This window comes from Mirounga angustirostris, unplaced genomic scaffold (genome assembly GCF_029215605.1).
Source record: "Mirounga angustirostris isolate CCGP_5_RB_7025 unplaced genomic scaffold, mMirAng1.0.hap1 SCAF_2, whole genome shotgun sequence".
Taxonomy (NCBI): domain Eukaryota; kingdom Metazoa; phylum Chordata; class Mammalia; order Carnivora; family Phocidae; genus Mirounga; species Mirounga angustirostris.
The window spans coordinates 7,197,171-7,341,349 of record NW_026991710.1 but is presented as its reverse complement, the minus strand read 5'-3'; the positions used below and the strand labels follow the sequence as shown (position 1 = coordinate 7,341,349).

Sequence of the window (144,179 nt, the reverse complement as noted above, 5' to 3'; positions counted from 1 at the left end):
GCTGACCAAACTTAGTCTTCTGCTGACTAGCCACAAGGTTGGACTTTTCATGCTTATGTCCTTTAAAAACATCACAAAGAGTAGAGAAGACTGCGACTTATTTTAATATTGAGTTTACTGCTATCATACAAGTAATGTATATTCATTTTAGAAAATTTAAAAATACAAGACTTACATACAAAGGAAAAATACTGTAATAGAACCGCTGAAAAGTGGTCAATATTATGGGATTTTTTAAGGCTTTCTTATAAAACTATACATTCTATTTTGTTTTTTAATGTTAATATATCATAACTATTTTCCAATGTTACTAAAGTCATTTCTATAGTTTTACAATCTTCCATCATTTAGACACATCATATTTTATATTCTCCCACTGCTAGAAAACAACACACCTCATGAACTAATTTGACAAGCTCTATTAATACCCCCCATGTCTTAAGATATTGTGTTTTATAACCTAGCAATAAGCAAAACCAACCACCCTGGGAAGTCCCATGATCCAGGCCAGTGTTTGGAGAACCTGACCCACAATGACAGTTTATAATAATCTCATAGTATTTGATTGTGTAAATGTGCAGAGAAATTGAAAGTAGGTCCAGCATTTCTGGTTGGGTCCTCCACAGAGTCCAAACCACTAGTCACCCACTTGTTCTAGTTTCCATATACCTAACATTCCCCCACTAATAAGACACAGGAAGAGAGGAAAATTGACTTTATGAAAACCTTTGGTCATGTTCAAATGCACCTGATACCAAAAAGCTGAAAACCTTTTCAAAAGTCGTGGATGGACATGATTTGGGGCCAAAATCAGGAAGTCCTAGAAAAAGGTACTCATTAGAAAGAGCAAAAGGAATTTCCCGAGGCCTGGCTGCCTGGAATTTCAGAATTCCTGGTGAAGAGAGACCAGGTCACAAACCAGAGCACAGGCCAAATATCGAGTAGAAAATTAGGAGGGCCCCCTGTGTGGTTCTGTTCTTGCTTTCCATTCTTTCTCATTACTTTTTTTGGAGGGAGGGGGGATATTTTTTCAGTGATTTTGTCTTCTTTTTTTAAACAAGTAGTTTTTTATTGAACTTATTATTTTGAACTACTTTTAGACTTACATAAAAATTGCAAAATAGTACAGAGTTTCCATGTATCCTTACATATACACTCCCAATTGTTTTTTTTTTATTATGTTCAGTTAGCCAACATATAGTACATCATTAGCTTTTGATGTAGTGTTCAACAATCCATTAGTTGTGTATAACACCCAGTGCCCATCACGGTACATGCCCTCCTTTTTTTTTAATATACGTATTTTAAGATCTTAAAAATTATTTTGTTGAGTTAGTCAAAGAAGCAAAGTATTACAGTCAAACATTTATTTAGCGCTCACAATGAGGAGGCCAAATACTTCCATGATTAAGAGAGTGGGCTCTGGAGTGATCTACTGGGATTACCAGCTCTGCCACTTACTGACTGTGACATTTAAGGCAACTAATGAACCTCTCTGAACCTTGTTTTTTTAATCTATTAAATGGAAGTAATAGCTATCTCCAAGTGTTGTTGAGAAGGTCAAGTGACTTAATATATGCAGTATGGGGGCGCCTGGGTGGCTCAGTCGGTTAAGCATCTGCCTTCAGCTCAGGTCATGATCTCAGGGTACTGGGATCGAGTCCCAGGTTGGGCCCCTGCTCAGCAGGGAGTCTGCTTCTCCCTCTTCCTCTCTCTCTGCTTCTCCCCTGCTGCTTGTGCTCTCTCTTGCTCTCTCGCTCTCAAATAAATAAATAGAATCTTTAAATATATATATATATGCAATATGTTTAACACTGTGTCTGGCACAGAGGGTGGACTCCACAGACATTGTAGCAGACTGTACTTTCTGAACATGGCCAGGTGCACTACTGCAATGTGACTGGATACTTCCCATTCAGAAGTGAATCTTTTTCTCCACGTTCGTTAACTTGTGTAGGCCTGTGACAGCACTGACCAATGGAATATGACAGAAGGGACAGTGTGCCAAGTCTGGGAAGAGGCCTTAACAGCCAGGCAGCTCTGCTCCCTGCCTTTGGAAGCTGCCTTCCACTGGTCATATGCTATGACCACCATGCTGTGAGCAGTATAAGCCATGTGGGAGAAGCCCCCATGGAGAGACAGGGAAGCTAAAGAGCACCAGGCACCAGGCATGAGAGTCGGAAGACCATCTTGGACATTCAGCCTGGTCCAGCTCTGAGATGACCATCTGAATGCAACAGCAAGACAGAACCTCAGAGGAACCCTCCCAGCTGAAAGCCAGGAGAGATAAAAATAAATCCTCGTTTCCAAACCACTGCTTTGGAGTGATGAGTTATGCAACAATAGATGTCTAGGATAGATATTGTCTACTATTTTTATGATCACAATTATTACTAAATGCAAGACCCTTTGCTGTTGAATATCAGGATATAATTTAAAGATTCCTATGACTTGATATCCCACCTTAAAGAACATCCATTCTAGATGAGAACGGCAATAAATAACTAATAGTGCAGAATGCTAATAAGGGGTTCTTTGCCCAAAGTGTGTGCAAAGTGCTAAAGGAACACAGGAGTTATTCTGTCTGGGAGCAAATCTTGGGAAAAGGGTGCAGTGGTTGGGAGAAGAGACATCCTCACAGAGGAGGTGACAATTGAGCTGAGCTTGGGGCTGATGGGACGTCACTGAGCAGCAAACAGAAGAGGGAGCAGGGATGGACTAACTACCACAGCTGGAAAAACTCTATAAGGATTTAATACAAAGGGGTAACATTAAATTGACTGTAATTTGAATTTTGTTCCTTAAAAACTGATTCTAAGTAATTGGAGAGAATTTCTTGGCGGCTTATGATGGATGGTAGAATTCTATTTCCCACACCGCTTTATTGGAAGGGAAAAGAAGGAGCCACAATCCATAATCAGAAGGAGGATCAAGGCCTGGGTTGGAATTGCAACATTTAAAAACTCCATGTTGATGGGATGGATTTTGCCGCCCAAAAATGTTGCCTTTTGGACAGGCTGCAGTTAGAGGCATTCGTGCGGCTATTTGTTCCCATTGTTGTTTGTTTGAACAAAAATTCTTTGAATAATGAAAATTCTACATCCAGATCTTCTTCTGTGGAATTTTCTGAGGATTCCACCAAAGATCCAAGAAATGTTGTGAAGAAACACAAGAACTTTCTCTGCCATCGTCTGCAAGATCTTATTTTCTTCCTTTAGTTTCTTCAACTGCTTTAAATACTGATTAAAAACAAAAAGTAATCATAAGATATGCATAAGGTATAAAGAACAATAAAATAATTTTGCTATTTAAAGTTACCACTACTTTTGAAGTTTCATCCAATCTTCTGTGATCACAAATCCCCACCTCCACAGGGAACAACTGTCCTGAATTCTGTGTTCATCCTTCACTTGCTTTTATGTTTCATTTTACCACGTGTATTTGTATCACTAAAAATAATTTGTTTGTTTTTACTTAGTTTTGAACCTTAGGCCCCCCAGAAATCATTCCACAGGGTACATCTTGCGCCCAGACTATGTGGTTCTGTTTTTTTTTTATTATTATTATGTTATGTTAGTCACCATACATTATATCATTAGTTTTGATGTAGGGTTCCATGATTCATTGCTTGCATATAACACCCAGTATTCAATTCACTATGTGCCCTCTTCAATGCCCATCACCAGGCTAACCCATCCCCCCACCCCCCGCCCCTCCAGAACCCTCAGTTTGTTTCTCAGAGTCCATAGTCCCTCATGGTTAATCTCCCCCTCCGATTTCCCCCCTTCATTTTTCCCTTCTGCTGTTTCCTTTTTTTTTTTTTTAACATATAATATATTATTTGTTTCGGAAGTACAGGGTTGTGATTCAATAGTCTTACACAATTCACAGTGCTCACCATAGCACATACCCTCCCCAATGTCTATCACCCAGCCACCCCATCCCTCCCACCCCCCACCACACCAGCAACCCTCAGTTTCTTTACTGAGATTAAGAATTCCTCATATCAGTGAGGTCATATGATACATGTCTTTCTCTGATTGACTTATTTTGCTCAGCATAATACCCTCTAGTTCCACCCATGTCGTTGCAAATGGCAAGATTTCATTCCTTTTGATGGTTGCATAATACTCCATTGTATATATATACCACTTCTTCTTTATCCATTCATCTGTCAATGGACATCTTGGCTCTTTCCATAGTTTGGCTATTGTGGACATTGCTGCTATAACATGTACCCCTTCAGATCCCTACATTTGTATCTTTGAGGTAAATACCCAGTAGTGCAATTGCTGGGTCATATGGCAGCTCTATTTTCAACTTTTGAGGAACCTCCATACTGTTTTCCAGAGTGGCTGCACCACCTTGCATCCCCGCCAACATCTGTCATTTCCTGACTTGTTAATTTTAGCAGTTCTGACAGGTGTGAGGTGGTATCTCATTGAGGTTTTGATTTGGATTTCCCTGATGCTGAGTGATATTGAGCACTTTTTCATGTGTCTGTTGGCCATTTGGATGTCTTCTTTGCAGAAATGTCTGTTCATGTCTTTTGCCCATTTCTTGATCAGATCATTTGTTCTTTGGGTGTTGAGTTTGATAAGTTCTTTATAGATTTTGGATTCTAGCCCTTTATCTGATATGTCATTTGCAAATATCTTCTCCCACTGTGTCGGTTGTCTTTTGGTTTTGTTGACTGTTTCTTTTGCTATGCAAAAGCTTTTTATCTTGATGAAGTCCAATAGTTCATTTTTGTCCTTGCTTCCCTTGCCTTTGGCGATGTTTCTAGGAAGAAGTTACTGTGCTGAGGTCAAAGAGGTTGCTGCCTGTGTTCTCCTTTAGGATTTTGATGGACTCCTGTCTCACATTTAGGTCTTTCAACCATTTTGAGTCTATTTTTGTGTGTGGTGTAAGGAAATAGTCCAGTTTCATTCTTCTGCATGTGGCTGTCCAATTTTCCCAACACCATTTGTTGAAGAGACTGTCTTTTTTCCATTGGGCATTCTTTCCTGCTTTGTCAAAGATTAGTTGACCATAGAGTTGAGGGTCCATTTCTAGGCTCTCTATTCTGTTCCATTGATCTATGTGTCTGTTTTTGTGCCAGAACCATACTGTCTTGATAATGACAGCTTTATAATAGAGCTTGAGGTCCGGAATTCTGATGCCACCAGTTTTGCTTTTCTTTTTCAACATTCCTCTGGCTATTTGAGGTCTTTTCTGGTTCCACACAAATTTTAGGATTATTTGTTCCATTTCTTTGAAAAAAGTGGATGGTATTTTGATAGGGATTGCCTTAAACGTGTAGATTGCTCTAGGTAGCATTGACATCTTCACAATATTTGTTCTTCCAATCCATGAGCATGGAACGTTTCTCCATTTCTTTATGTCTTCCTCAATTTCTTTCATGAGTATTTTATAGTTTTCTGAGTACAGATCCTTTGCCTCTTTGGTTAGATTTATTCCTGGTTATCTTATGGTTTTGGATGCAATTGTAAATGGGATCAATTTGGGTGCCTGGGTGGCTCAGTTGGTTGAGCAACTGCCTTTGGCTCAGGTCATGATCCTGGAGTCCCTGGATCGAGTCCCGCATCGGGCTCCCTGCTCGGCAGGAAGCCCGCTTCTCCCTCTGAACCTCCCCCCTCTCATGTGCTCTCTCTCTCTCTCATTCTCTCTGTCTCAAATAAATAAATAAAATCTTAAAAAAAAAAAGTAAATGGGATCAATTCCTTAATTTCTCTTTCTTCTGTCTTGTTGTTGGTGTATAGGAATGCCACTGATTTCTGTGCATTGATTTTATATCCTGCCACTTTACTGAATTCCTGTATGAGTTCTAGCAGTTTTGGGGTGGAGTCTTTTGGATTTTCTACATAAAGTATCATATCATCTGCAAAGAGTGAGAGTTTGACTTCTTCTTTGCTGGTTTGGATGCCTTTTATTTCTTTTTGTTTCTGATTGTTGTGGCTAGGACTTCTAATACTATGTTGAATAGCAGTGGTGATAGTGGACATCCCTGCCATGTTCCTGACCTTAGGGGGAAAGCTCTCAGTTTTTCCCCATTGAGAATGATATTCACTGTGGGTTTTTCATAGATGTCTTTTATGATATTGAGGTATGTACCCTCTATCCCTATACTCTGAAGAGTTTTGATCAAGAAAGGATGCTGTACTTTGTCAAAAGCTTTTTCTGCATCTATTGAGAGGATCATATGATTCTTGTTCTTTCTTTTATTAATGTATTGTATCACATTGATTGATTTGTGGATGTTGAACCAACCTTGCGGCCCAGGGATAAATCCCACTTGGTCTTGGTGAATAATCCTTTTAATGTACTGTTGGATCCTATTGCTAGTATTTTGGCGAGAATTTTTGCATCCATGTTCATCAAGGATATTGGTCTGCAATTCTCCTTTTGGATGGGGTCTTTGTCTGGTTTTGGGATCAAGGTAATGGTGGCTTCATAAAACGAATTTGGAAATTTTCCTTCCATTTCTATTTTTTGGAACAGTTTCAGAACACTAGGTATTAATTCTTCTTGAAATGTTTGGTAGAATTCCCCTGGGAAGCCATCTGCCCCTGGGCTTTTGTTTGTTGGGAGATTTTTGATGACTGCTTCAATTTCCTTAGTGGTTATAGGTCTGTTCAGGTTTTCTATTTCTTCCTGGTTCAGATTAGGTAGTTTATACATCTCTAGGAATGCATCCATTTCTTCCAGATTATCTAATTTGCTGGCATATAGTTACTAATAATATGTTCTTATAATTGTTTGTATTTCTTTGGTGTTGGTTGTGATCTCTCCTCTTTCATTCATGATTTTATTTATTTGGGTCATTTCTCTTTTCTTTATGATAAGTCTGGCCAGGGGTTTATCAATCTTATTCTTTCAAAGAACCAGCTCCTAGTTTCGTTGATCTGTTCTACTGTTCTTTTGGTTTTTTTTCCATTGATTTCTGCTCTGATCGTTATTATTTCTCTTCACCAGCTGGGTTTAGGCTTTATTTATTCTTCTTTCTCCAGCTCCTTTAGGTGTAGGGTTAGGTTGTGTATTTGAGACCTTTCTTGTTTCTTGAGAAAGGCTTGTATTGCTATATACTTACCTCTCAGGACTGCCTTTGCTGCATCCCAAAGATTTTGAACAGTTGTGTTTTCATTTTCATTGGTTTCCATGAATTTTTTTAATTCTTCTTTAATTTCCTGGTTGACCCATTCATTCTTTAGTAGGATGCTCTTTACCTCCATGTATTTGAGTTCTTTCCAACTTTCCTCTTGTGTTTGAGTTCTAGTTTCAAAACATTGTGGTCTGAAAATATGCAGGGAATGATCCCAATCTGGGTTGAGACCTGATTTGTGACTGATTCTGGAGAATGTTCCATGGGCACTAGAGAAGAATGTGTATTCTGTTGCTTTGGGATGGAGTGTTCTGAATATATCTGTGAAGTCCATTTGGTCCAGTGTGTCATTTAAAGTCTTTGTTTCCTTGTTGATCTTTTGCTTAGATGACCTGTCCATTCAGTGAGGGGGGTGTTAAAGTTCCCCACTATTATTGTATTGTTGTCGATGTGTTTCTTTGCTTTTGTTATTAATTGGCTGCTCCCATGTTAAGGGCATAGATAATTACAATTGTTAGATCTTGTTGGATAGACCCTTTAAATATGATACAGTGTCCTTCCTCATCTCTTATTATAGTCTTTGGTTTAAAATCTAATTTTCTGATATAAGGATTGCCACCCTAGCTTTCTTTTGGTGTCCATTAGCATGGTAAATGGTTTTCCACCCCCTCACTTTCAATCTGGGGTGTCTTTGGGTCTAAAATGAGTCTCTTGCAGACAGCATATCAATGGGTCTTATTTTTTAATCCAATCTGATAGCCTGTGTCTTTTGATTGGGGCATTTAGCCCATTTACATTCAGGGTAACTATTGAAAGATAGGAATTTAGTGCCATTGTATTGCCTGTAAGGTGACTGTTACCATGTATTGTCTGTGTTCCTTTCTGGTCCATGTTGCTTTTAGGCTCTCTCTTTGCTTAGAGGACCCTTTTCAATATTTCTTGTAGGGCTGGTTTTGTGTTTGCAAATTCCTTTAGTTTTTGTTTGTCCTGGAAGCTTTTTATCTCTCCTTCTATTTTCAATAACAGCCTAGCTGGATATAGTATTCTTGGCTACATATTTTTCTCATTTAGTGCTCTGTATATATCATGCCAGTCCTTTCTGGCCTGCCAGGTCTCTGTGGATAGGTCTGTTGCCAATCTATTGTTTCTACCATTGTAGGTTACAGATCTCTTCTCCTGAGCTGCTTTCAGGATTTTCTCTTTGTCTCTGAGACTCGTAAGTTTTACTATTAGATGTCGGGGTGTTGACCTATTTTTATTGATTTTGAGAGGGGTTCTCTATGCCTCCTGGATTTTGATGCCTGTTTCCTTCCCCAAATTAGGGAAGTTCTCTGCTATAATTTGCTCCATTATACCTTCTGCTCCTCTCTCTCTTTCTTCTTCTTCTGGGATTCCAATTATTCTAATATTGTTTCATCTTATGGTATCACTTATCTCTCAAATTCTGCCCTCGTGATCCAGTAGTTGTTTATCTCTCTCTATCTCAGCTTCTTTATTTTCCATCATTTGGTCTTCTATATCACTAATTCTCTCTTCTGCCTCATTTATCCTAGCAGGTAGAGCCTCCATTTTTTATTGCACCTCATTAATAGCCTTTTTTATTTTGACTTGGCTAGATTTTAGTTCTTTTATTTCTCTGGAAAGGGTTTCTCTAATGTCTTCCATGCTTTTTTCAAGCCCCACTAGTATCTTTAAAATCAACATTCTGAACTCTAATTCCAACATCTTACTGATGTCCGTATTGATTAGTCCCTGGAAGTCAGTACTGCCTCTTGTTCTTTTTTTTTGAGGTGATTTTTCCATCTTGTCATTTGTCCAGAGGAGAATAGATGAATGAGAGAACACTAACAGGGTAACAATGACCCCAGAAAAATATATACTAAACAAATCAGAAGAGACCTGAAACCGGGGGAAAAGAAAGGGAAAGAAAGAAAAAAGAAAAAGATAAAAAACAAACAAACAAACAAACAAAAACGATATGGTCAAATATGATCACACTGGTGAATAGATCAGTCCCACATACTAGATTTTGGGTGTATTTTGGTCTGTTAGAAGAAAGTGCCTCCCAAAATTTTAAAGAAATAAAAACTTATATATATACAAAAATAAGGGTAAATAGGATAAAGAGATGGAATATTATTGTAAAGATGAAAATTATAAAAGATTTTATAAAAGGAATTGATAACATAAGAAGTTGGTTGAAAAAAGAAAGAAGAGGATTTAAAAAAAAGGGGGGGGAGAGAATGTGATCAGACAGGAGACTAGAACAAAGCCATACACTAGAGATTTAGGGTATATTTTGGTCTGTTAGAAGAAACTGTATCTCAAAACTTTAAAGAGAGAACAACTTATATATATATATATAAAATAAGGTTAAGTACTATGAAGGGATAGAATATGACTCTAAAAATGAAAAATAAAAAAGATTTTTTAAAAAAGGGATTGATAAGATGTTGGTTGAAAAGGGAAAAAGAAAAATTAAAAAAAAAAAAAGAAAATTCAAAAAATTAACTTTGAAGGACTAAAGAATCTTGGGAAAAAGCCATGAATTCTATGTGCAGTATTCCCCTAGTGCAGGCATTCTGCCATTCTCATTGATCGGTAAACTTGGTCTTGGCTGGCTGTTCTTGCTGATCTTCTGGGGGAGGGGCCTGTTGCCGTGGTTCCCAAATGTCTTTGCCAGAGGCGGAATTGCCCCACCCTTGCCGGGGTCCGGGCTAAGTGCTCAGGTTTGCTCTTGGGAGCTTTTGTTCCCTGCAAGCTTTCCGTACAGCTTTGGAGGATGAGAGTGAAAATGGTGGCTCCCAATCTCCGCCCTGGAGGAGCCAAGAACTTGGGGCCCCATTCCTCAGTGCACCCCCAGAGAAAAGCAGTCAATCACTCCTGTCTCCCCAGTCTCCGACCACATTCCATGCTCATCCAGCCTGTGACTGAGCATTTTTATCACTGGCACACGACCCTGTTTGGAGTCTCCAAACCTAGCAGATTCCTGTGGTGTACTCCCGCGCTGCTCCTCCTGGGGGAGGAAGGGGAGTCTCCCCGGATCTGCCACTTGTTGGGTCCCTGATGGAAGAGCAGTGACCTGACTGTGCCGCGGATCATGGTTTATGGCAACCGTAAGCTGAGCCCATGCCTTGGCTCCGTCTTTGCAGCCAGCTTCCCTGCTCCGATACCTGGGATCTCCACCACACTCAGGCACCCCAGTCTTTCTGTGACCCCGAGGGTCTGGAGACCACACTGTCCCAGTGAGGGTTCAACCCCCCATGTAGCCACTGGAGCAACGTCCCTCAGCGGAGCAGTCTTCTAAAAGTTCCGATTTTGTGCTCCGCTGCTCTGTCACTTGTCTGTAGCTGGCTGACGGAGGCTCCCTCCCCCGCCGTCTATCTTCCTGAATATTGCCTCGGATTCACTTCTCCACACGTCCTCCATTCCAGAAAGTGGTCACTTTTCTGTTCAGAGAGTTGCCACTATTCTTTTCTTTGACCTCCTGTTGAGTTTGTAGGTGTTCAGAATGGTTTGATCCCTATCTAGTTGAATTCCTGGGACCAGAGGAAATTTAGGTCTCCTACTGCTCTGCCATCTTGCTCCTCCTCCTCCAGACTACCTGGTTTTTAACAGCTGGTTCCTCCAGTTATGGGCTGTGAGACCTTAAGCAAGTTAGTAAATGTCCCTGTGCCTCTTTTCTCAACTGCAAAATTGAAATAATAGTACCCACTTCCCATGAATAGGAGCTCATTTGTGTAAGACATTGAAAGTAGTGCCTGGAACACACAGTGTGGGCTCCATAAGTACTAGCTATTATTCCACAATCTGTTTTATGACTGCCCCAATTTACATTCCAAAGATAATCCATGCTATCATGGAGAGCCATAAATCCTTTGATTTCATGGCTATATACTATTTCCTTATGTGCATAAAATACTATTTAATGATCCGCTGTCTAGTCAATGGACATTGGGTTGTTCTCCAGATTTTGCTTACACCAGTGCTACTAAAAACATTCTAGTTTATTGGAGTATATATTCTAGCCTTGGGGGCACATATTCTAGAGTTATCTGTATATAGGGGTATATGATCAGGATTAACATTGCTGGGGCACAGAGAAGGCATATCTTCAACTTTACTAGACAAAGTCATAGTTTCCAAAGTCACCCAGCCATTGTACATGCCCACAAGTGTGTGTAAGTGACCCGGCTGCTTTAGAACCTCATCCACCCTCTATACTAGCAGTTTTCATCTCTACCCAACTCGGGGGTGATTTTAATTTACACTTTGTTGATGACAGATGCAGTTAAGCATCTTTTCAAATACTTGTTAGCAGGGCACCTGGGTAGCCCAGTCAGTTAGGTGCCCAGCTCTTGATTGCAGCTCGGGTCATGATCTTAGGGTCCTGAGATCGAGCCCCACATCTGACTCTATGCTCAGCAGGGAGCCTGCTTGAGGATTCTCTCTTCCTCTGCCTCTGCCCCTCCCACCCACTCACTTGCTCACTCTCTAAAATTAATAAATAAATCTTTTTTAAAAACCCAAATATTTGTTAGCTATTGTTTTTCTCATATGCATACAGTACTTGCTTAAATCTTTTGCCCACCTTTCTATCAGACATTTTGCCTTTTTCATGTTGATTGGTATGAGTTATTTTTTTATTCTGTACATTTTTCCCAGTTTGGGACTTAAGTTTTCATTCCTCTAGGATGTTTTCTTTCAGTGACCATGACTTTGAAGCAGTGGAGCAGACCAAACTTTTCTTTGTGATTTTTTGAGTTTGTGTATTGTTTAAAGAAACTTTCCTTCATTAGGTTACCTTCCTCTATTGAATTCCAAACATCATATTTGTCTTTTTCTTTTGGGCCTTTCATCAGCCTGGAGTTGGTTAATTTATGCATGATAGGGAGTAAGGGGGATCAATTTTTTTTCACTCAGGTGCACAATTTTCTCATTACCATATATGAGAAAGTCAATCCCTTACACACTGGTCCACAGTGCCAGCTCTGTCATACACAGGGGGATTTTTTTCTGGGCTTTCCCTTCTTGTATCATGAATAAAGTAGCTACCCTATGTCAATTACAGAAGTCTTAATAAGTATAACTTTATAGTAATTCATGATATCTTGGAATTTATGTCCCTCGTGTGAACTTCATCAATGAATTGGCTCTTAAATGTTTACTTTTTAACTTAAATGTTAGGATCAATTTGTCAGTACACACACAGACACACCCCTTTTGGGATTTTGATTGGAATTACATTGAATCTATCAATAACTTTGAAGAGAAACAGCATCTTTATGACACTGAGTTTCCAACTCATGAGTATATTATATGTCTCCAGAGAGAGAGAGAGGCAGAGACAGAGACAGAGAGAAAATTTCCTCAACATACTTCCATAATGTTTTATAATTTTGTTCCCAAACACTGTAATTTACCATCTTTTGAAAGATTTGTTTTGGGGCATTTCACATATTTTAATACTGTTAATGTTAAGATACCAAAATTCCTGGGGTGCCTGGGTGGTGCAGTTGGTTAAGTGACCAACTCTTGGTTTCAGCTCAGGTCATGATCTCAGGGTCGAGAGATCGAGCCCCCTGTCAGGCTCTGTGCTCAGTGGGAAGTCTACTTGAGATTCTCTCTCCCTCTTCCTCTCCCTCTGCCCCCCACTAACCCCCCATGCTTGCTCACTCTCTCTCTCAAAAAAATAATAAATCAAGATATCAAAATTCCACGTTTTTGTGTTTGTCATTGGCAATACATTTTTAGAGATGATATATATACAGCTGGCCTACTTATGCTTTATAATTCTCTTTGTCAGTTTATTCTTCAGGTTTTGCTATGTAGATGACAATATCATCTGCAAATAATTGAATTTTATTTCTTCCTTTTCATTTTTTATTCTTTTTTATTCTTGCCTGACGGCACTGGTTAGAACATCCAAAACAAGGTTAAATTAAAGTAGTTATAGGAAGCACCCTTGTTCTTAATCTTCAAGGGAATACTTTCAGTGTTTCAGCACAAAGCATGAGAGCTTCTTCCCAGATTTTGGTAGACTTCAAATACCAGATTAAAGATACTAGGTCGCCAGGAATCTGTTTATTTTTATTACAAATAAATATTAAATTTAATCATTTGTTTGTGATGATTAGGTATATTTTCCTTTCCCCTTCTGTTAGTGTAATGATTTGTATCAGTAGATTTTCTAGTGCTCAACAAAACTAGAATTTCTAGGATAAACACAACTCGGTCATGACATATTTTTATTTTGTAGCATATTGGTCCAATGAGTCATTAATGGGCTTTAGTGACAATGGCCTATAATCTTCTTTTCTCTTACTCTCCTTGCTGGAATTTGGCATCAGGTTTGTGCTAGCTTCATCAAATGAGTTAGAGTATTTACCAATTTTTCTATTCTTGACAAGAGTGTGTAGTAGGGAATAATTTGTTCCTTTAGCAATAAAACTCTTGGACAGGTATTTCCTTGGGGGAAGATTTTCAACTATTGATTCAGTATCATTGTCAGTTATAAAAAGTTTCATTTTTGGTTAATAGTCCTTCATGGGTAATTTTTGTTGTTATATATATTTTTCTAAATACATATTTGTCACTAATATTCCTTTAGCATTTTAACCTCTGTTGTAGCCCTAGTTATGTCTCGTTTTTCATTTCTAATTTTGCCTTCTCTTTTATTTCTGATCAAGCTTGCCAGGGAATAAATTTTATTAGTCCTCTCTGTTGTAATTCCATGCTCTATTTTGGTAACTTCTGCTCTTTGCTACTTCTTTCTGTCTGCGTTCTTGGCATTGTGGTTTTGTTATATAACAGATCTACAAAGTTAGTGCATCAGTGATTAAATTTTAGCTTTTCTCCTTTTCTAATATAACTATTTCACGTCTATATTTCTACATTATTGTTCTGCCTTAAATCTTTTTATTCCCATTATCATTTATTCTTTGACTCATGGCTTGCTAGTTTCCAAATAAATTTGAATTTTTTTAATTGTCTTTTTTGTCACTGATTTCTAACCTCATAGTATGGTGGTCATAGGAAATAATCCCCATGATATTATTCTGTGAATTTTTTAGAGAATTTGCATTGCATTCAATTATAGGCCAATTAATTTTCTGTATGAAGAATACAATTTGGAATTTTTTTTTAGTGTCAAGGCTTATTGTAAGAAAACACTTGTTGGCACCAAAAAAAAGTCTTTATTTTGTCCTCATTCTTTTTTTAATTTAATTTTATTTTATTATGTTATGTTAGTCACCATACAATACATCATTATTTTTTGATGTAGTGATCCACACTTCATTGTTTTCATATAACACCCAGTGCTTCATACAGTACATGCCCTCCTTAATACCCATCACCAGGCCAACCCATCCCCCCAACCCCCTCCCCTCTAAAACCCTCAGTTTGTTTCTCAGAGTCCATAGTCTCTCATGGTTCATCTCTCCCTCCAATTTCCACCCCCCCTTCATTTTGCCCTTCATTCTCCTAATGTCCTCCATGCTATTCCTTATGTTCCACAAATAAGTGAAACCATATGATAATTGACTTTCTCTGCTTGACTTCTTTCACTTAGCATAATCTCCTCCAGTCCCATCCATGTTGATGTAAAAGTTAAGTATTCATCTTTTCTGATGGCTGAGTAATATTCCATTGTATATATGGACGACATCTTCTTTATCCATTCATCTGTTGAGGGGCATCCAGGCTCTTTCCACGGTTTGGCTATTGCGGACACTGCTGCTATGAACATTGGGGTGCACATGGCCCTTCTTTTCTCTACATCTGTGTCTTTGGGGTAAATACCCAGTAGTGCAATTGCTGGGTCATAGGGTAGCTCTATTTTTAATTTTTTAAGGCACCTTCACACTGTTTTCCAAAGTGGCTGTACCAACTTGCATTCCCACCAACAGTGTAAGAGGGTTCCCCTTTCTCCACAACCTCTCCAACATTTGTTGTTTCTTGCCTTGTCCATTTTTGCCAGTCTAACTGGTGTAAGGTGGTATCTCAATGTGGTTTTGATTTGAATTTCTGTGATGGCTAATGATGATGAACATTTTTTCATGTATCTATTAGCCATTTGTATGTCTTCTTTGGAGAAGTGTCTGTTCATGTCTTCTGCCTATTTTTTGACTTGCTTATTTGTTTTTTGGGTGTTGAGTTTGAGAAGTTCTTTATAGATCTTGGATACCAGCCTTTTATCTGTAGTGTCATTTGCAAATATCTTCTCCCATTCTGTGGGTTGCCTCTTTGTTTTGTTGACTGTTTTCTTTGCTATGCAAAAGCTTTTTATCTTGATGAAATCCCAAAAGTTCATTTTTGCTTTTGTTTCACTAGCCTTTGGCAATGTATCTAGAAAGAAGTTGCTGTGGCCGATGTCAAAGAGGTTACTGCCTATGTTCCTCATCTAGGATTTTGATGGATTCCTGTCTCACATTGAGGTCTTTCATCCATTTTGAGTTTGTCTTTGTGTATGGTATTAGAGCAATCTATACTTTCAACACCATCCCGATCAAAATTCCAATGACTTTTTTCAAAGTGCTAGAAAAAACAATCCTAAAATTTGTATGGAATCAGAAAAGACCCCGAATCGCCAAGGAAATGTTGAAAAAGAAAATCAAAGCTGGGGGCATCATGTTGCCTAATTTCAAGCTTTATTACAAAGCAGTGATCACCAAGACAGCATGGTACTGGCACAAAAACAGACTTATAGACCAATGGAACAGAATAGAGAACCCAGATATGGACCCTCAACTCTATGGTCAAATAATCTTTGACAAAGCAGGAAAAAATATGCAATGGAAAAAAGACCATCTCTTCAATAAATGGTGCTGGGAAAATTGGACAGCTATATACAGAAGAATGAAACTCGACCATTTTGCTCTCATTCTTAAAATGATATCTTTATTGGACATTTAATTCCAGGTTGACAGTTCAAACCATGACATTATTTTTCTACACTCTTTTCCAACCACTACTGTTTTTAGCTGTTGCTGAAAAATCAACTATCAATATAATTGCCATTCTTTTGAAGGTGATATTTCTTTTCCCACTGGATGCCTGTAGGTTCCTCTCTTTGTCTTTGGTTTTCTACAGTTTCATTATGCTGTATCTAGGTGTTAATTTCTTCTTATTTATCCTGCTTTGGATACATTGGAATCCTGATTCTCTGTTTTGATGTTTTTCACCATTTCTGAGAAAAATTTCTTATATTGAAGCCTCTTCTTTTTAATTTAAATATGAGGTACACACTTGGTGTATATTCTTTGTCTGATAAGTTTAACATCTAAAGACTGAGTAGCTGATTTTGTTGTCTAGTGTTTCTTCCATCTTACTTTGGTGCTTTGTTATTTTAAGGGTTTTCTGATTTTGTGTGCATGTTCATTTTTCTTAGAAATTAATTTGTGGGAATTCACTGAGGCCTGGGTTGAAGGTAAGCTCCTCTAGACAGGATTTGTGTTTGCTTTTGTCAAATTCTTGAAGGAATTGCAAAAACAGAGCTTAGTTATTCTACCTTCTCAGCTTAAGGTTTTTAGACATTCTAGGCTAAAAACCCATGTGTACTTATTAATTCTCATGGGGAAACACTGTCCTCTTTACTCTGCACCAGTGTTAGAGAGTAGAAAAGGTGGGTTCCTCTCTAGTTCATTCTTAAACTGAGGCTCTAACCCTTTAGACTCCCATTTATAATGGGGTCTGGACTCTCCAGAGTGTAGACAATCTGAGCCCTATTTCAAGTCCACTGCGTTCTGTGATGCCATGAAAATCAAAGACAATTTTCCCCTGTAGTAGCAATTCCAGCAAGGAGACAGCTAGCTTCTTCATTCTGCTTCCATCTCTGTGTTCTCATCTTCATTCAGATATTAGGCTCTCTCTAGGAAGTCCTTACTTTCCCCAGGAATTGACTGCAAAGTAAGTTGTTTTTTTAAAACTGTTTTCTGTGGAAGATTCAGTCAGGTATCTAGTTCATTATGCTATAAGAAATCAAAGACATTCTCTCATTCTTGATATGGAATTCAATTTTTTTAATTGTGTTTTGACAAAAATTTAATTAAAAAAATAGAATAAAAGATAACTTCCATGTTTTCAGTTTTATCAACGATGTTTTTATTTTTATATGAAGAAAAGTAACACATCCCTTGGATTGGTGTGTTCTTTGCTTGATGTGATTCATCAAGGTTTTGCAAATGCTCATTCAATGATTATGAATTAAGCTCTTCCTACATGCCAGACTTTGTGCTATTCATATTTGAATACATTATCTCATTAGATTTAATCTTCAGAAATAAAGGATTCAGGGGCTACCTTATCCATTAAAGTGGGAAAACAGTATCAGACAGCATTCTGTGCAAAGTTAGTATTGCTTGCCATGTGCCCAGCAGTATTAATAGGTTTGTGTGTGTATGAAAAATTAATCTATATATGCATAAATGAACAAACAAATAAATAAAAACATCAATAAATAAATCTAAAATACATTAACAGCCCTATATGCTGTTATGGAATGATTAGGGAATTTGGCTCTTACATGGGCTATGCCAGTTGTTAAGACAAGAAGACTGGATTACTAATGTCACCTCTCTGTGCTACAATTTCCTGGATCAGTGGGAGATAATAATAATCCACCTCATGGAATAAAAATAAGGATCAAATAGGTAATGTATATGAAAAACACCAGTGTTAGCTCCCCCCCCCTTAATCAGTCAGATTATGTTTGGTGACTTCTCAGCTGTGTGACCTAAAACAAATTATTACACCTATATGTACCCCAATTTCTTCTTCTATACAGTGTAAGTAATAATAACACTAATCTCATTAAGTTGTCCTTAAATGACTTAATACATGTAGAATGCTTTGAACTTTATCTTAAACATAGTAATCCTTTATAGAGTTTTAGCTCTTCTCAGCAGCTTTTATTACCTCTATTTAATGCCTAAAAGGTACTAGGTTTGTTTAATATAAGAAATAAGATTTTTATTTTTTTTAAGATTTTATTTATCTCAGAGCGAGAGACAGCACAAGCTGGAGGGAGGGGCAGAGGGAGAGGGAGAAGCAGACTCCTGGCTGAGCAGGGAGCCCAACATGGGGCTCAAACCCAGGACCCTGAGATCATGACCTGAGCCAAAGGCAGACGCTTAACTGACTGAGCCATCCAGGTGCCCCAAGAAATAAGATTTTTAAAGAACCTTTGTTTTTTCTGATTATAAAATAGGAGTACATTCATGTGAAATACAAAGATAAGTCACAGAGGTACAGGGAAAAACGTAAACCAGCTAAAATGGCCATGTCAAAGATCACTGTGCCATTCCAGGTACAGAAAAGTCTAAAAGTGTTAACAGTGATCTCTGCATGTAGGATCAGGAAGATTTTTATGTGGGCACATAATGTTGATGTTGATAAATATAGATATGAATATAGGGCTATTCAAGCTATATATATGTGTATGTAGATATATCCAGCTCTCTGTCTCTTTATAATTCAGTCATTGAAATAGGATCAGTTAATGTCTAAATTAAGCCTTCAGTTGAATCAATCCTTTATTATCTTTTTTATCTATGTATTAATCCAATCCAGTGTCTGTTCATTTGTGCATCCATTCATCCATTTATTTCCTATGTACAAAGGCCCATGCTGGCTGCTAGGGGCAAATAGATGGAGACATCTCAGTCCCAAATTTAACAATCCAGTAAAGCCAGTACAGTAATGAACCAGTAAGCAAGGAGTTTCTAAGCAATAATATGTATTAAGTACCAACAGAAAGTGAAGAGTAAGACAGGAGCACAGAAGTAAGGGTACCTATACCTACTCAGGTAGGAAGGACAGGTGAAAAGTATTATATTGAAGACAAGTAGGAGCTTGCCAGGTATATACATGGAAGGAAAATTCTTTCTTAGCCTGAGAATGCTTTGTAAGGTCTGAAAAACATGCTTCCTTCTGTGCCAGGGAAGACCACTGGTTCCTTCTTCCCAGGAAAAGCAGACCTCCCTTCTCTCAGGGATGAAAATAAGTGTATTATCTGAGCATTTATAAGGTTACTAGTAAATAAAATCTAGCTACTTTGTTTTCTTAAGCTTCAGGCATTAAGGTGGAGGAGTTTAGGATAATAGGGCAACCAACGACTTGAAACCAGAAAGCCTATCCTTATCCTCTCCCTGCCATTCACAGGTTCTTTGAACCCATATAAGATCTTTATGAGTCTTGGAATCCCTTATCTGAAAAAGGAATATAATAGCACCGATTTTCTCCACCATCTTTCATATGTCAGATACTTGAAATGGCAGCATGTTTGATCATGAAAATAGATGATTATGGTCTCTCTGAAAGAAGATTATGTGAAAAGAGGTTAAGCCTTAAAATCAACCAGACCACAGTTTCAATCTTTCCTCCTTCACTTTCTAGATAAGGGTTACACGAATATAATGTACGTAAGGTACATGGGAAATGCCTAGCATCAGGTGCCTCTTAGTTGTTGGTTCTTTGAACTTGGAGTCATAGATGGTAACAGCTCCAAAATTTAGTTGACATTTGAGACTCAGATAAATTCTCCAGGTACCTCATTTATAAAGCAGAGATGTCTCAAGATGGAGGTCCTCTGATGTCACTTGAGATAATACATGGGGAAAGTCTTAATTGGTTCAGTGGAACCAAAACAATGTAACAGGTCATTACATGATAATTTGTACGATGAGATGTTTTGCTGAGAAGATCAGTAACAGGGTGAGGAGCCTGTCCTATAACACCAGAATGCAAGTGAAATACAAAACACAATGATGTATCCCAGTTTCTGACCTATACAGAAGGGGAAACTGCCAGGAGCTCATGTTCAGAGAGAGGTCACAGCAGAACAAGTGAATTTGGCATGATTAGAGGTAGTGAAATGAGCACTGACCTAGTGCTCTTTCTGTGCAAAATCTCACCCATGCTCGCCTTTTGAGGATCACAGCAAAAATGTCTACGGGCTTTAGGACAGCTAAGGTGTCGGTGTTCTTTACTTTTGTATCACTTCACCGAGAATAATGTGTTCTATAAGTCAGCTGAAGGCTGTAATGAAGCATTTTTTTAGTTAACTCCCTGTTCCGTGAAATGCTGATTATAATACTTATCTCTCAGAATTATGGAGACAGACAGAAAAGGCCTCACCTAAGACATGGTAGGTGCTTGGTGTAGAGCCAGTTCTGGGCTCACTTCTGTGTTGCAGATGGATTTAATATGGCCTTTTCCTATGAGTCCCACCAGAATGCTCAGTGGAATGTCCATAAACTAAGTGCTTTTCCAACTTTCAAAAGTTTCTGTCTTAAATTGCCCCTGCCTTCACTGGGGTAAATGATAACAGTTTCTGCTAATAATACTCAAGGTCCAAAGGTGACAGATGTCTAGCTATTTCCCAATCCTAAAGAAAACTCAAATTCATAATCCACAAGCTCAAATGTCTCACGTAAAATACAGTTGATCCTTGACCAACATGGGTTTGAACTGCGTGGCTTCACTTATAGGTGGATTTTTTTTTGATAGCTACAGTACATACTATAAATGTATTTTCTCTCTCTTATTTCTTAATAACATTTTCTTTTCTCTAGCTTACTTTATTATAATAATACAGTATATAACACATATAACATATGAAATACACTAATCAACTTTTTATGTGATCAATAAGGCTTCCGGTCAACAGTGGGTTATTGGCAGTTAAGTTTTGGGGGAGTCAAAAGCCAGGTGTGGATTTTGACTGAGAGGGGGTTGGTGCCCCTCATTCCCACATTGTTCAAAGTCCAACTGTTGTCAGATAAAGAAAGGAGTGGAAGACCTTGACCTTCCCCCAACAAGCCTGAGACTGTATCTGTACTTGCCAAGTCCCCACTTTTCACCAGTCACAAAAGGAAACAGTTGACAGAAGGAATAATCTCTTGATAGACAAGTTTTGGTGGTAAATTCAAGACCAGGCTAGGATAAGCCATGTCTCCTGTGCATCGCAGAACCTGGACCCACCCATTAAGTATGGACAAGTAAGACCCAGCTCCTGCCCTGGGGCGTGGACAGTCTAGGGCAAGACTGAGAGGTTCCCTTAGGGAATGCTGGGATTGAGGTGCACAGTGTTCAGTGATGGCAATACAAGAGTGTGGAAGAATCTGCTTGAGGGTAGGGAGGAAGGTCCAGGAAGGATGCCTTGAAAATATTTTCTTCGAAAGAAAGAGAGAGAAATAAAAGAAAGAAAGAGAAGGAAAAGAAAGAGAAAAAAGAAAGAAAAGAAAGAAAGAAGAAAGAAGAAGAAAGAAAGAAAGAAAGAAAGAAAGAAAGAAAGAAAGAAAGAAAGAAAGAAAGAAAGAAAGAAAGAACGGAAGGAAGGAAGGAAGGAAGGAAGGAAGGAAGGAAGGAAGGAAGGAAGGAAGGAAGGAAGAAAGAAAGAAAGAAAGAAAGAAAGAAAGAAAGAAAGAAAGAAAGAAAGAAAGAAAGAAAGAAAGAAAGAAAGAAAGAAAGAAAGAAATATCTTCTTCAGTGTACTTTAGATAACAAGAATCTTAGTTTGGCAATTTTTTCTTGTTGCTAAATCCCTGGCCTTGAAAATAATGCTGGGATCAACCCCGTTCCTATAGAAACATATGCATCAAGTCCATCCTGGTGGGCAATGAATAGTTAGAAATAATGGTTTGAATGCTGGCTGCTTAAGCTTCTGTGAGTCAAAGAGTTTCATTTGCCCATGAGAACACTCAGAGCTTTATCTATAAAAAAGCAAGAAGCAGGTAGGAGGAGACAGCTTTCCTCCACCACATCAGCATGGCCTGGAGGAGACAGGCTTCCCAAGCTTGACTACAGTAGTGTGGCTAGGAAGTCATGCTCCCTGCCAAGAGGCATAGAACCTGGTGGCTGGCTTCTGTCTCCTACTTCTATCTTCCTTGGCCCAGGTTCACTGACAGTAAGGAATTTCTTCTTGACAAAACAGATTTGCTGGGGCACATCTGCTCCAAAGCTGATAGCTTGTCCTGAAAACCCATTATTGGGCCATTTCATTCAATACCTCAAGGCTTGGGTCTATTTCACCAGCTGACACATAAGGGCCATAGACAGTCTCTTCTTCCAAAGCTCTCTGGGTTTGAAAATAAACCTTCACCTTCCACAGTTCAGCCTCTAATTTGCTTTTGATTGTGTTGTATTTAAATGAAGCATTAAAGTTAAAAAAATGCAATTAGAATTTGAAAATTTCCAAACAGATCTCTGTACATAAAACTGTAATGTGTGTGTATGTGTGCACATGTGCGCCATTTTAAAAATACCCAACATGTACCTGGTACATGCATTATGTCATAAAATCATCCTAAGGATTAAGTAAGGATTATATGTATTACTGTCTCCAAAGTTACATAGTTAAGTATGTAAACTCAAGTGTATCTGACTTAAGCACTTAAGTCACTTCTACTTAACTGCTGATTTGTAAGGTTCTCACCCTGAGAAAGGGGAGGGATTGATATTTCAAGAGGCATGTAGAATCTTAGCACAACAGGGTTAAAAGTCCCCCCAAGCACATTTACTCCCTTTGCAAGCGTGAAGTGAACCCTGTTTCAGGCTGGGCACTGATGAGACGCTGGGACACCGACAGGAGCACATTGTCCATTTTGAGAGGCAACAAGGGCTGGGTGCTTGCATCGTAGAGAGGGCTGCCCGCCACCTCTGGCTGAAGCCGGAGCCCGAGCTCAGACAGGAGGGGATCAAGGAAGGTCTTTCAAAGGAAATTTTCATCCTTCATTGCACTCCTTCTTGTGGCCCAAGTTCTCACAGCACTATTCGCATTGGCCAAGATGGAGGAACAACCTAGATGTCCATCAGGGGAAGGATGGATAAAGAAGGTGGGGTCTTATCTGACCACAGAATACTATTCGGCCCTAAAAGAGAACTTTTTGCCAGATGCCACAACACAGATGAACCATGAGACGTTATGCTAAATGAGATAAGCCAGTCACAGAAAGACACACGACATGATTCCACATACATGAGGTATCTAAAACAGTCAAATTCATAGAATCAATGAGTAGAAAGGTGAAGGGCTGGGGGGAGGGTGGTAAATGGGAAGTTATTGATCAATAGGTACAGTTTCAGTTGAGCAAGATGAGTAAATTCTAGAGGTCTGCTGCACAGCATTGTACCTATAGTGAACAATACTGTCTTGTGCACTTAAAAATTTAAGAGCAGTGTAGATCTCATGCTGTTACTACAATCAAATGATTTTTTTTTAAGAAGAGATTCAATTTGAGCACCACAAGCAGAACAAACAGTAGGTGTAAATGCACTAGACATGGGACAGTTATCCTGCCAGCAGCTGGGACCTTCTAACCCTTGAGATCTAGCAAGGATTGGCACGAATACCCTTCTCATGCTTTAGCAGAAGTTTAAGCCTTACCTAAGAATTTTATGAATCTCAGCATAAATAACTTCTCAGAGCTATCTCTGGTTCAGAGTGGAGGACAAGTCAGGAAAATCTGACTCCCCTTAGTACTGTGCTGAGCCATATTTGTAGCCAGTGGGAAAAAGAAAATCAGTAATACTCACATGGTCTTTATTTTGAAATTTGATTTTTTTTCATAATGGATTTTTTGCATTAATTTTGATTTTTTAAAAATATTGCTGTCTAGGTTGAGTGTCTGCCTTCAGCTCAGGTCATGAGCTCGATCCCAGGACACATCGGGCTCCCTGCTGAGCAGAGAGTCTGCTTCTCCCTCTCTCTGCCTCTGCTCCTTACCCCGCTTGTGCTCTCTCTCTCAGATAAATAAAATCTTAAAAAAAAAAAAAAAAGATTGCTGTCTAACCGTATTCAGCTTGGTTACTACTGAGTTTTTTGGTGCCCCCTTAAATTTTGTTCCCAAAGTGAATGCCTCTGGAAACCTGCCTCACCCTGCAGTCTCCCCCCTGAGTCTCTACCATGTTTTGGGCTGCAGGGTATAGGCTGTCTGAGCCTAACCCTGGGATCTGCCTTCTACTAGGGGGGAGACCATACCAAAGATTAAATCTCACTGTGCCTCAGTTTCCTCATCTGTAAAATGGAGATATCAGCACAACAGTTGTGAGGTGTAACTGAGTCAGTACATGGGATGTGATAGAGGAGGCCCTGACATCTAGTAAACACAATGTTAAGTTATTATGAGGTCACATAAGTAAATGTGAGCAATCATCATCCTGAGACTATCCCCACTTCTCACTGTAGCAGCAGCCAGGGTAAGCCTCGTCCGTGAAGCAAAGCCTGGAAATGTAGGGGTGAAGAGGCATGGAGACATCATACTTGCCACCACCCACAATTTGGCGATCACCATTGACAGACTTCCATCCCTGGGGCCACATTTCCCTGCTGCTCTAACCCTTGCCCCCCTCCGGCCCCCCAGTGCTTAGCTTCCCAACATCCCCCTGGCTCCTCCCTCTTCCCACCACCGTGTATGAACCCTTCTCGCCTCCCTACTCCTGTGCCACCCAAATTCCACTCTATGTTATGCAGAACACTTTACCTTCTCCAGTCCCTTCTTCCAAACTGTGTTGGATATCCTGGGGCTCATGTGCTAAATTAAGAATATGCAGATTATGACCTGCTGGCTGAGGAGGCACAAGCCACCACAGGGTGGGCAGGTAGTTCCCTTGGCTTCTCAGGTCCCACTTTGGGGAAGTGAAAAGCCCAGGGCCATTTTGATTAGAGGTGTAGTTTCAATACATTCACACAAAGGAGATAAAGTCACAAGGTTTATTAGGTACAGATCTCAGGATAGGGACTCAATGAACCAGGGGTGGGAGCAGTCCTCTGTCCCTGGTCATGAGTGCAGGAGAGAAAGAGCAGGGTCACAACTACTACTTATAAGGTGGTTGGGGCAGAGGTCACTAACTTTTCAAGAGCTAACTCTATGTGGTTATTTGAAAAGTGCCCCCGGAGAAAAGCAAAGCAGGAATTGGTGGCAGGCATCCTAAATTCAAGTGCTTATCTCAATGTCCAGACTCTGGGTGCAAGCAGGTTGTCACACCATAAAATGCCTGGGCAGAAACGTAGGATGGCTGTTTCTTCAACACACAAACCAAGCATCAGGCCTGCTGCACATAGCCAAGCTCATTGGGGTTGACAACAGAAAAAGGGACTTCCATGTACCATGATCCAGGGACCTAGAGTTATAAACAACATAGGAGATCAAAGAGCTGAGGAGCCCTGAGATATCTGGTGTGTGGTTGATGCCCAGAGAGGTCATGGTGGGATTTCTCTCTGGGACATCTAGACATTGCTTTGGGACACTGAAAGTTCACAATTGTGTTGTTACTGTGGATTGTCATGACCTGATTTTGAATGTTTGTTAGGGGTATATTAGAAAGTAGAGGAAGTTTGAGGTTGTGGGAATGCTGGTGCACACCTCCACCCTGGGACCATCCTATGACCATACGCCTGCATGTGGCACTGTCTCTTTTCCTGGTGTGTTGTCTTTGGTCACTTGTGGCACCGATCCTGGTGGCAGCAGGGAATTCTGAGCTGGTAGTGATAGGTGAGAGAAAGGAAATCAGTCCCTAAAGACAACCATGATAGGCTCTTTTCTGGCTTCAGGACAGCAGGCACCGTAGGGCAAAGACTATGTCTCTCTGGTCACCTGTGTTACCAGTACATAGCACAGAGCCTAGCACAAAGTAGGTGTTCAGTAGGCAATTGTTGGTGGGGTTATTGCTGGAACAATTGACTGAAAGGTGAAGGGAACCTAAAGATGGGATCTCGTTGACTGTGAAGTCATAGGAGTTCCTCCTCCTGCAGCCATCCCAGGGAGAAAAAACTATGAAGAGATACCTGCTCCTATCAGGAGGATCCATGCTTCTCCAGGTGACATGAGTCAGAAATACAATCAACAAAGAGAACCATGAGGACAGGATCACATAATAGCCAAGATCCAGGACATTTACATCTGACAGGTGGACCAGATGCTTTCAAGCATCATTTCTGTGAGTCTGCCTATGTGTGTGCGCATATAGTGGGGTTTTGTGTTAGATAGATCCACCAGCTATCCTTCAATATGGACTTACAGAGACCCACGAAAATAAAAAGTTTTAAATAGTGACTCACAGCTTCCCAACACTTAATATTTTAAGTGACCTTCAGGTTTTACTTAGCCTTCCCTATAGCTCTGTAAGAATATCAGGGCAAATAGATGGATTCCCACTTGGGAGTTGACCAAGATTTCATGAAGGTGACTGTCCCAGGGCCACCCCAGATATGAAATCACAGTGCAGCCCAGTGAGATGGGGGTGGGTCATTCTTTTTTGCATTTTTTTTTTATTTCCTTTTCCCCTTTATGTTAAATTGGTGGGGAAACAAAGCTCAAACATTCCAAGCTTCTGCAAATTCATACAGGTCCCATTGGTGGCAGTGCCAGGACTCACACTAGCAAAGTCAGAAGGCCTGGGTTTTCTTTCTAAAGCCCATCTCCCTCCTCATTGTTACCTCCCTGCCCTTGCCCAGTAGCTTACTCTGCCTGGAATGACTGTCCTCCCTAGCAAGTCCACCTCCCGGATGTAAATCGAATGACTCTCCTACAAAATGGTGTCCTTCATTCTCCCAGGCCTCCCTGGACGTCCTCTCCATACCCAGTCACCCTCACTTTGCTTGTGCTCACGTTGCCTCTGCATCTCAATCAGCAGCTCCCTGAGGGCAAGTGCAAGGTCTTGGCCAGTTGCATGGGGCAGATACCTGGCAGGAGGCACTGGGCATGAAGTCAGAACGCATACTCCACAGTAAGCTGAAAATAGTAAAGGGCTTTGCATATGTTAGATTTGCTTATTTGTTTTTACCCTCTTACCCTCTTTTCCAAAATTGACTTAAAAATATTTATGTCTCATGTGTTAGTTACTATAGGCATATTCTTGAGAATGCCAAATTAATGGATGATGTATTTGAAGGATGCACGTCTGTCTTTCATTCCTTCATCCACTTCTTCACTCAGATGAAGAGGTCCGACTGTTGTCTAGAAGCAGCCTGCCCAGCAGCTGGGGGAATACATCCCTCGAGCCCCCAGGGGATAGGGTACATCAGAGTATCCACTACAGAGAGCCTAAGCATGGTATGGACTCTATCCTGAGGGCAGTCAGGGATCCATTGAAGTGGGAATGGTGTCTGGAGTTGACCCTCCACTCCATGTAAACTCTTATTTTCTGCTGAGGTCATGCTGGGCTCTTAGTGCAGACCCAGATTTAAGACTGGGTCTTCTGGAACCACCTGGTTACCTCTGCCTCCCCTGAGTCTTCTGCTCCAAGCAGCATAACTTTTGCAATGGACTGAAACGACCCGTGCCTCCATGCCAGTCCTCAGTCCCGGGGAGCCTGCAGAACCCCACTCAGCTCCCTGCACACACCCCCAGCAAAGCGGCCAGGTTCTCCCCTGTGCTGTCCCTCAAGGGGCCAATCCCTCTCTACGTAGGGGTCCACATCAGACTTGAAAGCACAATCTTATTCCCCTACAGTTTTGAGACACCCGCAGCAAAACTCATTCTGATCTAATACTTGATTATCGTTTCACATGAAAGATGGCCCCGACACGCTCAGAGGTTAGCGGGGTGGGCAAGCTTCCAGAGGTAGCTGCCATGAGCCCCGCTTGACTGTGGCTTCACCTCCCGCTGGAGCAAAGTTCTGCCTCTGAAGTTGGAAGCACAGGCTCCCAGGTGAGCTCTTCCCGCTGGTTTCAAGCATCTGCTTTTCATCTGCCTGCAAGTCAGTTTCACGTTGCTGTTTATGGTTGTCATGAGGAGGACAGTTGTTGGGCAGGAAAGCAGAAGCCTGCGGCGCTTGGGAGGGGCAATCGCGTGATGATGGAAGAGTGAGACCCATTGTAGCAGCTCAAGCGTGCAGCCTGCATCTCACGTGTCCGTATGGGTGCTGCAGCCTGGCAATAGGATCCTATGTTATAAGCGAGTGGGAGTGAGGGATTTTTATGCTGCTAGTTTAAGGTTGCTCAGTAGTTAGCAACAGAGGAAGAATTATGAGACAGGATGGGGGTGTGTGTGTGTGTGTGTCTGTGTGTGCGTGACAGAGAGAGACAGAGACAAAAATTTTAGTCCAGCATCCTGCCCAGCAGCCACGCCCCGGATAACCCCCTGGCAGAGATTCGAGAGCCAGAAGCTTCCTCACTGCCTCGCAAGTTAGATTCCCGGGTTGTTGATGTTAAGGACTGAAGAAAAATAGTCCATTCAGCTTTAGGTCAGAGGTAGTGTGGGGTAATGAAACAGAACCCAGACTTTAGAAACTGGACCGTTCTGGAGTTGGGTCTCAGCTGTTCAACTTCATATGTGACATGGAAGAAGAGCTTAAGTGGTGATAGTGTCCTTCAGGAGGGAAGATCTGGAAATACCCAGAGTGGCGCCGTCCAGCAGGACTTTCTGTAGTGGTGGAAATATCCCAAATCAGGACTAGCCAATACGGCGGCCATGTGCCACATATGTGGATGTCAAGAACTTAAAATGTGTCTCGGGCAACTGAGGAACTGAAGTTTTCATTTTTATTTGCAATTAAGTGTAAATTAAGCAGCCACATGAGCGTATGGTTGCTATATTGGGCAGTACAGAAATAGAAGCAACAAATTTATGGGCTCATGTGTTCTCCATGACAACTTTGTGAGTTACGTGGTGCAGGAAGTCCATTCTCATTTTATTGACAAAGAAACTGAGTCTCAGAGGAGATCCCACTAAGACCTCACGTGGGCATCCCATGCCATCAGCTGGCTCGTGAGTTAGGGAGCCATAGGCAGCCCCCTCCCACTCAGTCCAGCAGAGCACATGCAAGCCCTGAGGTCAGTCAGGCACTGCCTGAGCAGAGAAAGCCCTTTGCACAATGAGCCAAAGCCACTGACAAAATATTATTCAATGTGTCAGTGCTCAGGCATTCTGTCTAAACCATTTCCCATCACCAGCGGGAGAGGACTGGTTGGGTAAGATGCTCAGAGTTGTTCAATCAATCTCACGGAGGCTCACTCAGCAGTGCGGGAAAGGGCTTTGCACTGGCCAGAAACATCTCCAACTCACCATATCAAGACTATTTTTGAAATTCCTTCAGTACAATGGGTTTTGGCCCTGAACTACACCAGCATTTCTGGGGATGGGGAAGGCATCTATTGTGAGCTGAATTGTGCCCCCATCCCCACCCCACCAAAATCGTATGCTGAAAGTCCTAATCCTCGGCACCTTAGAACAGCACTGTATTTGGAGAAAAGGACTTAAAGAATTAATGAAGGTAAAGATGAGGTCATTAGGGTGCGTCCTGATCTAATATGACTGGTGTCCTTATAAAAAAGGGGAAATAGAGACACAGATGCACAGAGGGACAACCATGTGAAAACACAGGGAGATGAAGATGGCCATCTACCAGCCTGGGAGGGAGGCCTCAGGTATAGAATCCTGCCCACGCCTTGGCCTCAGACTTCTAGCCTCTGAAACTGTGAGAAAATAAATTTCTGCTGTTTAAGCCATGCGCTCTGCAGTTGCCAGTTACAGCAGCCCCAGCAAACTAAGACATTTATTTATTTCTATTTGATAAATCTTCCCAGATGATTCCAGCAAGCAGCACAGGTAAAGAACCCCGGCTTTAATTCACTAAAGCATGACAGTCATTAACAACACCAGTGTCAACATCAAGGATGATGATGATAAATTAAAGCATTATAGCTTTTCACAGTGAATACACCACCTTCACATACATTTTCACCAAGTCGTGAGGATTTGTCATTCTTCCCACTCTACAGATAAGTGACTGGAGCCTTGGGAAGCAGAGTTTGTTCAAATTCACAGAGTCCCTGATTAATGCGGCCAGGTCACATACCCTAGGTCCTGGACTCCTCAGTCAGATTAGCTGTTTTTCACCAAAACCACCTCTGAGCAGGGTGGGGGGGGTGTCCCGATTTGCCCAAGACAGTCCAAGTTCACACTGTTTCCCGAGAGCCATTAGGAACAGTGTTCCCTTTCTCTCTCAAAAGCATCTGGGTTTTTGCAATTTATAACAGGATCACCTTACGGACAAGCCACATCGATAGTAAAAGTCCCCCCGGGAGGTTACACATCCTCAGGAGACTGCAGCAGCTATCTGTATGGAAAGGGAATGTCCTCGTGCAATCGGTGGTCCCATGGCCATGGCTAGTGGTGTGGACACAGGCTAGATGACAGGTGTAGTGTGAAGAACAAGGCGGGCTTGAGCACTCAATGCAGGACGCCAGGGCTTTGCCTTGACCTGCCGCGGGCTTGCCGTGGGAGCTTAGGTCAGATGAGGGATCCATCTAGACAACCCTGAGCTCATCCCAGCTATAATTCTCTGGTTAATTGGTAAGTGCTCAATATGTTTAAGGAGCTGTGAGCAGGAGTCCGCAGTAAAAGAGGAATGATCCACATGGCCCGGGATCTTTTGGGGAGGTGTGACATGCGTGTAATTCTGGTATTCTGTCTCCAAACATCTGGAATACCTATTGCTGGTTTGGCACAGTAACAAACAAACCCCAGAAAGATCAGTTGCTTCAGGCATGAAGGTTTATTGTTTTGTTCACACACGGTTTGCTGTGAGTCAGGCAGCTCCCCTGGACAGATCCCTTCATGCAGTCGTGCAGGGATGCAAGCCGGCATCTGAGCTTCACCACTTGGACCAGGTGTCCGAGGCTAGGGGAGAGAGAACTAGGGGGTGATGACAACTTCCCTTCTGCTCACACCTCACTGTGCAGAACAGTTGCATGCCCTCCCACCCCTCCCCCCGGCTGCAAGGTTACCCTGATCATGCCCACCCTTCAAAATACCGTCCCAATCCAGCACTTCAGCCTCATAACCTACAACCCCCTGCCTGCCTACCCAAGCTCCAGACTCACTCCCAGTGCATGATAGGGAAGCTGCCTCCACTCCCTGGCATGCAGTCATCCCCTCCTGCCATACCTCCTCCCCTCTGCCCAGCACCACCCAGGCCCCAAGGTCCGTGCAGGTGGTACCCACTTGTATGAATTTCCTAGGGCTGCTGTAACAAATTACCACAAATTTGGATGGTTTAAGGCAGCAGAAATTTATTCTCTTCTGGTTCTGTAGGACAGAAGTCTGAAACCAAGGCCCTCGGAAGGGCCATGCTCTCTCTCTTAACTTCTGGTGGTTGCTGATGGTTCTTGAAATTCCTTGGCTTGCCACTGCATTACTCCCATTTCTGCCCCCCATCCTCACGTGGATTTCTGCCCTCTGTGTCGGTGTCTTCATGTGGTGTCCTCCTCTGTGTGTGTGTGTCTGTCTCTGTGTCTCTTCTCTCCTTATCAAGACACCAGTCCTATTGGATTTAGGGCCAACCCTCCCCCAGTATGACCTCAGCTTAAAGCTTCATTATATCTGCAAAGACCCTATTTCCAAACAAGGGCATATTCACAGCTACCAGGGGTTAGGACTTCAATGTGTGGGTTTGGTTTTTTTTTTTAAGATTTTATTTATTTATTTGTCAGGGAGAGAGAGAGAGAGCACAATCAGGGGGAGCACTGGGAAGAGGGAGAAGCAGGCTCCCCGCTGAGCAAGGAGCCTGATGTGGGGCTCGATCCCAGGACCCTGAGATCATGACCTGACCTGAAGGCAGATGCTTAACTGACTGAGCCACCCAGGCGCCCCTCAATGTATGCTTTGGAGGACACAAGGCATCCCCTATGGCTACCGAGAAGTCTCCCCAGGCGCCCATGAGCAGAATTGCTGCCCCACCTCTGCATTCTCCTGGGTCACGTGCCACATACCTGAGTATGGGATCGGTGCCAGTTTGGAAGGCAGTGGTTTGCACACCTCTCTGTCCAACTTTGTGGGCAGGGACGATGCCTTCTGTGAACTGTGCCTTCTGGCAGCATCTTCCAATGCCTGACGCTGTCCAGAGCAGCCTGGTCTAGAAGAACACTGACTTTCCAGAGAGGTATGAATTCCAACTCCAATTCTGCCACCTCCTAACCATGTGATTTGGGGCAAGGTATTTAACCTGTAAGATTTTCAGTTTCTTCATCTTTAAGATGGGAATAATAACCCAACCAAACCAGCTGAAGACACAAAAGGAACTTATTCTTCCTTGAAGACGACCCAGCCCAGCAGCACATTTTACACAAATTCCTTTCAGCAGTTATGTTCTCGGATCTTTCCTCATCCCTAATGACTTTCACTAATCTGAATCAACCTGAAGGGAAAAGTCAAATTGTTCTCCTGAGCCCCGCACCGAAGGAAGCAAAAAATCTTCAGAAGGCTGAACAGTGACAGCAGTTTCAAAAACCCAAAGTCGGATTGGGAAAGCTGGAAACACAGAGGTGCCTCTGAGAAGCAGTAGGGCAACCGAAGTACTTAAATTAATTAGCGCTAAAAATGCACAGTTTTTCGGAGAGCGGCGTAAGCCCAGTAAGCACAATCCAGGCTGCAGAGATATTTTCTCTTCCGTTAGATCAAACATGGGGAGGTGGAAGGCGTGAAGCTTGAGGAAATGACAGGCAAATGCAGTAAATAGAACTAATTAACTTCAGCTTCATTCCCCAGGTTACAAAGGGCGGAGCAAGCACAGCAAGCCGGCAGGGAAGCTGCGGGGTCTCTGGGCCCGCCTGTGACAGGGGATAACTTGTAAGATGCCTCCCAAAGTGACAGCCTAGGTGTTCTCCTTGGTCCGAAGCTTCCTGGGGGCTACTTTTGCAGGGCAAATATTCAGTCTTCCTCCCTCAGTCTCTCCTCAGTGTCCCCTCTTTTCTCAGAGGCCTTCCCTGCAGACCCTAGTGACCTCCATCCCCCTTCTCTGAGCTCCAGCACCTTCCAGGAGCAAGCGCCGCCCAGGGTCAGGGAGTACCACGCAAGGATTCAGGACAGGGCGCAGGGCGCGGGGCGCAACTGTCGGTCTAAACACAGCTGACCTGTGTGATTGTGGAAGAGTAATTCCCCTGCCCCCCCGTGACTCATTTTCCTTGTCTATAAGATGAAAGTCCTAATTCTCACCTCACTGGTGGTCCTAAAGACTAATGGGAATATGTAAACCCAACACAGAGCCCTCATCTTCATGTGACAGAGCGCCCAACATTGTTTACCCTGTCCCATTACCACCAACCTCACGGGGCGGACACAGGAAGCAAGTGAAATAGTGTATGTGACATCGCTCAGCAAGGCCTCGCACCTCGCACGCTGCAAATGTCCATCCTATCGGCACCACGGGGGTGGATTCTGTCTGCTTCTTGCATATGAATCTCTCAACCCAGTGACATCCCCGCCTTTGGGAAGGGTGTGGAGCACTTATAAAAGCGCAGAGTGGGAAGATGGCAGCACTCCTGGTCTTCAGAGAACTTGCAAGCACCCAAGGGGGCATCGGGGTCCAGAGGAAAGAGCTCCAGTTGTAGGGTCAGACGCTCCCTGCTTGGGCGTACCACCCTCCGCCAAGCTGCTCATCTCACGTCCCTCCCCTGCAAGCCGCAATCACACGGGGAGTAAAACTCAAATGAAAGAGTGTGGGTGACAGGTGCACATATCACCCAGCCCATCCGTAGGTCCTCAGGAAAGGCTGGCTTCCATCAGATCCCGAGAAAACCCCAACCCTGTAGCAAAGATGGTGAGGACGGTAACCATAGTGAACAGACCTCGCTCTCAACCTGAGGACGTGTGGGCCGCGACAACATTCTAGAAACGGAGTTCCAGATTTCTGTTGGGAGTGGCCTGGCCAAATTTGTTTCTTTGAGCCTAAGTTTGAGGTATTTTAAAAATACTATTCAGTTCATGATATGTGATGAGTGCAAAAGTGGCAAGAGTGTTGAAAGTGGTAGAAATGAAAATGGAGACTTTTTATGTGAAAAGTGAGGAAGAATGTTACATGTCACATGGTTCATGTGGCCTGACTCTTTTAATACTAGGAACATTCTGAAATACAAACAGTGAGTCTGTTGTGTTTGAGAAGTGTGGCCAAAGCACACCAGCAATGCTTACCAAGAGACAAGGAAAGCAATCGTGGGACCCTGGACTAGACTCAGAGAGCCGCTCTTCCTAGCATGACAATGTGGTGGAGGAAGCAGATGACCCACAAATAGCCACACAAAGGTCAGACATTCTGGATGAAGGTTGGATGATGCAATATGTGTGAAGTGCTGTGCAGAGTGCCAGGACGAAATCAGAAGTCCCCATCTTCCTCTTTGGTGTTCCTTCACACGGAGGCCCCATAAGGGCTGGGCATGGCATCTGCACCCTTCATGGACCGGGGGACAGGCAAAGGTGAAGGTGGGTGTGGTGGAGGTCAGCTGGAGAGCAGTGAACAGATTCAAGAGGTACTTTGGAGGGAAAATCTCCAAGATCGGGAAACAGATAGTAGCAGGTGACTCCTGGACTCCTCTACTGCACAACGGGGTGAGAGAAAGTGCCGTTTACAGAACCAAAGAAGCCTGCAGAGATGGACATTTGAAAGATGTGACTTAAATATTGGATGTTTTAATCGTTAGATGCCTGTCAAGCATCCAGTAGGAAACATCAGGTGGCCACCCTCTTCAGGGACTGTTCATGCCTTCAACCACATCTAATACTGCAACTCAACTCGATCTGCAAATCAGGTGCCCACACACTGAGTGAGCCCTCGATTCAGTAAAAGCTAAGGGTTCGAACAAAAAGACCTCAGAAGCAGGCATATATGTATCCCTACTCCGTTGTCCATTAGCTGGGCGACATCTGAAGGACAGTTGGGAAAATCCTTTGGCTATTTGAGCTTCACTAAAAAGTAGAAATAATCCCTCTATTACAGAGCAGCTTCGAGAATGAAAGGAGATCGAAAACTTTCTAATTGCCAGATGTTCTCATTGAACTAATTCTTCTTTTGCTTCATTTCCCTCTTTTTCCTCTATTGCCCTGTTACTTGGTGATGAGGCTGAAGGGAATTAATGTTAGACGTGTAATTAAAGATCATTGAAATAGTTATGTAATGTTGAAGGGTGGTTTTTTTTTTTTTTTTTGACTTTACCCCAAGTTCCTATTTCGCATAGATAGACCAATCAATCAATAGATGGATATAGATACAGAGAAAGGGAAATGATAGATAGAAAGATAGTAATAGATGGGCTCTATCTATATAGATCTATCTATTTAGATACAGATACATAAACAACAGAGACATACACCAAGTGTTCTCATCTTACTGTCAGATACCATGGTGATCTGAAAAGCTTCTACCTCCCTGTAATTGTGATTGTTCCTCTCTGGCTGGCCATTGCATCTCCTGTTCCTCTGTCTGAGCACCTGCAGCAGTGGGGATGTCTGTCTGCCCTCCACCTTCCTCTAGTTTCCAGCCTCTGTTTTACCACAGAACACAATTACATGACTTCCCATGGAAGGCAGCTCGAGCACTCAGCCTTTGTGAGAGAGGAGGCCTCCCTTACGCAGCTCAGAAATGCGTTTCCATCAATGTGCTCTGGGCAGGGATCACTCAGACAGTGCTTATGTCCTGTGGGGTTGGTCAGGAGCTGACCTCATCACGTTGACCCCAAGACGACCAGACACCAGGAGGAGCAGGAGGGAAATGAATGGAAGGCCAGGAGAGAAGGCTTTCATTATGCCACGATGGGGAGTGATGGTGGATCGGGAAATGCTGATTCCCTAAAGCAGCTCTGGCATTTGATGAGATACGGTAGAGGGAAAAGAGCCTCTTTGCTTGTGCTTCTCCTCTGTACTTTCTGTAATACCTTCATTACCCTTATTCACACACCCATCCATTTATTCATTCACTCAGCAAATGTGCCTGGAGTTAATTGTCCACCCTCCATTCTCTTGCCTATTTAAGGGGCTATCCACAATGGCATACATAGGACGATAGTGCCTGCCTGGTTTGCAGTAGGTGCCACATAAATAATGAGTTATTGCTGTAATTGCTAAAGAAATGTATGAATCTGTGATTGAATGATCGGATGGACAGATTAAAGAATGAATGAGAAGGAGGGATGCTCAGCCCAGTCTATGAGATTGTGGATCGTGTGGGTAGGAAATGGGAATGAGGCGTGATGGCGAAAGGAAGATAAACCTTCCCACTCCTGCTGTGTCTACTTGGAGAGTGAGAGTATCTCCATAATTTCTGAATCTACAACCCGAAGCGCAGGGCTCAGCATAGAGTGAGAAGAAAGGAAGAGCAGCGCTGGTGAGGTAGGCGCGGGATGGATCCCAGCTCCAGCACGGCTACCTGTGAGAGCTTGAGCCTCCCAGAGCCCTGGGATCTCCACTGTGTCCTCCATAAATGAGGGCCATGAAGGCCTCTCTCTGCCTCTCTCTCAGAGCGGTCACAGAGTCCAGATGGACAAATATGTGTCATACTAAGTTGTCAACCATCAAGCAAACTTGTTCAGAGGAAGTCTGTTGCTTGTTCTGTCAGCTGACAGGAGGAAAATGCATAGGAAACAAACCAAATCCAACTCAGATGCACAATGTTTAATCGGCATCCACACGGCTGAGGAATTTTCACAGAAAATAACCCCACTCCTGGAGTGGGAGCATAGTGTGTCTCTTAATTATTGTCCATCTTTTCCATTCAGGACCCCCGGCCCTCAGAGGTCTTCCCGTCCTGTGCTTCTCAAACACTTTGCACGGACTGGGGTTGGCTGGCAGCATCAGAAGATGGGGCGGGAATTTCTATTTTCAAATGTTTTATGAAATATTTCTGAAGCGTTGAAAACTGAGTTCCTGGGTCTCCCTCGTGGAGGCTCTAATTCTGATGTCTTGAGATAGACAGGGACTGTCTGTTTATACAGGCCTTCCCAGTGGGCAAGCCAGGGATGGGGACCACTGACCCACTCACCACCATGTTCCTCATCCTTTCCGGCTCTACAGTTTGAAAGATGTTGCCTTAAAGCCTACTTGGGCTTGTGAGACACTGGCTTGGGGTGGGGGTGAGGGGTGTCCTCATGGATAAAGAGAAAAACTCCCTGAGGTTGGCTCTAACTGTGAACCTTGAATTGAGGTTTTCTAGACCTAAGCGTCCCCTCTCATGGCCTTGAGAGATGGCAAAGCCTCCTCCCTCTTGCTGGATCTGTGCCCACTTCCAGTTCCTGGACACATGAAACAGCAGGGGGCCTCCCAAATGAACACTCTGTCGCTCTGTGCCTTGGCTGTCAGATTGCCTGTATGTCCTGGGAAGGTGAGACCAGCTCATCTCTCCTGTTTAGAGCCCAGGCCAGGTGAGCTCTAGCTATCACCACTATTATTGAGGAAGGCCCTTCGTGCAAGCCTATGAGGGAGGCAGGCGCTGTTGTCTCTGCTGAAGTATGAGGAGACGGGGGCCAACACCACACAGTTTGTCCCAAACAGCTAGGAGCTGGGCCCATCCTCACCTGCCTCCAAAACTCCTCTGCCCCTCAGGGGTTCACCCACTGCACTCTGCAATGTCCTGGGCATCTTTCTACAGGTTGTCCTATCCTGTGAGCAACTGAGAAACAGACCCTGCCTTTTAGAAACTTAACATGAACTCAGAGAGAGGGAAAAAGAAGTGAATAATCTCGCAAATCAATATTTGCAAACCATGATAAGTCTAGGGATGACTTAGATGAGAAATGAGAAATAGTGAGAACTAGCTCTCTGGAAGAAACATAGAACAGAGCTCTCCCTATGATGCAGATAAAGAAACTGAGGCACAGAAGTCAAGCAGACTGCTCAAAAAATACATGAGCCGTGAGTGGCAGAACTGGGATTCAAGCCCAGACATACCATTAAGGTATAAATCTGTAACCATGAATGCAGGAAATTGTTAAAATACAGTATAAGAGCCATATTATGATATGTTATGCAGCCATCAGGTATGATTGCATGGAGGTATATTATGCACATATTTTTACCAAAAAAATAAATAAATAACATTTACTTGTGTGTATGCTACAAGCCAGAATATGGCAAGATCCTTATTGTATGATTTTTATTTTCTTGTTTTTCCTTGTATTTACTTTCTCAATTTTCTACAACGGCCATGCATTGTTTCTTTAAGATTTTATTTATTTATTCGAGAGAGAGAGCATGAGCAGGGGGAGCAGCAGAGGGAGTGGGAGAAGCAAACTGCTCAGCAGGGGGCCCAATGCAGGACTTGATCCTAGGACCCCCGGATCATGACCTGAGCCGAAGGCAGATGCTTAACCGACTGAGCCACCCGCGCCCCAATGCATTATTTTTGTAATTAAAATGTTAATGTAAATAAAAACGTAAAAACCAAATTTTAAAAAAGATGGCAAGAAGAGGGAGAAGAGTAAGGGACTGATGCTCCAGCTGTTGGAGAAAAAAAGAACTTCGTGTGAATAAACTAAAAGCCACTCAAGAGAATCAAAGGGATTAAAGGTGGGCTGATGCTGGTCAGTGAAGCAGAAACAAGAGCAAAAAGGAGAGAATGAGAAACAGAAAGGTGGAGGCAGGAACTTGCTATCCAAAATCTGTTCTTAGAGATAAAAATCATCATCATCATCGTACCATTGCCCTCAGAGAAATCTTCATTTCATGAATGTAGAAATTGAGGTCTGGGGCTCTGAGGCAACTTCCCCAAGACTTGGAAGGGAACAAGGCAGAGCTGGCCCCGAGAACCACAGTGGAAAAGACATGCATTCTGGCAGAAAGACCTGTTTGTGAGGCTGGTACCACTACCTGCTAGCTGGACTGGACAGACAAATCAAGGATGAGAGCTTGGATGGGAGAATAATCAATCCAGTGCCCAAAGATCCCCACGAAGCGTCAGTTCAATGAGCAGCTGAAATGAATGTGCCTGGTACAGAGCAGGTCACAAGTGTGGCTTCCTTTCCTAGATGACCCCTTCTCCCCTCCTGACAGGAAACCTCCCCCAAACCACGTTAGCCCTCAGCTATGTCAGCGGGAGTTTGACCGGTCACGCAACGAAAGAAGGCTTGGTTTGGGTCCCTCTCTCTCTGACTCTGTCCGTCTGTCTGTCTCTCTCTCTCTCTCTGTCTCTCTGCCTCTGTCCCTCTCCCTGTCACACAAGCATAACCCCCTCACACACACACACTCTTAGTACAATAAATGCCTGGCATTCTTCATTTCCAAAGTTCATAAACGATCCCGCTGGATCTAAAGGGAACAATCAATTGGGAAGAGGGAATGAGCCGGAAGAGCCAAGCTTAGTGTGGAAGCAGTGAGAAAAGGAAACACAAATTGTTCAAATAACCTTACCGTGGTGTCAGCCTGGTGTGTTTGCCTCCACCCTCCTCTTTTAAACACAGACCACCTCCCCTCCAGGGCGGAGGACTGCTGTGCTTTCGATTACGTCGGTTAATGTTTCAGCAAGTCTCAAATCCTGTCACACATACCCGGAGGCTGGGTTGACTGGTCTGCTCAAAGTCGTGGGTGGTTTGACAACTCCCTCTGCAGGAGACCTTCATGTCAAGGCATCTTGGAGCTGTGTTCTTGGTGTGCCTGGGGCTTCAGGGATGAAAGCTCGTTCACATTCACAATATTATGATGGTTATCATTCTCCTGCCCAGGAAAACTACTGCAATTCATTCTTCTTGGAAACCACCGAGAAAGACAGTGCGGACTCTCTGCCCTATAGTCAGCAAAGTTGAATCAAGGAAGATTTGAGGCCTGCCTGGGTTTGCCACCAGCAGGGTTGGACGTGTGGGGCTGGTCACTCTCCCTCCATAGGGCAGATCCCCCAGCCCACACAAGGAGTTTGGATGGAGTCACCATTTCCCAAAGTGTGTTCCTCCGAGCACCAGTCACCAAGATTCTTCAGAAGAATAAAATGGGTTGTTTTTTAACCACATAATATGGGAAGCAGGAGAAACCCGCTCTCTTGCTTATTAGCACTTTAAAGTTGCTGAGAAGTCCTGCTGGAATGATGCTATGTTTACCATCCAATGCGCTAAACCAAACCACTCGGCACTAGGTTGCTTCACCTCATGCAAAGCCTATTATTTAATGTGTCTTGATATTAGGGTCCAGCATTACACATTAGTGCTTCCCTGTCCTAGCATTGAACGATGTCCCTCCCAAGTCTAACACTCTGAACTGTTTGAATGATATAAACCTAAACTATACATGCTATTTACTTTTCTACCTACGGATGGGGAGGAACGAAAGCAATCCAAAATGCTGGGCTATGGCACTCACTGGGACATGCACATCTCCACGCTTCAGGTTAAACACGTCTTGCTCAGCGTGACATCTAACCTGTTTCTACCCCTCTTCACTGTCCACGTTGTTACACTGTAAGTCTGGACATCAGCATCCTGACGGGGGGTCCCACTTGGGCTCGGGGTCCCCTCTGGTGGCAGGTGCAGCTCCCCATGGCAGCATTCCGTGCTGAGTTGGAATTCCTTGTCTCTTGGCCATTTCCAACACTAAAGTCAGAGTCACTAGAGGTCAGGGCACCAAGTTTGTAAGTATTGTATCACTACATGCCTGACACTTAGAAATATCCAAAATCAGTTGAGGCGCCATCGGGTTTAGTCCTTTCAAGTATCCAGTGAAGTAAATGTGGGTACCGCCTCTGATGCACAGACTGGGAAGCCGGGGCTCAGCAATGTGCACGGACCTTTCCTAGGTCCACACAGCTACAAGGTTCGGGGCTGGAATTTGAACCCAGGCTATCTGACCCCGGAACTCTTGCTCTCACTACCGTATTATGCTGCCCAGAGGCACTGATGAGATGTTCAACGAATACGTATTGAAAGGAGAAAACAGCAAATCTTTATTCAAGGAACTTTCTGTGAGGGGGTGCTTTTCTGATTCTGTGCCCTCGGGATCTTGGGGCTAATAATCTGTTAACCCTCTCCAACCCAGGAATTAATCTCTAAAATCCATACAGCGACTTGTTAACTCAGGGGCTCATTAAACCAAAGTTAATGAGGATTCTCTAGAATGAGAATTGCATATAGTATGTATCTTTTAATCCATTATCTTTGTTTAGTATGAATCTTTTAAATAATATTTTAACAACTCTGTTAAGGTATAACAGACATAAAAATCATTGAATTGTACATTTAAAATAGATGAATGTCATAGAGACATAGAGATTTTTTATGCATTTGTACTGAGGCTTCCTCCACCAAACCATGACAAGGGGTTTTGATACCAAAGTCATGCTCTTTCTCAATAAAGAACCGGCAGTGTGGTGGGGACATCTTTGCTGTAGTGTGAAGGCCCCTTTTTGCCCCACACCTTTTTGACCGAGGATTATAGGAAGTCCCTCTTCATGGGGTCATGGCCCTCACACCTATTACAGTTAGCCACGAGCTGTTGTGAATTGTGAGCTCTCAGAGGAGGACAAGAGGAGCCCAAGAATGAACAAAATAACATAAATGTCTGGAGAAGGGGCTTGCAATCAGGTGACCCAAGTTTGCTTTCCAGCATCAGCCCTTTTGAGCTGGGTGACTACGAGCCTCAACTTCCTGGGTTGAGCTAGGTTCCAGGCTGGCTCTGTGCCTAACAATCTCTATGGCATTCTCCAAATAAAGGGGTAGCGCTCACAGACATTTAAGTATTTTCAATTCCTGGAAATCTTTTCAATGCCGAAAATGTCAGGACTCAAATTTCCAAGCAAAACCTTTTTTCTTTCTTTCTTTCTTTCTTTTTTTTTTTTTTTTTTTTTTGTCTAGCCTCTAAGCAACTATTGTTCCCAAACCACTTGCTTTTATGATCTAGACTGCAAATACCAAGTCCCAAGCCCTGTTTTGCCCAGATGAAAGAGTGAATGGAGAACCATTTAAAGGTGTACATTTTCTCAGCATCTCAATCACAGAAATACCTGGGATAAATGGCTCAGTGCTGATCCACTGTGAAAACTTTTTGAAGTGTTCAATTACCCTTACAATTGTTCATCTCTTACCTGTGGAGCCCCAGTGTTAAGTCATGGGACAATGGGCTGCCACTGGGAATTTTTTTTTTTTTCTGCTGCACACAAAAGAAGTTCATGGAGAAGCCACGGGCCCCAGACCCCACCTGGAAAGTGAGCTGTCCTTTGCCTTTCAAAACGTGCATCATCCTTTTCTTGACATTTTGTTCTTTTTTTTTTTTTTTTTTTTTTTTTAAAGATTTTATTTATTTATTCATGAGAGACAGAGAGAGAGAGAGGCAGAGGGAGAAGCAGGCTCCCAAGGAGCAGGGAGCCCGATGTGGGACTCGATCCCAGGACCCCGGGATCATGACCTGAGCCGAAGGCAGACGCTTAAAGATCTGAGCCACCCATCTACTGGATGTTGTTCACATCAGACACGTGGCACATTTCTGGCAGCAACTCGCCCTGGCAAGGATTACGCCTTCGACTCACCCTAAACTGGAGAGGCCCCAGTGACACTTAGCTTTCTCACATTTAGTTATAGACTTATTTATCCATTCCTTATTCCACAAATGTTTCATAAATATCAATTATCTGCCAGTAGCAGTGTTTGGGGCTAGGAATTAGAAGCCGCACAAGATAGGCCCCCGCCCTCAGAATCTCCCTATCTCGAGATGTGTTGTTACTGTTCTGACCTCCCCAGGATGCTTCTACACTGTCTTGAGGGACCGACAGGCAAGCAAGCCGATAGTAACAGTGCACTATGGTCAACATGATGAGAGCAATACTCGCAGAGCATCATGAGAACCAGGCGACGGGCCACCTAACAGGTGGGGTGGGCAAGACACGCTCAAGGAGGCAGAAGGGGATCTCGGTTTTGAAATGCAAGTAAGAGTTCTAGCTGAGGAAGTGTGGGTGAGCAGCCTAGGAGCTCCAGATATAATCAATGACAATTCTTTGACAGTTAAGTCAGTGCCTAAGTGAGGAGACTTTATGAGAGCTGGTAACCTAGACACTCCAGGTACCAAAAACTTGCTGAAGAGGATAAAGCAATTGGTCCCCCCAGAAAGCACAGACTCCTAGTAAAATGGTGCATCTCAGGAACAGAGGTATCTCTGGCTCTGCCTGGCTGTGGGGCTTGGGTACATGGCTCTCTGTTTCTGGACTTCAAGTCTCTCCTTCGCACATGAGGAGCTGGGAGCTCTAAGGTTCTGAGACGAGGGGGGCGGTATAAGAAGATGGGGTGCATGCTCAGTCCTCGTTCTGTACCCAATACACAGCATCTCCCACTCGAGTGTGACGACCAAGGGGGAAGGAGTATCCAGGCTACAGATTTCTCACATTCTCGTGTAAGAAGAAAACCAGGGCTAGTTGTTTAGCAACCCCCCTTCTTGTACCATTTAGTATCCATGAGTGACTATTAGGACGGGGTGTTGTGGAAGGAATCCTGGGCTTTGGCCCAAACGGGAATAAGTTTGGTTGGTGGTTCCTACTTATGGGGCTCAACCCCCCAATAGTTCCCACTTACGTCATTCAACCCCCTTAGCCTCCATTTCTTTATCTGCAAAACGGGGATAAGAACACCAGTAGTCTGAGAGGGTTCCCTGAGACTCTATACCTAAAGCACAGAGCACCTGCTACATTTAAACACCTTTCTATTTGTTTGTGTTTCGAAGTTTGTTTTTTGAGGGTCATGGAAATCTATCCCAACCCATTTGTAATGCTGAACATCCTCTGTCCTTTTTCTATTTCCTTTTCTTTCTTTTCTATCCTGGTCACAGTCTACTCCCAAACCCCTACACACACACATACACACCTGTGTTTCCTACAGAAATAAAGCTAATCCTACCAACCAGTTAGTGAGGTCATTGTCACACGGAGAGCAGCCAAGGTGCTCTGAGAAGGATGGTAGCTCATAACATTTAATTTTATTTCCAACAAGGTATTGACCACATTGTTATTACCCAAACAGAGTCTCAAAGACTCCATCTGTCTCCTACTGATGTCTATTCCTGGTCTGCTGGCAACAGCTCAGGAGTCTGGCCAGTTTAAAAACACAAAGTTCTTAAAACCAGAGCCAGTTTATTTTCCTAACAGGTGATTAGTGCGCTTGATTCTAATTTAGCATGAAAAGGCTCTGGCAATCACCTTTGGGGAGAGCTGGGTGGTGGTAGAGTGAATTGCAGCGCTTGGTCCACAGGTGCGGGCCCACCTGCAGGCACAGCTCCAAGAGGACCAACCCCTTCTGGAAGCTCAGCCCAGGTGAGTGGTAGCCTAGAACACAGAGCTCCTCGCGCCTGTTCTGTGGACAAGGACGCCGAAGCCTGGGCCATGCACTGATGATGGATCAAAGCTAAAGGATGCTGCCAATATGTAATTTTCTCCTGAACCTTCTTCTAAGTAAACTTACTTAGCCATACATTACATGTCACCCATTTCAAGTATACAATTCAATTTTCTTTTTTTAGTAAATTTAGCAAGTTGTGTAACGCTCACCATAAATCAGTTTTAGAACATTTCCTTCATCTCAGTTAGATCTCTCATGCCCTTTCACTGTATTCCCAGTCCCCAGCTCCCACCCTCTGCCCCAGGCAGCCACTAATCTACTCTCTTGCGGGCTAGATTTGCCTCTTCTGGGTATGTCCATCATATACTAGGTGGACTCCTAGGCCTGGCTTCTTCTACTTCACATGTTTTTGAAGTTTGTCCCAGGTCGTGGCATCTGTAATAGGTCACTCCTTTTTATTGCTAAATAGTATCCCGTTGCATGAATAATACCGCATGTCACCTACCCACTGAATCCACCAGCGGACACTGAGGTTGTTCTCTGTTCTGGATGCTAATGAATAACACTGCTAAAATCATCCCTGTGCAAGTCTTTGTGCGGCTCTGTGTCTTCACTTCTCTTGGGTAGATACCTAAGTGCGGAATTGCAAGGTCATATGGTACCTTGGTGTTTACGTTTTTAAGAAAATGCCTCCAGAATCTTGATTCTTTTGTGTAAGCTCATTTGCTCTTCCCTTCACAACTAAAAGGCCAAGTGATTCTAACACAAGGACCATACCCTACTCACCCAATTTCCCTACCTCCTTAGAGCCCAGGATGAAAAACAAAAAACAAGCAAAAAGAAAAACCAAAGCTGTTCTTTCTTTCCTGGTTACACGCATAGTGGAAGAGATGAGAATGGTTCAGACCCAAAGGGAGCCTGTCAGAGGAGTAAGAAAGTTAAATTTTTCTCTCTCCCATTCTCTTTTCTGTATGGTACAGGGCAGACAGAGGTTACAGGGAAATCGAGCCCTATGTTTCAGATGGTAGTCTTGGCTCATAAATCACTAAAGTCTTTATCTCTAATGCTCTGGGCAAACGTTAACTATTATCTAATTAGAATTTAATTTACTGGAGAGTTTGGGTACCTACTAAGTGCCTAGCACAGAAAAAGAAGCGAGTAGGGAAGTAATTTCGACTGAGGAGTACCCTCTGTCCTTCCTCAGTTTGCAGCGCCAGTGATGAGAAGCCCATCATTATAATCACTCATCACGTTGTAGTTCAGGAGGGGGTTGTGGATCTGCTCTCCTCTTTCGCTCACATCAATCCTGTTGACAAAGAATTCCTTTCCAGGGGGTAAAAGAGAAGGGGATATTTAAACTTGGAACTGCCCCAGGCTTATAGCTCCTCCAGCTACAAAGGAGAGATGCTGGAGTTGATCCTGGATACAGGGAGACAAGTAGTGAAGTCACCAGCATATTTGGGAGGGGATAAGGAGGCCCACTGATTTACATACACTTTGGGACTTGGGACAGGAGGGGAGGAAGGCAGGACAGTTCTGTGGGATTTTGTTCCTTTTGTGTTCCTATACTTGAAAGGAGAATAGAATTAACTTTTACTGGGCTCCCAGCCTCACATCCCACCTACTAAGGCATTACTATTGTTGACACTTTAGAGATAAGAAATATGTGGCTCAGAGCAGTCTAATTATCGCCCCGGGCCAGAAACCCAGAGTCCAATCACAGCTGTGCTGAGCTCATTCTGCCGTAGGACACTGTAAACGGTTATCCTTCTGGTAAACTTCAGTAAACGTTTAACAAACAGCTCCTGAGTTGGGGGGTGGGGGGGATGCATATAAATGCACACAATTTGCTATAAATGTTACTGATATGTAGGATATATAGGATGCAATTCACAAATAATAATGAAATACACAGCACTCTTTATCGTAAATTTCTGTAGTGCCCATTGATTCTCACAGCATGATTTCACTGACTTTTGTTGAACTCTTATATCCCTAACCAACCTATGGTTGCAACCGACAAATGAGTACAGTTCTAACATCAATATTGACTGAAGTCTTCCTTTATGTGAATGAGTAAAACAGAAGGGAAACAACAAAGAAATCTTCCAGAACTTGGCTTGTCAGTGATGTGCGCAACTTCTTTGCTGTATTGGAAAACAGTTTTGAATACTGGAATATCTCCTCAATTTCGGTGTATTCACAATATTCCAGCTATAGACATGACACACTTTTTTTAAGATTTTATTTATTTATTTGAGAAAGAGAGACAACATGAGTGGGGGGGAGGGACAGAGGGAGAAAGACAAGCAGGCTCCCTGTTGAGTGCAAAGCCTGCCCGCAGGGCTGGATCCCAGGATCCTGAGATCATGACCTGAGCTTAATGGACCCAGCCACCCAGGCATTCCCCCAACATGACACACTTTTAAATTAAACCTGCTTCATTAACATTTCCCCATCATTTTCTTGAGTTAGTCTATCAACAAAGCAGTAAGGAAACCCTGACGTGCAGCACGTGCCAAGTTCTGTGGTATAAATATTCCCACAGTGGCCAAAGTCAAAACCAACCTGAGGTCACTAAACGCAGAATTGGGAAGAATGCACACGTTTCCACTGCACGGATCCAATAGACGTGAATAGCATCAAACCACAGGAGATAGCAAATGTAGCAAAATAATTAGGAAGGGATGTGTTTTTGAGTATTTATTACCTTTGTTTTTACTATAACTTATCCAATTGTAATTGTATATAATTTAATTTTTAACAAGTCATTTACCAACTGGCTCTCAAATTCCTGCCATGGTTAATAATTGGCCCTGCTGTATAGTGTGAATACACTCCAGCACACCACCGATAGCCCCTGGTAGCCCCCCCGCCACCGCACCGCCTCCCACCCCATGTGGGTCTGATGTGGAGGGTCTCCTCCATTCCTGACATCTTACAGCTGGAGAAATAAGGTCTGGAGATAGCAAGCACACTGTGAGGCAGAGGCTGACTGTGAACCACTAGCATTTCCTCTCTTCTCCGGCCAGTGTGGTGGTCACCACTGAGAGTTTCCCCGGGAACCCCAAGGCTCTCTGCTTCCTCTGGAATCCTAAGCACAACTTGCTCTGTGTTCCAGGTGGGATAGAATTATCTCCAGCAAGCCGTCGAAGACGAAGCCAAGTGGTTAGAACAACAATGCAAAATGGAATAGGGAAAAACATGAAATGCTAAGACACTTGTTTTTTGAATGGTGTCCAGGAAAACCAGCATTAAGGAGAGATTAACTCTGGATGGGGTTGGGAGAGGCGATGTGGGAGAATGCCACCCTGTGACCTGCCCACATACATCTTTCTACTGGTTGTGATTGCTTACCTTCTCTTTCCCCAAGACAGAGAGCCTTTTGTGCCTTGTTCTATGGGAGATAGGAATTTTAGCTTTGTTCACTGACATATCCCAAGCATGAGAGCAATTCTTGGCCCATAATGTGCACTAAAAGAGTATTATTGGATTAATTCTGATAAAGACTTCCAGCTCAAATATTTATTGAGGACGTATTACATTCCAAGCCCTGTTGCAAGCATTTTGCATGCATTATCTCATTTAATTTTCACAGTGTACTCCAACCAGCCCCACACAGGGACAGGCCAATGGCTCATGATGGCCATTAGGATGCAAAGCAGAAGCCACGGAGAGCTAGCTGTGGGAAGTGTCAGGGAGACCATGGAAGGCCTGTGTTCCATATCTGGGTCATGGACCATAAGCACAGTGAGAGGCCTGGCCACAACATGGCAGGTGGATGGGGGGAAGCGAGATAGGATGGGACTGGAGGGAAACATTGCTGGCAATGGTGCTGCAAATTCCCACAGGAGGGAGGGTGGAGCCCAGCCCAGGAGCTGGCATCTTCTAGAATCTTCCCTTTTCCCTCTTATTTTCCTTTCCTGTCTTGATTTCCCTTCCGTTCTTCGGACCTTCAGGAGTCAGAACGTGTTGGGCCGGGAAATGGAGGAAAGCATATTATCTTGAGGAACCACATACTCTAAAAGCCCCTCCTGCCCTGTAAGCTGGAGGCCCCTCCCTGGCATCCCTGCAGACACAGAAGGTCAGCTATGACCCCTTTTACTCTTGAGTTTTCCTCGGGTGTATACTAACCAGGCACAAATCAAGCATTTGTTTTGAGGGATTTTCTAAAAATACACGTATTGTTTTTTTCAAGTCATTTTCTAGCCACATCCAAAATCTTTCAGGCATGCCCATCTATAAATTAAATTTCACTATGAATACATCTTTAGATGTATAAAAGGGGTAATTCACTGTTGTTATTGTATTTGCTCATTACATAACCTGATGGTCTATTAGAAGCTACGTCCCCTGACAGTCAAGACTGAAGAAAAAAAGAGAGAGAAAGAGAAAGCATTTGAAAAGCTGATCTCCAAGACTTCAGTTTTTCTTGGTTCATTTGTTTCCTTTTGCTGAATCAAAATTTAAACAAAAAAAAGCAAATGGGAATAAGGTTTTGTGGGTTTTCTTGAAAACTGGACATAAAGGATCCAGGATTACTTTATGTTCTAAATTAGATTATCTTTCTTTTGTCTTTCTTTATTTCCTCAAGAAGATTAAAAAGAAAATGAGGAGAAATTATTTACAAGACGCACAAAGAGGTTTAATTAGAAGGACAAGCGCTGGGGAAGCAAAGGCCAAATAAAAGGGACCTTGAGCACCACAGGCGGAGCTAGGAGTTGAGCCGGAACCTTTGCGGTCAGCATCTGGCTAACTTGAGCAGGTCATTCCACTTCTCTGGGTCCAACTTCCCCCATTTATAAGATTAGCAGGTTTAAGGAGATGATATCTATCTATCCATTCAGCCTCATGCTCTGAAAACCTTTGAGGCTAAAACTCTGGAAAAGGAAGGAGTAAATTCAGACAGCACCCTCCACTCTGCATGTGCAAACCATAAACAGAGCTGGTCTCTTCCAGAATATTCTAAGTCCATTTTCTGCCTTAATAAACAAGAATGAGTAATTCCCTCAAGAGAGTCCTGTCTCTGTCTGTTGATCTTCTCATGCACAAATATTTCCTCTGCTGCTATTCTGTGTGAGGAGGGGGTGACAAGAACCCAGGAGTTTGGGTGGGAGATATGCACAACAGTGATGACCATGCAGGTGGCAATCCCTGAAAATCCAAGCCTGGTCCATTTCAGCGGAGAACCCAGAGCCTCTCTCTGAGTAAGGGGAAGCTAGAGGAGGGAGGATAGCCCAAGTGGATCCCAGGAGCCTGAAGAAGGTTCAGAAAGGGGCTACCTCCTGGCCAGGTATAAATCCAGCAGTCAGTAGTCAAAGCTGTGAACAAAAGAAAAATCAGGTCAGAACCGGGTGGACTGTCTTGAAATTATGTAGCCATTCAAATCAGGAGTAAACAAAGATAAGAAGCCATGGATAAAAGAAAGGCAGAGGGATGAGCTCCTCGCTCACCAGCTTGGTTCCCATGCATGTGACTGCCACCTTCATGAGGGTAGGACCTTCTGTGTCTTGTCCACCTGTGCCCTCAGGCCTAATACAATGCCCAGCACATAGTAGTTACTCAATAAATATTTGACTTGCGGAATGCACCAGGGTCCACTTCCCAATTTCAATTCAGTTCAGTAAAGGATTTAAGTCTGAGAGGACTTTGTTCCCATGACTATGAGACAGAGCCTCTCAGGAGCTCTCAATGAGGATGCAGGAGGAGAGGGCTTAGGTTCAGGACAGGGGTGGAGGCTTAAGAAATATGGTTGTCATCCACTAAGGCAGAGAACAAGAACCATTCTAACTCACAGAGGGACATGGGACATCTTCCTAGACACATTTTTTAAAGACGTATGTATTTATTTGAGAGAGAGAGAGTGCATGTACGCAAGAGTGGGGTGAGCGGCAGAGGGAATCTTCAAGCTGACTCCCCACTGAGCATGGAGCCCTACATGCGGCTCAACCTCACTACCCATGAGATCATGACCTGAGCTGAAACCAAGAGCTAGATGCTTAACTGACTGAGCCACCCAGGCGTCCCTTCCTAGACACATTTTCAAAAGATGATTGGAAAAGATGACATCTGTGCTCGCCCAGAAGAACAAGGAATGCTGAAGTTGTGCACGTGCAGAAGGAGAAGAGGAAGAGAGAGAAATGAATCACAAGTGGAGGAGACCACATGAACAAAGAGAATCTCAAAAGAGTTCCATTTCAGCCCAGCAGGAGGTTCAATTTGCCTGAAATGTAGGTTTGTAAAACAAAACTGCAGAGTTGAAATGATAGCCAAGGCAAAATTATAGGGGCTCCTTGTGGAGAAAAGGGTTGATGTCAAGATCAACTAAGGAGCTCTTGTAGGGAGGCTTCAGTGAGCACGGACCCATGAGTCAAGTCATCCTGCTAAGCCATGGACAGCATGGTGCATATGCACACCCCACTTATGACATGGTTTTTAAAATTCTGCCACTAGACTTCCAGCTGCTTGTGAATCAGGACTCTGATTCACCACTGCTTAACGCAGAGACAAGAAAATGCTCAGGACACGTTTAGTGAAGGTGCATCATGGACACACCAACCAGTCCTACCCTGATTTTATGCCTACACCATGTAACCATTGTGGGCCCAGGGTGGTTAAGTCGTGTAGGTGAGACAACATGATGAGGCAGTAAAGTAGTTGGACTCAAATCCTAACTCTAACCCTGAAGTTATGCAGCCAAACTCTCCTTCCCCTCCAGCTGGCTGGTCCAGAATCACTGTCCAGGACTGTAGCTATAAACACAACAGTTAGGAGACTTTGGACCAGACAGACAGAACCCTCCGGGCAATTCCCTCAAAGCTGAAACTGCTTCAGAATGTAAGTCTGTCCTATATCTGGGCCATTTCCCTCACTTTCTGCTACACATGTAGTGTCAGGCAAGGCAGGAACAGCCTCCAAAGTCCTTGGATTGTGATCTGGTGTCCGGAGACTCAGGGAGTACCTTGTTGCATTCTTGCCTCTGAGCAGGGGCTGAAATCATGCCTCATCAGTGGTGTTTGCCTCCCAGCACATGTAGTTTCCGATGGGCTATCTAGGCATAGGTTCACTGCAACAATCCAGGTGGGCAATGAGGCCATGTCCCATAGACAAGGGCTCCCATCGTGTCCTCACTGGCCGCTCAAACCAGTGTGACTCGGGCACAGTGGGAAAAAGAACATCCCACAGTGGGGGCCATGGCAATCAGAGAGGATCTTCTCCCATGGCCCCACTCCTAGGTCTCCTCAGCAGAAACCAGCTCAAAGCCTTGATGAGCCCTCGAAGGATCCTTCAGGACAAAAATTCTCCTGTGTGCATATCTTTCCTCTGTTCATCAGACACTTGCTGTGGCATATAGTGGAGTCTATTACACGTGGAGTCCATTCAGTGAAGGAACAGGTTTTACACCAAGATTTGTCTAACTATGGAAGCTCATTGACTGGAGCCCTGAGTCTTTGTTTCGTCATCTGTAAAATGAGGACAACATGAATTGCCCTCATCTAATCTGAAGGTCTGCTGTGAGGATTAGATTAGCTCACCTACAGCAGTACCTGGCACATGGTAGACACCTACTACCTGTTACTTACATGTTCTTTCTTCCCTCTGTGTTGAGCAGCAGTTCCCAATGACTAAATGTTTGAGAAGTATATTTGTCAGGGTTCTCCAGGGAATAGAACCAAAAGAATACATACATACATACAGAGAGAGATTTATTTTAAGATCTTGGCCCACACAGTTTTGGGAGCTGGCAAGTCTGAAATCTATAAGGCAGTCCAGCAGGCTGGAAACTCATATAAGAGTTGTGTTGCAATCTTGGATCCAAATTCTGCAGGACAGAGGCTGGAAACTCAGGCATGGTTCCCATGCTGCTGTCTTGAGACAGAATTCCTTCTTCTTCAGAAAACCTCAGCCTTGGCTCTTAAGGCCTTCAACTGATTTGGGTGAGGTCCACCCACACTATAGAAGCTCATCTGCTTTACTCAAAGTCCACTGACTTAAAAGTTAATCACATTTGGGGTACCTGGGTATCTCAATTGGTTAAGTGTCCCAACTCTTGGTTTTGACTCAGGTCATGATCTCAGGATTGTGAGATCCAGCCCATGTCTTAAGATTCTCTTTCCCTCTCCGTCTGCCCCTCCACCCTCAGTAGTGCGTGCACTCTCTCTCTCTGTCTGTATCTAAATATAAATAAATAAGTAAATAAATAAGTAAACAAATGTTAATCACAACTAAGAATACCTTCTCAACAACATCTAGACTATTGTTTGACCAGACAACTGGGCATCATAACCTAGCCAAGCTGACACATAAAATTAACCATTATAAAGGTGTGAATACGTGAGGGATAGCAATTAAAACATCTCTTTACAATCAACTGATTACTGAGTGGGCTTCCCTCTCAAATTCCTCTGGAAAGGGTCACCAGCTCAAATCTTCAGGGGCTAGTCAGCATATAGGAAAGTGTAAGATAGTCAGGATGAATGGCGGGCTTCATGAGCTTGAGGGTATAGGCCCTACGTACATATATTCAAGTTCAAAATTTTTTTAAAAAGTGAGGCAGAAAAGTTGTGCATGCCCTTCAGTTTTTCTGGGTTCAGCAGTGAAACACATAATGATATCCAGCATCTAGGCTATGGCACATCAAGTTCCCAAGAAACAGAGCTTTTCCAGATGCTCAGGGAAAGAATTTCCTAGGTTTAGAAAAAACTGTGTACAGGAATATACCACTTGAAGGAAGTTTGCACATACCACCCACACAGCTTAGGGACCAAGTGGAAGAAACAAAATGGGCATTGCTCACTTGGAAAAGTTGTGACAACTGATGTGGTGACTATTTTAAGGGCGTTAGAAGCACCTCATCCCACTACAAAAAAAATTATTGCAATGGCCTCTCATGCGCAAAAGAGTTGGAGAACCAGTCTATTCTGGTCTTGGCTGGAGCTTTCTGTAATTAGCTGAAAAACCTTCAAAAATTGGCCTGACATTTTCAGAGGTCATAGAAAGTTATAAAATAAGCTGCAGAAAGATTTGAGCTGATTTGGTTTTTAGGCTCACAAAAAACCCTTCTAGATGTTACTAAAGTGTCATCTGTAGTCATGTTTCCACATTGAGTAGACAATATGTGTGGCAGACAAACACTAAAATGTGCCCCCCCCAATTATCTATTTCCTGGTACTCATGTTCCTCCCTGTGTAATCCCCTCCCCTGAAGTGTGAACAAGGCCTGTGGTTCAAGGAAATGGGTTGTCATTTCTGTGATTATGTTACCTAAGATTGCAACTTCCTCTTGTCTTCTTGGTTGGCATGCTTTGATGAGGCAAGTGCCATGTTAGGGAGGTCCACATGGCAAGGAACTGAGGGTAGCCTCCAGCCAACAGACACCAAGGACCTGAGGCCCTCAGCCCAACAGGCCACAAGAAACTGACTCCTGCCAGCAATCACATGTACTTAGGAGCAATGGAGCTTTCCAACCCTGGCTGATACCTTGACTGAAGCCTCAAAAAGACCTTAAAACAAAGGACCCAGCAAAGCCATGCCTACATTCCTGATCCCCAAAACTGTAAAATAATAAACGTGTGTTGATAAAGCTGCTCAGTTTGTGATAGTATTGATACACAACAATAGATAACTAATACATTATGGCACATTTTTAAAGATGGAAACAAAAGGTGATGTAACATCTCTAAAGATGCTAAAATAGCAGGTGCATTCTCATCCTTCTGAGGGCGTGATAACAGAAACTAAGAGAACAGAACTGATAATCATAGAAGAACTGATAAATTGTGTAGGAGAGAAAACAATTCTGTGGATTTATAAGGAAGAAAAAAAATCCCATGGATTTTATAAGGAGTAGAAAGTCTCGTGGATTGTGTGAAAGAGAAGGAAATCTCATGGATGCATAAATTAAAGTCCATGGTGATGCTGGTACAAAGTGGGAGTAACACATAGCATGGTGGAGTTCATGGTTCTTGAAGGACTGTGCAAATAAATATGAGGTCATGTTGGTTGGGCTGGACTCAAACTGGGATCCCAGGAGACCCTATAAAACAGCTGGTGCCACCACCCTTTCTAGATCAACTCCTCCAGTCATTGAAGACCCATGTATAGTGTTCATCTCTCAGAGGCTGAGAAAAAAAAACAACACAGTGCTATTTCTATGGAAGTGTTCCAAGGCTCTACAGCCAACCTGATGATGATATAGGGAAAACAGTAGGTTATGGTGTCAATATTTTCAAAGTCCTCATGAGGAACAAATGTCTTATGCTTGCAGGTGGAGTGGCAGAAACGGACTTAGCTAAAGAGATCATATCACATGAACAGACATGACCTGCTCTTAAACAATATGCTCTGCAGAACTTCACTGGAGCATTCAAAACCATTCACCAGACACAGCAAGAAAATTCTAGAGTTAAGTCCAGTGATATAACCTCTAATGCCCATGAAGTACTAGATTAGATAATGAAGTTGAATTTCCTGCTTAAAAGAAAAAAGGACATGTTGGAATCTAATATTCTATTTACCTGGGAAAATATTGGGCAATTAACTCGCTGCCAAGGAAGAAGTTGCTGCATTTAAATTAGACCAGATCCTCGATGGATGACCACCCAGTACACCCAAGCACCCAAAACAAATGGCTGGGAAAAAGACCAAAATTATTGAACGGCTTAATTTTACTTCGTGTAAAGTCCCTATCAGCAGTAGGTCTCCACTTTTTCTAGCTGATGCTTCTCACTCTCCTGAAGTTAAGGAGAGTTCTATGTTGGTATCCTCAGCTATATGAGATAATAATCACATGCTGGTTGTTCTCAAAAGAAAAATCAGAAAACAAAAAAGAAACAACCTAAACCAACAAATTAGGTAATATTTAATGCTAGGACTTTGTATCTCTCTAATCAAGTAACCCACACTTTTGACCTGGGTGAAATGGTTTAATTATCAACCACCCTTCTCAATGCTACTGGTTGTCCACCTCTGGTAATCTTTAGTCATTCTGAGTGAGAATCAGGTCCTAGATAAGAAAAATGACCACTAACATGCAGTCAATAGGTTCTCTCCTACTGAAAAATAGAGCCAAGGCCCATTTTGGCTTTGAGAACTCAGACTTGCTAAAGAGTCAGAATCAGTGTGATTTTTGTTCTAGACTTTGTGAGTCTCCACCTAGGTCCCCCTCAAACTTCTTTGGGAATTGCCTTGGTTGGATTTGCCTTCCCTGGGACAGCCCACATCCACTGACTGGTCCACCAGGGGCACAAAAGCCCAGCCCTCCTACCACAGCTCGGGACAACGGTGAAGGGCCATCACGATAGCATCAGAGCACAGCCCACATCCTCCCTCTGCCAATCTTGCTCCTTTTCTTTCCTTCCTTGGGAGCTGATTCCAGGAGCTCACCCTAATGCACTTCCTGCGTGATTCCATTTCAGGGCCTATTTCCTCAGGATCCGAACATGCATCAATTCCTGAGGAGATAGAGCATGCGTTAAACACAAGAGGAAGAAATCCAATAGAGCTGGGGATAGAGTGGGACCAGTCTCACAGGGTGCTGTGAGGATTCCATGGATTAATATGTGTGAAATGCGAAACAATAGCCAGGAAGCTGTAAATCCCATGTAAGTTTTGAGTTGTCATTATCATCATTACATAGTATTATACGTTATTACCACTCGTGATCTTGGAGTCAACAATGCAGCTGCACAAGTCACTGAAGGAGAGTTATGGCTTAAGAGCAATTTGTGTGATTTCTCGGGAGTCTGCAAGATCCCTGTGAATGTATAGAATGGGAAGCTCCTGAAAAAGCTGCACTTGATCTGAAAGTTCATGAAGAGAAGTGTAATTTCACAGCAGAAGAAACTGTAGTGCTCTTTCTGTGCCTGTCAGACTGCACCCACCATATTGGGTGTAGCTGGGAGTACAGGAGACGGTGAGGAAATTTGAGGGGAATGACCAGGACAGATTGAAGCAGGTATTTTTGGCTCTCAAAATAGGTTGCCCCACATTCCTCTCCACCTCCCAGCTCACTCTGTCATCTGTCTGGCAAATAGCAATAGGCCCTCATTCATCATTGTGGGGAAGCCGCCCCTGACTATCTCCTCACTTAAAGATTTAACCAGTTTCTTCCTTCTTTTTCCTTCTAGATCACATAGGTTTTTCTTGTTGTTGTTATTTGTTTGTTTTATCATTGCATTTATAGTTTTGCCTTAATTTGGATTTGGATCTAATTTACTTTCTGTCCTTGGGACATGTTAGATGTTCCTGTTTAGTTTCCTAGGGCTGCCATCACAAATTACCATAAACAGGTGGCTTAAAACAACATAAGCTTATTCTCCCACAGTTCTGGAGCCCAGAAGTCTAAAATCAAGGTGTCAGCTGGGCTGTGCTCCCTCTGAAGACTCTAGATGAGAATCCTTCCTCACCTCTTCCAGCCTTGGGTGGCTCCATGGCCCCATGGCTCCAGTCTCTGCCCCCATCTTCATGTGGGTCTTCACACAGCCTTCCTCCATGTTCTCTTCTCTCCTCTCTGTCATTGGTTTTAGGGCCCGCCCTACTCTGGGATGATCTCATCTCAAGATCCTTAGCAGGATTACATTCTCAAAGAAACTTTTTCCAAATGTAGTCCCATTCACAGGTCCCAGACACACATATCTCTTGGTAGACACCCCTCAACCCACTACAGCAGGTATAAATTGATTCCACCACGGAACTAGACCACCAGTTCTAAACTATCAGGTAGGTTAGGTCTACTCAAAAAGCAATGGGAATCACAGAAGGTATACAGAAAAAGGAGGGAACAAGAAAACAAACCTGTGAAGGGATACCAGATGGCTTTTGTTAACTGACCATGCAGGAGGGAGGTAGAGAAGAGAAGAAAATCAAAGATGGCCAGAAAGTGTTGAACCTCAAGTGCCAGGAGGATAATCAAGAAGAGAGGCTGGATGGTGTGGGGTGATGTGTTCTTGCTCTTTTTCAGCAGGATGTGAGTTGTTTGGAAGAACAATTAATTGGCTCACCCCCGCTGGCTCTCTGTGCCTCAGTTTCCCCACAAGCCAGTGGCACCTCTTACTTTTCCAGGATGTGCTGAGTTCTCTGAGCAATAAATTAACTTGTATTGCTTCCCTGGTGGGCACTTGAGTAGGATCAATGACAAGTAATAAAGCAGCAGTTTAAAACTGCTGATGTGATTCATTTTACAATGTGGGTGGGACAGGCTGAGCAGCCCACAGGGAAGGACAGCTGGTCCCAAATGTTTGAGGCCTTATAAAATGATGAGTATCTACTTACCCTGCTGTAGTAAACAGAACTGTCATTCCCAGGTTCACAGAGGCAATGGCCAACTTGGGAACGCTGAACCTTCTAAGGTCAGATCTCAATTTAATGCAAAGCAAATAATATTGACCCATGATGATTAACATTCTTAATCACATTTTCTGTGACTGAAACTTTATGATTCTTTCAACATTGTACATTAAAAAAAAATGTGTCTCTAAAAACTGGAACCCTAAAGAATGATTTAAAATAGAGAAATCTGGTAGGGGGTAAAACCACGGACATTTCAGTTTTCCTTGAGATTAGCGAACAAAATTCAAAGCCAAATAACTGGGAGGGAGCAGGAAACAGGGAGGGAACCACTTTGATTTCTAATCTCTGCTCTTTCCATGCATTTCCAAAGCAAATAGACTTTAACTAGTTACTATCCAGGTAAATGGCTATTTATTTGCCAGCTTCGTTAATATTTTCCTTACATACTCCATTGTGGGAGGAGTTCAGACCCATTTTCTCTCTGTTCCTCAGTGGTTTTCAGAGGGGCCTGGCTCTGAGCTTCTGGAGATCACTGGCTCCTGGTTCCCCTAAAGCACATCTGACATGCACCTGGCCAGAAGTCAGAGCCCTGGCCTGCAACAAGCCTGGTCACTCTAGCCAAACCCCCTCTGCTCACAGGGCCCCTGTGTCCTCATCTGTATCTTGGAGCTGAGAAGGAGACTTGCCCATCTACTGCTGAGGGTTGCTGTCAACATCAAATAGAAAAAATCTTTGAATTCAACTCTCTTCTTAAAGTTAAAAAGTCAAAAGCAAATTATCTGGGACAGTAAAGGTAGCTTCCAGATGTTGGGTTCTTAAGGTATCTAGAAAGAGGTTAAAATTCTCAGAATCTTTCCCATTCTCCTACAATGGGACTAGTTAAAGCCATTTAGGCAAACGTTACATGGGCTGTCAGAGAACACAAATGCTCTGACATGATACCGAGGGCCTCCTTCTCTGTGCAGGGACAGGTCAGAATTTCCCTGGTAGCAGAGAGACCCACAGGATTCGGCACACGAAGGGCACAGTGCGCTTCTGTGGATGAGCCCAAACGGGCAGGCCCTTTTGTCAATTCTTTATTGATGCACCTATTCATATCTTACAAACATTCCTGAGGTCAGGTAGCCAATGTGCTGGGAGAGAAACAATTCCCAGGATATGGCTATACTGTCAAGCTGCTAGTCCAGGGGGACATGACCACATGAACAGGCACATACAAGACACTATGATTTAAAAAAAAAAAAAAAAAGATTGTTTACTTGTTTATGGCCTATCTCCCCAACAGCAGTAAGATTCATGAGGCAGACTCCATTAATCTTCTTTAACAACTGCATCCCGCTGCATGGCATCCAGCCTGGTACAGAGTAGATCTGATATCTGTTCATTGAGTTAATGAATGAACAGATCCATGAACAAATAACGAACAGTAAAACAGAGACATATCAAAAGTCCTAAAGAGGAAGCAGGACAGAACTCACGGGAAAGTAGCATTGGAACTAGACCTGGAAGAATGGAAAGGTTTTTGGCAGATGGAGAGGAGGCCAAAGAAAAATCTAATCAGTGATGTGGGAGCATGCAAAGGTAGGGCCCAGAGAGAGGACAGTGTGGGGCCCTGGTGGGGGGACAGGATGGGAGGGAACAGAGACGCAGACAACAGAAATTGTGTTCAAGGCCACCAAGGCAGGCATCTCGGCTATCATGGGAATGAGTTTGGATTTTGTCCCCCAGAAGGGGCAAGTGGTGTGGATTTTCAAGCAGGGAGGTGACTTGATAATATCCTGCTAATTACAAGTTACCCCAAAGATACAAATGTAGTGATCCGAAGGGGCACATGCACCCCAATGTTTATAGCAGCAATGTCCACAATAGCCAAACCGTGGAAGGAGCCTAGATGTCCATCAACAGATGAATGGATAAAGAAGATGTGGTATATATATATACAATGGAATATTATGCAGCCAATCAAAAAATGAAATCTTGCCATTTGCAACGGCGTGGATGGAACTAGAGCGTATTATGCTAAGTGAAATAAGTCAATCAGAGAAAGACAAGTATCATATGATCTCACTGATATGAGGATCTTGAGAAACAAGACAGAGGATCATAGGGGAAGTGAGGGAAAAATGAAACAAGATGAAAACAGAGAGGGAGACAAACCATAAGAGACTCAGGAAACAAACTGAGGGTTGCTGGGGGGTGGGGCGGGTCAGAGGGATGCAGTGGCTGGGTGATGGACATTGGGAAAGTTATGTACTATGGTAAGGGCTGTGAATTGTGTAAGACAGATGAATCACAGACCTGTACCCCTGAAACAAATAATACATCATATGTTAATTAAAAAATTTTAAAAATAAAATAAAACACACAATAGAAAAGGTCAAAAAAAAGAAAGAAAGGTCACTCCTGTGGCATTTTGGTGGGTGGATTGGAGCCCAGGAGGCCAGGAAAGCAGGTAAGGGGTTGATGCTGGGGGTTAGACCTCAGATAAAGAGAGCAGAACAAAGACGGAATAGAGCAAGGAAGAAGGGGCAAGAGAGGAGACATCCGGGGATCTGCCAACAGAGCATGGAGTTGTTGGTGATGGGGGCAGGAAAGAGGAGACTCAAGGTTAGTGCCCAGGCTGCTGGTTTGGAAACTATATGAGCAACGGAGCCACTCACTGGGAAACGGCCTGTGTCTGCTGGAGAATAACCAAGCAGAAAGGTCCAGGAAAGAGATGCCCACGTCAAGAACTTAGAAGTCGGGGTGCCGATGTAGGCATGAATCAAGCTTTACCCAGATAAACAGAAAATAATGAAATATATGAAATAATACAATAATTAAACAATTTTCGAAGTCATGAAATGATGAAAAAATCAAATGAAAAATAACAAAATAACACCATCATCTTTCTTTGTGTCAATTTACATGATGAACAATATCCAAATGACTCACTAAATATTTTAATTTTATTTTAATTTTTTTTTATTTTTAAAGATTTATTTATTTATTTGAGAGGGAGAGCATGAGCAGGGGAAGGAGCAGAGGGAGAGGGAGAAAGATCCTTAAAATAGACTCCCCGCTGAGCACGAAACCCAACCTGGGGCTGGATCCCAGGACCCCGAGATCATGACCTGAGCCAAAACCAAGACTTGGATGCTTAATCGACTGAGCCACCCATGCACCCCACACTAATTTTTTAAAAATATTTATTTATTTGAGAGAGAGAGAGAGAGGGCAGGGGGAGGGGCAAATGAAGAGGGAGAGAGAAGTAGAGGGGGAGAGAGAATCTTAAGCAGGCTCTACACCCAGCGTGGAGCCCGGCACAGGGCTCCATCCCACAACTCTGAGATCATGATCTGAGCCTAGATGCTTAAACAACTAAGCCACCGAGGCACCCCTCACTGAATTTTCTTATTTATCACATCACAGCCTATAGGCTGCACACAAAATCCTAGATGGACAATCTCCGGTCACTGATAGGCATTTCCCAGGGTCCTTGACTCCTGCGTGCACAGGCATTCCCACTGAGGGCCCGCTGCAGACCAGGCGCTCTCCCCCACCCTACGGATGCACAGCCTGCGCCTCTCTGCCCTCGAGGGCATGGTCGTTGAGCTAGCTTAGCAGACCTGATCACAAGCTATGAGTTAAGACAAAAGGAAAATTACAACTCAGACACACACTGTGAAGGAGCCAGTCTTAGAGGGCGGGGAAGGTTCTTCTGAGGACCTGACATCTGTGCTGAGCTCAGAAGCAGAAGAGAGAGAAGGGAGACAATAAACAGTATCTGAAAGAGGCCGGGGGTGGGGGTAGAGAAAGCCCAAGGACCAAGAAGAAGCAAGTTTGCCCCACATGGTGGGAACCAGGAGGACAAGGAGGTCAGCCGAGCTAACGCAGTAGCTGTCGAGGAGCATTTGCGGACGAAACTGTTATCAATAAATCTCTGCTAAAGCTCATGAGATACCTGCAAAAGAAATGGAAGTATATTAAATGTGGCTAATTAAATGAACGAGGGATGCATAATAGTGATGGTTTATGATAGTGTGAGCAAATTAACTCAATTTAAAATAATTTAATCTTTTCATAGAAATGCCATAGCAAAGTATCTAAATTATATAGAATTCCAATAAATATAATTTGAATCTGAATTGCTATTGCTAAGTAATCTGCCTTCCTACCCTGGATGATGTCTGCTAGCCTGGGGTCAAATTCGACTAACATAGGAAGCATCTAGAACATTCCTTGGCCCACAGGCACTGTCCTTCTTTGACAGCCTCCCATCAACCACGTGGTGAAGGTATGATGCTCTTCATTTTACAGAACAATGTCACAGAGACAGGGAGGGTGCGGCGGTGAGCCTGCTGATGTGGGACAGCAGGCCACATTTTCATCCTGACTGGGGTGCTTCTTCACCCCACACTACTGCCCCTTATAAAAGAAAGCTCTTACATTAAAATATATATATATTTTTTAAAGTAATTAAATTACTTGAAACAGATTTTTTTTAACCCCAGTGGAAATGCAAAGAGAGATTTGGAATTATTTGTGAGATGTTCATTACTTAAATCTGACTGGGTGGTTGTTTCTATGAATGAATGCACTTAATTAATTTTTTTCCCCTAGCTTCTTGCTATTTCCTGACTGTAATCTATTTTCTTTCATCCCAGGGGCAACAGAAGGACAACAAAAGAAGGATCCAGTGATTTGAAATTCCAGAACCTCAGTCTGCCAAAAAATAGGTCAGAATATTTACTTGTTTATTCATAGAGGAGTGAAAATTTTGAGGCTGTGGCAAATCAGCTGACCAACACACACACACACACACACACACACCAGGTTAATGTGATAGAATTTTATTGCTGCCAGTGGTCTTAGAGGTCACATGGAGACCAAGGTTCAGAAGGAAAAGAAACTCATGTGGGTTGAAGTACCAGCACACATGCAATGCAGGGAAAGGTTGAGAAGCCCCAAGGCATCCCCAGCATTTCTGACGAGGACTACTTCCACCACCCACCAGGGGTCCAAACAGCCCAGGAGACAGCCACGAAGACGGAAACTTCCATTCTCAGCTTGTGAATGACTTAAATGATGGATCACAGATGCCATCAGGCCCCAAGCCCACCACCAGCTCTCACAAGCGAGGAGAATAGAGAAAGCCATGTGCCTATGTGGTTTCCTCTCTTTGTCCTTCAGCTGAGCAAACATTTACTAAGCAGTCATGACATTAGGACTTGCACAGGCTAGGGAACATGCAGAGATAAAAGACAAAGTCCTACCTCCAAGGGGCTCAGAGCCTGAAAGCTCAGAATGGGGACTAACTTGGTGAAATGACAAGATCCCAATCCTGAAGCCCAATCCAGCTCTGTCATTGCCCAGCAGCCAGACCCTGGGCAACACTCTGATGCCCAGAGGGGGTTGCAGGTCTCCTTGTACCCCGCCAGAGCTCCCTCACTGAGCCCTGCCCGAGCAGTCTCTCTGCCCAGAGGCCCGCGAGGGTCTCAGCGTGTTATACCACACCTTGCAACCCAGCACACTTCAATTCAGGTCAACCACCAAACACCCATTCAGTTCCTACTATGTGCCAGGCCCTGGGGCTTTCTTAGCATCCTAAGATTTACTTGAAGAACTATTTTCCCTAAGAAGAGTAAATGAATGCCTGTAAAACAGAATATTTGAAATATTGTCAAAACCACATTAAGCAAAGGAAAAATTGTGGCTCTTCTCAGACTTGTTCAATGTTTACATTAAATACATTTGAATAATGCATTTTAAGTCAGTTTTTCTTATTTCTTGACAATAGCAAGAGATGGGAGCTGGAAGGGTTAGAAGACTTCCTTCAAATGAAGATGGTTGCAGCAAAATCACATACATCAAAGTAATATTTACAGCTACATTTGAGAAAAGAGAGAGAAAGAACAGTGCTTTTTTCCCCACAGCAAATTATTTCAGGATGTGTCATAGCATGCTCAAGATATATTAAAAAGAGCAACAGACGATGTTTCTGCAACCTGTTCCAAACCATTTATAAACCCAAATTTTAAAAAAAAATCCCATATGCATACAAATCTCTGTGCCACTGCGTATTTTATAATGAAAGTATTATATGAGTATAAATTAGTATTTGAGATACATAAATCCAGTCAAAATGTCTGAACACTACATATTTGGGTCTCCTGTCTTACTTCAAGAACTATTAAACCCACGAGCTCATTCTCCGTACAAATTACAATTATCAGCACTTGGCGGCGAGGAGAGAAGGAGGATGCTGCGGGCAGGCGGGGCTGCGCAGAGAACCAGCCCGGGGCACCGGGTCTCAGTGTCACCCGACGCGCTCACTCACGGAGCGACCTCACTCTGACAAGCCCATTTCCCATCTCAGTGCCTCATAGGCTTTAGAAATGGTATTTGAAAGCAGATGAGTAGGCTGCCTTGTCCCCCACTGACCCCTGTATGTAAAGCAGTGCACGTGTGTGGGAAATAAATGGGTGACCCGTGTAGCACGCCTGGAACATAGTAGGTCCTCAATAAATAACTGGCTAATGATCAGTGAGTGGTCATGGGACCATCATGTGACCATACACTGGGCACCGTTTGAAGAGTTTAATAGGCGGTGTCTCCCTGGATCCCCACAGTTCCGGTCTTACCAGTCTCCTTTTTATAGGAGAGAAGAAGGCATGCCCAGGATCAGTAACTTCCCCAAGGCTGATGAGCTGGGTGTGGTATGGTAAACCTTAGACTTTTCCATATCGTTACTGGTATCTAAAACAGCCCTGGCACTCGATGCGGCTCCCCTCAATACCGCCAGCCCTTAGTTAGGTGAGGGGTCTGCACCCGACAGGTGCAGAGGGCTGTCCCCGGCCACCCCCACACGCACACTCAAACAGGCATGCGCCTCCGGGCCACACAAGATGCACGCACAGATGCTGAGTGCCGGGGCCCCACCCAGCTGATGCGGTCCAGGAGATGATCCAAGAAAAACACAGGACCACATCCACATCCATGACACGTCCACACTACTGATACGAACGCACCCAAAACTCCCCATGGAATTCACTGGGCTGAATCCCCAATATCCACTCCTACCCTGTGCCGCGTCCCCACATGTGTAGACAACGGAAACACACTGAAAGATGTTTTCCAATCGAGTCCAAACTCAAATCTGTAGTTAAGTGCCTGACATGCACCAGCCACCACGAAAGGAATTTTGGCATTTAATCCTCACAATACTGCTCTGAAGTAGTTATTCTAATTCCCATTTTATAGACGAGAGAAGAGTCTGAGAGAGGTTCCATTTGTGGTCAGTCACAAGCTAGTCCCTGGTGACAGCTGGATTTGGATTCAGAGTCTAACCAGAAGTCGAGTGTCAATCCTGGGTTCTAAGTGACCACAACTTTCTGCTGTGTCGGCATGGTCGTGTGGATTTCATTTTCTGTTCCTGTGAGTCTCCAGTCTGCTCGTGTCAAGACTGCAATGAAGAAGGGGCATGTGCAGTGTGCTCCTGAGAAGAGCAAACACATTCTTACAGAGCCTCACGGTGGCACGTCCTGGAGCGTGGCCCCTGGACCAGCATCCATCAGCACCACCTGGGAACTTCTTAGAAATGCAGATTCTCAGGCCCTGACCTCTGGAATCAGAAGCTCGGGTGTGGACCCCGGGCACTGGTGTTTAGACAAGCTCTCTGGGTGATTCCGGTGCCCACTCAAGTTTGAGAACCTCCACTTCAGCAGGGTTACTGAGAGTGCAAGCTTCGGAGCTGGAGTAGGAGGCCTCTGGGCCCAGCACTTACTCTGCCCTTAACCACCACCTGGAGTAGGAGGCCTCTGGGCCCAGCACTTACTCTGCCCTTTACCACCACCTCCAAGAAACGGGAAGGAGTGAAGAAGATGCAAGATGGGGGCCCAGAGGGTAGGAGGAAGTTGGGGGCAGGGAAATTCAGAGATGAAGACAGCCCTTGCCATCAAGATGCTCCGTCTATGGTCGGGGGAAAGTGAAGACTGGTACTGCAGATCACAAGACCCTGTGCCATGTGCGCTGATAGGAACAGACGCAGGCCCCCGGGGGGCACTAAGGGTCGGTGAGGCTAAGGGCTTGCCCACGAGGTTCCCAGCCATGCCTTCACACTCCGAGTGGAGTCTCTTTTCCCATTCCTGACGACAGCACTACGGTTAACACTGCCCCTCACATCCCACACTCCAATGCTCCCAATCTTCACCTCATTGACTGTCCATTTGTCCCTTTTGCCACTAACACCTGCAGCAATAGTTAATTCCCGGGAGGGAGGTGGGGGGCAAGGGACAGGTGGCTTTAATTCCTCAGGGCCCAGGAGAGCCAGTCCTTACCCTTCAGATGTAGGAGCCCTGTTTCTGTGCTAGGAGGCCCACTGGTGGACCCTCCCAGCAGGCAGCCCTCACCCAGGAGACAGACCTGGTGGGGGCAGGGGTGGGGGGGGGGGGAGGGGGGAGGCTGCTGCCTGTTGCTCTTGACCTCTCTGGTTTCACCCTACCCGCCTCCAGAGGCCCTGAGCATCCATGGCACTGACAGATGCATAAGAATACTGCTCCTTCTGGCCCTCCTCAATGGGCAGAAAGGGGAGTATCTTTCTGAAAGGTGTGGCCGGCTGAGAGCTTTCCAGAGGGCTACAAGTGCTTTCACGGAGGGTATGTGGACTACAGTGTGGTGCCCCATCCCTTTCCTGGGCTCGCCCACAAGGAGCTCCCCATGTAGATGCTCAGGAAGCATTACTGAAGGGTTGGGAGGAAGAAGGGCTGGAAGGACCCACCAGGATGCCGTGGGCTTGTACGATGCCCCGTGCCTGGCACAGACTAGATACTTAAATAGGTGGTAGAAGGAACTTTTAGCAGAAGGAAAGGATGGAGAGACGCAGAGAGAAGACAGAACAAGTCAGGGAGGGCAGGCGAGAGGGTGGAGGCCGTGGGCTTGGGAGCCGTTCACCGGCCGGAGGGGCGCTAGATTCAGACTGGGCACCATGCCACCGCCCTGCTCCTCTGCGGTGTAACCCATCCCAGTGCCAGATATGGTGATTTTCCTCCTTCAATATTTGTCAGGGACGTGGAGAGCCCATATTTGAAAGGGATCAGGGTCACAAGACATGCGTTCTGTCCTCCGAGAACTTAAAATCTAGTTGAGGAAAGAAAAAAACACAAGGCTTAACAATGAGATTTGAGTAAGAAATTCGTAACTCCACGCTGCCTTTTGACTCTCCTAGTGTGTTAGGAGAGCAAGCAGCACTGCAGTGCTCAGAGGTGGGGAAGCCCACAGGCCCCCGGGGGACCCTGCAGGGGTAGACAGGGGCTCCCCCAGCCCTGAGGGTCCTGGGAGGTGCAAGCGTTCACACTTCCAGAGTTTTCCCTAGGATCCCTTCGGGGAGCTGCATGCTCCACAAATGTGTTTTGTTTTGTAAAAATAAAATAGAAAAGAGGAGGATTCTTGAAACTAATCAAGGATTCCTTTAACAAAGAATGAGCCCATTCTTTCACTAATTAAATATGAGCATTGACTTGATTCCACCCTGGTGTGAGTTTCATCTGCTTCAAAGTAATGTGGGTGTTGGGAGATGTTCTCCAGTCTGGGATCTGTAACGAAAACGACAGCCTGTTCTAGAGGGGTCCATGTGGGACGCGTGCACACGTGCGGAGCAGGTTCTTCCCGTGTAGTGGACACTCTGCCAGGCCTTGCTGGGGCAGGCGGGTCCACGTAGAGACCCAGACTTGGTTGGCCATGGGTCTCTAAGCTGCTCTAATCTTCGGACGCCCCCCTTATCTCCGTTTCCCTGTGAACCTGTGCCCTGCATTCATGCCCTCGTCCCTGCACTCACTCATGCTTACTTGGCCACACATTTGTGAGTCCAGGCCATGTTCCAGGCATGTTCTGTATTTGGTGCCTGGTTTCCCTTTTAGGGCCTGGGGGCCTGGTGGAGGGAGTTTGAGAAATCGAGTTGTACTCTGTTCTGCTTATGAGAGTGTGAGTTCTGTTGGATAAGTGCCACATGAGCAGAGGAGGGCTGTGGTGGCCCCATAGGAAGCTATGTCCTTCCCTCTCCAGGAGATCCTATGCACACCGGCATGGCCTTTCTGAGATGCAGCTCTGAGCAGGCTTTACCTAGTGCCTCACCCAGTTCCACCTGCCTCCAGGACCATGCAGGCCTTCTAGCTCACCCCTGCTGGTTCCTCATTCTCTGAGCATGAGCACACCATGCCTTTCCAGACCTCAGCTCCCACAGCTCCCTGATACAAACCTGCACCTCCCTCCAGTGCTGGAGGGGAAGGAGGGTGCACCCCACCTGCAGACTGGCTGCATGGGAACCGTGGCACCCCCAACTCCCCTCGCAGGGTAACCTGGGCCTCAGTCCACACAGCCACAAAATGAAAGGGCCAGTTCTGGTAATTAGCCCTAACGTTGAGATAAAGATTCCTGTCCACCGGGGCGCCTGGGTGGCTCAGTCGTTAAGCGTCTGCCTTCGGCTCAGGTCATGATCCCAGGGTCCTGGGAGCATGGGGCTCCCTGCTCCGTGGGAAGCCTGCTTCTCCCTCTCCCATTCCCCTGCTTGTATTCCCTCTCTCGCTGTGTCTCTCTCTGTCAAATAAATAAATAAAATCTTTAAAAAAAAAAAAAGATTCCTGTCCACCAAGAGTTGCCAGGAGATTTGCTGAAATGATTTATAAAAGGCTCACACTTAACCAGCACAGAGCAGGCATCCAAACAGAGGGAAGAAGACAATGAATTTAGAACTTCAGAGTCACCTTCATTTCTCTCTAGATTGCATTTAAAAATGAGTTTAGCAACTCTTATCAATTGTCTGACAAAAATTAGAATTTTAGCTCTTAATGTCAGAAGCAGGTAGTTTCTTAAGGGGAGACGTGGAGCCGAACCAGTCAATCTTGGAGGTTTGGGACGGGGAGTGGGCTGGCAGGTGAAATCACCCTGACCATCTCCCAAGGGGCTTGCCGTGCATTCTCTCCAGCAGTGGGGTGCCTGGGGAGACCCAGAGGGGACCACACATGCCACACTCCAGGGGGGCGATGAAGAACTATCTCCACTCCAGGAGCTTGAGCCTGGAGACAAGAGCCAATGTTGTCTCTATGGGACAGGAAAAACACACCATCCAAACTATGTTCCCATGGATAAGTAAGACGCAAGTGCACCCTGCCTACACAATCAGATCCAGTTCTCCCAGGGAGCGAGGAGGTGGGGGAAGGGAGGGATGGGTTTAATTTAGTGCCCGTTCAGGATTAAAAATTATTAAGCTTATTAAATTATTAAGAAGTATTAAAATTAAAAATAATTCAGAAATTAAAAATCCTTATTTGTAATAAGGCTTAAATATTGAAAACCACAAACTGCTGGAGGTCAGTCTTGTTCATTTCATATTCTGTGAACTCCCCCCACCACGACGTGGATACCTGCCTGCACGAGCCAGAGATGCAGAGGAAGGCCTGCTGCCCTCAGACCCAGAGGTGGAAGGAGCAGGGGGTGGGAACAGTAGAGAGGTGGCTGCCAAACCATCCCACCATCCAGCCGAGGCCCGTTCTCATGTGGCCGTGTTATGGATGCCAATGACGCAAAGGAGCCAAGGAGCATCCTTGTAGTGCCCTGGCAAGAGGCAGCTTGCTAACGAACACATGGGGCTTGCTTGAGCATAAAGAACACATCAGATCTCCATGAAGTTTGCTAGCAGCTTCTTTTGCTAATCACCCTGGGCTGTCAGACTGCAAAGAGCATTAACACAACAGCCTTGTCAGGTACCTTGTCAGCTGCTGGTCTGCACTCCAACTAGACATAACTGTGGAGTCCAGGTCCCCTCCGGGGCTCCCTCCTTCCCAGGCCCTCAGAGGCAGGTTCCAGCCTTCTTCGCCTCCCTCCCCGCTTTCTGGGCTCAGCTGGAGTAACAATGCTGCTCCCGGCTCTGCTGAGGCTTCCTCTGCTAATTCATTTGGCTTGCACTGATGCACAGAGAGCCCTGGGGTGCAGAATCCCAGAGGACATGACATATGAATGAGCGCCATCGCTTTGGGACCCCAGCGAGAGGCAGAGTGGATCCGATAAGCCACTTTCAGACAGCCTCGACCATCGGGAGGAAGCTCCCAGGCAGAGAGCTGGGCGGTCTACGTCGCTGCTGTAGGCTTGGAAATAATAAGAGTAGTGGGACAACTCCTGGCTCCACCGATCGCTTGCTGGGCCACTTCAGGCAAGTCACTTACCTCTTCCGAACATGAGATGCACCTGCAAAGCAGGGAAAGCCTGCCCATCAGAGTGGAGCCTCACTCAGTGCGGGACAGACTCCATCTTCATAGGTGTCAGATGACCCACGTCTGCCTTTGAGGGTCCGAAACTTGGAACAACAAATTGGACAACATTGCCTCCAATGAGCTTGTTAGCATTAACAGTTTTTGATTCTAAAAGCCAGGTGAAGCCAAGGTCAGAAGAAGGACAGAATCCTAGCTTAAAAGCCAAAGTTCTTGCTAGGCTCCCCGGGGAGAGTGAGCATCCTCTTCCTCACTCCTGGGCTCGGGCTTACACACGTCGCTGCCTCCAGGCAAGGGTCGCCATTCACAATCGCGAGAACATATTTACATTTCACATGTCACGAGTGACAGGTCTGGGGAGCCTTTGGAGGCCTTAATCAAAGACGAAGATGTCAGGGAAGAGGCCCTGTGTTCAAAGTGTCAAGAGAGAGCTCTCAGGCCCCAGATAAATGACCTGCTCCTTCCTGGCTGATTTACTGCTAATTTCTGCAGAATCTCGGGCAGCTTGAAAGGACGCCAAGAGCGAACCACAAGGGCTCTCAGACCACAGCTGCATACTGCTTCCCGACTCACCACCGCCCGCAGGCAGGGCCGGGGAGGCGGCGAGGACCGGGGGATCCGACAGGCTGGTGTCAGGTCCCTCGCTCTCTGTGGGACTGGGCAAGCTGAAGAGCTCTCTGAACCTCCCATTTCCTCGTCTATAAACTTGGGACAGTGTTAACCACCCCACAGGGCCAGTCAGAGTATTAAAACGGCAGAGGACAAAGGGTGAGCAGGAAGCCAGACTCAAGGGCCATGGCCTCCTGGTTACTCAAAGCTCCCAGCTTAACTGTCGGGGGCCTGATGTCCCAGCCACCAGCCAGGCCTCATAAATATTTACACCCGGCGTGTGTTGCGATGCTCAATTAATTGCTCCTATGACGTACTTTGAGAGCCTCGGAGGACAGGCGCCGTGTGAGGCCCAGGATTATTAAAGGCACAAACAAGTTGGCTCACAGAAGCAGCATCCTCCAGAGCCTTCCACCACCCCAGAGCTTTTCCGATCTTTGCCCAAAATCTAATCAAAAAGTGTTTCCAAAAGCACCCTGTCCAATGTGAATGTGCTGGCCAGGCAAAGACCCTACTAGAAAATGGGCAAACACACATACAGACAACTCACAACAGAAAAAATCCAAGTGGGGCGCCTGGGTGGCTCAGTGGTTAAGCGTCTGCCTTCAGCTCAGGTCATGATCCCAGGGTCCTGGGATCGAGTCCCACATCGGGCTCCCTGCTCGGCGGGAAGCCTGCTTCTCCCTCTCCCACTCCCCCTGCTTGTGTTCCTGCTCTTGCTGTCTCTCTCTCTGTCAAATAAATAAAATCTTAAAAAAAAAAAAAAAAAGGAAAGAAAAAAATCCAAGTGGCCTAAAACCACTTGGAAAATAATAATAATAATAATTCAGGCTCACTAGGCATCAGGGAATTAAAACAGGTAAAATAAGGAATCAGGTGCCAAGTAGAATCATTTTAAAGGATGGATTTAAGGGTGGTGAGATGCAGCGAGATGGTCACTTCCCGCTCTGTGGATTAGCACCTAAATTGACCCAACCAACCTGGAAGGTACCTGAGTGATCTACAGTGAGGGGTTTGGAAGAACCCCATTGCCTGACCCCTTCACTGCACTTGGTGGAGTCTCTCCATGGAAATATTTGGGGATTAGATGAAAAATGCAAGCACGGATGCTCCCTGCAACATTATTCACAATAATAAAGACTAGCAAGAACCTAAATGTCCCCTCTAAAAATCACAGCCAATAAATATCATGTCTTTGAATAATAGCTAGAGATATATAGTGCATTTTTAACATCAGCAGCCCATACATTCTTGTGCTATTTTTATGCAGCTATATGTTTAGATGTATGCATACACCCCATCATAAACACATGCACATATGTATGGCAGATTTGCCAAAATATTACCTGGGGCAGAGCTGTTTTCTTCTCTGTGCATTTTTCTATTTTCCGGATTCTCTGTAATGAGACGTTGTTTTAGATCTAGAACAATGTGAACACGAGGAAATCGTTCCGTAGGCTGATCTGGGAAATGCACGTGATGGCTGCACACTCCTCTGGGGAAGGTGTGTGACCCACATGCCATGGACACTGACCTTGGTTCTCTTTTCTGCCCTAGGTCATGGCCTCGAATCAACAGCACCGCAGGTAAGTCAGGGGCCCTCCATCGCCTGAGCGGTGGGAATGTCAGCATGGGACTGTTAGTCTTCCTTCCATTCTCTTCTGCTTTTCCTTTGATAAAACTATCAGCCTGTTCCAACTGGCATTAGCCACTGACGGTCTCTCCCTCTGGCTGCTCCTGGGGTGCAGCCTGGTCTGTGACTTCCAAAAGCTTTGGAAGCTGGTAGGCTGATGGGGAACCCTGGCTCCCCACTTTTTAGCTGTGAAGCCTGGGACGAAGCACAGATCCCTCCAGGCCCGAGTTCCTTCATTTGTAAAATGGGTGAAAGTCTGCCTAAATGTCAGCATCGTGGCCACTTGGTAGGGCTCGTTCAACTGAACTCTACATAATGGCTTCCCCCCAAAGTATGTGTTAAGCAGATGACTGATTAATTTTATGTTTCTGTTGCATCTTTTTTAGAGCCTAGTTCTGAATCCCATTAAAGTTTGAGTAAAAGTATGTACTATTCATCTTAGAGCATCATTATTTCAGGGAAAGTCCAATAGAACGTCCCTAGAAAGCTGGTGGCCATAAGTGATGGCTGCAAAGAGACAGAATAAAGTGAGAAATAGACAAGAAGTGTGCAAAGAAGGGATAGAAGCATAGGAAGTGATGCAATCTGCAAATGAACTCAAAGGTTCATAATGGTGCATGTTGGAGCATGTAGCCAGCACTAAGCATGTCCCAAAGAGCCATGAGAAGTGGAGAAAAGCAAAATCAAAACTGCAAGTATGAATATAAATAAGAAACAAGCACCCAGCTCTAATCCCTCTTACAGAAAATGCTTTTAGTAAGCTTCCCAGTCCTTTGCTAACAAAGGTTACATTCTGTCAAGGTAGATATTTCCAGACTGTACTGGAGTCTTTGATCCCAAATATACCTCCCTCCACTGGCTTGCTACCTCTCATCCCTTCCCACTACCCACTTAGAGTCTTGGGTGTACTCTAGACACTTCCAAAGGGGATGGTGCCTGGAAAGGAAATTGCCAATCTGATGCGGTGGCTGGCAAGTTATAAACCCCTCTCCCTTCACCTGCTTTCCACATTCCTGAAGATAGAGAAAAACTGACAGGTGGGTATTCCATTTCATTAACAACATTCAAGAGAGAGAAGCAGGGGGGAAAAAAACAAAAACAAATCAAAACCCCAAGAGAGCTGATTGAGATAAAGCTGCCCAGGCCTGCCCGTACGCACTGGAATCTATATTCTGCCAAAAATATTTTTTTTTAAAGATTTTATTTATTTATTTGACAGAGAGACACAGCGAAAGAGGGAACACAAGCAGGGGGAGTGGGAGAGGGAGAAGCAGGCTCCCCACAGAGCAGGGAGCCCGATGCGGGGCTCGATCCCAGGACCCTGGGACCATGACCTGAGCCGAAGGCAGACGCTTAACGACTGAGCCACCCAGGTGCCCCTCTGCCAAAAATATTAACAGCAAATCACACCACCCCAGCCTGTGCATGTTTATGAACCATGGCAAGTATCTATTAAAATAGAACAGAACTGATATAATTAAAGATACACATGATTCACATAACAGGTTGTTTGCCACAATATCTGTAACATTTCTAGATATTTTTAAGTTGTTTGCAATTCTTTACCATGGGCTTAATTGAAAATATGGTGGGGCATCCATAGGAGAGAATACTATATAGCCATTAAAAAAGATGACATTGAAGCATATTTATCGACATGGATGTGTTATAGTATGCTATTATGTGACAGAGCAAGCGAGAAAACAGTGTGCTCAGACCTACATAGGCTCTACCATGTGTGCATGTATGTGAGTGATCAGGCTACAATCAAGTATTTTTAGTGGTCGTCTTATTATGGGGACTTTATAGTAATTTTTATTCCCTTCTTTTTGCTTATCTGTACCTTATAAATTTTCTACAGTAGCATATATTTTTGTATGCCGAAAACAATATATATATATTGTTCTGAATCCCATTACAACAATATATATATTGTTTTCGGCATACAAAAATATATGCCTGGAAAAGACAGACACATATTCAACTTGGACAATCTATTAATACCAATATCTTCTGTGAGGCTGATTTATAGAGAACAGTGCCATGTTTTTTCCATAAAATAAACTCAGGAGTTTCTCTCCTTCCACTGATTAAAGAAGGAAATTAAAGAAGATAGCCCGATTTAGAAAGTGGTCCTTCGCTCTTAAGGTACCGTACACAGTAAGAACCTTGATAAAGATATACATTGGCTGTTTCAGTTAAATGGACAAGAAGTTTCATTTTGTCCAGGGCTACTTGTTTTGTTTTTGTTTTTTGTTTTGTTTTGTTTTGTTTTTTCCTAAGGAAAGCAGTCTTGAAAGTTGGTTTCTCCCACTTTTAAAAGAAAAATTAATAAGGATTTTTAGAAGTAGGTGGAGGAACAACAAGAATGGGATACGTGAGCATCCAATGCCCCCTGCTGGCCTATTTCTAGACATTGCAATACTTGTATTAATTTGGCAGAGGCTGGCTCTCCCCCCAACATGTTGGCAAAATGGGTGGACAGAAACAGTGAAAGGTTGATGGTTGAATTGCTGGGAAAAGGTGTTCCCCAAGGTCTCCTAAGCAACAGGCCAGGATTCCAAGTCGTCCACGATTGGTAAACACAGGAATTCAGAGTTGTCTTTAAAATGTGTGTCCCGGGTGCCCGGGTGGCTCAGTCGGTTAAGTGTCTGCCTTCAGCTCAGGTCATGATCCCAGGGTACTGGGATCGAGCCCCTCATCGGGCTCCCTGCTCTGCGGGAAGCCTGCTTCTCCCTCTTCCACTCCCCCTGCTTGTGTTCCCGCTCTCGCTGTGTCTCTCTCTGTCAAATAAATAAATAAAATCTTTAAAAAATAAAATAAAATAAAATAAAATGTGTATCAGAATCACTATAGTCACAAACGTGTATTCTCAAGCCCACTCCAGGGTCTGTGCTTTCACAGGTCTGTAGCAAGACCAGCGAGTCCTTGCCCTTCCCAAGGTAATGCCAGCTCGCGTAGCGCTAGGACTGTCTCTGGAAAATCACCGGCTGAAGCAACAATAGATAGAAAGGAAACTATCAAGACTGTCTCCACCAAGAAGCTGCTGTCAATTCTCGGGACAACAACCGTCTCAGAATATTTTATTTGGATTTCAAGAGAAACCTTGCGGTTCCTAAAAGACAAACACTGATGAAAGCAGCACAAGTAGAGAAAAGAACCCGGGGCCATAGGTCTGGAGCCCAGAATTTGAACACTCCTTCTCCCATGACATCAGAGAGACCTAGGCCCCGTGAATGAGAGAAAATGGAAAGAAACTAACATACATAATGAGCCCCTAGTTTGTGCCAGGCATTTTACAGACGTCTCTAATTTAGCTGTCGGGTGCTGATAATACACTATAGATTAAGCAAACTGATGCGCGCCTGGGTGGCTCAGTTGGTTAAGCGACTGCCTCCGGCTCAGGTCATGATCCTGGAGTCCCTGGATCGAGTCCCGCGTCAGGCTCCCTGCTCGGCAGGGAGTCTGCTTCTCCCTCTGACCCTCCCCCCTCTCATGCTCTCTCTCTCTCATTCTCTCTCTCAAATAAATAAATAAAATCTTAAAAAACAAAACAAAACCAGAAGACCTATTGGGGCGCCTGGGTGGCTCAGTTGGTTGAGCGACTGCCTTCGGCTCAGGTCATGATCCTGGAGTCCCGGGATCGAGTCCCTGGATCGAGTCCTGCATCGGGCTCCCTGCTCGCCAGGGAGCCTGCTTCTCCCTCTGACCCTCCCCCCTCTCATGTGCTCTCTCTCATTCTCTCTCTCTCAAATAAATAACTAAAATCTTTAAAAATAAATAAATAAATAAATAAATAAATAAATAAATAAATAAATAAAGATTAGGCAAACTGAGCCCAAGGGAAGCTAGATCCCTGGGAAGAAGTCAGCAGCGTAGAACTCAGATCTGCCCCAGTGCTCTTGTTCACGCTGGGGCAAGCAGTGTTTTCATCTTTAAACTGAGGCTGTCAACCAACCCTGTCACTGAATCCCTGAGCCTCACAGCCGGACGGGGCGCCGGCTTGACGGACCACTGGGGAGACTCGACAGAGCCACGTCAACGGAGTTGAATGTTGAAAAAGGCATTGCTTTTGTTTTAAAATGAGAGCTCAGTAATGAACAAGCTCCTAATATGGATCTGAAAGCAGAGGACGCACAATCTGGACTGAGTGGAAAAGATTTGGTCATGAAGTTGAACTTGAAATGTGAAACACAGCTGTTCACTGGGGGGACACACAGCCAGGGGGTTATTTTTTCAAACTTCTCAGCTGCTGCTTGGGGTGGACACCACTCTTCTCGTGCTACAAGCTGATAGTTAGCTGAGGCTTACGGGCTTGTCTTAGGTCACGTGGCCAGAATCGGGCCAGGTTTTGAACCTAGAACTTCTAACTTCTCATTCAGCTCCCATGAGATATGCGTTCATGCCTTTCATCAGAGGCTCCGCTACATTTTTGATGAATTCCAAAGCTGACCTCCACAAGGAGATAAAACAGTAAAGGCTGAAAGACATGTTCAGAAAGAAATCACGGGGGTTTAAATGTGACATGTTTATTTTCTTCTACGTAAGTCACATCCGGAGGCAAGCCGTGCAAGGCTGTTTAGCAGCTCTGCTCCCCCAGGTCCTCAGAGATGCTGCTTCCTCCCTGGTATTGGGCTCAATCCCGTTGCCTAAAAGAGTGATCGCCCTGTTCCAGGCAGCAGGAGGGAGGAAGGGAAGAAAAAGAAGAAATCAACAGTGCCCAATAATTGCTCTTCTGAAAGTTTCCTGAAAATTGTGAGTTGATTCTCTGCCTCTTCCATTTACCAAAACAGAGTCATGGGCACACATGACCACGAGGAAGACTGGGATGTGTAGCAAGTACTTGGTCTAGTTGCCCATGTACGCAGCTGACGGCCACGGCTTCCAGGACGGACGGGAAAGTGGACGAGGGGAGACACACAGCCGTCTGTCTCCTCTTCAGAGTTCCTAGTGACGGGTCGTTGGGACCCGCTGGCCTCTCCCTTATCACCACGTGTTGATGAGCAAGCCCAGGGGCAGCCTCTGGAGCCAGAGCCCACGCTCACCTTCACCACATCTCTCCCCGCCCCCCGCCCTCCAAAATCTTGTGACTGCCATGAACACAGAAGCTGCATCTGCTTGGGGAACCTGGCTGGTTTGGGAATGCCATCTTCTGCAAAGCTCGGTGACTCCACTTCGCAGAGAAACAGGAACTTCTAAAGTGCCGCAGGCTCCCTACTCTCACTTCCCTTCTCCCACCAGAGAAGCAGATTCTCTTGATGGCACCTGCTGGGAACTGTTTCAGCTGGTGACTGCCTTTGAAGGCGACCATCCCATGGAGCCAGCCCTTGGGGGTGCATCCAGCACCCCTGCCCAGTAAAGGCGCGAAAACGCACCAGCCTTGCGCTTCCAGGGGCTTCCGTTCAAGGACGTGTTTACGAGTGCAGATAGCCTGAGCTTCTCTCTAGCTTTATCTGACTTGCATGGCCCATCTCCCATGGGAAGGAGCTGGAGCTTCCAAGCCAGCGGTCTACAACATCGTGTGAGCAGATGCCACCACAGAAGCTCGTGCAGAAAGTAACTGCTTTGCACTGGGGGCCCGGTTTTGCTTTCTTTCCTCTCTCTTTTTTTTTTTTTTTTTGGAAGCACCCAAGATGCAAGTGGTCGGGGAACCTTAACTGGATGGCCATTGGCCAGAGGCCTTTTTCATACTTCTGTGGTCCTGAGAAGAGGTGTCCAAGCTGATAGCCAAGGGCTGGGGTCATCGGGAAACCTCCAGAGACGACACATACTCATCTTCACTTCCCTTCTAAAAATGACTTTCCAGGGAATGTTGTCTTTTGTAAAGAGATGTTGTTTCCTTGAGAGGAACGCAAGAGTCCATTGTTCTCCGGAGCAGTTTGGGGTCAGTGGCTGATGAACGACCCTCCACAGACACATGAGTGTAACTCTTCCAGGATGATGTGAAAAGCTGCTGGGTAAACTTCCTTCGTCTTTTTAGAAAATGGCTCTCTGGGAGGAGCCAGCCTATCCTTCGGCCCCAGGAAGACTCAAAGACCTGGAAGGGTTTGGGGTGCCTATGTGGTGGGGATCTGGGGCCCGCGGGAGGGAGTGTCAAGCTCACTCAGCCAGGGAGGAGATCGGGTTCTCCTTGCTTTTCTATCGCTGGCTCTCGATGCTGGAGTGTTTCCACACTGTGCATTCGCTGCGCACCTGCCATATACCGGGTTACAGGAGTGATCAAGGGCCTGAAATCTCAGCACCGCCTTGGGGGAGGCAGGTACCAGAGTCTGTAACTACAGAGCATATTTATTGGCTTGCTTTGCTCCTATATGCTATGCGGAAACCAAAAAAGAGTGTATTAATCAGGAAGGGCTAACATCTATAATGCATGAACTACAAATGTTAGTAGTTTAATAAAATAAAGATTTATTTCTTGTTCACATCACAATCCGATGTGGATCGAAGGAAGTCTTTTCCCCAAACGCTCATTCGGGATTCACTCTCCTTTTACCCATTATCCCTGAAGACCTCAGGGTCTTTTATCTCTAGCCAGCCACTGAGGCAAGATGAGCGTCGAGAGGGTCAAGAGAAGGAGAGGGTCAAGTGGGTCACCCAGGAGTAGTGCACATGCACCCACCTTGTCCCAGTGGCTAGAGCACCATGCCATGGCCACCCGGTGCAAGGCACACTGGGAAAGGTGTGCCAGCCGAGGAAATGGGGCTCGGTGCACATCCTCACAGCATCCTCAAAGCCGTGTGAGGTGCTTGAGGTAGTGAGGACCGGGGCTGGAGAGGTGCTCCTTCATTTTTACCTAAGATTGGTGGTGAGGGAGGGTCCTCCCAGGAAGATGACATTTAAGACATGATCTGATGGATGAAAAGGACCCAGACATAGGCAGAGCCAAGGAAAGAATGTTCTGGACTGTGGCCCAGTGCGTGCAGATCTCTGTGGTGGAAGGAGCTTGGCATACTGGAGAGACTTGAAAAAAGCTAATGTAGCTAATTTCAGAGGCGAGGAAGAAACTAGAAAGAGATGCGATCAGAGAGGGGGCAGGAACCAGCCTGTGCTGGGGGCTGGGGGCCACGGCAGAGAATCCGGATTCCATGGGGCATTCCACGGACCATGAGTGACATGCATGATTTACAGTTTTAAAACTATGCTTTTAAAATTACATTTCTAAACTACATTGTTAGTAACATACGTACTGCAGCAGATAAAGACAACTCCTGCCCTAAAGAAGAGCCAAGTACAGGGGCCCCTGCGTGGCCCAGTTGGTTGAGCGTCCGATTCTCAATTTGGGCTCAGGTCATGATCTCGGGGTCGTGAGATCGAGCCCCATGTCAGGCTCCATGCTTCGTGCAGAGTCTGTTTGAGATTCTCTCTCTCTCCCTCTGCCCCTGCCCCAGCTCAGGTGATCTCTAAATAAATAAAATCTTTAAAAAAGAGCGGGGGGGGCGAGTACATGCTGCCTATTTTTATTTAGGTGTCACAGTGAGTGAGACAGAAAGTAACTGTCCTGACAATTCCGTGACATTAAAGTTACCTAGCATGGTCAGAAAGGGAAGCCCCAGGAGGATCTCAAAGGGCACCGAGCCTTGTGGAAAGCAACACAGAGGAGGTAGGGACTCCAGGTGGAAAAAACCCAAGCAAAGACTCAGAAGTGGCAGGAAACATATTTGGGGGATCCAGGAGAGTCTCAGGCTGCAAGCTCGTGAAGGAAGAGACCCCACAGCTCTCTGTGGTGATGTCGGTATAATGACCACATCCGATGAGGCCAATTTCCTCAAATGAAGTTGTATCAAACTCTGAATCAGACAGCGGAGCTGCTTTCCTAGATCCTGTGGGCCAGAGCAGATCCCCAAAATTTCAGTGCTCATTTGCTCCTTCCAGGCCAGCTGGTCCTTAAGGGTGACCTTATTAATTTAACTCAATTCAAGAGAGAGTACAGATTGTTACTGTGAAAGGCTGGAAAACCTGTGGGTTTCTCCACCACGGCTCTAGGTAGGGGTGTAATCGTGTTGGGTCAGGAAGGTGTCATCGGTGCCCCAGGACAGTGGTAGCTACAAGTCCTACCACCGGGATGGGCTGGCACCTGGCGGCAGGTGCAGGCAGACTCCTGTTCCTGCCTACTCATTATCTCAAGGAAATTAGCTTTGGCTAATTAACACTTCCCTATGCACTGGTCCTAAGCAAATTCCAGAGAGCTGTGTTTCCACTGAGCCAAACTTTCATTAATTTACACATTACACTCTACACAAGGCTTGGGCATGCTAACACAAATCCCCAGCTATTAACTGCATATTTTGGTATGGTAAGAGAATTCGGAGTGGAGGGGCAAAAGTCTAAGAACACGGTGAAGCCAGAGCAAGATGTAGAAATACACATCATCCTGTGGTCTTCTGCGTGACTTGGACACAGGCCAGAAATTTGCCCTGAGATTCTTAACAGCCAAAGGAGGAAGGAAAATGCAATCTCTTATAAAATTGGTGTTTTCCATTAAATCAAAGCAAACTAATCGTTGAGAAGCATGCAGCTCCTGAGACCCGCTTGAAACTTCTCACATATGTGCTAATAAAGAGGATGTGATAAGAACGTTTTCTGCTTATGGTGTTCCTCAGTGTGGACTAACAGCATGACTATAATGCAATTTAGGAAAATTAAGTCTAGAGGAAGCAAAAAACCCTGCAGATCATGTGAGCAGTTCTATGGTGGTTCTGCATCATCTGAGGGTAAAGTTTAAAGCAGAGCATTGATCGAGTGCACTAGACAACCTCCAGGCAATCTTCCATAAAACAAGTCCAAGTCAAGCACTGGCAAAACTCACATGAATAATACTTACTCAACAAACACCTGTCAAGAACTCGTTTGTCCAGGGGGCGACTGGGTGGCTCAGTAGGTTAAGTGTCTGACTCTTGATTTCGGCTGGGGTCCTGATCTCTGGGTCCTGGGATCAGCCCAATGTTGGGCTCTGTGCTCAGCATGGAGTCTGCTTGTCTTTCTCTCCTTCTGCTCCCCTCCTGATCTCTCTTTCTCTGTCTCTCTCAAATGAATAAATAAAATCTTAAAAAAAAAAAAAAAAGAATTCATGTGTTCAATGTTGGGCCCTGTGCCTGGAGCTGGGGACAGATGAGTGAGTAGACCTATCCCCCCCTGCCCGTGAAATACTTCCAATGTGTTCCAGGAGACAGACGTATGGCAGATTACAGCAAATGCAATGTGTGGGCCAGAGGGTGGGGGAGGGGCAAGCAAACCTCTCCACGGGCCCAGACGCCCTCGGAGTCATGACTGGGTGCATCTGGAGCGGGGGAGATGGCGGGGGGGGGTCCTTCTAACCTGATGCTGACCCTCCATAGAAGAAGCGAGCCTTCCTAGTTTGGATTTAATTGTCCAGCCTCCTTTCTCATCGCCCTGCTTTGCAAGAACAGCAGATAGGAGAGGTACGGACATACATACTGCATTTTAGGCAACGGCCATCAAGAGAAATAAATGGCAATGAGCACAGAATTTTCAGAGAAACACAACGGCCACTCTTTTCAAAGTGTTTGTTTGTTGTTTTTTTTTTTTTTAAGATTTATTTATTTATTTTAGAGAGCGAGAGAGAGCACGAGCCAGAGGGGGCAGAGGGAGAGAGAATCCCAAGCAGCCTCTGTGCAGAATGCAGGGCTGGACACAGGGCTCGATCCCACGACCTCTGAGATCACGACCTGAGTGGAAACCGGGAGTCAGTGACCTACCCGGCTGTACCGCTAGGCGCCCCCACTCTTCTCCATGTTTCGCAGTAACATTTTGTCTACTTCTGTTGGCAGGCCAGTCCCGGGCTACCGACGAGCCTCTTCTCGAATGTGTAAGTCAGCCGCTTCCTTTCCCTACTTGTCTGTCTTTGACATGACAAAGTGAGTGGCTCTTTTCAAGGTACTTGATGAATTTAAAGAAAACAACAACAACAACGACAACAAACTTTTCCAAATGGCATGATTTCCTAGCAGAGAAATCTGCATTTCAGTTCTTGAGTATAAACTGTCTTCCCACAATATACATTGTAAATCAAACCATCACACTATGTGCCTTAAACATACACAGTGATGTATCTCAATTATTTCTTAATTAAATTGGAAAAAATAAGTGGATAATAAGGCATTTGATAGAGAGGCAAAAAAAAAAAAAAAACCTGCCTTCCAACTCCTCAGCTATGAAATGCAGATAAAAATTAACTCACATGGCCACTGCGAAGATGAAATAAGATGAAAATGTCACCACATGGTGCTGGCAAGGATGTGACGAGAAAAGCACTTCCTAAAGCTCATGGTGAAATATTAAATTGGAACTAACTTTCTGGAAAGCCATTTCATAATAACCAATCAACCTAAAAATGTCCACTTTCTTTGGCCCAATAATCCTATGGTTGGGAATTTAAACTAAGAAACTAATCTGAAATTTGGATTAATATGTAAACATACTCATTTATATTTTATAAAAATATAGTTAAACAGAAACACTGAAATTATTCCAGATATTCAATAAGAGAAAAAAACGTTGATGTATTCATATGATGAAGCCGTTAAGCGTATTGACAAGAATTTTAATGACTAAAGAAAATGTAATTTATAACATGAACTCAGCTACCTAATGTTATAAGTCTATTGTTAAATTGTACATAATTTAAATAGTTTTAACTAGCATGTCTATAGATGATATATGGAATAGGTAGATGAGAGGGAGAGAGAGAATCTGCCTGTAAAATCATTAGTTCTTTATTGTTTGAAAGACTTCTTTAAGAATCAAACTAAAGCTATGGATCCTCCCCCTAGGACACACACACATAATCAATCAATCAACAAATCAATCAATCACAAAATATTTTATAAAGTAGGAGACTTATGGACAGAAAATACCGAGTTTTTAGTTAAGAATCCTGCTATTGATAGTAGGTAGGTAATAGATTATTAGATAAATAGATGCACCTCATTATATTCAAAATAAAATTCTGTCTCTTTCTCAATCTGGAAAGAGACAAGCCAAAATATTTATATTTGGTCCTGGGGGCAAGATTCTCAGTGTCTGGTGTGTAGATTCTCTACAGACCTGGGGTGGTGGTTGCTGTCCCTCCTGGTGTCCCTCTGTGTCCTGACCCCACAAAGTCTAGCAAGGGGACTAGACTAAAGATGGGCTCTGTCTCAGATTCTTCCAGCAGGTCCAAGATTTTCCAAAGAGATTGTGCTCTGCGGAGTCTTGGTAGTTGCCATAATAGTACATTAATGATGCTCTTCCAACAAATATCCCTCTGTCAAATCCCAAAAGGAGTTGCTCCAGGTCAGAACTTACTTCTTTGTGCAGTTCTGATGGAGAACAGCCTGACCACCTTCCCCCTTTGCCAGGTTAATTGTGAAAACCCCTGGAGTTCCCTTCCTGGCAGGCTTGTTTTGCTCTGGGCACTCAGCTCTACCAAAACTCAGTACATTAACTAGAGAGAAGGGATCTACCATGTCCTGAGCTCCTGTCATGGGCAGGTGTCAAAGTAGAACCCTTATGGACAGCATTTAATCTCTGACTACAACCATAAAGCAGATTTAACCATCCCCAATTTACAGACTGAGCATGTGAGTCAGAGGGGTTAAGTAACCTCCCCAAGGTCATAAAGTGGACCCACAGTTTAGATCTAGGAGTGGGTAACTCCATCCTGAATCCATGCTGCCCCCAAGCAGACTGATCCTACCTGGTTTCCCACCCAAGAACTCCTGTCTGAGCCCGGCTTGACTCCTAAGACCAGACCAAGAAGGCAGGGTTTCATAGCCACAGTGCCTGGCTGATAGGGGCACAGTATCCATGCAACATTTCCAATGGTCCCACTCCGACTCTGTGTTCAGGGACCTAACCTCTTTCCTTTGGGTCATCAAGCTCTCCCTTTCTATTCTGTTCCTACCGCTGGGTCACTGCGTTGGTCCCTGTTCTCTTAGACTTGAGCCCCTAGAATTTTATAACTTCATAACTTGCCTAAGCCCTCAGTTCTTATAGGACTTGAGCCTCGCTTTCCTTTAGGAGCGCTCAGATAGGAATCAAGGGCAGCACAATGAAAGCCAAACCTGTAGTCTTCAGGGAGCCCACCTCCTTTATGCTGTCCCAGGGAGAACACCGACTTACTCTTGCATCAAATGAGCAGAGTTACTTAGAGCCCAAGGAAAGCCTAAAAGGCCTTCCAGACAGGCTGGTGAGTCCCCACCGCACTCCTGCTGGCCTGGAAATCAGGCCCAGTACGGACGGTGTCTTTACTTGTACCAAACGGCTTTGACAGAGCAATGATGGAAAAAGTTATACACCTGGATGCTTGGGGCTGGTAAGCAACTTGCTCACATACCCTAGAGAACTGGAATCATGCAGAGCTGGAATTTAAACACAAGCCTCTAATTCCAAGTCCCTCCACTATAATAAAACCACCTCCTAGATTGTTGTGTTTATACAACGAAATAAAGTACATAAAGCATCTAGCACATATAAAGTCCTTAACAAACATTAGAAGGGCTTTAGGAGGAGGATCGGTGACCTTGCTTTATCTCTGAATTTCTGCAATTGTCTTTAGTATAGCTGCCACAGTAATATTTATAGCTACTATTTATTGAGTGCCGACCATCAGGCATTTTGCTCAAAATTTTACATGCATTGTCTCATTTAAATTTGGTTGCCAACATCACTCTTAACTCTGGGTGATTGTATTAGTGCATGTGTATATCATCTAATTCAAAAATAAATTTGAAGTGGCCTCCAATAAAGAGATCTCTAACTGGAGAAATTACAGTATAAATGAAAAATTTTAAATCATACTCATCATTACACTGTAAATCTAGTTAAAATCTATTAATTTATGTACTTCATTTAACAAGCATATATTAAGAATCTACTATGGGAAAAAAAAAACAGATATAGTTAAGGCTATAATGCAGTAACTTTGACTTTAAGTCTTCAGTCTTTGACTATAAAATAATTGGGAGTCCAAAGAAAGAGTTAGCGGGCTGCCCAATTCCCGTAGTGTGACTAGGATTGGCTGGGAAGAAGTAAAATGCTCTCTGCAGAATAACAAAGGAGCTTAAAAACTCAGGCTCTGAGCCCAGCTCACACAGTTTGCCGTTGCACTCTCTGGTTAGAAGTCAAAATTATGGATGTTGCAATACAAGGAATGCCCTAGACTCTTCGCTCTTCATCTTAGGTTCAGAACAATTTTAATACCTGGTGCTGGATTCTAGTGTGGATGTGGCAGAAGACCTGGTTCTGCCCATCGATGGCACCTATCGCCTGTGTGGCTTTCAGAAGTCACCATTCCCAGGTTCTATATTTGTAAAAGAAAGATATAAGTTCTTAATCATGATGGCCAAACTGGAGGATGTGCATGAAAATCTCTTGTAACTGGACTTGTTATTCATAGCCATGGCCATTTGGAGTCTTAGTGGAAACTTTAAGAGAGACAAGGGATCTTTCTGTATGAAAGACCACTGAGATTAGTATCCAGGCTGAAACACGGCACAATGCTGAATCCAAATCCCAACACATAGGTGAAGATTCCAGAATTTCTGTGATGATGATTACATCTCTTGCTGAATGGTACCCAATCCTGCCAGCCCCAGTGTTCAGACTTGGAGCTCATTCCTGGTATATAGAAATACAACTGAAATTTGTGTATTGACCACATATCCTGACACCTTGCTGAAATGTTTATTAGTTCTAGTAATTTTTAGTGGGTTCCTTGGCATGTTCTACATACAAGATCCCATCATCTGCAAATAGATCTCCTTTCTGCTTTGCAAGGCTCATGTGATTACATTGGACCACTCAGGTGATCCAGGATAATATCCCTATTTTAAGGACAGCTGATGAGTAATCTTAAGTACATCCTCAATGTCCCTTCATAGCAGCACCCAGATTCTTATTTGATCGAATAACCAAGAATGGGAATATTTGAGGACATCTTTAGGATTCTGCCTACCACAAGAATTTAACTCCCCAGGTCCCAGATTCTTAAATGTTTCCAGCTAAGAGAATCTATACCACTCCCCTAGCTAGCACTTTTGTTATGACTGTACCTTCCCTTGACTCACTCAACCATTCCCTCCTGCTTAGGAAAGGAACTTTGCTGCGGCAGTTCTGGATGGAGTGAAAGACTACAAGGATGGCGACTACGAAGACCCTGAGCTTCACGTGGTACAGGCATGGAAATCGATACAAATTTTACCAGCCAGGCCTATAAAGGAATCGGAATACGCAGGTAACATCTGGGGTCTAAAATCTGGGAATGCACGTCCACGATGCAATACTGCACAGCAATTAAAGCTGCAGATTCCGAATTAAACAACTCTAGGCTAAAATCCTGCCTCTATGGCTTACTAGCTGTGTGGCCTTAAGCAAGCCTAAAAAATTCATTTCCTCTACCTGAAAATGGTGTTCATAAAAACAGAACTTACCCCCTGAGAGTTCTTTCAAGTTCTCACCAGGGGACTTGGCACAGTGTCAGAGCTCTGTAACTACAGGTTGTTACTATCAGGATGCTCTTCCTGAGTCCTAGGAACAACTGGTGAGCATGGCAGAGGGTGCACAGGCAGGGCTGTGGGCAGCATGGGAAATTTAAGACAGAGTTTGCATAATGGAGAGTAGCATGAAAGGGAAGAATTTTCAACTTGGCTGACTTGTTTTATAGGTAGCCAGCATATATGTAGCCCCAGGACATGGCAGCAAAGCCAAGCTTTTTAAGAGTAGGGAAGATATAATTTCACATGCACCCTGCCTCTTTCCAAGTGGGGCACACGGGACAGCCTCAGCAAGTTCTCTGAATTGTAGATACAGAACAGGGCTGTAAGGGAAAAGAGAAGAAAGCACTTGTGATTTCTGAGGACCTGACCCACTTAGACGAGTCTATAGAAGTTTCTTTGGAAAGAATCACCTTGTAAATAATGATGAAACACCTTCATTCATTCACTCAGCAAGCAATTACTGAGTATCTGCTGTGTGCAGTTATGGTGTTAGGACTGATCAAGTGACACAAAGATACACAAAGCATGATCCCCATTCTCAGGAAGGTCACAATCCAGTGGCAGGTGCAAAAAGATCAACAGATAAATAGGATAGGCTATATTAGGTGTGTAATATAGAAAGAAGAACCAGGAGTGGGTGTTGATGGGTGGGATCTAGAAAAATTTGCAAAGAGCGTGACACAGCACAAGGCTTGAAGGATAAGCAAGAGTTCCCAGCGCTGAGAGAGTGAAGGATTCTCAAGTCCAGACTCTGGTATTTACACATACGGACTGGGAGGAATACATGTCCTCCTCCTTGGGCTTCATCTCCTAATCTGTCCAAAGTACAACTGCTTGCCTCATACCTACATTGTGACGATTCAATGAGTTGGTATATATGCACATATTTGTAAACTGTAATGTGCTGAGTCCACATAAGGTAAGACTGAATTTTTCTCTTTTCACAGATACACGCTATTTCAAGGGTGTGATGGATACTCCCCATCCCTTAGACACCAAGACCTCTGTCCCCACAGAGCACCATCCCTGGCACACACAGATGGGGCTGGAAAAAGTGAGTACAGATTTGGTCATGTGAACCAAACATGGGCAGGGCCATTCTTAGCAGCTGAGAGCTTCCCCACCTCTCAGTCCCAAGGCATCTTGCAGGTGATGAGCACGCTGAGTTCAGTGAGGGGCAGGGGAACTGGCTTGTATAACTGCTGACATCTTGGTCCCGGGGAAGGAGCACCAAGAAGGGAAGAGAACTAGCATTTGGAAAGGTTTTCTGTGAGGAGTCAGGGTGGGGACTCTTCACAAGCATCACACCTGAGGCTTGCCTCCTTTACCAGAAGCAGAATTTGGACTCAGATCTGGTTGATAATAACATATCATTTTGCCCAGATTGTAGGCCCAATGCTGGCAGCTGGTAACTAGGTGGTAAAAAGTAAGTCAAGCAACCTCTCTGAGACCCATTGTAACCCCATCTGTAAAACAGGACTAAAAATCCCTACCGTGTTTTACTTCGAAAGGCCATTTGAACACTTCGTTACAAGAGACCTATGAAAATATCCTGTAAATACAAATGCGCTAAACATATATATAGAATTTCATTTTTAATAACACTTTTGCTAATGCTTTTATTTCCTTCATGCAGAAATACAAATGAATCACCCCTGGAGATTCAGGGTTTACCAAGCATGATGCTATGTGACGTTTTGTGTCCATATTCTCTGTGCAGACATATTTCATGCAAGAGAGTCCCAGTGTCACATACTGTTTTTTTTCTTTTCTTACTAAGTTCTGCTTATAAAATGATTTCCCACATGATAAATAAGCATTAATGGCATAATCTTTATAGATCTATCATACCCCATTATGGGATTTTTAATTAATTTACTTAACCATTGAGTGAAAACATTTTAAAAAGCTTTGGTACATATTGTGAAATTTCTTCCCTGAAAAATTGCTTCAATTTACCCTCCCAGAAGCCCTGTATGAGAATGTGTGCCTCACAGGACTCTCACCAAAACTGGCTATTACTTTACTAATCACATTTTTAAAGGGATTTCACTGTCCTTTTTTTTTAAATTTGTACCACATTTATTAGTGAGCATGAACATGCTTTTAAATATTTATAGTGCATTCTTCCTTGTGCATTATTTGTTCACATTATCTATTTAACTTGAGGGCTTCTGTTAATATTGATAAGCAAAGGAAACTACAAATATTACCAAGCAATGTCATTTACCCAGAACACATCCAAGAGAGTTTGGGAGAACAGGATGAGGGATGAAATATTGAACACTTCGGCTTTACACAGGCACCAAGCTAAACTTCAGTCATTCATTCAACAAATGCATTCAAGAAATATGTGTTGAGTGCCTGCCATGGACCAGACACAGTGATAAGCTCCCACATGCATTGGTAAATAACAAAGGCCCTATGCTCATGAAACTTACATACTGGTTGGAAGAGACTGGAAATAAATAAATAAGCAAACAAATAAATAAATAATAGAAATATGTTAAGTGATAAATACTTTGAAAAAAAATCATTAAAGCAGGGTAAGAGTAGTCAAGCAAGGTCTTCCTGAGTAGAGATGGGAATGAATGAATAAATGAATGAATGAATGACATTTAATCCTTAAAATACCCTTGCAAGATGAGCATTATAATCCCCATTTTAACAGCTCCAATTTTTTCTTAAGATTTTATTTATTTATTTGACAGAGAGAGAGAGAGGTGGGGGGAGCACAAGGAGGGGGAGTGGCAGGCAGAGGGAGAGGGAGAAGCAGGCTCCCCACTGAGCAGGGAACCTGACGCGGGGCTCGATCCCAGGACCTTGGGATCATGACCTGAGCCGAAGGCAGATGCTTAACTGACTGAGCAACCCAGGCGCCCCAACAGCTCCCACTTTTATGAGCTCTTTGAGCCAGCTACTTATCCTCTCTGAGCCTTTATTATCTTAGCTATTAAATCTCATCACTGTTAATGATAATACATACAGAGCACGGTGCCTAGCATGAAGCGGTCAATAGAGGACCGCTCCTTGAGAACAGGGACCATTTGAGCCCCAGCACTTAGCACAGTACCTTTATGTAAGAGGCTCTCAGGAGATATTGGTTAGATGGAGGAAAATGAACAAACAAACTCTCAATCATTTGAACTGAATCTTGAAATATGAGTAGCTGTTTAATAGGAAAAGAGATCCAGGCTCGACTGACTTCTGTCCACCTGGAACCCTTTTTCAGCCTGGTCTTCAAAGTTCTCAGGTGAATATTTGCTATTGTCAGCAAGATCTGCCGCTGGGGCAGCACCCCCAGGGCTTGTGGGACGGGGAGGAGGGCGCTTTAGGGCACTCATCTCAGGAGCATAGAGCATGTTCAGGAAACAGTAAGAATTGCAGAGCGACTGGGCCAGTGGCTGAAGATACAATTTCTGGCCTGGTTATGAAAGAATAGAGAATGTTCACCTAAAAACTTGAGCTTCCCTTTCCCCCAGAACTCACCGATTCATTCCCCTTTACATGTAAGTATCCCTTTATGAGAAAAAATTTTTTAAAGATAATTCTCGTTGGAGTTTTTAAAACAACTATGCCAGAATTTAAGCCTCCATTCTTAATTCTTTATATTTCCTTCATAATATCTTTGTAGCTTTCTGTTACAATACAGATTTCTTCCTTCGGCTAGATCACTTTGCAAGTGGAACTATAACCTCAGCATATCAAGTCAAGTGAAATCATGTGAGAAAGGGGATATGGGAGACTCAGCACAATTTTGGCCAGGGGGCAGGGTGGGGGGAGGTTGGATTATTAATTAAGGACTTGGCCTCAATTCAGATAAGGAGGCAGTTTTACTCTTTTGACCAATGTTTGAATAATCACATTTTTATGAGAAGCAGATTCTGTTTTTCATTATAGCCTCATTCTCAGGAGTTAATTCTTACTAGTTCTGCATTCTCTGTAATCTCTGTTGAGATTCAACTAGCTGTGAAAGGCATCTTCACTAATCCTGACAAGAGGCCAGTTCCAACCTAGACTCCGTAGGTTGGTTAAAACTGTCCTCAACCACTAAGCCTCTGCCCATTTTCCATTTATTGAGCACTTGCTATGTGCCAAGCACTGTGCTCAATGATGGGTATGAAAAATGAGCTAGTGCCCACGGTCTAATGGAAGAGGCAGTGGCCCAAACCGGCAGTTCCAATGCAAAGCAAAGTGCTAAGACAGAGGCGAGCATGCTTCACAGAAGCTGCATCACTTAGCCCAGCTAGAGGCTTTCGAGAAGCCTTCTGCAGGAAGCATTGCAAAGCGGTCTTTGACATATCATTGCATGGTCATCAGTGGTTCTCATCAGTGGTCCTCATCAGGGGCCATTTTGCCCCTAGGGGATGGTTGGCAATGTCCAGAGACAGGCTGGTTGTCAGGACCGGGGGTGGTGCTACCGACGTCTAAGGGTGGAGGACGGACATGCTGCTAAGATTACTACAATACTCAGGGCAGCCCCCACAACAAGGAATTATCCAGCCCCAACTCTTAATGCTGCTGAAGTTGAGAAATCTGTGTTACAATGTGTTATAATATGTTGTGAGCTCAGACTTGTGTGCACGTCTGAGCCCTTTGGAATCCAAGCTCTTATTCTTCTTTTTCCCTCATAATCTAGCATTGATACAGGCTTACAGTAGGCACGAATAAATATTTATCTGACCAAAAATGGGAGTAGCCCCCTTGAAAGGGTCAGAAAATATTCCCAGCCCTGGGATCCTATACTAACACCATCCAAGGGCACTTACTGCTGGGGAAGGTGCAGGGCAAAGAAGCTCTCACACACAAAAGGGCCAAATGGATCCAAATGTCCAAAGACACCACATTAATTTGGCCACCAAAGGGGAAAAGTGCAGGAATGCTGAGGAAGCCCCATCTCTGAGATTCCAAGCACACAAGGCCTACCTAAGACAGAAAGAGAGAACCTCCACTGCACCTGTGACCAGGCTAGCAGTGGGAGGTGGGCATAAGCATTGAGAGACCCCATCCATAAGGCAGGCACACAGAGAAGGCTGAAAGCTGAGGGTGCAACAGAATGTTGAAAAACCCATCCAGCACCCCAGCCTCCACAGAGTAACCTGAAGGAACTGGAAGCTCTGAAGGAGGCCATAGCAATAACCACATCCAAAGGACACTCAACTCTTGCTAGACTGATGGACCAGAAGAGCCACACACATTCCAGGCATATACTATGGTTCGGTGTTCCACAGAGGAAAAGAACTAGACATTGAACATCACAGGGTAAGAAGTAACAGGGGATTCAATGATCCTTCTCCCTCCCCCCATCCACCTTGTCTACCTCAACTTGATGCCAATAAAGAGTGACATTACAAGCTGTATTAGTCAAGGTTAGAACCATGGGGGTTAGATGATATAGATGATAGACGATAGATGATAGATACTGAGATAGATGATAAATAGACAGCTAGACAGACTAGCCCTAAGTTCTAGTCTGAGTCCAAAAGGTCTGAGAACCAAGAGAACAAATGATGTAAATTTCAGTCTAGGGCAGGAAAAGACCAATTATCGCAGCTCAACACTCACATACAGAAACAAAAGTCTCCTTTCCTTTGCCTTTTTTATTCTATTCAGGCCCCAATGAATTAACTGATGCCCACCCTCACTGGGGAGGGCAATCTGCCTCACTTGGTCTACTGACTCAAATGCCAATCTCATCTGGAAACATCTTCACAGACATACCCAGAAATAATGTTTAACCAATTATCTGGACATTCTGTGGCCCTGTCAAGTGGACACATAAAATTAACCATCATAGACCCCACTGCTGACCTAGACTTAAAGGCTTTCAAAAACCCTGGGCATCATTGTGGTATCTTCATTTTCTTCTTCACCCTCTTGCCTAGCCCTTGTAGACCCCTTAATGGTTGGCCAATGCCTTTAGTAATAATAATGAAGGCTAACAACTCTTAAGCTTTATTGGTGCCATTCTCTGTTCTAGGCACCTTGCATGGTGTGTCTTATGTAATCGCCCCATCCTTTTGACGTATCAGTACTTTTGTTACCTTAATTTCACAAATGAGGAAACGGAAGCTCAGAAGGTTAAGCGACTTGCCATGTTCTCACAGCCGGCCCGTGATGAAGGTGAAATCCCAAACGGGCATCCACACATGGCCACACTCTCATCTGCCTGCTTGATCACTCCCACATCCTTGACCATGTATATTGGTCTTCATAATAACTCAAGGATCTGAACTGACTAATTTCCCTATTAAAAGGATTAAAAATTTAAGGCTTATAATATGACAAATGCCTTCCCAAAGTTTCACGGCAATAAGAGGCAGGACTGGATCTCAAACACAAGTATTTTTACGCCAAACACCATCAGAGGTCACTACACTGGTCGCTGGCATGGTGGTTCACATATTTGCATATTTGCATTTATTCACATGTATTGACTGACTGCCGACTACACACATATGGTGATTCCCTAAGAATGATGAGTCCGGGGACTTATGCCTTGACCCTGGGGAGTAACCATACAGAGTGGCAACATATTCGATGGTATCATAGTCACAACTGAAGAGATAATGGTGCCACATTGTCTTCCACAGGTGGACAAACCCATCTTCAAGGATTCCAGAAGCCAACATGTTAAAGGTAAAGTCAAGTTACAAAGTTTGAAATGCAAGGATATTTTCTTTGCCTCCAAGAACTTTGTTGGTGGTCACAGGTTATCTTTGTTGGTGGTCACAGGTTATCGTAAACCAGACAATCTATTGGACTATACTTCATGAAATAACTACTTTTGGAAAGGCTCTCCCACATCGTAAGCCTTTTTATCACCTTACCTTATTGATGAAGAAATTGATTGTGAAAATTCGTATTCCATGGCTGTGCGATTTCAGAAAGGAATTGCTTTGAAACATATGGGTTGCATTAAATATATAACTAAGTTATTTCTCCAAGCATATCCCCAGTAAAATCACAAGATAGAAATCTAATTTTAAAACGTTGATTAATTCATATGAAAACAGATTTTTAAAGCTTTAGGCAAAGCAACTCAATTTAGAGATGAAGATACAGGTAGAAAGCTGAAAGGAAATAATCAGTTTCAGGAGTGCTGGAAGCACAAATGGAGGACAGCCAAAGCAATTTAATTGGATCAGACACATTATAGCTCCTCTCATCATCTCCCCCATCTCCATCTTCTCTCACAATGTCCAGCTGGAAAAGGTGGCAATGACTTACACTTCCCAGTACTTGAAACATATCGACTTCATCCCTTATGGGTCTAATGCTATATTCTATAACATATTATTAACATCACATTTTCTTTCATGGGAAGCTGTAACAGTTAGGGTCCTAGGAGGAGACAGAGGGTGCACCCAAATTAGGATGACTTAAGGAAACTTATTTACAAAGGAACCATTTACTGAGGTGTGTGGAGTGTAGGGATGATGTGGGAACTGGGGCTAAGAGAGGTTGTGTTGTCACCACCCCCAGCCCAAAGGGATGAGGGGACAGTTACAGAAAGCCAGAAGCACACCACCTTGAGGGGAGGGACACCACCAGCACCAGTGAGCTTCATGGAGGGGAAGCCAAAGGAACACACGCCCACCAACTTCCCTTTCCAACCTGCCTCTGAATTCCTGCAGGGACTGAACCCAACCAGAAACCAGAGGGCAGGGCAGTCAGTATGTGGTCCATCCTGGTTGGTACCCCAGGGATGGAGAGGCAGATGGAGATGGTAAAGGATGGAGGGTCACCCTGGGGCACACAGAATATCCCCACAACAGGAAGCATGGTGGAAGGAGCAACCAGAGTAGCCAAAACACAGGTTCTGCCCCTCCCTGGCTGTGTGACCTTAAGTAAGGCACCTAACCTTTCTGGGTCTTACTTTCCTCCTCTTTAAAGTGTGAAGTGGGCAGGGTTTTTATGACTATTCAATTCAGGAGCATTCACAGAGGCAGGAAAATCTAGCTGTTCTCAAGTCCTTCCTCCTCTCAGTCCTGCACAGCCTGACAGACCCGTCGGTCTCCCTTGCATACCACCCCTAAAACTCCCCCAAAACAGGAGCTTCCAAATCAGTGCCTCTTTAGTCCTTAAAATGTCAGTACCTTCAATGTACACAGCACTTGATTCCGAGCTCTTCTCCACGAACTCATGTATTTTAGTCCGTAGAAACCAGGTGAATTATGTAAACAAAGTATTTTCACACCTCTTGACAGAGAAAGGGACCAGAAGCACCGAGGAATCCCAGATCAGACCATAATCGTTTGATACACAAATGCTGCACATCATTCTAGAAACTTCACAGGCACTCGTTGAGAAATGAGAGCAGACAAGAAATGGACCTCACAAGTCCTTCCTTTTTTATAGTTCACCATAGACATCCAACTTCACTTCTTTGATTGCAGAAGCTTCTTTGACCATTATTCTACATATCAACATGTCTGTTGGCCTACTTAGACGCTTCTAATCCCCATTCCAACATGCATGTTGGGGGAGCACTTCTCCCCACACCCCCAAGCAGTCCTTGGGCACCAGCTGTGTCTACAACTCAACCCAATCCTGATACTATCCACCCAGAGGCAGCATCAGATTCCAAGTTGAGGGCTCAGTCCTACAAGACTGTCCCCACTTCAGATGGCAGTCAAAAACTCAGATTGTCACCTGTGCTTCCGATAGACCGGCGATAGATTAGAGGTGAACCCCCCCTTCTTAGGTTCCACTAATTTGCTAGAGAGTCTCACAGAACTCAGAGCAACATTTTACTCACTAGATTACAGTTTATAATAAAGGGATATAAGTCAGGAAGAGCCAGACGGAAGAGATGCACAGGATAAGGTATGTGGGAAAGGGTGTGCCCCCCCCCCTTGCTTCCTTTATCTCCGACCCAAAAGGTCTCCAAACTCTGACCTTTTTGGTTTTTATGGAGGCTTCATTACATTGGCACAATTGATGAAATCACTGGGCATTGGCAAGTGAACTCAATCTCAATCTTCTCTCCACTCCCTGGGGTGAGTGTGGGAGGTACAGAAAGTTCCAACTCTCTAGTCACACTGTGGGCTCCCCCATCCCCCCACAACCATCATCAGGTGCAGTCCAAATGTCACCTCCTTAACATAAGAAAAGACACCTTTATAGTTCTCATCACTTAGGAAATTCCAAGGGATTTATGAGCTCTGTGGCAGAATCCTGGAGATTAGGACCAAATATATATTTTCTTATTATAAATCACAGTATCACAACTATCCATGCATATATTTATCTATACTTTGCCTGAGCTCACAAAGATATTGGGGTAGTTAACAAAAACTTACATAGTAAAATAGAAGAAAATAAAAATAAAATCCTAGTGTAAATCTAGGTAGACTATAACATTAAGGCAAAGATAAAATTCAGGATCCTCGGGTACACATCACTACATTCTATTAAAATTAAACTACTGACTCGCCTCCTCAGCTTTCTGGTAGTCCAAGCAAACAGGGGATCATGCTTCTTTATGTGATATTAATTGCCCATGAAAGAAAAGCAAACTAATTCCTAAGAAAGCACAACAAGGGCATATCTTTCAGAGTTATGTCAATGCTGTCAATTTTGCAGCAAATGTAGGCTAGTATACAGGGACAATGGCTGCAAAAATATGACTGTTTTTGAAAAGGAGCCCCCCATGTAGACTGCATATAGGACATCAGTGAAAGCAGAGCTCCCAGAATTGAGGCTTGTAGGGAGTAGGGCAAGGTTGCACGGAAAACTTCTCCAGTAAGAGTTATTCTCTTTACACCCTCTCTTCCTTCACTTCCCTAATTGATGGTTCTCCATCACCACCCAGAGCTCTAAGGAACCACACAGAGAAGGAAGCTCAAAGCGTCAAAATTAATACGAATGCCCCCATTTTTAGGATCAGGCAACTTGCTGGAGAATGCTTGAATGATTTATGTGTTTATTACAAAATTCTGTATTTTTGATGCAAACACATTCTCAGATAATTTATTCATCCTCACAAAATGTCATGGAAAAAAACATATTGGGTGGTTCAGCAATGACAGAATTTTATGGTGATATTTTTCATCAAGTTGAGCAGTTATAGATTTATGTTAATGTACATTTCATGTCATTTTTCTTGCAATCGTATTCTGACATTATCTGGAAACTGTCAGATTTCAAGACCTTATCTTCCCTGAAGCTTGGATTTTTTTTTTCATTTCTAAAAATGGGTGAAAGTTTATTTGGGGGCAAAGCATTTCTATATAATATAGTAGTATAGCTTGTGTATGATGAGCCCATTAGCACTCACTACAAATCCAGAAGAAACTGTCTTCTTTTCAGAGAAGGATAGCTATCATGTCCAAATATAGTGCGGCTTAGCTTCTTAATGCTGAGAATAAAGGACGTTAAAGTGAATTTTTCTTTGCCTCAGATGTGAACCAAGCACAGACTGTGAACCAATTTTCTTTGAGGTGACAAGCATACCATATGCAAGAATGAATTTATAACGAAATACAATAAACCTTCCAAGAAACGAAAGAGAATTATGCACAGGTGACTGAACATGTATATCCAGAAACATGAGCTTGGTTGAAAAGAAGCAAAATAGAATTCCACATAATGCCATCAAAAGGCCTTTCTTCTAGTTTGCTTTTAGAGGAATTTGGATGCCAACAAAATTAGAATTAGAGATGAGTTTGAGTTAATCTGATTTAACTCCCTCATTTTATGCAAGGAAATCTAGCAAGAGAAGTGGTTCGCTCAAGGTCACAGAGACCAGAGCCTAGACCAGAACCCAGGGTTTTGGCAATGTTTTCCAACGTTTTGCTGTAAAATCCATTCTGCAAACACCCCCTCCTGTTCCGCTCTCCCACGCATCCAAACTCTGCAAGGTTTAGTGCTGGACATGAATTGATGGGCGATACTGTCCCCCAGTGGCAGAATATGGCAACACAAAACATCACAAAAATGATGGAATTTGGCATCCTTTGGATTGTATTCCAGAGAAAAATAACAAGCCTTGAGACACAGAGATGATTAGAAATAAATTTAAGATTATTCTCCTATCATTTTAGATTTAAATTTATTTCAGACACAACCCATGACTCAAAAGCAACAGAAGAATTGGTAACAATATTCAGTTCAAAGTTAATGTTATAAATTTATTATAAATGTTATAAATTTTATAAAAACCCCTCAGTAATGGGACTACAGGAAAGCATTTTGTCTCCCCATCACATACACAGAAAATAATAAGGCTCAGAGAAAAGGAAGGGCATCTGATAAAACTGCTCATTTTAACAAATACGGCTTTCTGAAAGAGAAATACAAAGTAGCCACAAATAAAGGAATTAAAAACAAGGGAGTTAGCACACTGTGTGATAACTTCCCGGGTAACAGGGCACTTTGTTTAAAATTACTTGTTCCAGGGTGGCTCAGTTGGTTAAGCGACTGCCTTCGGCTCAGGTCATGATCCTGGAGTCCCTGGATGGAGTCCCGCATCAGGCTCCCTGCTCGGCAGGGAGTCTGCTTCTCCCTCTGACCCTCCCCCCTCTCATGTGCTCCCTCTCATTCTCTCTCTCTCAAATAAATAAATAAAATCTTTAAAAAAATAAATAAATAAAATAAAATAAAATAAAATAAAATAAAATAAAATAAAATAAAATAAAATTACTTGTTCCAGGCATTGAATAGCATAAGACCTTAGACCATGAGGAGCCCACAATCTGGTCCAGTCAACACAAAGTGTTCTGGGAACTCAACAAAGTGCGTACTTCATTCTGCCTGGGAGGAGAATGGTGTCTCCAGGGAAGGCTTCACAGAGCAAGAGACATTGGACCGAGATGGGAGACAACGACCTCACGGGAAGTGAAACTTGATTTCTGATGCTCAGAAGCAGCTCAAGTGTGGTTGCATGAATGTGAGACCTGCGGACACAGAGCCCTGGGTTCACACCCAGCACCACTGTTTTGCAAATAAGAAAACTCCAAGGATCATAACCTCTCCACGTTAGTCTCCACTTGTCTAGAATGGAGGCGATACCAGCTATATCCTACAATATCTGCCAGTTTGAAAGGTGAGAACCAGTGAAAACCTACAGCACCGTCATTGACACATGGCGGACCTTCCACGGAGGGCTACTGAACTGACCAGACTCGCAGGGTTCTGGGCTCCCTCTGGCCCTTGTCTTTCTCCCAGCACTCGAGCATCTTCCTGACTCTCTCTCTAAGCTAAAACCATTTCATGCTCTATCCAGTCTGGTGTTCAGCATACAAAATAAGTCTTGTAGATGAATATGAAAAACAAGCTAGCCTCCTCAATCACAAGGATCCACGTTTATTGAACATTATTTTCCCTACAGCAAATACACAGCACCGTGCTACACACATAGGGGATGCATAGTAAATATTTATTCAATTAAGTCTAAAATTTAGCCCATTTTAAAAGCGTATTCAATCAGCATTTCCAGGTGTCACTGGACCACCTATAGACCAGCCTGTGACCCTCAGTCATGCACCTCCACTAGGTGGGGGCCTGTGGAGGAGCAAGTCAAGAGGCCTGGGTTGCTTGCTTCTGGTCCCATCTCTTTCTCTGTTTCCAAATCTAGGCAGGTGACATTCCCTCACTGGGCCTTCATAGCCCATCTGTAGAAAGAGAGTAGAACACAATGGTCTCTAGCATTTTGTGAATCCAGACACACAAACCCACCCACCCCACTGCCCAAGTCACCCCCTGACGTCTTAGTCCTTCGCGTGCCCTACCTGACCTCCCTCCATTCCCTGAGACACCCAGGTCAGCAGAGAAGACCTTCCCCAGCTTTGTTTGGGGAAGATGCTTCTATCCCACATCCATCACTAACCCCAGCACGCAGCTGTACATGGTCAAGTGCATGTTGATGTACACACTCCTGAGACTATACTTTCTGATCCGATTTGAGCAGTTGCTAAAGAAGGTATGTCCCTCTCAAATCCGTGGCTTGGCCTAACTTACTCTCTCCCTGCCCAACCCAAAGAAGGGTGTCAGCAACTTATTGTTGGAATTAATTTCTGAATGCTTCAACAGACTTGGAGAGGTTTCTCAAAGGAGGCTTGTCAGATCTACATTAGCCACTTGGATCCTAAGTTGCTTCTGAAGCTCTTTCATAATTAACCATCAGGACATGCAGTCCTGATGGTTCACGTCCATATATCATAAAACTCTTAGACATGATGAATACTGTAACTGAGCCCAGGTTTTATCCATTTTTGCCCAGAGTCTGTTTCTCTAATTACAGAACGTTACACTGATGGTCCATTTCTGAAGTGTTGATCTTCACGATCATATTTCATAGATAAAGGGTATGGCATATATTTAACACAAATCAAATGGCAGCTAAGTGAAAAACAAGTATTATTTTATTTAATTCTTACCACATCCCAGGAACTATGCTTCTTGATCTGCATTCTGCAGACGTGGAACCCAAAGCCCAGAGCGTCTGCGTGATTTGCCCACTGTCACTCAGTAAGTGACAGAGGAGGGATTCGAACCCCATGTGAATGATTTCAAAGATCCCATTTGTTGCCACTCTGTTGTGTCTTGTCCCTTCTATCAAGAAACACATTCTTGGATCCTACGTATCTTTGTCCCCCCGTTTAAGTCACAGATGAGGATACCGAAGCCCAGAGAGGCCAACCAATTTGCATTAAATCACTCAGCTCATTAGCAGTGCTGCCAACACCAGATCATAAGCAGCGGTAAACGTCTGAAAACAGATCTCTGGGGAAAAAAAGTATGAGAACAAATTTGGAGCGCTGACAATATCCTACTTCCAGACGTACCATAAAGGCCCAGTAATCAGGACAGTGCGGTATCGGCTAAAGAACAGACACATGCATCAGTGGAGCAGAATGGAGAGCCCAGAAATCAACCCACATTTGGTCAACTGATCTCTGATAAGGCAGCAGAGGCAATCCGATGGAGCAGAGATTGTCTTTCCAAAAAATGGTGCTAGAACAACAGGACATCCTCTTCTTAAAAAAAAAAAGGAAATTAATCTAAACACGGGCCTTAGGTCCTTTACAAAAATTAACTCAAAATGGATCAGAGACCTAAATTAAAAATCAAAACTATAAAACTCCTAGAAGATAACAGAGTAGAAAACCTTGACGACCTTGGGGGTGGTGATGCCTTTCCAGACAAAACACCAAAGGCACAATCCATGAAAGAAATCATTGATGAGCTGGGCTTCCTGAGAACTACAAACTTCTGCTCTGGGAAGGACAATGTCAAGAGAATAAGAAGGGGCGCCTGGGTGGCTCAGTCGTTGAGCGTCTTGCCTTCGGCTCAGGTCATGATCCCAGGGTCCTGGGATCGAGCCCCGCGTCGGGCTCCCTGCTCGGCGGGAGGCATGCTTCTCCCTCTCCCACTCCCCCTGCTTGTGTTCCCTCTCTCGCTGTCTCTCTCTGTCAAATAAAATCTTTAAAAAAAAAAAAAAAAAGAGAGAATAAGAAGACAAGTCACAGACCTGTAAAGAGTACCTGCAAAAGACATATCTGATAAAGGGCTGTTGTCCAAAATATCCAAAGAGCTCGTAAAACTCAACAATAAAAAAACCAACAGTTCAATTAAAAAGGGGGCCAAAGACCTCAATAGCCACGTCACCAAATAAGCCTATGGAAAGATGTTCCACATCCTACGTCAACAGGGAAGTACAAATTAAAGCAATAATGAGATCCCACTGGACACCTCGAAGAATGGCCAAAATCCAGAGGACGGGCCACACCAAATGCTGGTGAAGATGTGGAGCAACGGGAACTCTCATGCATTGCCGGTGGGAACGCAGAACAGCGCAGCCACTTGGAAGACAGTTCGGCAGTCGCTGATCCAACTGAAGTGTACATGAAACAGTTTATGTTTTAATAATGGCCGTGTTTAACAACCGCATTGCAAAATTCCTAAAATTTAACAGCAAGCTGTGTACGCTGGACAAGCTGCTCCCACAGAACCACAAACAGGTCTTGTGATACTTTCTTCCCCAGCACGCTTTGCTTTAACTTCACAGAACCCTGTAAGGTTGACGATCTCTTTGTGATTTCTCCCTAATAAGCTGTGGAGGTAACAGTCCAGCCCCATCCATTCAGCTTCTACAGCCATGCTGTGCTCACAGCTCCACACGACCGCGGAAGCAGCAGTAAGTGTTGTAGCGGAAGTGAAATCAATCTCGTGGCAGAACCAGGAGCAAATGAGGACACGCTGTTGGCAGATGGTGCTAATTACCCAGATGGCCACCAGATGGCGAGCATGCAAGCCTCCGCCCCATGAAACCCACTTTATTGAATTTCAAGGGAAGGAGGACCTCAGAGAACAAACATTTGGGTCTTCTTATGTGACAGAGCGGAAAGTTTTCCTAGCATGAGAATATTTGTGTGTACTTCACAAGGAGAGTAAATTGTCATCCCCCCTCTAATTTTCCATCACACAATAATGCTAATAACTGGGCGTGCATTAACAAGCCACGTACTTGAAGTCCATTAACCCGTGTATTCCATGCGTGAATTCCAGTGAAGTGTGAATAACCATTTCTCACTTTTCCAGATGAGAAAACTCAGCAGTCCTTCAATCCATTTGCTTATTTCATAAATATTTATTGAGCACCTGCTATGATCCTGCCTATAGTAAGTAGCAGAATCAAGATTCAAACTCCAGAAACTCCACTCCGTATCTCATCTTCTTCCATTATCCCAAATACCTGAGCTGTTATTACTTTATTAAACACTCCCCCTCCAAAGCAAAGCTGGTTGGATTTTATGAATTATCACAGCATGGCATGGTACTTTGCCTATTCGATCCAGTTTTCTCGCTTGTAGGATTCTTGAAATTCACTCTTACCCGCTAGTCTGTAGGATTTCAATTATCTAAGCAACAAACAAGTGAAGCTCAACAGCATAAATGCTTACTAACAGACATATCTGATACAGCCAAAATTCCCACTGCTGTTGCTAATGATATCATATGCAAAACTGTTTTAATTGGCGGGGGTGGGGAACTAAGTCTAAGTGATGCCAGAGAAAATGCCATATTATAATGAAGACACAGGACACATGAACAGTGTATCAAAACATGCAACGTGTTTAAAACAAAGCTCTTCCCACAGCCTACAAGACGGCAGGTGATCTGGGGATGTCCCTAACTCTGCAAACACTGCTCAAGCGGTACCTCCCTCTTATTCATCTCACCTCAGGGCCTTTGCACTTGTTCTTCCCTCTGTCACGAAACTCCTGCCCACACAGTCACATGATTCCCTCACTTTCCTTGGGTCTCTATTCTCATTAACTAACCAGAGAGGCTTTCTGGGATCTGCCTAAAAAATGGTCACCCCATTCCCCATCTCTCTTGCGTGACAGATGGAGAACTCTTCATGCTCCGGCTCTCTCCATGGCCCTGCTTTCTCCCTCACTCTGTCGCATTTTTCTTGGGAGCACTTGTCCTCACCTGTCATTGTCATTGTATACTTTTGTTTTCTACGTCCTGCCACTGAAATACAAGTTACATGGGAATAGCAACTTTTGTTTGGGTATTATATTCCCCAATACCTGCATCAATAAATATATTACAAATGAACCCAGGCCTGACATAGACTACATGCACAATAACAAGCCAATGAATAAAAGGAAGAGAGATGTCCTTTTCTGAGCTCAGTCACTGAAGCAATCAGGATAGATATCTCTGAAACTATAAATGGAATGTGCCTACTGAATCCCAGATAGTCTCTTTATTGAATTTTTTTTCCAGTAAATTAAATTGGTCCCCCATAGATATAGTGGTAGCTATGAAGAAAGGCCTCTTAGAAAGCCAGCATCTAGCCTCACAGGGAAAGGCATCATTATGAACAGTGAGACAGTCCACTGGGGAGCTCTGCGGGTCAAGCCAACGCACAACAAAGTGAGATGAACTTAATCTTACGTTTTCTGACCTGGTGCCTTAAGAGGACATCACGTGGTCTAAGCTCTTTGGAAATACCGTTGAAATAGCCAGAGATCTCACATTAACTAGATCACTACTGTTGTTGAAATCCATCCCGGATCCTATTTGGTTTTTACAATGCCAAGAACATCTACGATTCCTGTTTGCCATTAGTGTTTGAATGTATGCTGAGAAATCTAGTCTATCCATTTAAAAAGTGTTTTCCAAAAACAAAATACAGAGAATGGTAATTTTGCTCACTCAAGTAATTATTTTAGGACCCGGAAGAGCCCTTGAAATCATCCAGACAAGTGTTTGTTGTGTTGTGCTTTTCTGGGCCAGCTGGACTTTTCCCCAAAAGAAATCTGGAAGCAGATGGAATGGAGCCTCCTGTGACATGCAACAATGAGCCAGAAACCAGTCCCCTAACCCTCCCACCCCTTACAAGTCCCCAGGGGAGCCCGGGGCGCCCTTCAGAGCTCAGTTAAAAACCACTGAGCCCGTCCGGCCTCATTGCTTCACACACAAGGAAACGAAGTGCGTGGAGACCAGTAATCAGCCCAGGGTGAAGTCATCTCTGACAGGAGCCACGTTTTCCCATTGGCTCCTCCCACAGCCATATAAAATACCATTTACGACACCACATCCGCTCTTACAGATCAGTGAACGTTGCTTTCTCAAGGGGGCTTTTTCTGACACCCCAGACTAACTTAAATGTCCTGCGTGTCCCTTTAATACCATGACCTTCTCTCTCAAATTCTCAGAGATTTAATAGTGTTTTCAATGCACATCTGTGCTCCTAGGTATAAACCCTATGGCGACAGGGACAGTGTCCTCCTCACTGTGTCCCCAGAACCCAGACCTTTGCCTGGAAACCGAACAACCATAAGCACCTTGAGGGGAAGGCCATGTTGTCTTTGTATCCTGTTGCCTGGTTCTGTGCTTAGCTCAGAGTAGCAGCCCAATAACTGTCTTTGAGTTGAATCCAATTGTGGAAATAAAACTACCTGAGAGTCAGGAAAAGCCCTCCTGACCTTCATTCAGGTTTTTCTAGGGTTGGGTGGTCTTGAGCAATTGTCCTACCTAGTTTGTCCTTACTTTGGTCTAAAACAAAAGTTGGATTTGGGAGTCTTAGAAAACCCTCCTATCGGGAAATTACTGTGATGCTATTTTCTTCTGCTCAGAAATGTCCACTGAAGGTGTGTGTCAGGAATTTGAAATAATGAGGTAACTATAGAGATATATAAAAATGTTAATTCTAATCAAGAGTTAGTGGTTAAGAGGGGGACCTTGGGAGTCATACCGCATGCAATGAAGTCTTCGTTCTACCATTTACGGGGTGACTGGAGAGTAACTTCCCCATACCTCACTCTTCACTTCCAGAACAAAGGCCAGGATCGAATGAGATCACATAACTAGTATAATTAGGTCCTGGGTACCCAATAAGATCTCAACAAACCTTAATTGACATTATCATCAAGATTATTCAAATGGGAATGATTTCCATTCACATATGTAAAACTAGCTCGATGACATTTTCCATAAACTCACTGCTCTCCCTCTTATGTTTCAGGAGACAGACCCACAAAAGGAAACAAGGTAAGAGAAATCATTAAAATGTGTTTGTTACCCACTCTTTATTTTAGAAGCATGGGGATGTGGACCATGTAAAGGCTTAGATATCACTTGAAAAATATAACCCAGGCGTTTGGTTGGAATTTGTCATTTCTATTTGTAAACCCCAAAATTGTTAAGCATTACTTCTGCTCAGAGAATAATAAATTTAATTTCTGATTCTCTTTCCTTCTGCAGACTCCTTTACCACCTCCTCGGTAAGACACCTAAAATAGAAATTGTATTTTGCTACGCACTTAAATGATTAGTTCCAGAATTTGAAAAGCTCCAGAATTTAAAAAAGAAAAACACGAACAGTTGATAGTTGAGAAATTAAGATGAGCTTGCCAGTGAACAAGGTCGAACAAGTCAGCCACTCCACGTACCTTCACTCATCAGTCCGTGATGTGCACCTTGCTCCCCATCCTTTCCCCGTTTCTTCCCTCCGTTTAGTACAGAAAGCCCCCAGACGGTACCGGCCCTAGGAAATGCCTTCAGGAACTTACAAGGTATAGGCCTATATTTATATATGCACACAGATTTTTCTATCTAGTATATATAGAAATACTACTATTATTCTATTACACATACACGTGAGAGTCACAGCCTTAACTTCTCAGGTTCTTGGTGAGGCACTCTGCTGTCCCTCTCGGGGCCCCAAGAGGACCTCCATCACAGCGCGAACCACCCTTGCTGGTAACCTCTCATGGCTTCTCTCTCTGCCACTCTGGAGGGAAGTCTCTAGAGCATGGACTGTGTCTTTGCTCTCTGCATCTCCAGCCTCCATCAATAGTGCCCGATATGCTTTGTAAATGAGTGAATGTGAGAATAAATGGGTGAGTGAGACATTCATTGACTCTCAAACATGTTCCTAATTCTTTGGGGGCATTTAAAGAGCTCACATGTTCCAGTCTTCCTCAATCTCAGATAGGTGGCATATTGAGAAATCTATGATGCCCTGCAGAAAATGACATCCCACCCTTTGGAAAACAGAACCAGACCAAAGGGCAAGTTGCAGGGAGGGAGCTTTACGCTCAGTAGGAGAATGACTACAGTATTCGAATAATCGCAGCTACCTGAAATGGATCAGACTGCCCTGTCAAGGAGCCAGGCCCCCAAAATGGACTTCCCACCCAAAGCTGGGGACACAGAGGACAGGGCTGGTTGAGGAGCCACCTGCACAGTGAACCTTCTCAGACTCTCACTGTGACTCTTCCCACAGGCCACCTGTCACTCTTCCAAAGAAGTACCAGCCCTTGCCCCCCCAGCCAGAGAGCCGCCGGTCACCCCTTCCTCAGAGGATCAGCTTCCCCGACGTCCAGAAAGGGCCCAGGTGACAGGTTTGGTGTTGTTGCTGGTGAGATGCCCAGGGAGGTTGGTGGGCTCGGGAGGGTGAGGAGGACAACCAGCCATCTCGGGAAACAGTCTTCCTACTGTGCTGGGAAGAGCCAATGATGCATGGAGGGAAATGACTCTTAGAAAACTGCACTTTGATTCTTTAACAGAAAATATACCTTCTTGGGGCGCCTGGGTGGCTCAGTCATTAAGCGTCTGCCTTCAGCTCAGGTCGTGATCCCAGGGTCCTGGGACGGGGTCCCACTTCGGGCTCCCTGCTCAGCGGGAAACCTGCTTCTCCCTCGGCCTCTGCCTGCCGCTCCCCCTGCTTGTGCTCGCTCTCTCTGACAAATAAATAAAACCGTTTAAAAAAAAAAAAAGAAAGAAAAAATTACAGCTTCTCTGTAATAAAATTGAAACAAAGGCTCACTTGAGACCTGAATTGTTACAGAAGGAAATATTAAGTGCCAGAAAGGAATCAGGACTTTTTATGTAAAAACTGAAAGGGGGCTCAGGCTATTTGTGGACCAATACTGCCCCCCGGCTTCTCACCACCCCGGCTGTGGGAATACAACCGCGTGTGAAAACCCATTTGTCAAAAATGTTATTGCCATTTTGACAAATAATTAAAAAGCCAACTCTATGTCATTAAGCTGACGGCAAAGTCCCATTCCCAAACGTGTGGGTCATCTGGCAACCAACAACAATCACAAAATGTAACAAATGTGAATAGGCGCTTTTTTCCCCCCAGGAGAGTTTGAATTTCCAGAATTTCCTCATTTTAGAAGTCAGAACAGAGATTAACATTTCTCTCTTGTTCCTGCATGGAATGAATGACGCTTTCTTACGGAAAGCTTGAATCAGCAGGTTGGAGCACAAGGCATTAGTTAGTCAGCATTTTTCATAGATAAATTCAAAATATCAGGCACATTTTGAGCTTCTGTGGAAAACCCAGTCATCACTGGTTCTGCTGGGGAACGCTGAAGAGCCTAAAAGGCCATTCCCCCCTTATTTTTCTGGTGAATGTCTCTCCATCTGCTCATCCTTGGCAGCCCCGCGCAAACATACCTCTGACAGGCAGAACCCCCTCCTCTCGCCGGTGCCATTTCCCGTCTGCCGGCTTCTCCACTGGCCTTGCAGTGTGGGGAGGGAAGCAAGCTCTCAGGTGTCGATTCCAACTGCCCCAATTGAAATTTAGGTGCTCCTCCTTATGAACTGGGAGATTGGGTTGGAGGTGCCTCTGCCCTCGGAGAAATTAGCAGTGTCCAGAGACACATTTGTTGTGATGAGTTGGGTGGTGGGACTTCTCCTGGCATCTGGTGGGTGGAGGCCAGGGATGCCGCTAAACACCCTGCAGCGTATGGGACCACCCTGTGACAAAGAATAACGAGCCCTCAAAGGTCAATAGTGCAGAGCTTGAGAAAGTGCTTTAGAGCAAATGACTAAACTTCACCCAGCCCTCATCCTTCTGGGCGGTAAAGTGAGGATAACAGTCATACCTACCACCTACCTCATGGGCCAATGTGAGAATTACACAAGACGAATCATGCCAAGCGCTCCACACTTCCTGCCCAGCACATAGTTGTGACCTTGAGCCGTTTCCTGTTGGCACCCTTGCCCATCCCTCACCCCGTATAATTATTCGGATACAGTTCTGTCTGTTCCACCCCAAAAGGGGGGACTGACTCATTTCAATGTGCGTAGTTCCTGGCGCAATGTCTGCCTGGCACATAGTACACCTTCGATAAATCTGTATTTCCTTCTTCCGTTTCCAGAGGGTCCTAGCCAGACTGGGAGTCACCAAGTTTACTCAGTTTTGATTTCTAGTTTCAAATCGAGAGAAACAGGGAGGGGACAACAGCCAACAATTGACCATGAAACCCATAAAGTGATGTCATCAGAATTGGAAACGTAAAATGTATCATCCCTGATGCTACTGACCAAATAGTCTAATATGTTCAGAACTGGTCAAAACTCAGAGAAGTAAGGAGGTAGAACATAGGATGAATAAAATATCACAGCTGATGTGGTTGTTCAGTGTGGAGAAAAAGAGAGGATCTTCTCTTCCTTCTGTTTCTTCATGCTGGAAAGCACAGGTGTTGGGACCCAGCAGAACTGGGTTTGGATCCCAGCTGAGTCACTTCTGGCTACATCATCTCATAAAGCTCTCAAACGGTTCTGAGTTTCCGTGTTTGTGAAGACAGCAGAAAGGTCCCCATGTGACAGAGTGGTAAGGATTTCTCTAGAGTGCCTAGGAGAATATCTGTCACGGCACAGAAAAGAAAGAAAAACACCTGAACATCATCTCCCATCTGTACCCAAAAGAATTAGGCACCCATAACCCTATTTTTCTCTTGAAATAAAGGCTATATATTCTAGTGCAATGTTTCTCATTCTGGCTTTACATTAAAATAATTAGGAAAGCTTTTTTAAAAGTATTATTCCCCAGTATGTGCTTTAATCACTCTGAGAGGTAAGAAGAACCCATCATGTTTTTTAAAGCTCCGCTGGGTGAATCTGACGTGCAGGCAGAGCTAAGGACCCAGAGGGAACCAGGTTCCAAGAATCTGTCAGTAAAGCTTTGATGGTCTTTAGGCCGTTCCTACATATGCTCCAGCTTCCAGTGTCTAAAATAATACTCCCTTGATCTGCAAATGAGTTCCTCTGCAATCTGGATCACTCCAGCCTATCGTGCAGCCAACACCATGGTGTTGGAATCCTTACACGTTTGCATTTTGCATCCTTTTGGGTTTCTGCAGCCATAGTTAAATTTGTTTAATCACTTTTAGAAGTGGCGAGAACCTGGCTGGGTGTCTTCACCATCAACCCCTCCAGAGTGTCATGACATCCCATCTTCTTGTATGCTTCCGGCAGCCCTCTAAAGTATGGTTTTCGAAGGCTCAGCAGCTGGTTCGTAGTAGGTGCCTGGTAAAAATCACTTCCCTACCCATTGGGCACATAGGGTCACTAAGATTCACAGTGGTTAGGTGACTTGGTCAAAGTTATAGGGCTAGCGTAGGACTGTTGAAAGGGTCAAAAACCTGTGTGAGACACCAGGAAGGTCACCACGAATAAGAAAGAGTTTTGCTGTAGGAGGAGAGCTTCCAAATTCATTTTGAGTTGGGCGCCATATTGGTAGTCAGATGGCCATTACTAATGACCCACATGTGGCCTGTCCACAACCACAGGAGGCTGTGGCTAGGTTCACTTTCTCTGAAAACAGAAGGGACTTTGGAGAGCTGAGCTGCTTCAGCCCATTCAGGAAGGCTAGCGCCCACTCCCCTCCTACCAGCTGCTCCGTGGGCGCTTGGGGATGGACGGCACTCCATCTGGGAGGCTGTGATTCACATGGGGTAATCCACGGCGGCCACTGAAGGCAGCCGACAGCTGCAGCCCTTTACAACGGGCTCTGCTCTCCCGATGGTGAATGCGGCTCTGCGCATTGCTGCAGCCATTTGTCTCCACCTGCTCAGCCAGTCTCTGTTTGAAAGCTAGGTCTTGGCTTCACAAAACCATTGCTGAATCGAAGCACTTCAGTTCATGAACATACCACTTAAATCCTTCACTGACGACTGAAAGCTGGAAGAGAACTTTGAAGTCAGGGGAATGTTCGCTGGGCATTCTCAACCATTGATGTACCGTTGTTACGATTTTTATCATATCCGTGTACTTAGTATTTTTGGCTCAGCTCATTTTTTAAAGTAAGGAAATGTACTTAAAAGGGGAACACCATTAGCATAACTACAACACAGACAGTTTCAGACCCAAACTTTGAGCCAGTGGCATTTCCTCTCTCTTAAAAGGGAAGACAATTAAAATGCAAGAGCAATATTTGGATAAAGTCATCACCACATGGAGACTCTCTCTTTGACATAATTAGAAAGAGATGAAAAAGGGAATAACTCCCTTGTATTTTCAATACCATGGCATATGCACCAAATAAAAGCATCCTGAGTAATCATCAGAGGAAACGACATCTGCTGAGCTCTGATTAAATACAATGGGTCCACTCTGGGGTCTTTCGGATGCTTTACCTCATGTAGTCCCACAACCACATTGTGCAGAGAGCAAGATCACAATCTCCAGTTTACTGAGAGGGACACAGAAATGCAGAGAGGTCACGAGCCACGACGTCTCCCTGCAGCTTCAGCAAACTCCAACCCCATGCTTCAGGGTTAAGCCAAAATGTAATTTACAGAAGGTACCTGCTATTTAAACAACAAAACTATGGTTTTTCCCTTTGCAACCAGCAAAGCCAGCACCACATCAGTTCAAGCAATCTCAGGGACAAAAATGTACATTCTGATGATTTGGAAAGTGAAAACAAAAAAAACCGGTGGAGATATTGAGAAACCAGAGTCCTTGAAGAGAGGAAGCATGGATTACCAAGAAGATACGCAAATGAGCATGGGAACAGGAACTTACGGGAAATACTGATTTTAGAGTGAATTTAATTATTACAGTTTTGCAGGATGTTGCCATTGGGGGAAACTGGGTGAGGTGCACACAGGATCTCTCTGTATACCTTCTTACACGAGCAGGAGACCTACAATTATCTCAGGACGAAAGTTCCATTTAAAAGAAAGCGTGACTGTGAAGGCGTTCTGCAGATGGAAGGTGTTATTTTCTTCCAAATAGCTTTCACGTATATTATTTCATGAGCACCTTAATCAACCCTCTCATTTCTGTGTGGGCTTACCCATTTTACAGGTGGGAAAACCAAGCTTCAGAGAAGGGACTTCACTTCCAGAGGATGAGGGAGCTCACAGATGACAGAGCAAGGATTCAAACCCAGTTTATTTAAAACTAAGCGAAATCCAAGGGAGGCTCAAGAAAGGCTATTTTTACAAGTAAAATGGATTATCCTCAAATACACGCTGAGCATCTATTTTGCACAGGAAAGGATGTCAGGAAGCTTATTTGTGCCATGTGGGCAGTGACCATGGTTTATTGGCCATCTCTGAAACAGAACATGGGACAACTTACACGAGATGAAAGAGGTGGTGTGGTTCTGGGGGGGGGGGGGGCAGGCAGTTCCCCACCCCGCTCTGCCATTTTGTGACTGTGCAGGTCTCCCCCCAACCACCCCCAACCACCCCCCAAGCCCAATGCCTTCATTTTATAGATAAAGGGAGCAAGTAACTTGGGGAGTCTTGTCAACATAGGCATTTCCAGGCCCAGAGACATTGCCATGCACGGAAAACACCCCTACAATTACTTGGGTTCTCACTTAAAAATCCGTTTTTTAATGTTACCACTTCCAAAGCCTACCTTTCCGGAAGCCTCACATTTCCATCGATCAAGTGTATTACTTATTTACAAATCAAGCAATTTTATCTAAAAAGAAGGACACTCTGTCACACTAGGTAGGTTAAAGAATCTTAGACAATAAGACTTATTTACAAACTCAGTTAAACCTCCTTAAACATTTGAAATACCTGTATACATCTAACTTTAAACCCTAACGAGCAAAACTTCATAGATCTTTATAAATCTAATAAGGTAAATATATAAATCTAGAAAAATTCAAGTTCTCTCAGTTTGAAATCTTTATAAATGGAGTCAAACATAGCTTGACTCTTGTAAAGTCACGATCAATTGCCAGAGTCTCTTAAACATTAAAAACAGAATTTAGCCTCAATTTAACCCAAATAATTAGTACTATGGGGTTCAACTTTATTACTTCTGATCATATCTCATTATCTTCCCACTTGCCCCATTAAGAGTGGGAGGCAGGGGGGCAGACGTACCACCTCTGATGGGCTGATGAGCTGGTTACAAAATACGGCCCTCAGTCCATTTCCCTACTACTCGGTGGTCTAAGAGCAGGATGCAGCATCTGAGCGCTGTGTGCTCCTGGGCTCATCTCCATCACCCTAGATCAACAGTCACCTTCTGAGGCTGGTGTTGCTGTCTCAACCTCCCCACATTCCCAAGGACCAGTCTCTCTCCGGTAGACCCAGGCAGACAGAATGTGCCTTCATCACTCTTCATCTGACTTTGACCACATCCCAACAGCAGTGCCCACTGAGCGCCCCACATTGTCATCCTTATCGCTAGCAATCCTCACAGTAACCCCCCAAGATGAATGCTCTTGTGGCCATTTCGCAGATGAGAAAGACGAGGTTCAGAGGGGCAAAGTGATTGAATTGACAGTATCCACGAAAGGCTTGCTGGCTCTTCTGAGACCTGCCCAGGGCACACATCAGCACACTGTGTGTTGAGTTCTTACCCCATCATTCATTCCATGGTCTGTCTCAGTTTCCCTTCATGGAAGCATCCTTCCTCTGACACACGGCTTCCTGGGATCCCGCCGTACCCTACAACTTCACACATGAGACTCTTTATGCTTCCTCAAAGCAAAACATGAAGAACTTTGCAATCAAGCTAATAATAGCAGGTCTGACTATGCTAATGAAACCCAACACGGAAAACCAAATGTCAGGAGAAATGAAGACGTTATTGAAATTCTCCGAAAATGAGAAGCTGGTTTATCCATGTCCTTTCTGTCACCACCTTTCATATTGCCTCGTAACTTCTTCTGTTGCTTAGAAAATCATGAGAAAAATAACCTGGCTTTTGCTTTATAGTGCAGTGATGAAAATCACACTGGACCATGGCTGTTAATTTGGCAATGAAAATGCAGTCAAAGGTTTTTAAGGGCTCAGAGTGATTTTATCTTGATCATTATGAACTGTATTTTATGTAACACCATATTTGTTTTCCTTACAGGCAGATAAGCTTAAAGGACTTAAGTGAGGTAAGTGGAAATTTTGTCCTCAGAAACAAAGAAGGGATTTCTGTGCATTAGCATCTGTGATGGGCAAGACACTATTTGATTCAGAGACTTTATCACACTTAATTTTCATAATAGCTATGCTCAACTGTATTATTATCTACTGTATTTAAAGTAGAGTTATTAACTCTACTTTAAAGATGAGAAAACTAAAGCAAAACATGTCAAGATCCAGATCTTAGACCAAGGTCTTATTTTGCCACCTGAATATACTCAGGAGTTCAGCGGTCCAATGAAGAGCATCCCAGTTTCCATGGAAGACATAAAGCCTCCACCAATGGCGTCCAGCCTTCAGCTTTACAGAAATAGGATGTTGGAAATTGTACTATACCTTGACATTTGGTCTTCACAAGAAAGACAAGCTGGCTCAGTACAAAAAATTTGAGATACAGACCCACACAGACCTGGATTTGAATATACACACAACCCCACCCCTCTTTCTGTTTTCTTGGCCATAAAATAGAGATAGATATACTTCTTTGCAAAGTTGTTGTGAAAAAGTTAAAGTAAGTTAAAGCAGGTGCATAATGACCAGCTGAGCAGTAGAAGCTCAATAAACAGCATGAAAGTCAAGTATCATGGAGCTGCCTTAGAGCCCCTCCACACTCAGCTCCCTAACCCCCAATGAGCAAGTTCCCTAAGAAGTGGTGGGTCCGCTGTGACTGATGAAAAGTCACTGTCCAACAACCAGAGTGGCCTCACCTCATTCCCACTGGCTTCCTAAGGGACTTGGTTCTTGTCTTAGTATTTCAACTATGCTCTTATATCTAGATGGCAGGGGTTAATCTATTTTCTTTCTTTCTTTTGTTCTGTCTGTCTGTCTGGCCTTTCTTATTTGGCTTTACGAGAATGCCAAAATCAAAAGTCACACTTCTCGTCACTCAGCAAGACACTTACTACCTCTCATCCATCAGATAATCATGGCAAGGAGGACAGCACATAACTGCCAAATGAGAAAGTGAGCCCTGGTTCCAATCAGGACCTCACCTGGCTCTCCCTCTTCTGGGAGTTGTTGGATTTTCCAAGTGCACCCCCGCCCCCGGAAGGAGAAAGGTGGGTGTGGCACTCTGCTGCTGGGCACTCTCTGACTCCACCTCCTTGTTCCTGTGGGTCAAATGTATGTGTCCCTGGTTGCAGATAGCTGCCACCCAAGATGATGTGTAGTCCACAACTCATGGGTCAGCCTGCAAGGACAATAGGGCTTCCAATCAGTAAGGAGCAAGAAGGAAGTAGCAAGGTCAGCCTCAGACAGCGGGGGTCATGCATGACAGTTTGTTTTCTTTGTGACTTTGGCTGGCATTCTAGAAGTAGATATCATCTAAAGAACAACACCGCCTACTGGAAAAACACATTCTTCCTCCTTATCTTTGGCCAAGACACTTCCCCGTTGTTTGTCTGGGCCCAGAGTCAAGGCCATTTCTCCACCACAAAAGCCCATCTCATAGGGCAAATACTATGCTTGGGTGTGAAGTGCTCACTCACATTGTATCTTGGGAACCAGAACCCATTCCCAGCAGCAATACTGTGCTGCCCACCCCAACTCAACTTCACACAGCACATTAGAGTTGTCAGAGACTCATTGTCTCATTTAATTCTCACAAAACCCTAAGAGAAAAAGAAGCCTCAGCGGGGCAGAAGACTTTCCAGAGCCCCCACAGTTGACAGAACACAGGGCCAGCCCCTGAAAATCCAGGTCCACTCCCCACACTGTGACTCTCTGCCTCAGGAAACACAGAGACACCTCCGAGCTAAAGTAGCTTGATAGAAAAAAAAAGGAGGAGAAGGAGGAGGAGGAAAGAAGGAAAGAAGGAGGCATTACTATTTAACTTGAATGTTTATTTTCTAACAACAACAAAAAGTAAAGTAGATAAACTGAAGAGATTTTACCCCACTTTTCTAATTGCATTCCATTTTAAATTCAGAGCCCTTAAGCACAAAGTGGGCTGGATCTCAATTAAACAAAACACCTGCTCTCCCAGACAGATGGCTTCTTAGCCCTATTTCCAGCTCTGCTCCCCCAACTCCTTGAACAAGCCTGAGATTGTCTTCGACAAGGCTGTCTCCACAACAGCCTCTGACTGGGCACTTTGAACTGCCAGGTCCAAAGTCCCGGGCAAGACTCATTGGGAGACTTTCAAACCACTCATTAGGATGGATTCATTACCCTTTCTACTTAGCCTATAGATTTGCCTGATTTGCTGTCCATGATGAAATGTATGGCCTCTTTCCCAGAACCCAACTCTTTGACACCGAGGTTTTCAAACCAAAGGGGCTTGCCTGTTGGCTAGCTTCAGACGAGAGGTTCAATGCCTCTCTGAGCGATTTGTTGCTAAAGGGTTCTTGTCTGTGGAGCCAAGGTGAGTCAGGAGACCTGGGCTCCAAGGGTCAGTAGACTCCCCTGCAACACACACACACACCCCTGCATATAAAAAACATCATAAGTCCAGTTTGTAGCCGAACTTTTCATGTAACATTGACACATACTTGTAGTATACTCCTATTTCATACTCTGCATAAATACTTGCAATGCATTTATAATATTCCAATAAGTCAGTATAGCACCAAAATTTACTTAACCGTTCTCACTTAGATGGGCATGTAGATTGTTTCCAGGGTTTGACACCATAAGTAATGATGTACTGGACGCCTTTGTGCATGGAACTGGGTCCAGATTTCAGGTGTTTTCTTAGGAAAAAAAAGTCTCATCGATGGAATTATTGGGACGAGGATAGGAGCAATCCTAAGGTTCTTGACAGCTATGGTTCAACTGTTTCCAGAAGAGTCAAAGTAATTTATAGCCCCATCAGCAGACTGTGTATTTGCCTGCTGCCTCACACAGAGAGTAGAACATTTTGATTTTGCTTAGTCTTCTGGAGTATTATTTGTGGGTTTTAAAAAATCTATACTAACAAAAATGTTGTCCAAATTCTACTAACCAATTGCTCCAAGAAAAACATGGTTTAATGTAAAATTCTCTATCACCAAGATTCACTCAACGTTATGTTTTTGTTGTTGTTAATTCAATGCAGGTTCTTGGAACAGAGAGAGGTAAGCTGTTTACATTTGTTTTCATACACTGATACTATTAGGTTAAGTTCCATTTCCAGATTTATAGCACTAGTCATTTTTACAAAGGATTGTTTCAGGGCCTGGCATATAGGAGCACCTGCATGTGTGCATGATGATGTGATCCAGGTGGGCCCGGGGCCTCCTCGTCTACTCAAGAGCCCTCTGGTTGAAACAAAGTGATTAAAATTGAGGCTCAGGTGGAGGTCTTTCTTCCGCCATAGGCAATGACAAGAAGGAGGCATGCTGTCAGCCCCTGCCACTTTAGAAAGACGTGCTTGGCCCACTGCTCCAGGGAAGCTCTTGGTCTTTCTGGCTTTGATGGTACCCATGCACACACACATACACCCTCATGTGATCATGCACACACACATATGCATGTATGCACATTGTTGGTAGATGCTAAGCAGCAGCAAGTTCATGCCCACCTTTGAAATACCATTCACCTGATTCACTTACGATGACGAGTTATGTCAAAGTCCAAGGATCTGAGCCATGACCCAGAGACTTAACACAGGCTGCATAGTCCCACAAAGCAACATCGGTTAGGTTTCCAGAGGCTGCCACCAACTCAGTTTGGTTTTGGCCACGTTGTGTTGCCTCTGTGGGTCTCAAGTCTGCTCTTCTTTATACGGAGGGAGTTAGGCTTGAGTGGGCCTAACCAGGGTTTGTAGATTCTCAAGGGTCCCTTATGGAGAAGTGGGGGTCAGTTGGCAATTCTAAGTAACTTTAAAACCTAAAGTAAACTGTGCCCTTTTCCACACTGAAACTCAACATCCTCACTAAAATTTCAGTTCAGATGTTGTCGTCTTGGACTGCTGGGATTATCGGTGCCATGATGTCATGTTGCTCAGCGCATGAGGGGCAGAGGCTCTGGGTGGCTGCTGATGACACCAAATGATTTTACGGGATGGGTGACTAGTGGACCAGGCATTGACCCCAATCACATTGCAAGTAATCACAGCCCTTCAATCAGAGGTGTCCAGTCTGTGACCCACCTTGGACAGAGAAAGAGCACAGAGCAACAACCAGAATTAAGACATGTCAATGTCGATTCGCTTCCTTAACTTTACTTCTAAGGACAGCAACTGGGAGAGTGTTTTATGGCATTTCATATCATAGTATGATTACATCCCTTGGTGATTTGGATGGCAGGTTATTCATGATGAAAAGGAAATAGATAGTGGTCACATCCATGGCATATGTAATTACTAAATAACTCCAGTTCATATGGTTGGCAGATCTTTTCAAAACTTAAAGATCAAAGGGGGAAAATTGAGAAAATGTATGCCTGCTGGTAAGCAGGTATGCACGGCTGGTCTACATCAGAATCCTGGGAGCTCTCCAGCCCTGTCGCAGAAGAGATGCGAGACTTCAGGAGAGCGTGGGCCAGCACTGGGCAACCCCCTGCCCAGAGCAGTTCTCAAGTTTCACTGTTTTATTTATGTTCCTATGTAAGTTTTCATTTGAATGCAGAATTCAACTTTGGTTCACTTCCACACCAAGCCCTTCCAATACCAAATACCTTTCGATGTGATATTCTGTATTTCAGGAAGCTCAATGATGAATTCCAGATTCAGTATTCTTGATCCTATTGAATATTCACGATTCGAAAGAGTTTTTATAGCCTCAGGGAAAAGCTGCCCACAGGAGCCAGGGGAGTTGTAGAATATGTAGGTTATGGTTTCTGCTGACCACCAACAGCCCGCTCCTACTAATCAGAGATCACTCAGATGAAATCACAGAAGTTCCATTAGGTCTCCAATCATTTTCTTTTTATAACCTGACCAAATGATGTGACTCCTCTATGCAGTTCCTCATTACCAGATGAAGCCTGAATCAATTCACCTGTCACAAAATCAAAGCACCCCCGAGATTCCTCTTGCCATTGCCAGGTAAGGAGACAGGAATGCCTTGCTGGGCGGCAGCCTGGGGGTCAGGCCATGTGTCGTCCTGGATAATGACGCACAAAGGCTTCCTGAGAAATGGGAAGTCTTTGGTCTTTGATAATGAAGCCCAATGATGAGGCCCAAGGGAAATGTGTGAGTCACAGTTGTTAGGGAAGGTAATGGCCTTGTTCTTCCTGTAATTTACTAGTGATTGCTTGTTAGAGAAGTTTGGGAGATCTGAAGGCTTGGATATGAACTAGACAGGTTTAACTGGAAGGATGCAAACCAATCTGGGGGAAAAATTGGCTATTTCTAATTATTCTCAGTTGGTAACTTGTAAGTTACCACACGCAAACTGACACCTAACTTTGAACAAAACTTTATAGATGGTTGGAGGTTGAAAATGCCATTATCTGATTTAACACTTGCCTGATGGGGTTTATTGTGACCACTGCTGTCCCAACTGAAGATTCGAGGAAGCAGAGGCTCAGACCAGTGATTTACTGACCAAGGTCACTATAAATTAGCAGTGGCTTCCTTACAACAAAATCCAGGGCCTCCAAAATTAGTGCTTCTAAGGTCCCCATGACCCCTGGCTGGCCAGTGGCTCCAGCCTCAGTTCATGCCACTTTCCCACTGTCTCAATCCCTGTTGTCACATAATGCAGGACATTTGCACATGCTCTTCCTCTGTCTATACCACCTCCCCCCATATTTCCCTCTTTCCACCCTCTCACTACTTGGAAAAACCCCTCTTCAGCCATCAGACCCCAGCTTAAAGCCACACTGAATTTAGGAGATAGTTTTGACCCACTCCCCAGAGGGAATAAATGAGGCCCAGAGAGGTGCAGTTCCTTACTACTGAAGTTAAGTCCAACTTCGAAGCCCAAACAGTAGCCCATGCTGCCAATAATGGCTTGATTCTGAAAATGCATGAATGCTGACTTTCCCTGGTGCCCTGCCCACAGTTAGGATGCTATCTTTTATTTATTCAATAAGTACAGGGAATGTACCTTGTCTATGGTAGAACAGAAAAGTGGTCAGGAGACATTCACCAGAATCGGACTGCCCACCTCATCACTAGCAAACCACATCCTTGGGCAACATTGCTCGTCCTACAGTAGACGCTGAAAGCAGAGCCAGGCCTGTTGCCAGTGCCCAGTAAATGTCAGCTCTCACCGCCATGCCAGGCCTGCACATCAAGGGCATGATCTCCATCCCCCATTACTTCCCTTTCCCTCGCTTGCGTATTGTTGTTTAAAGAGTCTTTTATTATATTTTTATAATCCTTTTTCTCTTATGGATTTCCTTATAATAATCCAGTTTTCTCACTTAGCTCACATTTCAAGAAGGAACAAAATAATTTCTGTGCTCCTCTTGCTTGCTATGGCTCGCTCTCCTTCAACTGGTAAACAATTTCTATAGAATATTAGCCCCAACCCGCCACCTATCTATAGTGACTGTAGTTACGAGGCAAGTCTGAATTCATGGCTTCCAAAAGCAAAAAATCATGATATGTGCTCACTGAAATATGATGGGAAGAACTTGTATGGGTCAATTTGTTCCATATCTGTTTGCCTGCCTTGAGAAAAGAGAGAAAGAACCACCCGCCTATTGCCTTACAAAACAGAAATTCTCGTAGCACAACCAGTGAAATATAAAGTGCTTTGTAAATGGGACTTAGTCCACCATGACTGATGTTGCCTTTGAGTGGAATTTTACCTACTATGGGAAATACCAACATTCTGTCAATTCTAACATTCCCTTTAGTTCGCCATTCATGACCAGGAACTACAGTGTACAAAACAGAGGTAAGAGCACCGTATGTAAGAATTCTAAAACAAACAGGTAAGCCATCACACTATGACATCCCTGCACTGTGACTTAGCTTTTGTGAGCCTCCACGCTGTTGAGCTGATGCGTGTAGGTGTAATTTTCATTCAAGATAGTATTCCATTATGTTAATATCCCAATTTTTATCCGTAACTCAGTATGATCACTTAGGTGGTTTCCAGAGTTTTCTTCTTATGAACATGATGATGTTACGAACAATACTGTAGAAGTCTTCCCATGTACACAACACAGTAACTTCTCTAAGAGTGAAATTTCTGGGTCGGAGTCTATGCCTCTCTTCAATTGTACTAGATGCATCCTCCAAAGCTGACATGTTAGTGTCACCAACAGCTTATGAGTCCTACTCATTCCCCATTATCTCCAGTAGTTGTTCTTGACAAACTTTTAGTTTTTGCCAATCCTTTCAATGTAAAATAGATTTAAGTATGTCAAATGAAGAAAATCAAATTGACTCCTCTTACTAATTGACTGTAAAGATAAATATAGGATACCTGTCTGCAGAGATGTCTACAGCAACATATAAATATAGCGTTATATTACTATTGGTGGTGGGTTTTGATTAGTATTATTTTGTTCAAACAAATCTATCGTGTACTTTTGCATCTCTTTCTTCACTCCATATGCTATGGAGATTCTGTGTCCAGGTCTAATCCTGCAATCTCTTTCTGTTGAGCCTCAAGAGGGCTTAATGCTGGAGGAAGCAGACCCCATGGGATATAGTGGAATGACTGAGGGTTCTACTGACCTGAGTCCCAGTGCTGCCTCCTTCCCTGCAATAGGGGTCATCTTGAGCAAGTTCATTCTTGGATCCTCACCCTCCCTCCATCCATAACATCCAAATAATAATATTAACTCACAGGGTTACACACACACACACACACACACACACACACATAGTCACGTGATACATAGTAGGCAACTGACACATTTTAATAAATATCCTTCCTTCTCCAGAGATTCCCAACCCAACTGACCCATTAGACCTAAGAGTTTTCTGCCTCCTCTCCATCTTGTCCTTATTCCTCTTCTGCCCTACACTATCTACGCCTTAGATTGAAAAACCAATTTGGAAAGCTTATTTCCCATGATGTGTGCCGCATTGCTAGTAAGAGTTTCCCAAGACGGGCGCCTTGGTGGCTCAGTCGGTTAAGTGACTGCCTTTGGCTCAGGTCATGATCTCAGAGCCCCAGGATCAAGTCCCACATCTGGCTCCCCACTCAGTGGGGAGTCTGCTTCTCCCTCTGATCCTCCCCTCTCTCGTGCTCTTTCTCTCACTCTCTCTCAAATAAATAAAATCTTTAATAAAAAAAAGGCGTTTCCCAAGAGAGGACTTCCTTTTTTGAAGGAAGGCAGTCAAAAGGAGCTGTGATTAATGGGATGGGTTCAATCCCTAAGAATCAAATGGAAGAAACAGTAGTCCTGGAGGCCAGACTAGGTGTATGAAGATAAAAAGACTTGCAGCATCCGGGGCGAAAGTCTAGGAGCTGAGTGAGGGTTGTGAGAATATGCTTCAGGGAAGCAGAATCCGCATAGAGAGAATTCCAAAGTCTTAATTTGAAAGACGAAACCATGCACAAGTGAAAAATGAAGAGCAATTCAAGATTGGAACAGCCGTGTTAGTGAAGTGGATGGCCTTCACAGACATGAGTCCAGCCAAGCACCCCAGGACCAGGAGTATATCATCTGTACTGAGCTCTTGCAGACTGTTCTCCGCTCGTGGCCGAGAAACAGTTGATGAAGGAAGCAGCCCAGAATGGACAGGGGAAATGTTTCCAGAGCCTTCAAACACCACTGATTCATTCCTCTTTCAGTCATCAAACATCCACAAAGCACATGGGTTGTATACCGAATCAGGCTGGGCCCTAAGAATACAGAACAGAGACAGCCCTGCCCTTCAGCTAATCAGTGCTTTCACACCTGCCTCGCTCCACCATCAGCTTACTGAGCAGGTGTTCATTCTACTAGGTGAAAATTCATTTCTGGATCACCAGGGCATGGCAGAAACTAGATACACAGAAAACCACACAATCCCAGCACTCAGTTTTCAGTCTAGCAGACTCTCTAAGGCTTACTGGTTTTAATTTGAATGCCTGAGCAGAAGGAGTCAGCACTCTTTGTGTAGAAGAGTGAAATCTACACCTCTGTCAATGGGGATATTATCATCCTTATTCTACAAATGAGAAAGGAATTTGGGAAATGCTTATTTTTGATAGTTCAGCTACTACTTGATAAACAGACTTGCCTCAATTCCCTGATTAATGAATTCAAGCTAAGCTATTAGGAGTCTGAGAATTCTGTACCCAACAATTCCAAAGTGGGGGGCGGGGGGGTGGTCCACACCACCAGGCAATTCTCGACACCAGCTTGGCGACCTACAGTTCAACTCTATTCTGACACTACGTGAATTCATTAGATCCCACAGGTAAAGTGTTCAATCCCACAAGATTGTGCCCCACCAGCCCACGCCAGATGCCAAGCATATGTCACTTGGGCTTCTGATCAACCAGCTATAGATCCAAGGTTCCAACAAACCCCTCCCTAGGTTCAATTAATTTGCCAGAGTGGCTCACAGAACTCACAGAAACATTTTTCTTGCTGGATTAGCGTTTGATCGTAAAAGAATACAACTCAGCCACAGCCAGATGGAAAGGATTCATAGGGCAAGGTCCTGAACAAAGGGGCTTCTGTCCTCATGGAGTTTGGGGCCCTGTATAATGGCATGTGGAAGCATTCTGGTTCACCAACTTAGAAGCTCTCTGAACCCCATCCTTTGGGGTTTTGGAGAGGCTTCATTACATAAGCATGATTGATGAAATCACTGGTCACTGGTGACTGATTCAACCTCCAGCCCCTCTCCTCTTCCCTAGGTCGAGGGGGCGGGACTAAAAGTTCCAACCCTCCAGGCACATGGCTGATTTACCTGTCAACCATCCTTAGGCACTTCCGGAAAGCCCCCTCATTAATATACTCAAGTGTGGTTGCAAGGGGCTTGTTATAAATATTAAAGTACCTGTATCACTCTTATCACTTAGGAAATTCCAAAGGTTTTGGTTGTTGTTGTTGTTGTTCTGATAAGACCATGTTTTAATTGCCTATGACAATTCCAAAGGTCTGGAGCGGCTGTTAACTGACTACAACCAATGCCTGTTTCACCACATCACAGAGCCTAAGCAAATGGGTATCAGGACCAAAAAACAAATTGTTTTGATATATTGGAAGATGGTCCAGAAAGGTTTGGCTCTACTCCAAAATTATAACCTTAATCTCTAAGCTTGGGATTCTAGATGATCTATGTTCTTTTCTGTCTTAAATTTTTGTTTGCTGACGTTTTCTTTTTCTATCAGCATTTTATAAATATTCTTTAAAAGATATGGCTCTTTGGATAAAGAAGATGTGGTATATATATACAATGGAATATTATGCAGCCATCAAAAGGAATGAGATCTTGCCATTTGCAATGACGTGGATGGAACTGGAGGGTATTATGTTGAGTGAAATAAGTCAAACAGAGAAAGACATGTATCATATGATCTCACTGATATGAGGAATTCTTAATTGCAGGAAACAAACTAAGAGTTGCTGGAGTGGGGGGAGGGGTGGGAGGGATGGGGTGGCTGGGTGATAGACACTGGGGAGGTTATGTGCTCTGGAAGTGCTGTGAATTGTGCAAGAATGTTGAATCTCAGATCTGTACCTCTGAAACAAATAATGCAATATATGTTAAGAAAAAAAAAGAAGAAGAAGAAGGTAGCGGGAGGGGAAGAATGAAGCAGGGGAAATCAGAGGGGTAGACGAACCATGAGAGACGATGGACTCTGAAAAACAAACTGAGGGTTCTAGAGGGGAGGGGGGTGGGAGGATGGGTTAGCCTGGTGGTGGGTATTGAGGAGGGCACATTCTGCATGGAGCACTGGGTGTCATACACAAACAATGAATCATGGAACACTTCATCTAAAACTAATGATGTAATGTATGGGGATTAACATAACAATAAAAAAAGATATGGCTCTTATAAAATTAATTTTTAAATTGTGTGTAAGAGTAAATTAAAATTTACCAATAAATATGTATGGATACCTGCTTAAAATAAAATGCTTTTATATAACTTACAAAAGAAGAGTCTAAAACTGTGTTTCTCTTATAATATTAACATAAGCAGTGGTGTTTTTTGAGTGATCAGTCAGGTCAAACACCACACTAACAGCTTTATATACGGAAATAATTATTGATATCAATATGATTCTACAACCCATGCCTTTTTTATTAGGCTGCCTTGCCTCAAATTTTATTGACCACCTATGCAGTGTCCTCCCCACAATGTTCTTCTGCTTACTCTGTGTCAATCTCTTCATTAATGTGGCCCTCTGTTCTCCAAGTAGGAGAGTCCTATTTCATGGGGTTATAAAACTAAAATGCAGTTTCATGTAAAATATATATATATATGTGTGTGTATATATATATTTATATATGTATATATGTGTATGTGTATACATATAAATGTGTGTGTATATATAATATATAATATATATTTAATATTATAATATGTAATATATATATATAATTTCCAAAGATCAGCTGCCATTATTCTAGAACAAAATCAGTTAAATATTTGTAGTGGATTATATGCTCAGAATTTCATTCACTCATTAAACAAAGATCCAAAGGGCCTTCAGGGGAAAACAGCACAGCAAAGTTGTTCTGTTTGTTGTTTTGTTCTGCATAGACTACAAATGCATATAGCTGTTCCCAAATGCTCTTTTTCAAGTCAGACTCTTGAAATATTCAAGCAAGGCACTCAGAGTTGAAATATAATAAATCAGTTGCCACAATATAATGAAAAATTCATAATCACTGAACACTATTATGCAAACTACACGAACCAAGTGATAGACAATGCTGATAATGGTTATTTTCTTTTCTCAAGTACACTCTTACAGCTTCGATCCATGTTGAAAAGATAGCGATGGCCATTTCCGTAATAAGTCTCTATGTACCGCTCCACTATAATTTAAAATAAAGGTTTTAAAGTATTTTTGGAAATACTACAAGAGCTCTTTTAGCTTTTTGGTTAGGATTTGCCTAGTATATAGTCTCCATCCTCCCATTAGTGACCACTTTGTCATTATATTTAGGTGTCATTATACTTGCACATAACTGGAACTTTTAAACTAGTCTGCACCTAGTTTTTCAATGCTTAGCTTAAACTTTTGACATTTATTGTGATTACTAATATTTTAGATCAGTTTTTATATTACTCTGTGACTCCTATTTGCCCTACTTTTTTGGACTATTTCTTTTCCTGCCAGATAGTGGGTTCATCTCCTAACTCCCCTTTCTTTCTCTCCCTTGGAAGTTATACATTCCAATTCTATTCACCCATTCATGACCTTTAACATTTTAAATAAAAGCATGCTTGAATTTTAAGAATCTGAGGTTCATATCCTCTTCCCAAGCAACAGAAGAAACTCAGAATGCCCTAATTCTGATGGTATGGATTCTGCACTATTTGAAAATTGAGCTCCTTTACTTATAAAATTTGAAAATCAGAGATGTCTTTAGCATAATTCCTATTTTTAAGGTCATAAATTGGTGGGTGAAATTAACTTGCTATGATGAATGTGATTTAAACTTCAAGCAAACAAACATTTTTCAACAAACGTTTTCGTACACGTAATTCCCTATAACAAACATTCTTAGGCTCCACATTAAAACCCACAATCCTTGGAACCATTAAATTAGAATGTAAAATGTTTCAGGAGTACTCTGTTCTTCTTAGTAAACTTAGAGAAGAATTCAACTTTTTTATGACAAGAAGCAGAATAAAAACATAAAACCTAAATGCTACAGTAACTAACATGTAAATATTTGCTATCAGTATTGTGTTTCAAAGCATACTGTCACAAGTATCCCACTCTTTCAAAGTTCTTACTCAGCTACTAACTAGGACTATAATTTTAGTTATATTTTTAGACTGAATTAAGACTCTATAGCTTATAATTCTGGCTTTATACTAATCACCTTTCTTCCATGTTATATTATTACTGTCCAGTATTCTACTTTGATATTGTTTTCATACTCTCAAGGCTTTATGATTTTTATACAGTTAATCCTTGCTTAAAATTACTATCATATTTACAAATATCTTTGCTTAGTATTTCTCTTAACACTTCACTCCTTCCTTGTGGCCTTGATTTCATCCTTTATTAGTATTTATGAGAATGGCATGCCGTGGAAATATGCTATTTTCATTGAATATAAAGAGAAAACACCATGTCAAAACATGACAAGTGGTAGTATCTTAAAGTTTAGGTTCCATGTGAACACTAAACCCTTTCAATGAACTTTCTGTATTCTGTTACTTTAAGTCCATTGGTCTATCTTGTTCTTTTAAAGAATCTTCTAACCAGGCATGATTTTGTAATTTCATGCATTGGTCACTTGGAATATTATTCACAGACCTGAGCAGATCTTTCCAATGTTAACACATTTTATAATATTTTTTAAATTACATTTGCAAATAACACCACCAGTCTCATCAGAAAAGTGTGTTGTTATGTAACGGTGGTAGATAAAAGTTTTTCCAAATTCTAGTTTGCACTAGAAAAATCTAATTTTATAACTGGCAACAAATACTGCCAGTTGTTTTCCATAAAGTGACAGGCTTACTTGGTTCATTTTTAATAAAATATCTGCCAACTGCCCAAGTCTGAATAGCCATAATTTATCTGTTATTCATTCTTTTAGGTTAAAAGAACTGATATTCCATTAAAACAAAAAGTTATTCTTTCAAGTTAAAAAAGTAGTGTGTTCTGAGTTGAGAACAGGCTTGGCTTGTTTAAGAAACTGAACAGAGTTCATCATGACCAGAACAGAGCAGACAATGTGGGATGGATGGATGGATGGATGGATAGATAAAATTATTCCAGGCCTTATTGACAGAAGTAAAACATTTGGATTTTCTTTCAGGTGTAAAGGAAATCATGGAAGGATTTTTACCAGGTGGAATAACAAAGTCAGAATTACATTTTGTTAAGATTACTCCAGATGCCCTAGAGAGAAAGGGGCAAAAGCTGAAGCAAGAGAACAATCCAGAGGAGATTGCTGTCCAGAATGAGAGCACAGTAGTGTAGACCAAGAAGGTTGCCCCAGATACAGGAAGGAGTGATGAGTTCCAGCTCCTTGTTGGAGGGAGGTAATCTGAAACAGTAACAAAATCATATTTATATGTGAATTTCCTTTTCTCCAGATCATAAAGAAAGCATGCAGTTTCATCCTCCTCAGAGATGTCAGTCTCCAGCCCGCTTCAGCCCTCAGGAAAATTTGCTTCACTATAAAAACACAAGCTGGAGAAAACCTTTCCCTACAAGGTCTGATGCAAAGGTAAAACAAATGCTTCTCTTCAGTGTCTTTCTGGATGAACTTAGCATCGACAGAGCGCTTTATTGAACAATGCTTAGAAGGAGATCATCATGATTGGCTTTGTTTTTTCCCCTCCTGGCTATATATTACTGGTTTTTAATATACTTTACAGTGTTTTGCTACATCTTGTATAGGTCTTTTACCAGTCTTTTACCAGTCTTTAATTTGCATATTCTCAGATTCTCCAAGTGGCATTAATTAATCAAAAAAATAGAGATATCAAGACCTGTGTTTTATATTCACTAGCTGTTCAATAATCTTTCAGGACTAACAAGGATTTATATATTGCAATTCTTTTGTCAATAAAAGATCCACCTATCACATACTCATTTCATTTGAACAGTCCAACAGCTATTTATTGAGCATTTATTATATGCCACAAAACATGCTAGAGGATATGGTCTCTGCCCCAGAAGAGACATAGAGCAGGGAGAGATGCTAATGGATAACAGATGTACTCTTGTTTGTCCTTCATCTATTTCCTGATCTCTTTCTAAAATATTCACCATCCCTATGGTCTTCTTGGATCATGTTGCACTTACATTTACTATGGGGGAGCGTGGGTGTCAAAACTTTCTTTGTAGTTTCGATGCCCTTCCCTCCATTACCTTATAACATTGCTTATTAAAGTCTTTCACTATAAGGCACAGAGGAATATGCTTCTTCTGGGTCTCCATTCCATATCCTCATATGCGTGGGGTCCTGCTGTGGAGCTTGCAAAGCGTTTTAAGTAGAAGCAGAGCATATAAGATATCTCTGGTCCAGTCCTATAATCCCTGCAGTATCCTAAAAGTCTTTTGCTGTCCTTATATTAATTTCTACCTTAATTCTAAAAGAGGTCACATACTCTTAAGTTAGACTTTGGGAAACTTTTGCACATACTTCTGTTATTGTTCCTTTTTGTGTACCTGGATTCCTTTCCCTCTGTCATCTTCTTCATGAGCACAGAAATCCCTGAGTTCTAACCAGGTGTCTCTCCAAAATCACGCCCCTCCCAGAGCCTGGATCCCTCACAGGCATGGGAGAAGCTTGCACTAGATCAGGAGTTCCCTGATGTCAACAATTTCAGTGCACCTTATGATCTGTGACCTACCCATGTACTATCAATAATAATGTTTACTTATTAATATTCTTTGACTCTTTTTTTTTTCACTTTGTACCACTGTTCTAAAGAGAAAGCCAGTATTACATGCCATAGATAGGAAGTAACCTTAAAACTAATTTCAACAACCCACTTCTGAGCATATATGCCCCAAAGAATTGAAGGCAGGGACTCAGACAGGTATTTGTACACCCATGTTCACAGCAGCATTTCTCACAATAAGGCCAAGATGTGCAAACAATCCAAATGCTCAAGCAGGGATTTATATATATAATTTCAGTTTGGGATGATGACAAAGTGTTGGAGATGGACAGTGGTGATGGTTGCAAAACCATGAAAATGTACTCAACGTCACTGCATTATACACTTAAAATGGCTTAAATGGTAAATCTTATGTTGTGTCTATTTTACCACATTCTTAGGTTGCTTAAGCTCAAACAAAACAAGGCCATTAAACTGTAGCAAGATCCCACCATTCACTAATGGCTTTCAGCATAAGGACTGCAGGAGAGATTAAAAATGCCAGAGAGTTATTGGGAACATACTAGAACAAAAATGAAACATTCCTCTTGAATTATTCAAAGGGCTAGACAGAGAACTGAAAGGGAGCTATTTCTCCCCCAAGTAATTCAGAGTTATTTAATGCTGTATCTGAGTGCCACCTAAACTCACCTGCCGGCACTCATGACCACACCTGGAGAAACACAGGACTATAAAATCTCTAAGCGTCTTCCAGTTTGAACAAGTAAATAAAGTCAGAATAGCTGAAATGCACCATGACTGAGCCCGGCCAAGCCCCTAGACTATCTGAGAGACCCTCCAGAAGCAGCAGATCACTCTGAGCTCTGAGAGCTCCCACTTCTGAGGGGGATGGGGCTCTAAGGCCCCTTTGTTTCTGGAGCCTATTCCATGGCTTTGCAGGAATAGAGCAGAGCTGGTCCTGTGTCTGGACCTTCCCAAGGGGTTATGGTCTAGGTAGAGGAATTTATTCCAAAGGGGGTGTTAAATAAGAGATGACTTTGATCCCCAACTGGATGGAAGATAGTAGCAGAGCCAGGCGGAAGGAAAGGGTGAGGTGTGAGGGGGTTTCTAGGCAGCAGGGCTAGCTCATTCCAAGCCCTGAAGCTATGCATGTCCAGAGAACAGCAAGCACATCTGGTTGGCCGGACCCACGTCCTCAGACTGCAGCCAGTGACGTTGCAGACTTAGGCTGCCACTAGCTCATGCCTCTCCCAATGGCACTCACATATGCTTGGTGGTGTACCATCAGGTATGTGCTGGGAAGACCAGAGACTCAGATGGAGAGAACAAAGACCTGCTGTCCCAAACCTAGTTCTTGCCAGTCACATGACAGATGCTGATTCCCTGAGCCTGCACTGTCCTGACATGCCAACCTCACAGGATTATTATGGGGGTGGACTGGATAATGAATGAAGAATGGCCTTGGAGAGGTTGGACTCATGCAAGGGATTGTTTAATGTTATCATCCTTGGAATCCAGTAAAGGAATTGTAGATTCATGGTACATCTCCCTGACTGCCCTTTCTTCTGTTATGGTGGATTTTATCATCAAAATAAATCAATTGGTATAACAGGGTATCAGGGAGAAAGCCAGACAGACCAGGGTTCGAATCCCAGTTCCACCACATGTGACTTCACGCAAGAGCTATAAAGATGCTCTTGACCTGCACCTCTTCCTCCCCTGCTGGTTTTGCAAGGACTAAGGCCACACTGGCTTCACAAACAATACACCTCCCACCTTAGCTTCAGCGGGTGCAGATTCAGAAAGCACTGGTAGATAGAAGGTTTATTACCCATTTTGAGCGTGGTGCCAAAGGGCCTTTCTCAACAGATGGGAGTGAAATTTCTGGTTACTTTCAATGACAGATGGACTCTGTCATGCCAGTTTCCTATAATCCCTAAGCCGCAGTTGCTTTTCCTGTGTCCATTTCCAGATCCAGGGATGGAATTTTTATACTGCGTATTTGCTATAAATCAAACTGTGGTGTGACCCCTAGTAGAACAAAAGCACACTTTCGTTAATTAATTGATTAAAGTTAGTACTTCTTTTTGACCCTAAAATATTCATCACTTACCTGCACCACAGGATGTTCAGCAGAATGACTGGTACATCGGAGAACACAGCCGCAAGGCAGTAGAAGAGGCATTAAGGAAGGAGAACAAGGTAACGCCTTCTAGAGGGCCCATCTCACCCTGCCTGCAGCCGTCTTACGGTTTTCTGCCCGTAGGTCCCCCGGCACGTACCAAGCAGTGTGCTTTGACGCACCAGCCTGTATCTCTCAGTGCTCAGGAGGTAGTCATTAAAAGCGGGACTTGGCTGTGTCACTATGAATCATGTGACTTGCTCTTTCCAAAATATCTTTAAGGAGGGCATGTGTCGTGATGAGCACTGGGTATTATATGCAACTGATGAATTACTGAACCCTACATCTGAAACTAATGATGGTTAATTGAATTAAAAAAAATATCTTTAAGTTTAGGTTTCTTTATTGATTAAATGAAAACAGTAAAATCAACCCTAAGGAACTATTTTGGAGATCAGATGTGGAAGCTGAGGTCTGAATGGAGGTCACCATGGAAGATGCCTTCCTTCTGCTTTCTTCCAAGGTCATCTCATTACTAAAGGTCTGCCCACAGTACAGGCAGGTCTTCATGTCTCCTGTCTTCAGGAAAGGTGCAGGGATCATGAATGCTGTCATAGTCAGGGTATGATAGGTTTCTGTAGTAACTACCCCAAGATCTCAGTTGCTTAGCATAGCAAAACTTTCTTGCTTGAGCTCCATGGGCTAGAAAGGTTTGGGTGCTGGTGGAGACCGCGTCTCGTGGGTGCTCACCTCCAGTCACACACTGGCTCTTAGCACATGCTCTCAAAAGTAACACTCGTCTCTGATCACACTTCATTGGCCAAAGTGATTCACATGGCCAGGCCTAACTCCCAAGGGGGTGGGGAAGGACAAACCTACCATATGACCACAAGGAGAAAAGAAGTGACATACTTGGGATCAGATCAAATGACTACTAGAACCACCGTAACAAATAGCAAATAGTTATTAAATAACTATTCTACTATGAGCAGAGAGCTCTACTAGGCTGTGAGAAATCTCTCAGAAGAGACAGAAAGGTTCTCAAGACTGTTGGAGCATGAAAACCGCTCCTCAACTAACCAGTGCAATGTTTATTGTTGAATGAAGAGATACAAAAATGGATGAGTGAGTTAATTAGTAAATGGGTGGATAAATGGTAGGTCCCCAATAAATTTTAATAAACTGTAGCTCTCAGAATTGATATTGTGAAATTAAATAAGATAAATTATATGTAAGTTTCTAGGGTAAATTGAATAAAGCCCCCTGACAAGAAACCCACATCCTAATCCCCAGACCTTGTAAAATATACCACCTTACTTGGAAAAAGGGCTTTGCATATGTGATTAAATTAAGAATCTTGAGATGGGGACAGTATCTTGTATTATCTGAGTGGATTCAATGTAATCACAAGAATCCTTGTAAGAGGAAGGCAGGAATGTCCGTCAGACATGGGGGCCATAAGTCAAGGACTGCTGGCGGCCTCTAGAAGCCAAAAAACGCAAGGAAATGCATTCTTCCCAAGGGCCTCCAGAAGGAACCCAGCCCTGTGACCCCTTGATTTTAGCCCAGTCAAACCCATATCAGAACTCAGTCTCCAGAACCACAGGAGAATAAATCTGCACTTTAGTCCACGAAGTTCATGGTGGTTTGTTCCAGCAGCAGTAGGAAATTAATACAGTTGCTAACAAAGTATCTTGAACATATTAGAAGTCAATGGAACGATCTCATTCTCTAGATGAGGAACCTGAGGCTAAATCAAGGTCTAGGTCATCAAGAGGAAAAAGTGGAAAAAGTGGCAGAACGTATATTCAAGATCAGGGCTCTTTTTACAAAACCACAACTGCCTCTAGTAGCCATCACAGTTCTTTACATTCCAGCGGGGAGCCGTAGGTGGGTAGCTGATGCCTTGCCGACAGGACCCTTCCTGCCCCCTCCCCAGGGAATCCCACCTGAGTTGACCTCTCCGCGTAGATGGGGGAGCACGGTACCAGCTCCAACCTTGCCTCCTACTCCTGGTTAATCAGTAGCCAATGAGCCACTGCACTCTCTGAGCCCGTTTGCTTCGCGGAGCCACTGTGGGGATGGTGCTAGAATTCTAGAGCAATGTATATATCCCATAACGTCCTTCCAGCAACATTTTGGCACTCGGTCAAGGCTCCTTTTGCCACAGCTCTCTGTGCCTGTTTCTGTCTCCTCCCACAAAAGCACTGAGAAAACAGCATCTCAGTGGCATGACTTCATCTTTTCCTATTCTGTTTGTCTCAGTTTTGTCAAAACATGTTTCCAATTAAGGAAATATAATTTCATTTAAATTGCAGGATCGCCCAGATTCGTGATGACAAACTCATTGCAGAGGTTAAGATGATAAATCCAAAAATTGGTTCCGTGTCTTGGCGTCCTCTCCCTTTCTGATCTCGGGCAATGTTCTGTGCTTGAATCTTAAGGCTTCAATTACGGCTAAATGTTTCAGGTAGAACAAGTTCCAGAAAATTCCTCAATCCCACTTTATGTACTCAGAGGCTGATATATTTAAAGGGCAAGAACTTGGGCTTGACTTTTAGGTAATCTACTAACTAGCTGTGTTGCGTTAGTGGATTCACTTAAGCAATCAGACCCTACTTCCCTTACCTGTAAAATGGGGATAAAATAATTTCTCAAATTTTATGTAAACATCACATGAAATAATGTGTGTAAAATGCTTAGCATCTTTTTTTAAAGATTGTATTTATTTGAGATAGAGAGCACAAGCAGGAGGGAGGGGAGGGGGGGAAGCAGACTCCCCATTCAGCAGGGAGCCTAATGAGGGGTTCGATCCCAGGACCCTGAGATCATGACCTGAGCCAAAGGCAAACACTTAACCAAGTGAGCCACCCAGGTGCCTCTAAAATGCTTAGCGTCTTGAGAGCAAGTCTCAATAAACCTTAGCTACCAGAATTACCACGTCACTACAGTTTCTTAGTATTATTTATAAACTTAATATATTTATAGTATTATTGTATTATAACCATTATTATCTATATCTATAACTGTATATATTAGTTATGCATAATAGTTATAGATATATAGATATAAAATATAGTCTATATGGAGATAATTATATGTAACAATTAATTATAAATTATTATATATAATATCGATCTATAAAAAATAGTAAGTCCTGCACACATCTAATTAGATCTATTCTAATAGATCATTTATAACCATCTATGCAAGAATCTATGCAATTACAGTTACAGATTTTTCAGTATTTTTCATCATATAAAAGACACAATGTAGCCACACAACCATCCTTGCAGGTGTGTTTCTATTTAGGAGAATCCAGGAGTATCGCTCCATTTCCTGGCCGTTTATGACCAGACCTCCAGCGAGCTATTCCCCAGGGTGGGCCTGATGCCTGCAGTCGGCCTCTTCACAGCCCTCAAGCCATCTCACACTGTTGAAACCCTCCATCTCTTCCCTTGGCTCCCGTCACACTGACGCTTCTGGGTTTCCTTCCTAATCAATCTTCTGTCTCCTCCTTCTTCCCCTGCACCTGCCTTCCCCTCACCGGAGGCTATGTTAGCCCCTCCCCCCCATGTCCGCTCACGCTGCTATCAATGACTGAAGCCCCATGTTTTTTGGGGGGACCCTAGCCCTATATTAACATCTCCCCACTCAGAGTCTCCATGTATTATGCTAAAAGCCTCTCCTGCTAAAGCCTGCAGTGGCTCCCACTGTCTCTAGAATAACACCCGAGCACCAGGCAGAATAGGATATATGGGAACATGGGCAGGTGAAGGTAGCACCCCCAGGAGGGGAGGTGGAGGGCTACTCCCCACAGATGAGGTTGCCTGTGTGAAACCTGAGAGCCCAGAAGCAAGGCGGTGGGAAATAGTGGCTTGGCTGGAGACAGGAGGGAAACAAAACCCCAAGACAGGCTGGAGCATTTATCCACGAACATCACGCTGTGGTTGTAGGCATGACATTGAGGCCAGTGGGGGATGGTGGAAGATTTGGAAGAAGGGGGTGTCCTGATCTGACTGGTACACTCTTCAGAAATTAACGAGGGCCCTTACAAATGCTGACCCTCAAATACTCAATTAAACTGCACGAAGAACTGGTGTGCCAAAGAGCAAGGCATGTGGGAACGTGGCACGCACAAGTGTCACTGCGACCCACGTCGGCAGGGTTGGGATGCTGGCATGCCTGAGAGATGACCATTCTTCCTTCTGCTTCAGGACGGCACTTTCTTGGTCCGAGACTGTTCCACGAAATCCAGGGCAGAACCCTACGTGCTGGTGGTGTTTTATGGGAACAAAGTCTACAATGTGAAAATCCGTTTCCTGGAGAAGAATCAGCAGTTCGCCCTGGGGACAGGACTGAGGGGAGATGAGGTGGGTATAACCTGACAGCTTCCCTTTTCCAGACCAAAGACAACAAGGGGAGATGTTGCGGGGGCGGAGGGGAATGCTGGCCAAGTTATCTGTCATATCCCCATAACTGCTGGGGGAGGAGAAAAGAGCGCCGCCCTGGAGGTGGAGACTAATTCACTTCCAGCCCCTTCTACAAGCAGCCCTGCCCACCTCACGCTTCAGCTCATGAGCCCCAGCCAATCCTGACCATTCCGTGAACCCTCCACACGGCTCTGCCCATTAAAGGAAAGTCATTCTGCGGGACACATCGAAGTTCTGCCTCCCAGGAGGTCTCCCCTGAAGCCCCAGTTAGTGTTAACACCACATTCCTTCCCTGCCCCCACGCCAAACTCCCACGGCAGGCATTCCTCACCACACCTGCTGGCATTAGGAACCCTTAGGTTTGTGTCTCCAAATTGAATGTGAGCTCAAGCACAGCATTCAGTGCCATGTTGAGCATGCCCATCCTCAGTACAGACCTGCTGATAGGCAGCTAGGTGAGAGAATCCATCAATTAAGGCATTCATGAACTGCATAAAGACAAAGGAGGAAGGAGACTAATTTTCACTGAATGTGCTTATGGTAGGCCTGGTCTCTCTGCATCACCTCACATGAACCCTCAATGACTCCTTCACATAACAATTGCTCCAACCTTAGATATAGGGAAACTGAGGCTCAGAAAGTTATGTAAATGGCTAGAGACAAATGAGTAGAAAGTGAGAGCGTGAGGAGAAGCTACTCCTTCAACTCTTCTTGAAAGGAAAGTAGGAAGGCGGGTTGGAAGGGAAGGGTAGGCGTTAAGTTCTGCATCACCATTTACTAAGCATGTGAGCTCAGGTCAGTCACTTAACATCTCTGGGCTTTAATTTCTTCAAATGTAATGTTCTTTTCTTGTCTGGACTTCTCTAATTCAGTAATTCTCATTTAGCATCTCCAGACCTCAATGTTCTTCAGTAGAGATTACAATGAAGAACATGGCCAGGGCTGCCAAAGCGCATCGGGTACGTGCGTATGTGAGAATCCCAACTGCATGGAGACTCCAACTTAAACCCAGTGTCTGACCCCAAGCACTTTCGGAGAATCGCTCATGGCTGGAGAGGTGTGGTCGGCACCAGCCTTTGTGAGAGCCTGGGAAAGTCTGGGCATAAATGAGAACATGAGTGGATAGATAGATTAATACATAAATCTGCTAAATGCAGCCATACCAAGAGAGGATGATAGCAAAGCTAGAGGGAAGTAGCCAATTTTCCTTTTTGTGATGAGGATTAGTGACGTAACAAACATAACGCACTCCGAGCCAGCCTGAGACTTAGCAAGCCCATGTTAAATATGAGTTATTATATTTTCATTCTTATTCCCGAGTCACTGTAATAACGGGTACAGTTCCATCTCAGTCCTCCTCTATCCTTTCTAGCTTCTTCCAGCTCATGTTCTTTAAAAAAGCTGTATATGACTTCTAAATGCTCAGGATACACAGCAAGTGGAAATCATGCACCCTGACACACGGAGCTTCTGCGAAATGCTGTGTCATTTGCTCCCTTACCTGGACCTCAAAAAACCTCAGGGAAGAATGCATTACTGAGCCCCTTTTACCAGCAAGGACACAGCCCTAAAGAGGTCACAGCTTTTCCCCCCTGCATGCCACACTTTGGTCTTCTCATAAAAGAGGAGACAGCGACTCTTACTCTGCGATGACATCCCAATAGCGTTTAATCAGATTGTCAGCCAGTTCCCCGCCTCAGGAGGGAAGCTCTTACCATCTGTGACAGCCCAGATTAGACCATCAGCTTCCAGGTGAGCTGCTCTAATTATCGTCACCAAGGACCCCTTAAGGATTCAAATGCCTATTTTAAGAAAACCCTTTCTGGATATTCCGGAGTTTTCTCCTCCCATGCTTTATCCCCCCCAAGCAAGTCTCCCTTTTCCTATTTAACACCTGCATGTTTGCTGTGAACAGGACCTATTCTGCACAGTTAACAATTACTAATTACCTTGACCGATTTCATCCTTCCTAGCAACCCTGCAGCATCGGTGTCACCAACATTTCCAACTAACAGTGACACTGAGACACAAATGTTAGGTAACAGGACCCCACTAACATCAGGTACAGAGCAAGGCTGGGCTTCATTTTTCATTCTGCAAAAATACTCATATGGTCTCGGATAACATCGTGACCAAATGCAAATAATCGCCAGCCTGCTTGAAAACCATCCAGAATGGGGGTGAAAGAGAGTTAACACTTTCGTGAAGCTTACTATGCACCAGGCACTGGGTGAGAAATTACACTTTACATCTGTATATTTTCCTGCCTTACGCGCCAGGTGCTGGTGCGCGGGTGGGACAGTGTAGCTTGCTCTCAGCTCCCTCCTGCCCCTCACCAGGCATGCGAGCACCTGCTTGGCTAGGGCAGATGCTCCCAGCTTTACAAAAGGGAGAGAGAATTTGATACAGTAAGGCTCTGCTGAGTGCAAGCCAGCACCAGCTACTTCATCTGGGGCTTAAATAAAGAAATAGCGTCTTAGTTTGACCCTGCAGGAGAAAGGTAATGAGACACAGAGTTGTCAAGGATGATTTTGATTTTGTGGGGCTTTTTGGCTGCCTTGCAAACTTGAGAATCTAACCACACATCCAACGCAGAGACACCTATCAGATGAGGTGATGTAAATACAGTCATAGAGGCTCAGACACACAGAGGCAGGTGCTTAGTGAGGATGGGTTTCCACCGGAAATGATTCCCGAGAGCCTCTGCACTGAGTTTGTGCACCCAGGCACAAGTGAGGGGCAGCTACTCCAGGACATGGGGGTGGCAGGGGATGCCTGGATGAGGCCCCCGGAAGGCGAGCACGCCAACCCTCCCCAAGCACAGAAGGCGAGCAAACCCACCCACGTCTGCCAAGAATAAGCCTGGGAAGGTCCGTTTTGCTGCGTTTTTAGGTATTTGGGTCATCCTTTTAGCCACGTGGCTAGAAACTCATGTCTGAATTCAGATTTAGGAAAGACCCAGTGTCCTCATTCCCTGGGGCCTATAACAAAGCACCACAAACTCGGTGGATTCAAACATCAGAAATGTCTTTGGCCAAGTTATTGGTCAAGCATTCATTTTATGCCTACACTATGTTAGACTTCATGCTCCATTCTGAGGACACAGAGTCCCTGCCGTCCAGGGACTACCCTGCTCATCTGTGCCTATGGACGCATGCACCTAAGCAGGGGTGAGACTGGAAATACTTAGCAGCTGCTAGAACACCAGCCCTGGCACGAGATTCACCTGCTGCCAGGCATTAACCTGCGTCCGAGTTCAGAAACCACATGTGTCAACGTTTCTGTGAAAGCTCATAGAAAGGAGCAATTTCCATCATCAGACCTTTCCTTGTCCTGCAAATGGTTATGATAAGTGACTGAAAATTATGATAAACATTTACTTGATAAACGTTAAAGACTAGTAAGCAGAGACAAACAATGAACCCACGAGCTCACAGCTTCTCATTTCCCCTGCCCGCTTCTCTCTTTTCTTCTTTCACTCCTATGCATGCACCCAAACAGATTTCTTTACCCTTCTGGCAAGTAAGTCATTGCCTACCATTGGTATGTAGGGCAAACACAAAAGATTTAAAGAAATTTTAAGATCTAATATTCGGATGACATTCGCTGCCCTCCTGGAAAAATCATTTAATAAGAATTTTCTTATTTAAGAGCTTCATTATAATATTTTTTAAAAGTCTCTTTAGGGTAATTATTTATCATTTGTGGGCCTATCACTAGAAGGGCATAATCAGAAATGACAGTAATGATTTATCGCTCCTGCCTTGCTTGCTTCCTACCACTTATTAAGATTACAATTTCCTATAAAATGGCATCCACGGAGTAGGTTATTAAAACAGTTAATATTGAACCCATTATTTCAAGACCATCCTGAAGATAACAGGAATGAGAAGAGGAGCCATGCATTTTCCTTCTGAAGGTGAAGATCACCGAAGAGGCTTTCCTCTGTGCCACGTGGTTAGCCAATTTTGCAGAAGAGTTCCACGTGAGAAGTTTCTTTTCATTACTTTTAGTTTTGTCAAATATCGAAAAAGAGAAAGAAAACTCTGTTCCTAGTTTATAACTGGAAATGAAATACAAAAAAAAAAAAAAGCCTTCCTGAAGGTGTACAATGATCATCTATAAACTTCTCCAGTGATTTCATTGCTCTTTGTTCTTGGCAAAGCCAAAAGGGATGAGGTCATGGTAATGAGACATTTATTTATTGAGCACTCATTGTATAACAAGCTGTCTTCTAAATGCTGAATATGTGTCAATTCAATTAATCCTCACAAGGGCCCTCAGAGGTGGGTCCTGATATTACTTAGCATCATGTTCATAAATAGAGAAACTGAAACAGAGAGTGTGAGAAACCTGCCCGAGGTCACACAGCTAGTGAGTGGGACAGCCTAGTTCGGAACTCAGGCACTTGGTCCCCAAAAGCCCTTCACGTACGACTTCTCTAACAAAACACTTGCTTTCCCCATGGCACAAAAGGGAAACCACCGTACCTTAGCATCAGGTAGGAACTAGTATTTATCGTATCCCTATTAGGGGTGGACAGATAGGTTATGTCCTTGAAACCAGATCTAGTAACAGGTGCAGAGGGGCAAGTCACAGATTCAAGCAGGTCTGTTTTAGTGTGAAAAGACAGAATCTGTGTCAGAAGAGCTTGGGTGGGAACGATGGGGAAGCTTGTGGACTCAGTCTTCAGGATGGGCAGGAATGGAGTGGATCCAGGGACTGGTGCATGTCAGGAGATTAGTCATTCCCTGACTCTTTCCTGGAGTCTTTCCCCCAGTGTGGTGCCTCTTTGTCTTCACACCCTCCTCCAGTGGCCTCTTTGTCTTCATACCCTCCACCATGGCGGTTACAGGTCTCTAGCTTTTCAACTCAGTGCTCCCCCAAGGAAAAGGAGTTCCCTCCCAGTAGCCACAAGCAGCCCCAAGGGAAGGTCCGTGGGTAGCCTGGTGATGTTCTTGAGTTCCAAGTTAATTAATTTCAGAGCACGTTATCCCTAAATGAAATTACCTCCTTGTATAGGAAGTTATTTCCCGTCTGTCCCAACCAGAATGTAATCTGCACGAGGACAGGCACCATGACAATTCCATTCCCTGTTGGATATTCTGAAGGCCTGCAAATACGTCTGTGCTGGGACGCACTGGGCAGAGGGAGGAATCACACTAGAGCAGCATCAAAGGCTTCCCTGCCAGGGCTCCCTCCCTTCAGGCTGTGTCCTCTCTCCTAGTCTGTTGGAACCCAGGGTCACAAGCCGTAGGCACTGTAGAAGGGCAAGAGCAGAGGACTCCTGTCCAGAAAAACCAGGTTGCATTCCTGGTTGTGGCTCCCTGGCTGTGTGACCTCCAAGCAGGTCAGGCCATGTCTGTGAGCTGCAGTTTCCATAGCTCTTCCATGAAGGCCATTCCCCCTGCCCTGCTCACCTCCCAGGGCTGAGGCCGAGGAGGATCAACATTGTCTTAAGGTGTGCAAGGCAAGCTGAGTGAACTCTTCCTACTCACCCTCCAGGATTTCCTTTGAGGACACATCCAAACTCAGCTCATCAGAATCACCGTCTGGACCCTCATGTCCTCAACACCTGCCTTTGTTCATGCTTTTAGAATCCTTAAACCCTCTTGTCCCTTTATCTAGAATCACCCAGAAGGTATAGCTCATTTTGAGTCTGCATCTTCAGCAAAGCATGTCCTGATTCCCCAAACTTGAAATAATCTCACTGTCCATTCAATCGCCACGGCCCTTCATCTGTGCATCTCCAGAAACATAAAAGTAAAGATCTGCTGTCACCTCATTATTTCACAAGAAACCCAGGGAAGGAAGTGACATTGGCTAAGAACTGCCAGCACCTTGTGGCCGGCTCTGTTCCTTCTGATTACCCAGGACTCCCTGGAACACAGGGGTTTCCGGGAGGGGAGCTCACTGCAGGCCTTCCCACCAATTCACTCAGTGAAGGTCGAGCCCTGACCTGCTCACTTTTGGTCTCCCCAACCACCTTACTCTCCCATGTTAACTTAATATTTTTATCACTCATCCTTCAAGAGCTGGCTTTCCACTTTCTTTTTTTAAAATCACTTTCTGACACACCTTCACAATTCAAAAAAAAAAAAACCTTATTCTGTGCTTTAACCCACTGACACAAAAGATATTTAAATTTTCATTAACTTTCTTTTCTGTGTTTCAGAAGTTTAATTCAGTGGGAGACATCATTGAACACTACAAGTATGTCCCCATCGTACTAATTGACGGGAAAGACAAAACCGGAATCCACAGGGAGCAATGCTACCTGACTCAGCCCCTCCCCCTTAGCAGGTGCTTCTCACCTTGGTAGTAGGGAGTTTTGTTTTCTCTGCAGTTCACTGGATCCAAGACCTCTACCCACTTTTCATTTATTTCAAAGACGATTTTTCTGTGGCTTCGAGGGATCACTTCTTTGACTTCGGAGAAAAGGAAAACATTCTATAATGGGAATTGGAAAATCGATGTCGGTTTTGAAAGTTCAAACCACAGAAGAAATATTGAGAAGAAGCAAAAATAAAAGCGAGCTTTTAAAAAATATCTTCGAAAGAGAAAACCATAAACGTGGTCGCCATGCTTCCAGGTGAGAAATAAAGGTGAGGAGAAGCTTTGCTTACCTGTTTGTAGCTAGCGCGACACAAATCTACGTGAGACTCCCGAATCTATGCTCTTCTTAGGACCTGGTCCTGCCTTTATTTCAGAAGTGGTAGGACCTGTGAAGGTACAATGTTTTTGAGATTCCTTATGCTGAAGACGTTGGTGAATGTAAGTTCTATCTATTTGTAATCCTGGAAACTCAACTGTAGAGAAGGAATGTAGCAGAAAAGGAGAGTGTGTGCAAATATCACCTGTAAGACAGAAATCAGAAACGCTTTTACTCCAGGGGTGAAAGGGCCACGGGCCCAGTCTCCAGGACTCTGTTTGGAGTGGCTTTAAGACAAACGGAATTAGCAGATTCGTAGTAAGGGAGTAAGCCTAAGTCTGAGTGAAAGTAACTTTTTTTTTTTTAATTCCAATTATGGACTTCCCTTCAAAGGAAGAGAAGTGTCCTCAGATTAGCGCTACTTTGAAGGAACATTGCACGCCTCCTGATACTGTCCCCTCCTAAAGCTAGGAGGATATTATTTTATTACTATTTTACAATACAAATGAGGAATAAGAGGTTCAAAGAGGTTACTGGTCTCACTCAATGTAAGAAGGGAGCCCCCATCTTTACGCATTTTGCCTGGCTCTGTCCAAGCACACCTTCCCAGGTACATTTCCCTGTGGAATTTTACCATCAGGTTGAAAAGCTGAATTAAAGAGAGAGACACCATTTGAAAATAGATTTACCCGCTCTGAAATATATAAATAAATAAACTCTTTAGTGGAGTAAGTTTAAAAAAGAGAGAGTGAGTTCCGGTTGAAATCAATCTACAAAATGACTTCAAATGTTAACAAAGCCTATTCATGAAATTTATGGAATATTTACGCAAGAGTAGCTTTAAGGCAGAAGTAAAATCAAAATAGAATTAGAAGGGAAGAGATGACTATGGGAACCTTGCTCAGGATTATCTCATCTAAAATAGCAGCCAAGGAGTGCTCTGAGAGGAGCTCTGAGAGTCTACCTACCAACCGGACAACCGTCCAGGCTCAGCTTTCCCAAGGTCCGTGGGAAATTATGCCTCTAAGTCAGGTCAGGAGCCTTTGATGAAGAAGCTCTGTGATACCCCACTGAGCCTCCCTTCCAGTGCACCTGCAGGGGCCAACATAGGGACCAAGAGGCGAGCGTGTCTAAACTGTGGCTTGGCTACTAAGGGGCGTACTGCTCAGAGCTGAAGGCAGTGTGGTTGCTGGTCACTCTCAGCTGGACTTGGGCAGACCCAGGCCGGCGTGGGAAAAGACTGCAGAGGCCGCAGCTCTAGCGAAGGAAGAATCTGAGCCTCCCTCTACAAAGCTATTGGGAGATGCCTGGGACCTCTGATTCACTTGTTCGCACTATTCAACACCGTGTGCTCAAGAAATGTCTGAGTCTCCTCAAGCACTAGCGTTGTTAAAACGATGAGCATCAGCTGGTGGCTAGCATTTCTGAGGCTTGTTTTTCAAAATGTTTTATTCATAAATGCCTGATATGATGGGAAGAGGAAAAGGAGGCAGAAATCAACCATCTTAAAATAAAAAGCCCACCATGCTTATCCATAATGAAAATCTTTGGAAAGAAAGATACAATTCAAAATATTGACGGGGTTGTTTTTTAGACGATTAGGGTTTGAGGGACCATGTTAGCTGGGTCTTCTGGAACTCAGATGCCAAGACAGGAGTTAGAAGTGCAAACATTTGTTATAGGTAATGCCTGAGAAAGATAAGGGGTGAAGGGAAGCAATAAGACTAGGCAGGGAGAGCCTTCGGGCTGTGACATGGTTCCCTATGAGAGGAGAGAGAGAGAGGAGGGAGATGGGGGTAAGAAAACCATCCAGCTGAGATGCAGCTCTGGGAGAGTCCTGGCCAGCTCGCTGGTATGATCCAGAGCAAAGATTGCTCATAGAGAATAGAGTCCCATGTGAGGCAGAAATGACTAGGTCTTCGTACACACAACACCATGTAAGTCATTCCCAGAGGCCTCCCAGGGAAAACACAACCTTCAGATGCTGGGGGAGATCCAGAAGCTGCTGCAGAGGAAGGCTGTCAGATAACCCACTCATCAGCAAGTTCCTCTTTCAAGGGAGAGCCAAGTGGCCCACCACCATGCCTGCCACGGAGACTCTTGTTTTCAGTGTTGATTGTAATAAGGACATACTGCTTACAAATATCACTGAAGAATAAGGATATACATATACATAACTGTACTTGATTGTACAACAATTGTACAATATATATACATATACATAATTGTACTTGATTCTCACAACAGTTCTGTAAAAAGGCAGGACAGGTCTTCTGAACCCACTGTATGATTGAGGACACTGTGTCTCCTTGGCCCAAATCTTATGGTGACATGGTCATGGCTGAACCAACGTCTGCAGACACCATTCTATTCAGTGTCTAGTTGCTTATTGGATCTGTAATTGAAAAAGTTCAGTGATTTGGGTTTGGCTTGCCCAAATTCCAAAGGGGCTTAATCCCTCTTCAACTAGTATTTCATTTTCACTGTAAAAATGTCACTTGATCCCTAGCTGCCAAATAGTGAAATCTTAGCTTTATCTGATTATAGCATCTATGCATTCGAGACATTTCTTGTTGACTAAATAACTATCATTCTGGATCAATTTATATCTTCCTCATCTTTAATA

The 144,179-nt window shown here is 43.9% G+C and overlaps 1 protein-coding gene across 1 annotated transcript; it reads left to right on the top strand.

Annotated features, from left to right (window-relative positions):
• The first annotated feature begins 56,939 nt into the window (after positions 1 to 56,939).
• On the top strand, positions 56,940 to 141,223 carry CLNK (cytokine dependent hematopoietic cell linker). The gene is made up of 18 exons (XM_045881826.1): positions 56,940 to 57,043; positions 62,044 to 62,115; positions 71,806 to 71,834; positions 81,670 to 81,707; positions 85,970 to 86,114; positions 87,324 to 87,430; positions 92,970 to 93,015; positions 104,864 to 104,889; positions 105,103 to 105,122; positions 106,127 to 106,237; positions 112,972 to 112,999; positions 116,065 to 116,083; positions 117,915 to 117,996; positions 119,760 to 119,800; positions 127,090 to 127,223; positions 130,471 to 130,548; positions 134,686 to 134,841; positions 141,077 to 141,223. Exons 1-18 carry the CDS (start codon positions 56,940 to 56,942, stop codon positions 141,221 to 141,223), a joined length of 1,383 nt encoding a protein of 460 aa, XP_045737782.1.
• Positions 141,224 to 144,179: the final 2,956 nt, after the last annotated feature.

Coding starts and splice junctions, on each gene's coding strand:
- CLNK (XM_045881826.1), top strand. CDS start 56,940: ATGCAGGAGGGAGGTAGAGAAGAGAAGAAAATCAAAGATGGCCAGAAA. Junction 57,044..62,043: donor GAGAGGCTGGATGGTGTGGG/GTGATGTGTTCT, acceptor CTTTCATCCCAG/GGGCAACAGAAGGACAACAA. Junction 134,842..141,076: donor CAGGACTGAGGGGAGATGAG/GTGGGTATAACC, acceptor TCTGTGTTTCAG/AAGTTTAATTCAGTGGGAGA.